This window comes from Ruditapes philippinarum, unplaced genomic scaffold (assembly GCF_026571515.1).
Source record: "Ruditapes philippinarum isolate M1 unplaced genomic scaffold, ASM2657151v2 ctg2127_1_1_1_1, whole genome shotgun sequence".
In the NCBI taxonomy this organism is placed as follows: Eukaryota; Metazoa; Mollusca; class Bivalvia; order Venerida; family Veneridae; genus Ruditapes; species Ruditapes philippinarum.
This window is the reverse complement of record NW_026860637.1, coordinates 1-106177: the sequence shown is the minus strand read 5'-3', so window position 1 is coordinate 106177 and position 106177 is coordinate 1. Positions and strand designations below refer to the sequence as shown.

The window sequence follows — 106177 nt, the reverse complement described above, 5'->3', positions numbered from 1 at the left end:
AAAAAATTTTTTTAAAAATTTTTTTTTTTAAGGGTTACATCATTTTAAACGCATTTGCCGCTATTAACTAAAACAAACCTACTTCTATGCACAATCAATCAGGCAAATGTATATACATGTGCGAATGTCAACTTAATGGCGGCAGATGCATGTTACTCAAATCCCGTTTCTCGAAGTAAAATGCCCAGTCCCTTGGATTTCTAGTTACTTAGAGTAACTGTATTTGCAATTAAAGCAGCAAGCCTCCATATTCATGCTTATTTTCATGAAAATTTTGAAAATGTGTTAAAAAGTATAAGCTAGTGAAATAAAAAAAAGAGAAGCAATTTACACATTATCAATGGTACTTACAACCCAATTAAATTACTAAAACAGTACAAAATACGCCAAAAAAAGCCCTTACTGTGTTAGTAACGCAGTAGAAATAAAGTTATAAATTCTGAAAAATCTGTCATTAATAGCACATAACATGTAAATTATTACTCGAGTATTTTTACTTTTTCTAAAATCTTAGTTAATTGTTCTCAAGTTTGATTTTATTGAAATATTTTCGATCATCTGGAGGCATGCAGCTTTAAGTGTAGCAAAGAGTTGGGAGAGCTAATGTACTCACCCAGGTGTTGACCTTGGTATCACACTAATGTTAAGTTTCTGCACTCCAAAACTACCTTTGGAATGGTTTTTATAACTTTTTAACGCTTATTTGAGAGCATAATAGGTCACTGCCCAATGCAAAGTTGAAACTGAACAAAACTCTAACCTGGATTTTGACAGAAATATGGCCCTTTTTGAACTTTGACATTATCCAGTCTCTTGTTTTACTATCAAGCACCAAGAGTAGTCAAGCAGGCTGCCCTACCAACAGCTCGTGTTTTTATATGCCCGAAACAATTTCGGGCATATTATGTTATACCCCCTGGCGTCCGTCCGTCCGTTAGCAATTTGGTTTCCGGAGCATAACTTAAGTTCCATTTGGCCCACAACATTCAAACTTCATAGGATGATTGTCCATATTGGGTAGAAGACCCCTATTGATTTTGGGGTCACAAGGTCAAAGGTCAGTATTACTTTTAAACTGAAAACAGTTTCAGGAGCATAACTTAAGTTCCATGTGGCCCACAGTATTCAAACTTCATAGGATGATTGTCCATATTGGGTAGAAGACCCCTATTGATTTTGGGGTCACAAGGTCAAAGTCACTATGACCTCAAAATTGAAAACAGTTTCCGGAGCATAACTTAAGTTCCATTTGGCTGACAGTGTTGAAACTTCATAGGATGATTGTCCATATTGGGTAGAAGAACCCTATTGATTTTGGGGTCACAAGGTCAAAGGTCAAGGTCATTATTACTTTTAAACTGAAAACAGTTTCTGGAGCATATCTTAAGTTCCATGTTGCCAACAGTATTTAAACTTCACAGGATGATTGTCCATATTGGGTAGAAGACCCCTATTGATTTTGGGGTCATACGGTCAAAGGTCACTATGACCTAAAACTGAAAACAGTTTCCGGAGCATAACTTAAGTTCCATTTAGCCGACAGTGTTCAAACTTCATAGGATGATTGTCCACATTAGGTAGAAGACCCCTATTGATTTTGGGGTCACAAGGTCAAAGGTCAAGGTCATTATTACATTTAAACTGAAAACAGTTTCTGGAGCATAACTTAAGTTCCATGTGGCCCACAGTATTCAAACTTCACAGGATGATTGTCCATATTGGGTAAAAGACCCCTATTGATTTTGGGGTCACAAGGTCAAAGGTCAAGGTCACTATGACCTTAAAACTGAAAACAGTTTCCGGAGCATAACTTAAGTTCCATTTAGCAGACAGTGTTCAAACTTCATAGGATGATTGTCCACATTGGGTAGAAGACCCCTATTTATTTTGGGGTCACAAGGTCAAGGTCACTATGACCTTAAAACTGAAAACAGTTTCTGGAGCATAACTTAAGTTCCATTTAGCCGACAGTGTTCAAACTTCATAGGATAATTGTCCACATTGGGTAGAAGACCCCTATTGATTTTGGGGTCAGAAGGTCAGTCATTATTACTTTAAAAATGAAAACAGTTTCTGGAGCATAACTTAAGTTCCATGTGGCCCACAGTATTCAAACTTCACAGGATGATTGTCCATATTGGGTAGAAGACCCCTATTTATTTTGGGTCACAAGGTCAAATGTAAGTTCACTATTACCTTAAAACTGAAAACAGTTTCCGGAATGTAACTTAAGTTCCATTAGGCCCACAGTGTTAAAACTTCATAGGATGATTGTCCATATTGGGTAGGAGACCCTTATTGATTTTGGGGTCACAAGGTCAAAGGTTAAGTTCACTATTACCTTAAAACTGATTCAGTTTTAAGGTAATAGTGAACTTAACCTTTGACCTTGTGACCCCAAAATAAATAGGGGTCTTCTACCCAATATGGACAATCATCCTGTGAAGTTTGAATACTGTGGGCCACATGGAACTTAAGTTATGCTCCAGAAACTGTTTTCATTTTTAAAGTAATAATGACTGACCTTCTGACCCCAAAAGTTTAACTGAAAACAGTTTCCGGAACGTAACTTTAGGTCCATGTGGCCCACAGTATTTAACATTCACAGGATGATTGTCTATATTGGGTAGAAGACCCCTGTTGATTTTGGGGTCACAAGGTCAAATGTTAAGTTCACTATTACCTTAAAACTGAAAACAGTTTCCAGAACATAACTTAATTTCTATTTGGCCCATAGTGTTGAAACGTCATAGGATGATTGTCAATATTAGGTAGAACACCCCTATTGATTTTGGTGCCATACGGTCAAAGTTCAAGGTAGCTATTACCTCAAAACTAATAACAGTTTCCAGAGCATAACTGAAGTTCCATTTGGCCCACAATATTCAAACTTTAAAAGAGGATTGCTATTTGAATAAGGTAATACTTTATTTAATTTATGTAATGTCTTACAAATGCTTCATCCTTAGTAAAGAAAAAAAAACACTTTCGGGCATATAATGCTCCGCCTAGCGGTGCTCTTGTTAAAAATTGTAACATCATCAAAGGATGTGATCTGTGAAGCTATAAATACAAACCATGTTACAAGTTGACATAAACTTATTCTGTATTTTCAGTCAAGGTCAATAGGTGGAGCAGATGAAGAAGCTGTTGTAAAATACACTAAATGGAAGGTCCCTGTTTCCTGGAAACTATTTTATGGATCAAAGTTTGACCAGAGTTTATTTCACTGATGATGACTGTATATGGCAACTGTTACTTCACTTTGATCAGTTCACCTGAGAAGATTGGGACCGATTGTTTTCAGTCCAGAAACATCTCTGATTTTGACATCGTTACCACCTTTATAAGGGATGCCCTTTCAGTGATGGGAATTCTTTGTCTAGATTTTCTGCAGGGAGATCAACAAACTCATCAACTGATCTTTGTAGCTAAAGGGCGTACTTTTGGAAATGTGCAGTCAAAAGACTAACGGCTTACTTTCAGAATATATTGGCATTAAGTCACAATAAACAAGGATAAAATCAGTGTACAGAAAGAGAATGGAAAGTTTTTCAGTAATGTGTAACAAATGGGACAACACAACCTAAATCTCTATTTTGAGATAAATTTTATGGAATTTTTTTTTCTTCGTACATTTCACTTCTTTGTCAGTTTGACATATTACGCTGAACATTTATTGGTCCTTTAATGTTAACTTCACTGCAGACCTAAATTAAAAAATCCAGTTTACTCTGTGGGAAAAACCATTTCTTTATGTGTTCACCATTTTTGTGCTCTTTTTTTCACACACTTATTTGATCATGATCTGTATATTGTATTTTATTTGAAGAAATAAAACTGTGATAATTTTTATGTGTGCATACATGTGTATGATTTTGTTTTGCAAGTACACATTTAGTAATTTCCTTGTCGTTTTATCTAGTTGCCATCCAACCCTATGGAAGTGGGCCGTGAGACAAGTGAAGGATGAATTCTGCCAAGGATTTTGAATTATTATGTAAAGCAGTTGTCCAGTTAAACGATCTTTTTCAAAATTTCAACTTAAATACTTATAGAATAGCAAACAGTGCAGACCATTATCAGACATGCAAGCTAAGCTTGGTCTGTACTTCTTGCCTACCCATGCCTGAAATAATGTATGAACTGGCATTCGAGGTTTTCTACCTTCAGTAAAGCTGGAAATAAGCCAAACTTAAATTTTGTTAGACATGATGACACTCCTCAAACACAAAGTTTCATAGAATTTTGACAATTTGTTTTCTTGGTGTCAATTGGCAAGATCAGATTATCATATTTGACTGTCTAATGCCAAAAACAGATTTTCAATTGTAAGTTTGCGCCTTATTGAACAAATTAAAAATATCTGGCAGAAGATTAACATACCAAAAACTTACGTTTTCATTTAGCACTTTTCTGATAGTAGCATATGAATAAATAACTGTTCATAACAGTTAAATATATGATGTTATCACAAGTACACCATTCATAAAAGGCGTGCAGGAATGGCATAATCTTAAACGGGATTTAAAACAGGTTTTTTTAGAAACGGGTGAAAACAATAGCAAATCCTGTCTGATATACAAGAACAGGCCTGAGACCACACAACATGCCGAGGGAGAACTTGCACTAGAAACAAAAAAGTTATCTTTAATAGTACATTTATTATATGATCAAAAATAAAAATTTTGAATACACAATATATCTATTGCTATGTGGCAAACCAATTATGATATTAACAAGAGCTGTCGGTAGGACAGCATGCTCGACTATTCTTAGTGCTTGATAGTAAAAAAAATGCCTGATACAGTTACCTCCTCCTGTTTACAGGTTGGGGTCATGATGGTGAACAAGTGTGCAAAGTTTCAAAGCCATATGTCAATGGACTTTGAAAATATTTGAACTATTACAAAAACTTTAACGTAAATTCTAAGTCGAAAAAGGGGCATAATTCTGTCAAAATGCTTGATAGAGTTACCTCCTCCTGTTTACAGTTGGGGTCATGATGTTGAACAAGCGTGCAAAGTTTCAAAAGCCATATGTCAATGGACTTTGAAAATATTTGAACTATTACAAAAACTTTAACGTAAATTCTAAGTCGAAAAAGGGGCATAATTCTGTCAAAATGCTTAATAGAGTTACCTCCTGCTGGCTACAGGTTGGGGTCATGATGTTGAACAAGTGTGCAAAGTTTCAAAGCCATATGTCTATGGACTTTGAAAATATTTGAACTATTACAAAAACTTTAACGTAAATTCTAAGTCGAAAAAGGGGCATAATTCTGTCAAAATGCTTGATAGAGTTACCTCCTCCTGTCTACAGGTTGGGGTCATGATGGTGAACAAGTGTGCAAAGTTTCAAAGCCATATGTCAATGGACTTTGAAAATATTTGAACTATTACAAAAACTTTAACATAAATTCTAAGTCGAAAAAGGGGCATAATTCTGTCAAAATACTTGATAGAGTTACCTCCTCCTGTTTACAGGTTGGGGTCATGATGGTGAACAAGCGTGCAAAGTTTCAAAGCCATATGTCAATGGACTTTGAAAATATTTGAACTATTACAAAAACTTTAACATAAATTCTAAGTCGAAAAAGGGGCATAATTCTGTCAAAATGCTTGATAGAGTTACCTCCTCCTGTCTACAGGTTGGGGTCATGATGGTGAACAAGTGTGCAAAGTTTCAAAGCCATATGTCAATGGACTTTGAAAATATTTGAACTATTACAAAAACTTTAACATAAGTGGTTACGCCGACGCCGACGCTCGGGTGACTGCAATAGCTCTACTTATTCTTATCGAATAGTCGAGCTAAAAAGAAAGAATTGATGAACATTTACACAAATGAATTAAAAAAACAAAACAAATAAGACAGTAAGAGACTTGAGAAAAAAAAAGATAGAAAAATTAGACAAACATAATAATGGAAAGAAATGATAAATGACATGTTCAAGTCAAGTTTGCGACCAGAAAACATAACCTTACTGTAATACATAGACGCACATGATAATGACTATGAAAGAAAGAAAGAAGGAAAGAAAGAAACTTGAGACCATTACTTGTAGGTTAAAATTACATTAAAATCATTAAAACATCGAAAATAACTGACACTTGTTATCAAACAAACTGGTATCTACAGGACATACTGGTAGTCAGAGGTTACAAAAAAACTGCTGATGAATTTTATCGAAGAATCTGGCAATATATATATATATATAAATAGAAAAGATGGGCAGGTTCAAAAATATGTAAAAATGAACGGCATTTAATTTTTCTAGCAAGTTACCATTCAACTTTATCACTGCACAAAAAAAAGTTCCTTAAAAAAACTCAAGTTTTTACGTACTTCCATTGTAGGTTCACACAATTTCCGATTGAATATAAATAAATACAAGTAAAAACAATTTACCTCACACAACAGAGAGTATTTAAACAATGTTTTACATTAAGTTTGACACTTTTATGATGATGTCACTGGCATGCTAAAGTAGCCGACACCTGCTTAATTACTACTGCTGGTTTTCTGACAAAACTTGGATCAATATATTTATGTGATCTCTGCCACAGCATCTTTTAAACATTTTTTTAACTATTTAAGAACAAAAACAAACAGATGGCAAATTAACTTAAAAGTAATATTTGTTTTCTTCCTACTGAAGTACACTCGCATGATATATGGAGAAAACCATATCTCATAATGTAAAACATCAATAATAAGTAAGAAATATGTCTAAGAAAAAACGAGAAGAGACTTAAGTTTATAACAGACAGAATCACAAGACAATGGAAAATCTGGTATTTAGATACCTTGTAGCTACAACTTAGTGAAGTGCAGCAATACAATGGTTTCATTTTTTTTTATTTTTACACTTTTTTTCTCTCTCACGGAACCAGTTTTAAATTTCGTTTTAATATGAAAAGGATAAAAAATCATTGAATTTCAAAGTTTTAATGTATTTTGTTGTATGCCTAAAGTGAAATTTAATATGAAAAAAACACACAAAAAAACTGATGAACAAAAATGTTTTAACATTACTTCAGATGGAATAAGGTCATTTTTCTCTATTTTAATATCTGGAATAAAACTTTCCCAAATTCATGTTTTTGCATTGATTTGCAGTAAAAATTTAAACTATTTCATCATTCCTTGAATTTTCACTGTTTGTGCTGGAAATAATTCTTCAAATATATATACAAAGACAATATACAGATAAAATGGGTGATTTTATAATAAAAAGCAGTTAATTTTTTACAATTAAAGACAAAAGTATGTATTGGTCTAGATAACATTATGACATGGGCAAAAACATTTATAAAACGGAAAATATAATTACATATAAAAGCAGTATTAAGTCGAACAATTTTTTTTTCATCTAGTATAGAACTATCAAATTGTCATTTTAAATCAAATTTATCAATGATCATTAGATCTTAAAACAATTCATTTATATGAAATACCTAAAAAAAAACTTTCATGTGTGATATTAGGATTGAAAAAGAGAGGAAATACCCCCCCTCCCCCCAAAAAACTATTAAAGTAATTTTTTTAAGTTCTCTATTTGAAAAACTTATCCAATCTACTTCTGACATTTATATGTTGTATGAAACATATTAAACATGGTGTTAAATAAACGAAATACCATAGAAACCATGTTTTAATTTATATGATACAGAATAATGATTAGCTAAAACATTTATTACTCTACGAGTGCCTTTTTTTCTCTTTTGGTCAATCATTGAGTAATGTCAAAAGTATTCTCTAATTTTAATCTACATTTACATATACTTTACTAGCATTTGATAGTGAAATTAAATTGATTGATAAGATTTGAAAAAGCTGTCATTTAAATTTGAAAGATCTTAATTTTTAAAAGAAGTTTTAAGTCCTTTTGTAATCTTGCAGGCCTTGAGCCTGAAGTTTTTCATAAGGTATTATACTGTATTCATCATCATACACAAATTGTAGGTCAAATTGTAACATTTCATAAATTTTCGTGTATTTTATCCTTTTTAAGGTATTACAAATGTTTAAGACAATCCATTCACTCAATTAATGAAAATTAACAATGCTGTTTTACTCCTCTTTTTCTATAAATCTTCTCTTTTTAGCTCTCAAAACTTATAAAAATAAACCAAACAAGTTTTTGTACTTCCATTCAACTAAAACAAATAAATACTATTTTAATTTTTTTTCTAAAAAATATTTTGATCACAATTCATCTTCACTATGACGACATGAAACTTTCAGCATGCATTGCCCTCGTTCGTAATCGAGTGTCTGTCTGAAAATTTGGCGACATAGGTGCAGTCAGCTGTTTTTCACTACGTTTTATCTCCATGCGCCTGTACTGTTTTACTGGGTTAGCTTTGTGTACGGCTTCTTTTCGCATTCTCTCAAATTCTGCTCGTTCTTCAGCCTCTTTCATACGCCGCTCCTGAATTCGTACATTGTCAAGCTCGTCTTGTTTCGCCTTCTTGTGCATCTCGAAGGCTTCCCTTTTCACTGTTCGTTTGGCGGTGTTAAATTCAAACTCGCTGATATCTGCTAAGAATAAATAATATCTCGCAATTAAAACTGTAGAATGAAAAGGAAGCACCTTGCATCGCATATAGCATGTGTCAGATATCATTTAATGTATAGGTAGAATAATATGGATATATTAAAACAATTGTATTTTTCCACAAAATTTGTTTGCTTGCATCAGCAAACCTTTTCAAGTTTGTCTTGTAAGGGAGGACTTCAGATAACACATTGTTCATAATTACAGGCAGGAATGACCCCCTGACAACCAAACCTTTCATAAGTTAATGGTTCTTTGTAAGAAATACTAAACTTCAACAGAGCTATCTATTTTATATTATGACTGACTAAGGAATAGCTACAAGTTAAATGCTCTAAAAACACACTTCAGAATCAAGTTTTAATTGGGTTTTATGTTGCACCAACACAGTACAGGTCATATGGAGACTTTCCTGCTTAACTGGTGGAGGAAGACCACCGGCTTTAATGTAAGCTAGCCAGATAGTTTCTTCACATGAAAGAATCCCAAGTCCCTGCTGGGATTTTGTTTGTTTGATTCAAATTGACTGGGTTTTGACGTCACACCAACACAGTATAGGTCATATAGCAGGTTCCAGCTTAACTGATGGAGGAAGACCTCCGGTGCCCTTCTGTGAATTATTTCAGGCACGAACATGTGAGTAGAACCACCGACGTTCCGTAAGCTAGCTAGATAGCTTCCACACATGAAAGAATGGAAAGTCCCTGTCGGGATTTGAACCCACAGCGGTGAGGGGCAAGTGGTTTGAAGTCAAGAACCTTAACCACTCAGCCATGACGCCCCAATGCTGAGATTTAAACTGATCAGCAGTAGGGGGCAAGTGGTTTGAAGTTAACAACCTTAACCACTCTGCCACAGACTTCCATCAAGAGTTTTGAATGTAATAATTTTCACAACCCCTGCAATGGTTTCAAAATCTTAAAATTATGTTGTGCTTTATCTGCAATGCAATGTTATAATTATTAAATCATGTCATAAAGATAATCAGAATGAACAAACCTGTTGTATATTTGTTCTCTTTATGAGGTACAAATGGGTCGTGTTCCAGTACTGTGGGATTCCTCGCCTTAAATTTTGTCATCTCCTTCTGGTGCTCTAATTCTTCATTAATCTGTAAAATATTTTTAATAGTTATACATTAATCAATTTACACTTGATTATTTTATGAAGAGAATCATACTTGAAGGTATTTTTTATATAAATATTCCATCTATCAAAGATTGCATTCAACATACTAAATAATCACTGGCAATTCTTCTCCCATTCTCTTAAGGTCTAAAATAAACAAGCAATAATCATAGTATTGCAAGCAATCCATAAGTCCCCTACCTGTTAGAACCCCATCAACATTCTGAAGGGCCATTGGCCATTCACTAATGTTTCAATTTTTCTCTATTTTAAGTAAATTTGTTAAAAAAATTCTTTAAAAATGATCAAAGGAAACCATTTTATGATCAGACAGACAGACAGACTGAAGGACACTCTAAAGTTAATATTTGAAACATCCCTGTTACCAAAATATATATTTTTAAAAGCAAAATTCTTAAAGAGGAGATAACTCTTGAATTAAAGATGCAATTTCATAAAAATTTTCAGCTCTTTTTGACTAATCACAAATATTGTTATATTTGCCATGTTTTAAGCCTATTAGTTGCCAAGGCAACCAAAAATTTTTCAAAATAGGAAGAAAAGATAAGACATGCATAATCTCCAGACTACCATCTACCCATATCTCAAGTTTCATAAAAATATTTCCAGTACTTTTTGAGTTATCACTGGATTCAGTTTATGTGTAAAATTTGCCATATTTTCAGTCTATGTGTTGCCATAGCAACCAGAATTTTCAACATAGGAAGAAAGAAAAAGACATGCATAATTTCCATACTGCAATCTATCCATATATCAAGTTTCATAAAAATATTTTCAGTACTTTTCAAGTTATCGCGGGATCCAGTTTTGTGGACGAACTGACGGGACTTTCCATTATTTTGGGTTTAGGGGCTATTTTCTTTGTTTTTTTCTTTGTTTTCTTAAGGGCTACTAGCCCATAAACCCTTTGATCACGGAATGAACCTATTGTTCTCTTTACAGTTATATAGCCCCTAAACCCAAAATGTTTGCTCTGACTGACTGACAGACAGACAGACATACAGACGGACGGAGGGTAAACCTAAAGTCCCCTTCAGTAAACTGGTAGGGGACTAAAAACTGTTTAATTTAAATTTCGTTCAAAACATTTTCTCACTCACCAAAAAATTTAATGTTTCGCATCAAAATTTGGCTCATCACACAAATTATGGAAATTCCATTATGTTTTAAACATAGAATAATTCTTAGTTATGAGGCCTCATATGGGGTACAGAAATTATCCATTATTTTGCATTATTTTATATTAGAGAAGTAGTTCCTGTACATAAAATATAACCCATTATTATTATACAATGTTGCTATATCAGACCTATTTTTCATTTATAATGGTTGAATAAACCATTTTCCCATGGGTAAATAGATCATAAGATATAATTCAGGATATTGAGTGTAGACTAAACGCTGGTATCTATTACTCGGTACCATTACCCCCAACGCATTCACATGCAATGGCGTGCTTGTATGCATAATATTTTACTAAGTAAAGCCATAAAATTATTTAATATAGTTGTATAGATAGAAATTTTGATAAACATGTTTTTGTCACACTGCTTATTTATCTGTACACAGTTGGTATATGTGGAAAACCCTTTAGCAGGCCTCACACATAAGTGTTTTTGCGCATGCGGGCAAGGACAGAATCCCCCAAAGTTAACAAAGCCACGTTTTGACAACACACAGGTGAAAGTGATTTAAAATGGAAATTGTTATACATACTGCCAAACTGACACTTAAATTTTGTCTTGTTTATGCATCTGCTTGATTTGATATCAAATTTTGCAGATTGCAAGAAAAAAATACGGGTACTGCTTCTGTACGGGAACTGCTCGCATGCCAGAAGTGCTCCTTTGGTTAGAAGTATATTATACAGAAATCAAAAGAAACATTTAACTATTTTACTCAACAATTGATACCGTTAAGAACAGCCAATGTGGGAAAAAAGATAAAAGGAATAATTTCATACCTTTTTACTCCATTCCTCTGCCTTTCTTGCTCCTCTATTATCAGTGTCGAGGTTAAATGGTTGTTTCACCGTCAAGGGACGATTTCTCTTCGGTGGTAAATGGGGCTCTAAATCTGGTATAGGATTAGCATGAAATTCCCTCTGCTGTAAATGGAATGAAATTTTCTAAAGTCTTACACATTTATTATTCAAGTGTCTCAAGACTACGATATTTCCATTTAGTTTTATACAAATTATACAAGTAAAAAAAAAATGGGTCAAAGACAGATGCCTAGGTTGCATTTGTATACCAAATATTAAGTGACTGTGATAAGTAGTTGCTGGGAAAACTGTTATTTCTTCCATTGACCATTGAGGTCGAAAACTAAGTAGGTAAACAGGAAGTGGATAAGCGACAGACCTGAAATTGAATCCCAAGGTACGAGACCACATGTTAAAACTGTATACCAAATATTAAGAGACTGTGATAAGAAGTTGCTGAGAAAACTGTTACAAATTTTTTCCCCTGCCAGTCTGCCCACCAGCTGCTTGACATAAACCATACTATAACTAAACCATACTATAACTTAAGTTTGCTTCTGTGCAACTCGTCCAAAAACGATTAAATTAAAAAAAAAAAAAATTAACTACAATCTGCCATAATATCATTTCATCAACTTACATCATTATATGAGCCGTGTCATGACAAAACCAACATAATGGGTTTGCCACCAGCAAATCTTATCAGGATCCAACCCTATTACAAGTAGAAAAACTGATAGCGAACAGCATGGATCCTAATCAGACTGTGCGGATGCTGCAGGCTGGTCTGGATCCCTGCTGGTCACAAACGCACTATGTTGGTTTTGTCGTGACGCGGCTCAATTATGTCAATTGAAATGTAAGTATTTCGGTGACGATTTTTGCACTTACCCTTTTTTCTTCTTCAAGAGCCTGTTCAATCTTCTTCTTTTTCTCCTCTGCTTTTCTTTTCTCCCTTTCCTCGAAACCGAAAGGAGCCGGTTCGGTAGCTTTATGCTTTCTCTCAGGCTGGAAAGGTATTCCTACATGCGGGGCTGGTCGGTAACGTAAGTGAGGCTTCTCATCCTGATTGTTGGAAAAGAAATCTGTTAAATACTTGTACCAGTAATCGCTACAAGGAAGCGATTTCACTGCCATACTAAGCTTAATCAATCTGACTTATATATAATGTTTACTCAATGGGTTAAGTCAGGATCCACATTTTAGAGCTTAATTTTGACAATTTTTATTACTTCAGGCTGTTGAACTGCCGATCAAAGGTAAACTCTAAACAATTTTAATAATCTTGGCTTTGGTGCCCATTTTAAATATTAATGTTAAACTTTTTATTTCCTACACCACTACACAGTCAAATGAGATATGCCAGAGTTCACTTTTTCTCCTTACTATTGTTGTTACTGCAGAAACCAAGTCAGACATGATGACAAAACAATGAAAAAACACGCAAAAAAGACAAAATGACATGTAATTATTATCTCGATATTGCTGCAAATTTGCAATTCTATTCAATTTTATTTATCAACAGACAACCTACTGTATTTTAACCATCATGACATCTAGAGTAAACCTACAAATTAATATCAGTCAGGGATGAAAAAAATTAGTACCAGTCAGGGAAGAAAAAAAATTAATACCAGTCAGGGAAGAAAAAAATTAATACCAGTCAGGGAAGAAAGAAATTAATTCCTGTTAGGGAAGAAAAAAATTAATACCAGTCAGGGAAGAAAACAATTAATACCAGTCAGGGAAGAAAACAATTAATACCAGTCAGGAACAAAAAAAAATCAATCAATATAAATCAAGCATCATACCTTTGGCTCCTCTACAACCGGTATTCGAGCACGATGTTTCAAAGCAAAGGCTGGTGATTCTGGTACAGTAGAGGGCAATTTCTTCGCCTCTTTGACACCCTGAAGAATAACAAAAATCTTTAACTTAAAGTGACTGCATACAATTAAAAAGATTTGTGTTACAAAATGATTTTCTTATTCCTTTTCAATAGTAACTACAGTCATACCTCATTTATTCGAAGTGACTTTACTTAGACTGTAAATTTACTTCGAATAATCGATGGGTTCGAATAATATAAAGGTAAAAATTGATGTAAATAACTTTTATAGTTTTTTGAAAATACAATGTACTCATCAAAAGGTTAACCAAAACCAACAAGAGGGTCATGAAAATAACTCCAGTCTTTTGTAATTGAAAAATGTTACATAAAATAGAGAAACCCCAAATCCTAAATTGATCATTTCTCATATAGATTCATAAAGATTTTGTAAAATCAAAAGATTTTGTAAAATACAATGTAGTTTAGAAAATCCTGAAAATTTTCGCCCATGCAGAATAGTACCACTAGTCCACCACAAGTTGAGTTTAAAATCGTTGACTTACAACAGTTCCTTTAAGTATTTTCTTGTTAAGAGGTTGAGCATGAAAATGATACTGCTCTTCTGACTGCTCTTTTTCATGATCATGATGGCGATGCTTTGACGAGAGATGAAACTCTTCAGTTACTGTTGGGGGCTTTGTTGGCACCTTCTTTACACCCAGACTGCTGTTCTTAAATATCTCGGGGTTAAATGGTTTAGCTTTGAACTGATTCCTATATTAAAATACAATAGGTGTTATTTAAGAAACTTTGCTCCTGTCAAAGAAATTTATATATCTTGAACAAGAGCACCGCTAGGCAGAGCATTATATGCCCGAAAGTGTTTTTTTTTAGTAACGAATAAGCATTTGTAAGACATGGGAATTAGCTTTTCATGCTATAAAATTTTACAGCTGTAGGTTGATTAATACTTAAGTTATTAATAATGACCGTAACCTTTGACCCCAAAATCAATAGGGGTCTTCTACCTTATATGGGCAATCATCCTAAGAAGTTTGAATATTTTGGGCCAATTGGAACTTTAATTATGCTCTAGAAACTGTTTTCAGTATTAAGGTAAAAGTGACTTTGACCTTTGGTCTTGTGACCCCAAAATCAATAGGGGTCTTCTACCCAATATGGACAATCATCCTATGAAGTTTGAATATAGTGGGCCAAATGAAACTTATGTTATGCTCCCGAAACTGTTTTTGGTTTCAAGGTAATTGTGACCTTGACCTTAAACCTAGTGACCCCAAAATCAATAGGGGTCTTTTGCCTAATATGGACAATCATCCCATGAAGTTTGAATATTGTGGGCCAAAATGGAACTTAAGTTATGCTCCGGAAACTGTTTTCAGTATCAAGGTAAGTGACCTTGACCTTTGACCTTGTGACCCCAAAATCAATAGGGGTCTTCTACCCAATATGGACAATCATCCCATGAAGTTTGAACATTGTGGGTCAAATGGAACTTAAGTTATGCTCCGGAAACCAAATTGCTAACAGACGCAAGGTCAAATGCCTACATAACAAATATCAAATAAATCTGTCAATAAATGAAGGCAGTACAAGAACCACTAGGAGTATAACGGAAGACTTCTTAATAGCTTATCATAATTTAAACTTAAGAATTATTATATATATATATTAGGGCCGGGAATTATATTCGAATATTCGAAACACTACCGAATATTCGAACATTGAAAAACGAATACGAATATTCGAAAAAAAGAGTGTTTTTTTGTTGTAATTACTTTCAAATTTCAATAAATATAGCAATTAAACCATTAACCTTTACTTGACCAGTTGCTCACACGTTTGTATGACACGTGTCAACGATTATCGCCAATTAACTGTGAAAACTTTGGGGTCTATAGTTGATCAAAAGGGCACCCGTTTCACAGTTTGCAATTTACCTGTTGAACAGAATATAATGTAAATTTCCGATTTTAATTATCTTGTTTATTGTTTTCTGTGCAATAATCTGCCCGATTAATCAGTAATTGTCTTAAATTTTGTAAAGACGAAAAAATCGACACGTATTAATCGGTGCTTTATGTAAGCATGGTCAGTGTCTATATTCCGTCAAAATATATTTATTCCGTAGAAACTAATACTCCGTGCGATATTTACTGCGTTATAGCTAAATGTATCTGAAGAATATTTTAAACCTTATCTGAAATTATAAATGAATAATATATTTAATTCAAGTTAGGTTTCAATGTAAATTATGTGTTTTGGGGGCTAAGAAGCTACGGTGATTCATATTACTGTCAATCAAGTCACGTGAGTTACCTACCGTTAATAAGACCATGAAGACAAATGATCAGCAGTCGGATTAACTGAACAAAAGGCAATCAAATTATGAATTTATTTCAAAAGTAAACATTTATGTCGATTTACTATATATTAAATAAAAAACTTTTACGTAGCTATATAGGTAGTTTTAATCGTCGATTATTCCAAACATATTAAAATTGTACAGTATTCGACGCAATCAATTTCGAATACGTATACGTCAAAGAGAAATATTGGAACAAACGTTGTAAAAACGAATATTCGAATATATTCGAATATGGAAAACGAATATTCGAACATCCAATTCCTTATTCGTTCCCAGCCCTAATATATATATATATATATTTTAGAATATGCTTCTTAAAAACATATTTCTATGAAAGGTTCTAGCTTCATAGTCATACATCAGTAGCAATTGCTATTGAATACACTTAAATTTTACAATATTCTCGTTATAGAATATAGATACATACTTCTGCATATCTTCCACTTCTTTTTTCTCCTGATCTTCTCGGGTCGGTGCTGTAACTGGTCGGCTCCTTGTTCGAGTCTCAAACTGTGGTGTTTTTGGCACAGTCATTTTAGGAGACTTTGATCTACCACGTTTTTGTTCAGTTGGGCCTGAAAAAAATTTAGGGAGTTGCTTTTACATAATGACCAATTATTTCAAAATTAAGCATAATATCTGTCACTGGGCTAAGTCAAACACCTACCTTGGCACAGGTAGATTTTTTTTTCCAATTTGAAAATAAATTAAAATAGTTGTTATTAATATAAAAGGATCCTTGAATGAAAATAACATTAATTTCCCTTAATTTAAATTGTCTGTTTATGAATAAACAATGCAGTCATATAACAAAAAACATGGCAATGCAAGGAAATCAGGTTTTTAAACTGGAAAACATATTTTTAGTATCAGTGACCTTGACGCTAGAGGGTTTAAGACGAGGTATCCAGATAAGCTAGCTATAAACCAAGTTTGACCTTGTTCTAAACACTAGTTATTGGCCAGAAACCTATTATTTAACACGCACTGACACTTCACATTCAAACATCACTTACAGTCTGCATCGTACTTGCGTCCACCTTTATTAAGTGGCTGCATAAATTCTCTCTCTGGATGATTTTTACTAAATAAGTTAATTCCATTAAACAACGATTTTATATCGGGGCCACTAAATGTCGGCCCAAATGTACAAAATTAAGTGTTAAAGTATCACTTCACATTCAAACATCACATACACATATTATGAAACATTTTTTTACCTTTTGATTTGGACCTAAATCTGTCAGGTGTTTTGGTGAATTGGGCTAGTTTTTCCGCCATGGACTCATATTTCTCAGCCTGCTTCTCCTCCAAGTCAGGTAGTTTCCTTTTCCTTTGTGTTGATAGTTTAAATGGCTCAGCTACTGTTAAAGTGTGCTTTGTAGCAGAACTTGTCTATAAAATGAAATCAAGAAATTATGATTAAAAGGTTTTACATATCTGCTGGATTGACGTCACTGACTCACTCACCTGCTGACAGTTATCTATAAAGTGTTCTTGTACTCTAAATCATTACTTTAAAATAAAATTTCATCTGGTTGATGTTAGCTCGTTCCTATTAATTATTGGATTCAACTCACTACGGTGTTGGAGCAGTACCTATAGACACTTGCAGATCACAAAGTAGAAAAATAAAGATTTTTTTGCAGATTGTTACATTATTCATTCATTTTCATATATAAATTGGTGTAAGGAGATGAATTAGACGTTTCAAATTCCATTTTGTTGGGTGAAAAGCTGAGATTCTAGCATGTAATCATTCAAGTGCCTTGTCCGGTATATACCAGAATACTTATATTCATCATTACAATAACCAGCTTTAGTTGAAAAAAAAATGTAAAGCACTCAAATCCGGCTAAGAATAGAAGAAAAATACGATTTTGCAGCTTATTTCTGTGTACATTTCTTAATCATATCTTGTGAATTTCTGTTTAAGTACCCTTGCTGATATATACAAGTGGAGTTTGTTTGACAATAACTTTAACCTCTCTATATATTCTATAGCAACACTTCTCACTAACAACCAAAATCTTTATCTCTCAAAAGGGTGGTTGCTATACAGAGGTTGTTCTATATAAAGAATTCATACCTGTTTCCCTTTGTCAGATCTTAGACTACTTGCAAAATCTTTTCCATCACAGTCATGTCTTGTCTCCATTGCATGAGTTTTTATTCTCGAGTCAGTTTCAAAAGTAAACCCTTCAGGTTTTGTCACTTCCTTCGAGTGAACAACACACGCTGGTGCTTTCCCACTTAAAGCCACTTTACAAGACTCCATCGCAAGTTTACGTTTCTTCGCCAGCTCTTGTCTGAAGTACGAGATCTTCTCCATCTCAATTTGCTCTGAATTCTTGACAGCAGCATGTGCTTGCATCTTGACGGGCTTACGTCTATAAAAAAAGAAAATTATGTTTGTTACTCAATACTAAAGAAATAAATCTCTACATAATTTCATCGAAACTCTGATGAATTTGCTATGATGAATTTGCATTACACGCCATCCTTTCAATTTGGATCAGTCCATTTTTAAGGGATTTCAATACTGAAATATAAAAACTGCCCTGAAACCCTCCTGAATTTGCAGTATGAATATGCCATTCTTTCAGTTTGGACCTGACCAGTCCTTTTTTAAGGGATTTAAATAGCCTAATTGTGAAGGATCTTATTTGGATCACTCTCCAGTCCATTTCCTAGAACTGGTTCTGATATTCCATGAAGAAACATGGTCATCACTCCAGTAAGGCTCCAGATAGGCAGACACCTTAATCTCTAGGTCACCGTGCTCATTTATATAAAATTAAAATATAATATGCAATAAATGCCTATCTTTTCTTAAAGAAGATCATTAGAACCTTGCTACACGTCAATGGTCAAAAATGAGAAATTATTTAGATTACTTTAAGAAATTTGGTGTGGTTGGAACAGTCACTGCTTTTTCTACATCAGAGTTTGTAGATCCAGATCTCGTTCTTTTAGGTTCCCGATCTCCTGACAGCCCGCGCGAGTGATTCCTCTGTTTTTCATTACATGATTTATTTACTGTAGAGAAAGAGCTGCTTCTTGCTAATTTACTGGCCTGAGGTTTGTTTGGTGTTCGACTTCTATCTACAACCACTGGCTTTTGTCTTAACGATTCTGACCTAAAAGATATTTATTGACATAAAAAATTAACAGATGAATTTATAATTTAACAACTGTTTTAGAATATGTTATTTCATAAGATTATATTTAAGACATCGAGGATATCTAATGAGATAAAAGAATATATGTCTTAACAGTCTTTACCATTAGCACTCTGCTTGAAATCAAATTTGGTTACTGTACAGCATAGTGAAATGCATAATGGATAAAGACTTTCAAGGTTATGCCATATAGATGAGTTTCATCTTGACTATAAAGGCTACCTTCTGAAAATTAAAATTTAATGCAAGCGTTGGTTTAAAAAAATTGCATAAACATCAAACTGACATCCTTATGAAATGTTATACTCTTTTTCAGGCAAGTATATCATAAAATGTGCACATTAAGAAGGGTGGAGGTCAGCGCCCGTTTACAATATATTTTTTTCTAAAAAAGTAAGGAACCTTACCTTTCCAGTGATCTATGCTGTCTTTTCACCACAGGTTTGTTGTCTTTAACAGGTTCTTTGCTGTAAATCATTGATATAATATTCATTATAAACATTGTAATAAAGTTAGGATGTTCCACATCAGAAAAAAAGGTCAACAATGCTCTTTCTCTGGTTTCTAAGTGTAAATTACAGACATAAACCTTGACTTATTGTTCATTGGATTTATGCCGCAATGGTTGTATAGTTACTATCAGGTTTTGCTGTAGGAGAAATACCAAAGTTGCAATTTGGTACATATTCAAGAAATTTTCACTTTCAGGACCTCCCTTCCGAGAAGAACCACAAAAGATTCCTCTGATAAAATAATTCAAAGTCTGTGGCATGATTTAAATTCCATGTAGCAACAGAGTGAAAGTGATGTAAATACACAAACCAATCTACTATTTGACATTGTAGTAGCATACATATTATTTGGTTTTCTATATATATTCAACAAAAAAATTCTATGATTATTATATGTTACCATTTGTATATCACCTGTAAAGTTTTTTTCCTATAAAAAACTCAATACCAAAATTAAGACCAATATGCTTTTAACACTATGTCTTAAAAGGAAATTGATTCCATATCACTTGAATTTCATTTCATGTTCTTAAAAGTGTTTATGTAATCATTCTTTTAAAGTGAATACTAATACTAAATAGTTACGTTAAAAATATAACACACTTTAACTAAACACAAAGCTTTTCAAAATGCAACATTCAGCTTCAACAAACAACAACAACAATACCTACCTATTTTGAGTAGTTTTAGCACCATTTGTTTTCTGCCTCCATTCTTCTAAATTTGTACAAATATTTTTCGGTACTTGTTTCTTCTTCTGAATAGCATTATAGTGTTTCTCTGTAAAAAAAAGGTAATTTTTCTGTTTTACATTTACATAAATCAAAATTTTAACTACAAATGTGTCCATAGGACATGGGTGCCCCCTCCTCAACTCCACTGTTTTGTCCATCTAGGACAAGTAAGATGTGGGGGCACAAAAATTAAAACCAGAGGACAGAACTTGCTGTGACTGATAATTACTCATAACTAGCGAGCTCGATGAGCTGGCCCTGCTCGCAAAGCGAGCTTTACGGTAACGCAAGTACCTGCTAAGTGATGGTTTTTAAAACTTTAGTCCGAAGTACCGAATCGACACATCGCAACTTTTCAAATTACAAGATAACAATAAAAGCCGTTGTACTCTGATTGAAAATGGAAGCGTAGAATTGTGTCCTGTGCACTTATTTGGAACCATAATAGACTGGGGGAACCAGAATAAACGGAAGCAGTGTATAAAATACCAAATGACAATTTTAAAACGGAAAATGTAAAATTATAATGAACGATTTTTAAAAACTTTTAGTACAACACAAGTCCCTTCGTAATAATTCTAGTAAACACAAACCAAACACATTTACCCTCAATCTTTCACCATTATATGGTAATTGGTAACATTTCTAAAGTAAATCTAAAAGTGCAATGAAATATGGTATCTAAGTCTTTTTAACATTATGATAAATTTAAAGAGCCAAAATAAAACAAGTACATACCAACAGTATTTGGTGTGATAGCTTTTCCTGAACGAGTCACTCGTGGACTAGGCGTGTGTATTTTATTTTCAGCTGAAGAAAAAATTTATTAAACAAAACATGAAATAATTTATGTACTAGAAAACAGATATGGAGAGAATTACTTAAGAATTTTTCTCACTTTTTGGTCATAAAAAAACTGCCCAACATTAATTTGATGACAAACCAAAATCATGCCAAACTGTAATTTTGTAAGGTAAATTTAAGCCCAGCAGAAAAAGAGGTATTAAGTTACAGGATGAATTCAATTTGAAATCAATAAAATAAAGAGGGACAAAAACATGTGTTTAAAAAAAAACAACAAAACAAATACCCATCTGGACCTACCTTTAACAACTTGATGCTGTGGTGTAACACTCTTTTCAACCTCTTTAGCCACATCTTAAAATAACAATTATGATATATTAATTGATTATAATTCTTAAGAAAAACTGAAAGAATATGACCTCAAGCAAAGTAATTCTGAGGTTGTTTATATAACAAGAGCTGTCGTTAGGACAGCAACGCTCGACTATTCTTAGTGCTTGATGGTAAAAACAAAAAGCTTGATACAGTTACATCCTCAAGTTTACAGGTTGGGGTGATGGTGGTGAACAAGTGTGCAAAGTTTCAAAGCCATATGTCCATGGACTTTGAAAATATTTTAGGTATTACAGAAACTTTAAAGTAAATTCTAAGTCGAAAAAGGGGCATAATTCTGTCAAAATGCTTGATAGAGTTACCTCCTCCTGTCTACAGGTTGGGAACATGATGGTGAACAAGTGTGCAAAGTTTCAAAGCCATATATCAATGGACTTTGAAAATATTAGAGGGATTACAAAAACTTTAACGTAAATTATAAGTCGAAAAAGGGGCATAATTCTGTCAAAATGCTTGATACAGTTCCCTCCTCCTGTCTACAGGTTGGGGTCATGATGGTGAACAAGTGTGCAAAGTTTCAAAGCCATAAGTCAATGGACTTTGAAAATATTTGAACTATTACAAAAACTTTAATGTAAATTCTAAGTCGAAAAAGGGGCATAATTCTGCCAAAATGCTTGATACAGTTACCTGCTCCTGTCTACAGGTTGGGGTCATAATAGTGAACAAGTGTGCAAAGTTTCAAGCCATATGTCAATGGACTTTGAAAATATTTGAACTATTACAAAAACTTTAACATAAGTGGTTACGCCGACACCGAGGCTCGGGTGACAACAATAGCTCTACTTACAGGGTTCCCACTCTTAGATATTTTGAAAATTTAAGGACTTTTCCAGGACTTATCAAGGACCTTTTTTGATTTTTTAAGGACTTTTTAGAAGATTAAATTTCACGCTATTCAATTTTTTTGTCCTATGAATTTTTTCGTGGTAATGTTTAAAACAACATTTAATAACACCAATATAATACATGTAGTTCATGACATAAATCTAACTCTATCTAAGAAATACATTCAGTGTCTATAAATAATGAAATGTACTTTGTGACAGCAACTGTTGCAGGGTGTCTGCAATTTTCATGTAATTTTGGTGTTTTTAATGCTTCCAAGGGATCACTTTTTTTACAAGATATTCATAGTACTTTAATAAGTAACCTCACATTTGACCTCAGTCCACTTAGGTGCATTGAATGGCAAAAGCATGTCACACTGAAGGGTATATGAAACTGCCTGCAGGTGTTTCTACATTAAAAATTTCACAAACTTTCATGTTTAAATGTTGTACTCTGCTTAAGCCTGTGCTACGGGTTCTACAAAATATGGTGGCAGCACAAAATAACCAACACACACAATTATAGCAATATTCATTTTGGTTTGTATACAATATAGATTTTAATGAGAAAATGAATTGATATTTACAAAATAATGTGACTTAGCCAACTATTACTTTCATTCATTCCATTGAAATTTTCAGTTCAGATGTTGTAAGAAAAAAAGTAACATTTGCTTTTCTGACTGTTAGGTTCATTAATGAATAGACAAATGTACTTGCAAGATATGAGATTTGTTGTCTACATTTAATTTGTAGGGTGTAATTTTGTTTGAAATTTCATATGTAAGTTCATTCGTATTATTTTTTTTATTTAATAGTTTTCATGGAGTATACTGTATTTGGGTATATTTTGGTTCAAAAATGTATATTTGGGTATGTTTGATTACATCTTAATGAAAGTGCATATTGTATTCATGATTAAAACAGCACTTTTTTTAGTATAACACATTCATTTTTAGTATATATGGCTAATATTTGGGTATTTCTTGCTACCCAAATATGGTGTGGCCAACTGGCTGTGCTCTGCCTTGACAATAGTTCATGTATGTAATACTTTTGTTTATTTTATATTGATTTACCTTTGGCTTTTAGCATGGTTGTGAGCAATAAGGTTAAACAAATTGCCCAAGGAAGCAACCAGACCTGTGAACTTTCATGTTTCTTAGCACTGGCCAATCAAGCAAACTTGTGGTCGATTTGTGACTGTCTAAATTCTTATAACATTTTCCAAACAAAACCGCCATAGTAACCAGAAAATAAATGTTAAATCTCATAAATGTCAAACTTGGCCTCCCAAAACACATGTAAATCGAAAAATAATCAACATTCAAGATGCGGAAGTCAATATACTGTGCTAAGACCGTCATTTTGGTTGTTTGATTTACCTCCCCTTTTCCAGACTAAATCCCGTACCTTCCCGGACTTTTTTATGTATATACACTAATTCCCGGACTTTTCAAGGCCGGGAGCTCCTGTTTTCAAATTCACGGACATTTCCCGTTTTCCCGGACAGCGTGGGAACCCTGTACTTATTCTTATCGAATAGTCGAGCTAAAAATAAAATATAAGTTAAGTTGAGCTTTTGATCTCGGCAAAGGTGTAAACTTGAAAATTCCAAATTTGAAAGTCACATGTGATGCTGTGATATATAAAGTCCAAAACAAAATAAAGAAAAAAATCACTGGCTAAGATAACACTGAAAGGTACACATACCAGACACAGCTTGATGTTGCACTCTAGACGCAGACCTGGTCTGCCTCATCTCACTTTGGGGTGTGGAGAAAACATCGCTTACTGCTGCAACATCAATGGATCCATCAACCGAGTCATTTGTTATACTGTTGACTGGTACACCATTTTCATGGTCATAATCTGAAAATAAAAATTAATTTGTTTTACAATAGTTACATTTCTCAGATATATCGTAAAATTCCTATTAAACGCCCCGGCGGCTAAACATTTTCCACCTGGGTTCGATTCCCGGACGGCGCAGGTTACTTTCGTTGTGATTTATCATGAAATCCTTTCTACGCTCATTCGCACTGTAATTCTGCTCTGGCACATACAGAAGTTTCAGTTCCCTGCAAAAGTGAAGGCAACTAGTACTGGTAAACTGCCTGACAGACTGACCAGGAACGATGCAGTGGTTGAACTGTGCTCTGATGAATTCAATTTGGCATACTGTCATGATCCTGAGAGTAAACTACCAACACCACCACCATGATGAATTGATTAATGCCTATCCTTCCGTAACGACAGCAGCATTCAACAGTGTTTTATGCACCCACATTCGGTAATGTTATACTATGCGGTAAGGCCGATTCCAATAGAATTTGAATGAAATGAGTATACAAACGACCTATTCCGTAGACTATTGCATTAAAATCTGAATGAAGTATACAGATTATGTTAAGATTATATATTAAAATTATCATAAACAAAATTATGTGATTAAATTAATAAATAAAGCCAGTGATACTGATACAGACCAATAAATATTAAAATTAAATCATGTGTTTTTTTATTATAACTATTATTGTCTGTCAAAATGCAGGGCAAGTAAATTTTTGAAGGGCGAGTAAATTTATAGAGTCACTCGCCCTGCAAATAAATTTCTTTGAAGCCTGATAGACCATAGATGTATTAAAAATGAATATGAAATCTTGAGAAATTACCTTATTAGTTACTTTTTTGTAAATAAATCTGTTTATAGATCTAATTATATCTCAATTAAACAGTCTAAATGAAAATATCATAAAATTCACATTCACATGTTTATTCAGAAAATCGGCATGGATGGTAAACTTGAGCTAAAGGTAAAAAGAAATACCGAAATAATCATCGACGTTTGCGTCATCCTCCGAAATTAAAGCCCCTGTAAAATCTACATATTGGGGAGCGTTATAATCCCAACCGCTTTCGTCTTCCATATCTTTTTAATATCGAAATTCGTTTTGTTTATTAAAGACCGCTATTCTAAAAATTTGTTCTACCCGCACTTTCAATTTGAACCAATCAGAGCAAACGTCATACGTCATTCTATTCGTTACAACAGGGCATTTGATTGGCTAAGTAAATATAGTCTTCGTACACAAACGTTTTCGCTTTTCAGAAAATAAGACACGATATATTTCGTTCAACATATATTTTTATATTATTTTGTACTCAGCAAACAAATACTCGAAAGGGTGTGATGTAGTTTATTTAGTCAGAAAATCAAAGCCTAATTGTATTCAGCAAGTGTCTGAATCTGAAACTCATTTTAACTTCATTCTACCAGTCTTCTGATTGGGAATTTAAAAAAGTATTGTTACTTTTGGTGGCTGTGTGGCAACTACTGCCCTCTTGGACCAAATTTAAATGTTTATAGCCATTTTACTTGCTGAACGGATTGTCCAACTTTAAATTTCGACAGTGAGATAGTCCATTCAAAGTTAACGATGTGCAGGCACGAGATACGATCGAGTATCGGACCTGGGAAGAAAAAATATGTCCAGATTGATATAAAAAAAAACCTGTGTACATCTTAAATGTGTCAAGAACAACAAAAAAAGAGTAAAATATGACACCCTATAAAAATATACTGTAAGTTAACTTATAGTACATTTTTATAGGGGGTCATATTTTACAATTTTGTATTTGGTTTTTGACACAAAGATGTAAACAGGATTTTTTTTTATCAACCTGGTCATATTTTTTCTTCCCAGGTCCGATACTCGTGCCTGTGTGTGCAGGCTGTCCAAATTATACACTGGAGTAAAGGGTTAACCACTTTCAGATCAAGCCGGTATGAACAAATGAAATATGATTTTTTTCGGATATCACAGATAAAATTTACCTGATGTATTTTTTTGTGAGTAAACTGAATATCATAATGCTAATTCGGAACTTTACTTATATGACGCATTCATAAATCTTCACTTATCATAATCATTGAAAACTTAAATATTTAGTTAATTGTTTAATTTTTTTAAAAAAAAAGCAATTTAATTAGAGGACTTAAATATAGATTATATTTCATAAACGTGGTCAGGGTAAGAGCGATTTGGTACTTTAGAAATAAATAAACTGTGCATGCATATATATGTTTCTAAATTTCCGGACTTCCGAGTTATCTAATAGTTTACACCAGAGCTGCAATCTTTATTTTCATAGTAAAATAGGGGTATGGCTCATTGGATGTTCACAGTAAATATGTTTGATAACAGAAAACATTTGATCCTCAGTCAGAAATGAATTCTAAGTCGATAAGTCCATTCCCATTACACTATATACGAGTACTACTATATCTATATATTAGTACATATGTATATGTAATGGGAATGGACTTAGAATTCATTTCTGACTTCGGATAAATTCTAAATTTCCGGACTTCCGAGTTATCTTATAGTTTACACCAGAGCTGCCATCTTTATTCTCATAGTAAAATACCACAGGAGTATGGCTTATTTAATGAACACAATATATGTGTTTGATAGAAGAAAACATTTTAACCTAAGTCAGAAATGAATTCTAAGTCGATAAGTCCATTCCCATTACGCTTTATACTAATAATAGTGCGGTAGAAAACCTACTTATATATACATTTGTTTTTGAGTTATTTATATCTTACATGCATTATATAGTTGCAATAAAATATTATTAAACTAAGAAAAGCTACTCAAGATCACCTTGGAATTAAGACCACCCCGTTTTAAATAAAAAAAATTATAGGAAAGGAATTTTCTGTTCCTTTTACTTAACGGTTACATGATCCACAATTGTCACAAATTTAAACTTCAGATAAGTAAAAATTTGTTGACAAGGCCGTTGACCAGTGGAAGCAATTATGATTTTGCAGCCCTGCATAAACCAAGTGTGAAAAATTATCTTCATTGGTTTTCAAGAAGATACAATATATATCTACTAATAGGTATATTAGTATATAGTGTTATGGGAATGGACTTAGAATTCATTTCTGACTTAAGATAAATGTTTTCTGCAATCAAACGCATATTTTGTGAACATTCAATGAGCTATACTCCTGTGTAAAATACTTGTTACTTGAAGACCATTTTGCATACAACAATCAACATGCTATTTTTTTGTATAACAAGATTTTGAACATATATAGGAGTTTCTTTACATACGAGTTCACGGGTTTGGACACCCACCCTACCCTGCCCCCTAGACCCCTGCTACAACCCTGAAAAAAAAAATCAACACTCTAAGGCTTACTATAAGGTGCCAAATACAAAATCACCGATAAAATTAAAAAAAAAAATCCCACTATCAAAATTATAGTTATATAGTCTATAACTATAATTTTGATAGTGGAATTTTTTTTTTATAATTTTATCGGTGGTTTTGTATTTGATCCTGCCACCTGTGTACTAGTCCAACTAATTGTACTGCGCGACGAGATATTGTGCTATTTTCGTGTCTGGGCAATATCTCGCCTAGCGAGATTCTGCCCCAGAACGAAAATATCTCAGAATCAAGCTTTGGCACGTCAATATATTTTGACTACCTGTGTACATACTCTGTATCATAACTTTTATACGCAAACATGAAAACATATTTTCTAGTTCATTTTGAATATTAGGAGTAATGTAATTCAAAGTTTTATCTATTCTGATTAGTTCGATTAATTAGTTCGATTATACTTACTGGATGTTGTTTTTCTCCGTTCCGTTAAAGAATCGCACTTTCCGCGATTGAATGAACGGTCAAGGTCGCTTCACGGAATCTCGACACACACGAAACGAAGTCATTTTAAAGGTGATTAAGACATCTTATTTATCATTTTTGTCAACTGAAACGTTAATTGGTTTTTGTCTGTTTCGACATCATTTGTTTATCAAAAGTTTGTTTAAACATTTTCACATAATTACGCAATAATGAATTATTGAAAGCGGTAATATTCGGACAGGACATTATTCGGATAATTTTTATAGGACAGGTTCAATTTTCAGGTCACATTTTTTTCTATAAATTTCATAACAATCTCTAGTCAGTAAGTAATGTTAAAATTTTTTAATACTTTTATATTTCTTGATAATTATCACCAATTTAATAAACCAATGAAGATAATGTTTTCAAATTGGTTTATGCAGGGCTGCAAAAATCATAATACACGGATTTACAGTTTCCGAACTAGCAGACGACAGGCTTTTCTTATTAGTAGAATTGCGAGTAAAGATAACCGATTGCGTATCTCACTGTATAAAATGTATGTAAAATGGTCTGACTTCACTTGTGGTAGGTTTAACCGTAAATTAAAATACCTCCAGTGTCAAATAATGTTATGAAATATACATGTATACTGAGATAAAGCTAAGATCACAAGCTTTCCATTGGTGTAATAAATTTAAAATCGGACATGAAATCGCCCCAAACTAGCATTGTTTTGCATTAGAGATATCGATTTTACTCGATGCTAAGGGAAACAACTCTTGTTTTTTTCACTTGATATACCTAGGTTATTTACGTAGTTCATATAGAGACTGTAAATGGGTGTATTGTTTCCACTTGTCAACAGACGGAAACTTTTACTTATCTGAAGCTAAAATTTGTGTTAATCGTGAACAGTGTTACCATTCAAAAAAGGAACAGAAAATTCTGTTCGGCTTCCTATAAATTTTTTTCTTAAATGCGGGGTGGTCTTAATTCCAGGGTGGTCTTTAGTAGGTTTTCTACCTCAGTACTCACTGGATGTGTAAACACCTATATTGGAAAAATCTAACTCTAACATCTACTTCATATAATATTTCTTACATATGAATGTACCTGCATTTTTGTTAAATTATAGCTTTAGCTGATAGTTAACAGAGAATTCTATTCCTTTAAAAATTGGTCTTAAAAGGGTAAAGGGTCAACTCGGCCCTATACCAACTAGGCACGGGTCAGCTCAGCAACTCGGCCCTCTTTTAAAAGCTTATATTAGGATATAGATTGTTTTGATTGTTTAGTTAATTAATAACATTTATGGAGAAAATTATTATAAAAGTATTCAGAAGTACGATCAATTGAAAAGGTTGGCAGTGTACATGTACGTATTGTTTGAAATTATCTTTGTTAAGAAGAAACAATATACATGTATGTTAAATATTGATCCATGATTGAATTTTTATGGCAATAAACGTTATTGTTTTTAACACTTTTCTTGAATACGACAAAAGCTGTTTTAACTATATATTTTTTCTTCCTGTCAGATGAAGGTCTTGAAAGACCGAAACCGGTAGATCCTAGAATAAACCAGTTATAAACCATCCTGATGTTTGATGTGTATTCTCTCCTTCCTTTGATTTACTTGTGAATATTTTTTTTACTAAAAACATTTGAAGTAGACAAAACATGCATATAAATTGTAAACTCTTCCTTTCTCTACAAATTTACATACAAATTGGTACTTTGGTGAATAAAACTTTCCTATATCCCTGAGTAGAGGTCTATTACTGTGAAAATGTTAAAGAATGAAAGTTATGATTTAAACATATAAAAGTAATCATTACCAGTAATATATAATTATGGGCCAAGTTGACCCGTTCCAAGTTGGAATAGGGCCGAGCTGACTTGGGGGGGGGGGGGGGGGGGGGGGGGGAGGGGGGGATTTTTTTAAAAGCTTGATGGTCTTATTTCCAGGGTGGTCTTTAGTAGGTTTTCAACTACTACTTTATTATCTTTGCATATTTTTACATTTTAAGTGGGTAAGATTTTCAAAAGTTTATGTCTTGAGGCTTTTGACCTCAATGGAATTACTTTAAAGTCTAAAAGACTATGCTATTGAAAATATTAACAGATTAATTTTGGCTATTTTACCCCTGGCTGCTAATTGGTAAGAAATTACTGGTAATGTTCTGCTTTCTCAGTTAAAAGCTTTGATTAAAATACAGTACTTAGAACTTTGGTATTAAGTTGAAATTGAAGGGACTTGTGTAAAAACTTTAACACATTGGGACTTTGACTCTTGAATTGGTCTCAATTTAATGACGAAATTTCAAGCCGTCAACGTTTACATGTGAGTAACAAATGGCGTAACAAATGGAAAGGGCAATAACTAAACCATTTTAAAGTAAATATATCATGATATGTGATTGTCAAGAGACACCAAGTAATGGAAGATCTCAAACGAAAAAAAATTGTTCTGTTTCTTTTAAAATAAAACTACAGTAATTAATATGTTAACATTAAAAGCGTATACTATTATTCACAAACACAGAAACGCATACAAAGGCTGTTAGAACACATGGATGTGTTATTAACACCTGTCATATAAGTTGATCGGCAATAATTTCTACGGCCAAGATTAGTATGAAAAACATCTCGAGATCGAAATTATTTGATTGACTTGGACTTATTTATGATATAATGTTCCCGAATTATTCCTCACGCAGTGTTTATTCTAGGATTCAAAAAACAGGGGGGGGGGGGGGATTTTTATCAAAAAATGAGAATTAATAACATTTGTTGGTTTTTTCCTTCTTTCTCTATGTAAATTTTTCCCCCTGTCTCTGAAAAAATAGAGGGGAATTCTAAAAAATAAGGGTGAATCCCCCCCATCGCCCCTCCTAGAATAGACACTGCTCACGGACCCAAAAAATTTTGACACATCAAAAAATTCAACACATAAATATTTGACTAACATAAAGGTTTTAGTAAAGAAAATATAGTGAGTAAATAGGGACGTTCATTTTACTTTGACACACTGAGAAAATCGACTTATCGAAGTTCAACTCAAAGAAGTTCTACTGTATTAACAGTATTTTGTAGTTGTTGATGATATAATACAGGTATAGAATGGAAGATATAGAGGTTAAACCTGGTGAGATGGTACTGTGGTTGTGGGCAGGCCAGTCTCCTAGTGATGATCTTCAATCAGTGGTGAAAGACTTGCAACAGAGACTTGGTAATGGCAAAATACAGATGGAACATGTTGACAGACTTACACTTGGTATGATTCTTTATTTATATCCTTGATTAAGAAAAGGGTTTGTAGAATACATGAAAAAAGTTAAAACAATCTTGATTCTCACTCTTTAATTTTTTTCTTGCACTAATTCTGTCTGATATGTAGTTTACAGATTAAAAATTCAGACAAATATTTATTCACCTTTTTCTTAAATGAAAATGATATAATAATTTCAGCCAAACATCCAGTATCTAGCTTTGACAAAGCTGTGTCAGGCCTGCTAGACCCGAGTGCCAGTTTGCATAATGCAGAAACCCTTGCAGAAATGTGCCGCATTCTGAAGCCCGATGGGAAACTGTATCTAGGTCAGGTTGTTACAGGTGCTTCTAGTGATGAAAACAAGATGGTGATGACAGATAAAACAACGTCGGCTTTGAAATTGTCTGGTTTTGTCAATATATCACAGGTATGAAACAGACCCTATTTGATTGGAAAAGCGAAATTCCAGTCGCCTAAAAATCTCTAAAAATCTCTATGAAAAGCCTGACATGTATATTTCACCACCTGATAATGCTGCCTGGAGTCAGATTTAATTGTGTAATCGGATGTAATTAGCACACAAGCTAAAGCGTGTCCATAACGACACTCTGTAACCAACATAACTAAAAATAGGGCATGACTTTTTTTTATCACCCATTACTTCTTAAGCTTATTCTCTAGATTCTTAATAATTATTTGCACTAAGTATTTTTTCATTAAATAGTATAGCTATTTGGAGTTGCTGTTATAATTATGATATTTTAAAGTAGCTCCATTAATGTCCAAAAGTGAAAAAACCCCGGTAAAATGTAAAAATATTACATAGATCAACTTGGGCCCTTAAAGATTTAAACTTTGAAAAAGATATGTAATCATAATATGGTGAGAAAATATTCTCAGAATTATATAGAAAATCTATATTTAAATCTACATTTATATAAAGCGTTTGAATGTTTTTCAATTTTTAGCTCGACTTTTCTATGAAAAGGGGAGCTATCCTACTCGCCCCGGCGTCGGCGTCGGCGTTGGCGTCACACCTTGGTTAAGTTTTTCGTACCACCCCACTTTATTTCAGAAGTATTACAAGTATGGCTTTGAAACTTACCATACTTGTTCACCATCATAACCTCCATCTACAGACAAGAGTACATAACTCTGTCAAGGTTTTTGACAGAATTATGGCCCTTTTTTGACTTAGAAAGTGTATTGAGCTTGGTTAAGTTTTTTGTACCACCTCACTTTATTTCAAAACCATTGGAGGTATTGCTTTGAAACTGACCATACTTGTTTACCATCACGACCTTCATCAACAGACAAGAGGACATAACTCTGTCAAGGTTTTTGACAGAATTATGCCCCTTTTTGACTTAGAAAATACATTGAATATGGGTAAAATCCACTTATTGCCTTAACCCTTTGAGATATTGCTTTGAAACTTTTAATGCTTATTTCACATCATTACCCCCATCTGTACGCAAGAGAAGGTAACTCTGTCAAGGATTTGTTTTAAAAAATTAAGGCGCTTTTATCGACTTAGAATCTTGGTTAAGTTTTTAGTACCAGTCCACTTTTTTGACTGAACTGTTTGAGATATTAATTTGAAAGTTGGAATACTTGTTTACAATCATGATTCCCAAACATGTCCAGGAGAAGGTAATTCTGTCAAAGATTTTATTTGAATTATGGCCCTTAACTGTCAATGTTTTGTATTATAGGCAAGCACTAAAAAACTTAAAAAATCTAAAAAAATTCATTCCTATCCACTTGTTCACTTTACCATAAATTATGTCATAATAAAATAATTCTTCACTAAATATCTTAATGCTCATGGCCATTGTTCACTTTAAAAATACAGAGATTCTTGTATTGCCTTTTACTGCAAAAACTTTTTTTATTGGCAAGCAATAAAAAAGTCGAGCGCGCTGTCTTACGGACAGCTCTTGTTGCTCATCTAATACTTGCACTATAAAAAGTTATTTTTCTTGAAAAACAAATGGCGTGAATGATCAGAAATTTCACACTCAAGTTATTGATATTGACCCTTATCAAATGGTATGAATAATCTCGAAATATAATTTCAAGTCCAGTCATGTCAGAAAGCCTCATTGGAGTTCCTTATAGGCAATTTTGTAGTCTTAATGTGTTATAACCATCTATGTTACAAATGTAATTTTAATTTCATAAGTAAGCATGTTTGTATCACTGCCATGTAGATTTTAATTTTGGTCATACATTTTTATCTTGGCAGGTATCCATCTTAACAACTTTCCTTGATAACTTACCTGTAATTACATGTACCAATTTCTCTGCAAGTGACCTGCTAATCCCACATGATTTCTAAATCAGCATTGAGAGGCAAATGACCATAATTAGAATCATTGTCTGAGATCTATTCTTATGGATAAATTTCACTTTGCAATTGGATCCATACATGTGTATTTGATTAACCATAACAGTTACAATGTAATTAAAACAAGGTTTCTGGATGTTTTTTTTTTCAGCCAAAAGTCCTGTCCCTGTCTGATGACTCTAAACAAGATCTTGTTAAACAACACAAAACAAATGACGTATGTCTGGTCCAGTTCACAGCGTACAAACCAAGCTATGAAATAGGTGCTACATCACAACTAAAGTTGTCCTTTGGTAAAAAGAAAACAGGTACGTGGAAAGCTATGTGATTATGTATTCAAAAATTAAAAAATATCCCCAGCTCATTGCTATATAAATAAAATTCAGGACTTTTATTCTAACACATCAAGAAAATTGACTAATCAAAGTTCGACTCATAGAATTCTATTGTAGCATTATAACCTTTAGATACCATTAAAATTAGGGCTATAGACTATAAAACAAACTTCTATATATTGTAGAAACATCAAGCAATTCAAATGAACAGACTGCTGCTGTATGGAAGCTGTCAGCAATGGATATGGGTGATGATGATATTGATTTAGTCAATGAAGATGAACTGTTAGATGAAGAGGACCTGAAAAGACCTGATCCTGCTTCTCTGAAAGGTAAAAATAAGTCCCATAATTAAGCTGGAATTTTATTGAATTGATTTCCTCCCAAAATAATTGTGTTGCGCAGTAAATTCTTTAAATTAAATAAAATTGTATCAAGCCATTTGTTGTTTTAGTTATTTAGGTTGCTCATGTTTGGGTGCGAGTGATTTTCTTACTTCACAAGTTAAAGGCTGCAAATGTGTTCTTCTTTACAAGACTCTGTTCTATTTGCTGTCGCTTAATATGAATATTTTGAAATTGAAATTAGAAACTAAAGATAAACATTTTTAATTTCAGTTGTAGTGGGTTTAAATATTTTTGACTGAGTTGATTAAGTTATTATACCAATCCACTCATGCAAGATTGTTTGGTTCTACTCAAATTCCCTGGCTTTTAAATCAAGTAATGTAAGAAGTTGCACCCACATATGATACAATTAAGTTGAAAAGTCGCAATATAATATAAAAAATGAAGGTGGAACTTAAAAACCAGACTAGGAAAAAAGGAATTGAATTGTATGAATTAGAGTATATGTGTTTAATGCTTACTAGCCTTTAGTGTGGTGATCATTATTATTCTTGGGGCAATAATTTCGTGGTTTTTGCGCATAGATCAATCCAGGAATTTAAGATCGAACAAAATTTTCTTAAAAACCAGAGTAGGAAAATAATTTAATTGTATGAATTAGAGTATATGTGTTTAATGCTAACTAGCCTTTAATGTGGTTACTGCAAAGTTGTTATTATTCTTGGGGCAATAATTTTCGTGGTTTTTTGCAGATAGGCAAATACAGGAATTTAAGATCGAACAAAATTTTATTTTGTGTGCTGTATGATTAGTTTTAAAGCTGCATGCCTCCAGATGAGCAAAAATATTTGATAAAATCAAACCTGAGAAAAATGTACTAAGATTTTAGGAAAGGTATAAAGATTCAAAATTCTAGTAATAATTTACATGTTATTAGCGATTAATGACCGATTTTTCAGTATTTATAACTATATTTCTACTGCGTTACTAACGCAGTAAGGTCTATTTTTGCATATTTTGACCTCTTTATAGCAATTTACATGGGTTGTAAGTGCCATTGATAATGTGTAAATTGCATTCTTTTGGTAACTTTACAATATTATACTGTTAAATACATTTTCAAATTTTCATGAAAATTAGCATGAATCTGGAGGCGTGCTGCTTTAATACATTAGTTGCATTTTACTGTTTTTGCAAAAAAACTGGTAATCCATGAATTTAAGAACCAATGTCCTTTTGACAAAATCTCGAAATTTCATGCCTAAGAAATTCATTGAATTTACAGAATAATTATGTACTTATATTACTATATGTTCAGTAAACTCAACTTATATGTTCAGTAAACTCAACTTAGTACGTTATTCAGGGGACCGCCAAATTTATATTGTTATATAATATGGATATTGTTTATATCCCAGAGGCAACAAATTTGAAAACAAGAATCATGACAACAGCATCGTTATGTGTGGTATATTGTTGTATGTGTTATTGTTATAAGTGATACTGTTTACTGTATATTAAAATTTTAATGTCAAATTGATGATTGAAACCTTTTTCTTCATTTATTGTTTCTAGCTGACTGTGGTACAGGGCCTGACAAGAAAAAGAAAGCCTGTAAAAACTGTACATGTGGTCTGGCAGAGGAACTTGATGCTGAAGCCACCAAGTCAAAGCCCAAAACAGCTACCTCTGCTTGTGGCAGTGTATGTATATATTTACATGAAATAATAAAAATACATGTAGATAAACTCTGATGCCAGTATGGAAATATGCAGATTATATGATTAAATAGCAGAAGTAATACTGTATATCTAAAAGAGAAGGCGAAAACTTAACATCTACAGATGCTACTAAATGTTAGATTTTACAGGTTTCATATTTAATTGTGGAATCCTGCTTTAGTATGTGGAGGGGATGGGGGCAGATATGAATGGTAACTTGCAATAGACATATGAACAGGGTCAATAAAACAGAGATCGCTACACTTTCGTTTTTACCATGTTGCACAATTTTCAAAGTTTCTTCATTTTATTATTAGAAGACTACTAAAAAAGGTAAAATTTTCAGGTTTAAAAAGAAAGTTTTATTCTTCATGAGCACCAAAGCTTGCATAGAAAAATTTTGGATTTTGACTTGATTGTAATATTTACAATATTTTACATTTTCAGTGTTATCTTGGCGACGCATTCCGATGTTCCAGTTGTCCATATTTGGGTATGCCGGCCTTTAAAGCAGGAGAGAAAATTACTTTGTCAAACAGACAACTACAGGCTGATAGATAACAAACAGTGACAATATTTAGTGTTGAATGTATATGAATGGTACTGCAGACAAGAGCAATTTCTTTTTGGCTAGATCAGTTATCAATCCTTTAATTATGAATGAATTGATTAGTTGTAGAGTTTGGTAATTATAAAATCCTAAGCATTTTGATTCAATGTATGATTTATGAATAGTCAAGATTAAAAGCTAGTAAATAGCCTCACCACTGAAAATAATGTGTTAATAGAGTTAACGATGTATATTTTAATCGGATGTAATATTTTATCAACTGGTGCCTTGCCTGAAATAGAAGTGATTCGGCTTTGACAGTAGTACTGGCCCATCTGTGCAGTCTGACCAGGCTTTATACATTTAAATTTTCCAATTTTATATATCCAAAATTGATAATGGGCAGTTCTAAGAATGGAAGCTTAATTCATAACAATAACAATTACTACATAGCAAATTCATAACAACTACTACATGAATTTTATAATGATTAATTTACAATTTAATGGTTATTCATGAATTAAGGAGTAAATTGTTGAGATTATGAATTAAAATTTATTCATGAATATACAATGTAGGTGTAAATTGTTGTGGTTATGATTCAGTATTAATTCATGAATTACATGTAGTTGATGCGGTTATGATTAAATTTTACTGTCTATAATTCATGAATATTATAAACAGTTCAATGTTTATTCATAAATAGGAGCAAAATGATGTGGTTATGACTGAATGTTTACTCATGACTTGGAGTTAATTTATGTTTTATTGTTGCAATCATGATGTAATGTTGGTTTATTAGTACATATTGAAGTAAATTTTGTTGCTTCTAAATTAAGTGAAGAGGGTCAGTGAAAGAAACAAGTTTTAAAAATAAAGTTTTCAATTATCTTTTGTCAGATGATGAATTACCAATTTATATAGTGATATTTCTTTAGGACTTTGGAAATTCAGAATATATTACTTCAAATGTCACGGTGTGTATGTCAGACAAGCTAGCTAACACATATATGTGTAGTCTGACAACAGTTTGACTGTTGTCCGTCATTTGTTTTGTATCTACTTGTATCTATAGATCTATTGTATCTAATATTCATTGGATTGGCGACCAACATTTACAAATTCAAAGCAGGTACAGTCTGTTATATCACCTAATAATTAGAGAAATTACAGAGATTTAAGTGATATGATTATAATTTTAGTTTATTACAGTATGTTCAATTTTGATTTTTTAAAAAAATATTTGTATAAGTCTCATAAGAAATGTTAATTGTAAATGATAAAATCAATGAAATGAAAATAATAAATTTTTGATGATGATAAAATCTGTTCCAAAAGGTGTAAACATTTTTCAAATGTTGACATGTTAAGAAGTTGGAGTGTATGTTATTTGTGAAATGTTGTAACAAATAAATTATAAACACTTGCACTAAAATTAGTTGTGTTTAGAAATCATATGAAATGAATTCTGAAGTATTCAAGTGTCTGCATAACCTCTGTTCCCCTTCCAAAATTCCATTTTACTTAGTTATGCCATTTGTTTTCTCGTTTAGGGCACACACATTCTTTTACTTGGGGGCCATGTGCAGCTGTTTATGGGATGATACAAAAGTGTCACATTGGAGGTTTTATGATCATCATTGTATAAACTTATCTTAGGATGTTTCTAATTACAAAATTTCACTATTCTTAAAATAGCTCATTCAGTGTACTGCTTCAGCTGGTGCAAGGGGTGTGATTGCCACTGACTCGAGCCAAGCCTATAATTTTATTAATTTTGCTGTTTTTGGCGTTCTTCTATCTTTTGTATACCATATATTCTCACATAAGGTTCTCATCATTTGAACTGTGTCAATCAACTCTGTTAAATCACTAACTGTAAACCTCGGAAGTCTTTCTATCAAAAGTGTCAAGACAAATTTCTATTCTTTCATCCAAATACTAGGATAGACAATAAACACCAAAAGTAATACAGACATGACTAAAGCAGTCCCACATTACTGAAATGCTGAAATAACTTCGTTTATTTAAAACCCTATGTGTAGATTTCTTCGCTGTTCATGCTATTTATCTGTAACCTCTATTTTTCAGTATACCGTTAATTTGTACTGTTCAGTCACAAATAAGTCTTCATAAAGAATTACATTCGCAGTTATTACTGGAAATATTCAAACCATGCTTGCATAACACTATTACAGCATTCCTTATCCTATATCTTAAAAGGAAATATTCTAAGTTCTTTACACTTTTATACCACGTCTTTTTCTCTCACTCTGACAGGGTTTTTATCAACTTTGTAAATTTGTCCTCACCAATTTGTATGTCAGTCTTTGTCAAAATTTATGGACTTCATCTATGTAATCATTTTCACATTTCCAAGTTAAACTTGATAAACTACTAGTATAACATGGTTCACTATTATTTCAAACAGTTTGCGGGCCACACGCTTTGTCCAGGTTTTAAAATGCGGAAATTCATAAGTTATGCCAACATATATACATGAAAAATTATTAATGCAGGAGAGAGTGTAATTGACCAATTAGATTATTTACTGGCAAATCCCATACTATCTATATAGTTTTGCCAGTTGTTTTCTCGTTTAGGGCACACATATTCTTTTACGATACGCAGCTTTTCATGGGATGACATAAATGTGTCACATTGAAGGTTTTATGATAACCCCGCCGTACCAACACATCTGCACTAAGGTTCACGGAACGAAACGGTTCTACTGCTTGTTACAAATTACTTTTATCATGTGTTTCATGATGAAGTTTATGAAGTATATTCATCACTCAATCGATTAGTGTTGAACTTGTCTCTCGCCAATGATATAAATTATATACAAGTATAAGACATAGAAATACATTAAATGAGGTTTTCATGTAAAACATTGCATATATTGTTTGGACTGAATAACTTTTCACGTTTTAATAATATGATAATTATAATGAAAACATTTTAAGTGAAAACAAAGCAGGAGTTACCGGTCTATAATATTACAAAGCTCAACATCTATACGTCCAAAATTAAATGTCATAGAATCATTTCAAGAAGGAAGTAAACAAGATATGTTAAAGTGCATCCAAATAGCTGACATGAAGTTATGAATTTACACAATTGACAAGCCTATAAAATGGAAGCTGACATCACAGTTTTGCTTGATATTTCATTAGCACCAACATATGAGTTCTTTGTTTTAAAACAGTTACTCTCCTGATATTATTTAACGCTTTGTTTAACCACAAAACATAACAATAAGTAGTGAAGTATCAAATATATAGGAGCACTTCAGACATCATAAACAAATGCCAAGATGAAAAAAAAAAACCGCATCGAAGTCTAAATGTTGCATTGGATTGCACTATATATTATATATAGTATATAATTTAGTTGTAATAGTACGTAAATAAATGACACAGTAACAATACACATCATAAAAATAGAGACTTAAATAATGGAAATTTACCTTTTTGCAAATCATGTGGAAAGTATTTTCATCAGATAATTGTAAACTAGACAGTAAGCAGAAAATGCCTGTAGGAAGTAATTTTAGATGTGGTCGTGTGTGTGTGTGTGTGCGCGCGCGCGCGTGCGTGTGTGGAGGAGGGGGGGGGGGGAGATACTTCCTTATTTGTGAAATTGTGTAGGAGGGCAAGAAAGCACAGTCTAGTTTAGTCTTTAATAGTTTATGTTTTATATTCAAATGCTTTCGTTAGTGCTATCATCATTATAATTTAAATACATATCTATGACGTTAACCCTTACAAAGGATACATTGTACATAGACTCACAGGAACTTGAAATTCTATCAATATAACTGATAATATCCAAAATATACCCCCTATACAGTAAGTGTTTATTTATACTGTATAGGGGGTATATTTTGGATATTATCATTTATATTGATAGAATTTCAAGTTCCTGTGATAGACTTAAGTCCATATTGCCATTCAAACCGTCTAGTCAAGACTCTGACATTATTGGGGCTTCTTTTACTATAAAATGTAGAGTAAATCCACAGATCAAGGACTTATTGTCCTAGATTTACTTTCTCAAAACCATTCTCACGCTTGGAATTATAGATCTCATTAATTTGGCCTACTTCAGTTCATACAAAAAAACTAACCGAGAGCCTCACCCAGGTGTCATATTCGAATACCGGAGACCGAGGACCGTCCTTAAGGAGATTCCTCATATATATGTAAACAAGGTGACACACGTAAACACTTGCGGTCGAAATCGAAAGTTGTGGAAAAAGAGAAACTAAAGTAAGCGTTACTTTATATATATAATAATACTTTATTAGCTTTTTAGGAAAAAAAAATTACTGAAATATGCAAGTTAAGTTTTTGTTTCTTCTTTACAACCTATAAATAAGGGGACTAGCTATACTTCTGCAAACGTGAAGTTGTTCGTTAAAAGATTGAAATTACTACCAGTAATAGATCTAGTTCATAGACGAAGCGGTAATAGAAAAAGTTCCCTGGCCGGAAGAAAAGTATGTTTATGTCAAAGTGTAGAGAAAGGCGACGTTATAAAAGTAAACGAATTAACGAATTTAATCCGTGAAATATGCACTCAATTTAACTTGAGGTTACATCCGCATTCTCAAAATTAGCAAATCAATTTTTTGATTGTGGGCTAATATCATTCTCAGATATAAGATCCTAATAGTCCGAATAGATTTGAAATTTACGGTATGCTTTGAATCTGTTCGAATGAATGCTTTTAAAAGTTTTTTTTAAATGCAAAAGGTGAATCAAAGTTCTGCATATATAGTCCCTGAGACACAATTAAGTTGGCAAAAAGTCTTAACGAGTTATCCTAGTGATTATCAATATGTATTGTTTTTTATTCATCCATTTCTGTGCTTAATTTAATGCACGTATTTAGAATAAAAAGAAACAACTTGTTATAACGTACATTTCTTAACTAATTACTAGTACTTTATTCTATCAAGTAAATTACTGTAACTTAGATAAGTTATTCATTTTTTCTCAATTGAAAGTTTAAACACGACTGTTAAGTCTTAACTTATTTCAGATCATGACAGAAGGAGGTGAATTTAGCATTTCAGTACGAGGCTCCGATGCAGACTTTGAGTACTCCTGTACACCGTTGGCTGACGATGGCAACGATGAACAAGCGTTGAAATACTGTCCGGAGTGTAAAGAATATCTTTGTGCTGCGTGTATAAAATGTCATCTTAAATTTTCTGCAACAAAGAAACACATACTGTATGACAACGAATACCAACACTGTGAGGAAGATTCAGTTGACAACACATCAGATGAGGACCAAATGTTCAAATGTCTCTACCATCCAGACAGGGATATCGAGATGTATTGTTTTGATCATGAAATGGTGTACTGCTTATTATGCGTTGCTAAGGACCACAGGTAACCAACACTCAATTCATTATAATCTGTTTGTATCTTTTTGGACTATCCTCTCATTGTTAATTTCTGTTGGAGAATCGTTATTTTATTCCCTTTGTATTGTTAAACTACATTTTGCACTTCTTATGGAACTTTAGGTGATACTGCGTGTAATATGTTTACTTGTTTTACTATTTTAGACAATGTAGTAGGATACTAGAACTAGAAGATGCAGCTGAAAAGGTACCTATGAATATAGAAGACGATATATTGCAACCAATCGACTCTTTGCAGGCTGATATACATCTGGCAAGACAAATGAAAAAAGTCAATCTGATTGCATTAGACCAGAGCAAAAGTGAAATTCTAAAATCTATTGAAGACACAGAACGTTTGTTCATCGACAAAGTCAAAGAACTTGCATCAGAAGCGAATAAAAATGCTTGTTCTAGATATGATGGTTTGAAAAGAGATGTTCAAGAAGAAGATGCCGTTCTTTTGCAGGGTATAATAGATACTGATGAAGTTAGAAGCAAGGTTAAAAGCCAGGTAGAATTAGATGCAAAAAGACAATTTGCAAGGCACATTTTACAGAAACATGTCATTGTCCAAATGAAGAATAAATATGATACTGCCGACAAAGATGAAAAGAGAATGAGATGTTTTAAGAATGACGAGTTGATACGGCATGTGTTAACAGCTGAGGGTATTGTTCAAGTTGTTGGAAGTAAAAGGAGCCTAAATGTCGAAGACAATCCAGTACACAAACAATCTCAAAAGGAAGTAACCATTAAGGGACAGAAAGACTACGAAACGTGCAGTATCTATGGTATTTGCCAGCTTGGTGACGGTACAATTGTATTAGCTGACAACTCTAATAAATCTCTTAAAAAGCTGGATAAAAATTTCAGAATAACAGAAACACTTGCTTTGGAATCTAACCCTATGGGACTTTGTTTGACAGGCAAATCTGAAGTTGCTGTGAAACTTAAAAATGACACTGTACTGTTTGTTTCAATTGATGACAAATTCATAAAAAGCCATTCAATATATATAAAATATGGGGATTGCATTGGACTAATTTCTATCTGCAACGAATTGTGGTGTGTATTTCCAAATGAGATTATGGTCTATAACAGAGACGGATTGGTAAAAAAAAACTTTCAAAATCGAATCATTTGAAGGAACTAAATTCAAGCCAAGCAGCAGTTATCTTGTCCCAGTTGTAGCTGACAAAGAGTTTATATATGTATCAGATTTAAATAGTCAAGTAGCATGTTTAGACAGGGAAGGAAGCGTATGGTCGATGATGGAAAGTGAACGGCTGAAGGTAGCGAGAAGGGCTTGTATTGCAAGGAATGGTATCATTTGTGTCGCAGGATACGACTCGGGCAATATCATGATGTTCAATGAAAAAGGGAAATGTTTAGGAGAATTGATAGATGGCTTAGATATGCCAGACGCTCTTTTCTACGACAACAAAACCCGTCAACTAATTGTTGGACATAAAAACAAGAATACTATTACAATAATAGATACAGATTGATGATAGCTAGTTAGCTATATGGTAGTGACATGAATGGTGTAGTGATGCTTGGCAATAAAAATAAGAATATATTGCTCATGATGAACTCATAAGGATTGAGGAATAATTACAAATAACACTAAGATTTAACTTAAGCAACGAATGATGTAAAATATACCATAGTATTTTGCGATATAAAATATGATATCTGAAAAATGATGATGTCTGATGTCAAAGACTATAGTACCGTTTCAATTATCGTTTTGTATTTGTAGAGGATTACTAGTATATAGTTATTTGATTGACTTTGAGACTATCAAACTCCCGACAAAGTCCCACCTGGGGAGACAGTCCAGTTAATGTTACACCATCCTCTAAATCGAAACCCATTTATCCGGTAGTGCAAAGACAGATAATGCAATACACGAAATATTATGATGCCATTTCTCCGCATTTTCTTGACGGAATTACCATTGTCTGATACCCACAGTTGATTAACATGTAACTTTACATGTAATCAATAAATGTTAATGGTTCGACCGTATGTATCCGAGTATGCGGGATTAAAAATGTCTATTGATAACTTCTGACCACATTTGGATTTCTTTCCTGCTATGAAACAAATATATAGGGAAGATTTAAAAAATAAAGTTTTCAATAATCTTTTGTCAGATTTTGAATAACCAATTTTAGTGTGATATCTCTTTTGGACTTCTTGTATTCAGGATATATTACCTCACATGTATGTTAGCCAAGCTTGTTTACAAATATGTGTAGTCTGACAACAATTAAACTGTTGTCCATCATTTGTTTTGTATCTACTTGTATCTATAGATCTATTGTATCTAATATTCCTTGGATTGGCGACGGACATTTCCAAATTCAAAGCAAGTACAATCTGTTTTATCACACCATAATAAGGGAAATCACATATTTAGGTTAAATTAGTATAATTTTAGTTGATTACAATATGTTCAATTTTGATTAAAAAAAGAATTGTATAAGTCTCATAAGAAATGTTAGTAAAATCCATGAAATGAAAAATAATATTTTATTTGACGATGATAAAATCTGTTTCAAAAAAGGTGTAAACAGTTTGACATGTTACAAGTCTTTTTGAGTGTATGTTATTTGTGAAATGTTGTAACGAATAAATTATATAAACACTTGCACTGAAATAAGTTTTGTTTAGAAATCATATATGTAATGATTTCTGAATTATTTCGATGTTTTCATAACCTCTGTTCCCCTTCCAAAATTCCATTTTACTTAGTTATGCCATTTGATTTCTCGTTTAGGGCACACACATTCTTTTACTTGGGGGCCATGTGCAGCTGTTTATGGGATGACACAAAAGTGTCACATCGGAGGTTTTATGATCATCGCCGAGAGAACACTCGTGAAAAATTTTCACCATTACATGTTAAAATGTTGAACTCGGTATACTGCTTAAGCTGGTGCTAGTGGGGTTGGGAAGAAGCTTGCAATTACCACTACCGATTATGAACAGGCTCAATCAAACTGAATCATTAATATATTCACTCGTGCGTTTTGGACGTTCTTTTCCCTTTTATGTACCATATATTCTCGTTTAATTAAGGTTCACGTCATCGGGACTGACTGTGTAACTTTAACTCTGTGTTATCAACTCTGTGTTCGTAATCATTAAATCTCGGAAGTCTTTCTATCCAAAACTGTCAAAAATGACAAAGCCTACCTATCAAACTTATATTCTTTCATCCAAATATCAGGATAGGCAAAGGCGACTAAAAGTGATACAGGAATGACTAGAACAGTTCCGCATTATTGAAATGCTTAAATAAATATAATACATACACATTAAACCATATATGTAGATTGCGTTCATGTTCAGACTATTTACCTGTAACCTAGGTTAATTTCTACTAATTAAAATCATTTTTGTAAACACATAAGTCTTAAAGAGTTATATTTATAGATATTACTGGAAATATTTAAACACTGTAATAGCATTTCATATCCCCTATCTTGTAGGAAATGTTCTTTGTACTTTAAACTTTTAAAACCCGTCTTTTTTCTCAATCTGACGGGGTTTTGTCGACCTTGTAAATTTGAAGGCTTCTGTCCTCACCAATTTGATTGGCAGTTTTTGTGAAAGTTTGTGGGATTTATCTAGCTATCATTTTCACATTTCCAAGTTAAAGTTTATAAACTACTCGTAAAACATGTACGTTCACCATTATTTCAAACAGCTCGAGATCTCGCGATTGGTCCAGGTTTTCAAATGCGTAAATTCAATAACCATAAATCCATGTTCGATAAATTACCAATGCAGGAGAGAGTACAAATGATCAGTAAGGTTATTAACTGGCAATTCCCGTACTCTGACGGATTGATTCTACTATATTAATTAAGCCAACATATTGGACTAATTTTGTTCCAATATCAACCCATTATTAGATTTAAATATTGGCCCACTATGTAATTATACAATACACTAAGACAAAATAGTTGATTCATGGGACAAAACAGTTCTACTTCTTGTTACAAATAACATTAGTCAAGTGTTTCATGATGAAGTTTATGTCCATCACTCAGGCATTGGTGTTGAACTTGTCTCTTACAAATGATATAAATCATATACAAGTATAAGACATAGAATATATTAAAATATTAAAATGAGGTTTGCTACCATTTACATGTAGACATACATTGCATTTATTGTTTGGACTGAATAAAAATAATAAAAAAGGTTCTACATAGGACTTACAAAAAAACTTTGCACGATTTTATAATATGATAATTATAATGAAAACATTTTTAGTGAAAACAAAGCAGTTACCGGTCTATAACATTACAAAGCTCAACATCTACACTTCCATTATTTCAAACAGCTCGAGATCTCGCGATTGGTCCAGGTTTTCAAATGCGTAAATTCAATAACCATAAATCCATGTTCGATAAATTACCAATGCAGGAGAGAGTACAAATGATCAGTAAGGTTATTAACTGGCAATTCCCGTACTCTGACGGATTGATTCTACTATATTAATTAAGCCAACATATTGGACTAATTTTGTTCCAATATCAACCCATTATTAGATTTAAATATTGGCCCACTATGTAATTATACAATACACTAAGACAAAATAGTTGATTCATGGGACAAAACAGTTCTACTTCTTGTTACAAATAACATTAGTCAAGTGTTTCATGATGAAGTTTATGTCCATCACTCAGGCATTGGTGTTGAACTTGTCTCTTACAAATGATATAAATCATATACAAGTATAAGACATAGAATATATTAAAATATTAAAATGAGGTTTGCTACCGTTTACATGTAGACATACATTGCATTTATTGTTTGGACTGAATAAAAATAATAAAAAAGGTTCTACATAGGACTTACAAAAAAAACTTTGCACGATTTTATAATATGATAATTATAATGAAAACATTTTTAGTGAAAACAAAGCAGTTACCGGTCTATAACATTACAAAGCTCAACATCTACACTTCCAAAAATAAATTTCATAGAATCATTTCAAGAAGGAAGTAAACAAGATATGTTAAAGTGCATCCACATAGCTGAGATGGAGTTATGAATTTACACAATTTACAAGCCTATAAAATGGAAGCTGGCAGCACATTTTGCTTGATATTAATTAACGCCTCGTTTAACCACAAAACATTACAATATGTGATGAAGTATCAACTATATAGGAGCCCTTCAAACATCATAAACAAATGTCAAGATGAAAAAAAAAACACATTTCCCCCAGCCAATATTAGGCCTAGTCTTTAATAGTTTATGTTTTATATTGAAATGCTTTCGTTAGCGTTATCATCATCATAATTTAAAAACATATCTAAGAAGTAAACCCTTACGAAGGATGTATTGTACTGTAGACTTAAGTCCTTATTGCCTTTCAAACTGGATGGCTGGCTGAGTTATGTTCTAGATTAACTTACTCAAAAGTATGCTGACGTTTGAAATTATAGATCTTATTTATTTGGCCTACTTCAGTTCATAAAAATATAATTGAGACCTTCACCCAGTCTTCATATTCGATTATCTCAAGAGACCGAAAACCGGAGACCGAACACCGTCGTTTAGTAGATTCCTCATATCTGGATTACCTTCCCCTTCATATGTACTCTACCTGTGACAACTATCGAAATCGAAAGTTGTGTTAAAGAGAACATAAAGTAAGCGTTTTTTTTTAAAAATATAATAACACTTTGTTAGCATATTATGACAAAAACCTTACTTAAATATGTAAGTTAAGATTTTGTTTCTTCTTTACAACCTATATATCCCCATTTCTCATTCATTCGTGCCTTCTCATACATTTCGTGCTTACAGAATATACGCTCGTGCGCATCGCGTGCGTATCCGATTACTATGCAAATGTTTTGACAACTTGCAAGCTAGCACTCATCAACAGATAATGAGAAAAAAACAGGTATAAATCCATGAATATATTGCTAAATCGTGTCCATACTTCTGCTATTAAACACAAAAAACTCACTTTTTATTCATAATTTGCAAAGAAATCCAACTTTTTCGTAAAATTTTCCTGTTTCATATTTGCCGGCGTCCATTTTTTTCATGTCACGTGACGAAATTTCCTTTGCTCCGTGTTAGATTTATCATTATATACTATTCTTAAAAAGTGACACGACAAAATATAATGACCAATTAACATTCAATTAACATTTGCAATTTGTTTAATTATATCTTTGTGGTGTGCATCCTTTTGTTCTAGGGAGCAAATTAATTTATATCTACACACACAGGAACAAAATAAGCTATAAATCAAGGCTTTTAGAATCAAAATATTTAGGTCAAATGTTGCTATATTGCATAGAAGGTCAGATACTCTTATTAGTTTACTTACCTTGTTAGAAGAAATCAGAAAACAACATTAAAAATGTTCATTAACACTAGTATGGATATGATTTTTAAAAGGCTGTTGTTCTTTAGCAAGACACACCACTGACACAAGTTTTATGATTATATGCCAGTAAATGGACACTTTTTAAATTGAACTTAGTATACTGACCTTGGGGTTAAATAATACACCGTAACACGGAGGACCAATCAAAAAGCACGAAATGAATGAGAAAGCGTTTGATAGATTCAGATGGTCAAGGTCGTCATAAAAAGGTAAGATACTAAAAATAGATAATTGTTTTTCATGTTTATTGAATTTAAATAACAAAAATGAGAGTTGAGTATACATGATTGACCAAAAATTACTTTCATGTAATAAACATTTACTGCGCATGCGCTGATTTACCGCTTAAGAGGCACGAATGTATGAGAAAAGGGCATAGATTAAAGCAATACTAAATTCTTGCAAAGAAAGTTAATTCATTAAAAGAATAAAATTACTGCCAGTAATAGTTCATAGACGAAGCGGCAATAGACAAAAGTTACTAGGAAGAATAGTACGTTTATGTCATATTATAAAGATAGGCGACATTAGGTATACCCCCACCACAAAATGTGGTGTGTGTGTGTGTGTGGGGGGGGGTGGGGGGGGGCTATAATGGATTCGCTTTGTTGAAGGATTTTCTTCAAACTTGGCTCAAATGTTCACCTCAACAAAGGGATGTGCAGAACCCATGTTGCCCATGTGTCAGCTCAAGGTCAAGGTCACAATTGAAGGTCAAATTTCAAACAATCAAATATTACACAGTTTGTCGTGTCCGCTCTGTAAGTCCTACACTAATTGGAAATGTCACCCTTTTGCCAGCTCATGGTCAAGGTCACACTTGAAGGTCAAGAAACTTAAAATATATATGAAGTGTCACAATTAAGATATGCTGGTCAAGTTTCATAACTCTGTATTGCATTTTAACAAAGTTATGCCCCTTTTTCAGTCTTCAAATTTACATACAATCAAATATTAGACAATATTTTTTTATGTCGTGTCCGATATATAAATCCTATACTAATGGAAGGATTTTCTTCAAACTTTACTCAAATGTTCACCTCAACAATGTTATGTGCAGAATCCATGTCACCTTTGTGCCGGCTTAAGGTCAAGGTCACACTTGAAGGTCAAAAATTGGCTTAGAAAATGTTCTTAAATTTTATCATGTACTTGAAAATTACTGAAACTAGCACAGGTATTTGCTTGAAACTTAAAAGATATATGAGGTGTCACAAATAAGATATGCAGGTCAAGTTTAATAACTTTGTATTGCATTTGGACAAAGTTATGTCCCTTTTTAAGTCTTTAAATTTACATACAATCAATACGTGTTATGTCCGCTCTATAAATTCTATACTAATGGAAGGATTTTCTTCATGTTCACCTCAACTGGGCGATGTGCAGAACCAATCTAACCCTTGTGCCAGGCTAAGGCAAAGGCCACACTTGAAGGTCAAAAATTGACTTATAAAATGTTTAGTACATTGGGAAAATGAAAGGTTATTTGTAACTGTTTCGAACATGATTTGAATAAATATTTATACTATTAGCTGTACAATTAGTCTTTTTTCACCTGAGATAATTTCTTTTTATGTATTTGTGCCACTTATAAGTTATTCCCTTAACCACCTTTCCAAGTTGTCTTCTGTCAAGGACATTGTTGGGGTATGAATCGCATTCAGCGATAGTTCTAGTTAATTAATGTTTAAATCGTTTGCAAATTTAAACCATCATATAAAGTGTTACCTCTCAATTATACCAGATGGCAGAAGGAGGTGAACATAGCATTTCAGTGCGAGGCTCTGATGCAGACTTTGAGTACTTGTGTACACCATGCGCTGACGATGGCAACGATGAACAGGCGTTGAAGTACTGTCCGGAGTGTAAAGAATATCTTTGTGCTGCGTGTATAAAATGTCATCTTAAATTTTCTGCAACGAAGAAACACACGCTGTATGACAACGAATACCAACATTATGAGGGAGATTCAGTTGATACCACATCAGACGAGGAACATGGGTTTAAATGTGTCTTCCATCCAGACAGGGATATCGAGATTTACTGTGGTGATCATGACATGGTGTACTGTGCTCTATGTGTTGCTAAAGAACACAGGTAATCATTTATTTTACATATACGTTTTTTAATCCATATATTACAATTCACCAATGTCCTCAGAGTTTGTTTTTTTTAATTTTTCTTGACAATGATTAAAAAAAAATATTTCGGCATTACTCTTGATTATTAACTGTTTTTGCAATGCTATTTCTCGTGTTTTGCGTAACTTCTTTTTTTTCACTCGAAACAAAATGCATTTTGTTTACTATTTTAGACAATGTAGTGGAATTCTAGAGCTCGAAGAAGCAGCCGATAAAATTCCTGTAAACAAGCAAGAGAACATATTGCACCAGATTGACTGTTTGCAAGTTAAAATACAAGTAAGTAGGCAGAAGAAAGAAGTCAATCTGATTGCTCTAGATCAGGACAAAAATGATATTCTAAAAACCATTGAAGACGTAGAACGTATGATGATTAACAAAGTCAAGGCTTTAGCATCAGACGCGAAAGCAAACACTTGCACTAGATATGATAGTCTGAAAAAGGACATTCAAGATGAAGATTTAGTACTTTTGCGTGCTATAACTGATACTGTTGAATTAAGAAAGAAATTGGAAACCCAAGCTGATTTAGATGCAAAATGGCAATTTACAAGGTACATTTTACATAGATATATCATTGCCAAAGCAGAGAATATGCATGATCGGGTAGAAAAAGATGAAAAGAAAATGAAATGTTTCAAAAATGATGAGCTCATACAAAAAGTATCAACAGCTGATTGCCTTGTTCAAGTTGTTGGAAGTAAAATTAGCGTAAAAAACAATGACAAGCCAATTCACCAAAAGTCACGGAAAGAAGTAATTATAAAAGGAAATGGAGACATTGAGACATGTAGTATATACGGAATTTGTCAGCTTACAGATGAAACAATAGTATTAGCTGATCACACTAATAAGAAACTTAAACGTTTGGATAAAGACTTCAGTATCATAGACAGTCTCAAATTGGAATCGAATCCTGTAAGCCTTTGTTTGACAGGCAAAACTGAGGTTGCTGTTAAACTGAAAAATGACACCATACAGTTTATTTCCATTACCGACAAATTCATTGAAAAACAGTTGATAAATTTAGAAGGTGGATACCATATTGGGCTTATTTTTAATTGTAACGAACTTTGGAGCTATTCTGGGACAGGCATTAATGCCTGTAACAGAGAAGGATTAATTATAAAATCTTTCAATAAAAATTCATTCGAAGGAACACTTTTCAATCCTCTTGGGAAACATCTTATTCCTATTGCAGCAGACAAAGAGTTTATATACATATCTGATTTGAAAAGTCAAGTAGCATGTATAGACAGGGAAGGAAACGTATGGTCGGTTATTAAAGCTGAGAGACTAGAGTTGATAACAAGGGCTTGTTTTGCACCGAATGGTATCATGTTTCTCGCAGGGTATACATCGGGAAATATAATGATTCTCAATGAAAAAGGAAAATGTTTAGGAGAATTGGTAGACGGCTTAATCAATCCAGACTCTCTCTGTTATGACAACAAGAACCATCAACTCATTATTGGACACAAAAACAAAGATATTTTAACAATAATAACAACAGATGAATGTTTATAAAAATATTAGTGTGAGCAAACGAATTTTGATCTGAAAAAAGAAACATGAAAAGAAAATTATTGAATCAAACCCTTAGAAAAATAAGTATACACGGATTATAATCTGACACAATATAAAATATTGCACTTAAAAAGATGATTGCGCCAATGATTTAACCTGCTAGAACCGAAAATGATAAGTCTTAGTAATTAATTTAGAGGCAGGCGATATACTATTGGCAGCAAAATACTGTGGATTGAACATGAAATATCTTGAATTTGTAATGGTCAATTCCATATTCAAAGCAAAGCTGATCTATTGCACAAAACCAGCAGATTAACGGCTATAATGGGAGAAACATTGTTAAATTTCTGTGATGATTAATTGTATATGGTTTTAAAAAGCTATGTGCAACGTGCAAAGAGGACTTGTGTAATCATTTTGTTTTCCCGATACCCAGCTTATTGAGAATAGTGGGGGCATTGAGGTTGAGATCAATAATGAAAACAACAAACAATTTTATTTATATTTACAGGGCAGTTCGGAGACAACAAGAATGTAAAAAAAACATGGATGCTTTTCCCCAGTTATATACCTGTTACTGAATAATTATTTTTCCTTTCTTTCATGTCACAAAACATTTTAATTATGTCATTGTCGATCAGGATATAGAGAGGGCAATGTCATCGTTGTTCTGTGATAAATTTGATGTCACATATAAAATATTTCCTAGTATGTAAGGTCAGATGATTAAAAGGCAAATTTAATATCCAGAAAATATTTGAACGAGAGTACCATACAATCATAAAATCATAATTTTTATTTTGAATGAATTGTTATGAGATTGTTTTAGTATTTTTGAAATGTTGACTGTAATAAGTCTTTATTTTAAGGTTTGATTTAACAATTAACTTTATTGTGTAACTATTTTGTGTAAAGTAGTATCAACTTTTTACATGTTTTGTTAACAATCCTATATATGTACCCATCAGTTACTTGCACCTGTTTTTATGCTCCCCGAAAAATTTCGGGGGAGCATATAGTCGGCGCCTTGTCCGTCTGTCCGTCTGTCCGTCTGTCCGTCCGTCCGTCTGTCCGTCCGTTGTCTTGTCCGGAGCATAACTTGAAAACCCTTGGAGATAATTTGTTGAAACTTCATACAGTGGTAGAGGGCATCGAGGGGGAGTGCAGTGTCAAAGAACCATAACTCTATTTTGCCCGGTTTTTGAATTATCTCCCCTTATAGAAAAATCTTGTCCGGGGCATAACTCTAAAACTATAAGAGATATCAACATGAAACTTTGTAGGTGAATAGATCTCAATGGGTAGATGTGCAGTGCATAAGAACAATAACTCTTTTCATCCTAATTTTGGAGTTATTGCCCTTTGTTAATTTTAATACTTTGAACTTTGTCCGGAACATAACTTGAAAACCCTTGGAGATAATTTGTTGAAACTTCATACAGTGGTAGAGGGCATTGAGGGGGGGTGCAGTGTCAAAGAACCATAACTCTATTTTGCCTGGTTTTTGAATTATCTCCCCTTATAGAAAAATCTTGTCCGGGGCATAACTCTAAAACTATTAGAGATATCAACATGAAACTTTGTAGGTGAATAGATCTCAATGCGTAGATGTGCAGTGCATAAGAACAATAACTCTTTTTGTCCTAATTTTGGAGTTATTGCCCTTTGTTTATTTTAATACTTTGAACTTGAACTTTGTCCGGAACATAACTTGAAAACCCTTGGAGATAATTTGTTGAAACTGCATACAGTGGTAGAGGGCATCAAGGGGGAGTGCAGTGTCAAAGAACCATAACTCTATTTTGCCTGGTTTTTGAATTATCTCCCCTTATAGAAAAATCTTGTCTGGGGCATAACTCTAAAACTATAAGAGATATCAACATGAAACATTGTAGGTAGATAGATCTCATTGAGTAGAGGTGCAGTGCAAAAGAACCATAACTCTGTTAAGCCTTATTTTTGAATAATCTCCCCTTTTAGAAAAATCTTATCCAGGACATAGTTGTAAAACTATAAGAGATATCAACATGAAACTTTGTAGGTAGATAAATCTCAATGGGTAGATGTGCAGTGCACAAGAATCATAACTCTACCTTGCCTAATTCTGGAGTTATTGCCCTTTGTTTATTTTTACTTTTTGAATTGTCCAGGACATAACTCGGAAATCATAAGAGATATCATCAAGAAACTTTGTAGGTTGATAGATCACATTGATTAAAGTGCAGTGCAAAGAACTGTAACTCTGCCTTGCCTAATTTTAGAATTATTGCACTTTGAACTTTTTCCACGGACATAACTCTGAAACTACAAGAGGTGTACTTTCCTGTGTCCAAAACCTATTCGGGGAGCATCACCCGGCTCAAACCGGGCTCTTGTTATCGTTCTGTAATTAAATGCATATAATTATGTTTATACTTTATCATTCTTATACTGCACTATATTTGTTTAAACAAAGACGGAGTGAAGCCAGCTTTAATTTGATATGGCAAAATTTTGGTATCAGTATTCAACTTGAAATAGTGCATACCTATAGTTCAACGAAGATAATCTATCTAAACATCAACAAAATCCGAAAAAACCCTGCAAAATTTGACCTGATAAAACCCAATATCAGCAAAATCATTCATCATGTGCAGTTAATTACAGAAAAACACCACTTCCAGAGCCTCAATGCCCCGAGGACCTTCTCATTAAGACCTTAATTTAATGCGTAAGGTATGCACACACGATTCAGTACCGATACATTTCGGTCCAGAAGGGAGCTCAAGTTACAAATTAAGTACTAGTAATTTTCTGGTACTTATTCCACTCATATTCATACATGTATATTGACATTCTTCCGGGTCTGATGGAAACCGGAAACCGGAGACTGTCTTTTAGTAGGACCTTAATCTTGAGGATTTCAGGACTTTACATCTCCGGGACGTTTCGGCTACTTTTTTTAAAAAATATATATAGTATTGTACACTGTATGGATTAATCTCATTGAACTTGTTGACATACCTTAGTTGTAACACCTTAATTGGATTATATTGAGTGATAATTGCGATAACTCAATATCATATAAATTTGCATGATAGATATTGAGAGAATATTTGTTTTTAGGAAATTTTATTTAAAAAATGACATTCTTGTTCAAATAAAATTTACCAAATATGTATCGATGTATGAAAAACAGATTAAAACAGAATGATCAGATTACTAAATTTTATTCAGGGTCATACTATATCTACAATGCATACACTATAGAATAAAATAACATTAAAATAAAACACTGTAATTTTCATCATATAATTTCATTTCCTTTTTTAAAATAAATAATACACGCCTACTAAACGGTGGCTCTTTCACATTTTGGTGACCTGTTTAAATGAGAGCAATCGACACTTCCGTTGCAGAGCCCTCGCTGAAAACAAGGCTAAAAAAGGTAAGACATTTTAGTAAAAACATCAATTTAAAAAGATCATGCTTGTTTTTCAAAAATCGAAGAATGTAATGCCATGTAGAACATTTTTCTCATCATTTTGGGTGCAGTTTCGATAAGAAATACCTTGAAATGTGATCGAGCCATCGACAAGGTGCTGGCGCCATCGGCAATGTGAATGAGCCCTCGAAAATGTGATGGAGCCAACACTATCATTCTTTTTGTTATAATATGATGAAGTGTTACCGTTATGATACCACGATTGAAGAATGCAATAGTTCATTCTGCACAAAGACAGGACGGACCACATACGGAAAAAACCTCTGGACTACAGAACTGTTTGGTACAATAGTTGAATGTGTGGTTCTTCTTTTTACTTTTTTCGCATCTTTGGAGGTGTCGTTTTAAGTTGTGTTTATAAGCAAATATTTTCTCATACTTCTCACAATTCAGCTTATTGACATTGTGTTTTTCCGTATGCGGTCTTTCTCTGTGTAGAATGAACTATTGCCTTTTTCAATCGTGCACACAAGTTCCCCTTTCTGTGTATTTACACGTTCAACGTGCCTTTTAAAAGAAGATGGTGTTGCGTATCGCCCATCACATATACCACATAATGTACTGGTCGCCGCCTGCTCATGTGAGTTTTTATATGGAATTTAACCCTGGCCTTATTGGCGTAAGTCTTTCCATACACATCACATGGAAATCTTTTTTGTATCCCCTTATTCATGTCGAGATTCCACCTGAAATTTACATAAATTTCAAAATTAAAACTGAAACTTTAACGACTAAAATTAAAAAAAAAACTATTTGTGTGTGCCTAATTTGTTAATATTTGATACAAAGAGGTTTTAGTTCAATTTTAATGAATTCGTATAATCAAATCGCGTATTTTAGTTCAATATGTCAACCCAGTGATTCGATGCAATGAAATTGAATAATTATGTTAATCAGTTAAGTATAATAACGGTAACACTCCATCATATTATCACAAAATAAATGCTAGTGTTGGCTCTATCGCATTTTCGAGGGCTCTTTCACATTGCCGATGGCGCCAGCACCTTGTCGATGGCTCGATCACAATTATAAAAACTGTGATTATTTGGTTTTTCAAGTAAGTTCTGCAAGTTATTTCTTGTGTTGGTCCAAAGAGGAGGTTTGGACAATGCTATATGCACGATTATGTGAGCAAGCATCTACTTTACTGTAGGAAAATCACTCAAAATGTGTTTCCTCGAAATAGAAAACCCACGATGTTATATTTAGTAAAAGTTCTAGCAATGTCATTTCAGGATTTTTCTTATCGAAACTGCACCCAAAATGATAAGAAAAATGTTCTACGTGGCATGACATTCTTTTTTTTCGATTTTGGAAAACAAACATGTTCTTTTTAAATTGATATTTTTACTAAAATGTCTTACCTTTTTCAGCCTTGATTTCATCGAGGGCTCTGCAACGGAAGTGTCGATGGCTCTCATTTAAACAGATCACCAAAATGTTAAAGAGCCACTGTTTAGTAGGCGTGTAATAAGAAAATAGAAATGGTATCATATTTTATTCTAAATATTCAACTATCATTTTGTCATCTTCAGTTGTTTGTCTTTTTTATTCATTAAAATAAATCTATTACAAAAACTTGCAAAAAATGCTTTAAAAAATCAAGCTAGAATGAATTTATTACCAATTATTTCAAATTAAATATATTATTATTTAATAGAAAAATACTCTCTTGTAAAAAAAGTTAAAATATTAAAAAGCATGTGAGTAAATAAAATGTACTAACATTTATTTTTCTTTTTTATAATACTGTGTGTATTATACAAAATATTAAAAATCTATAATAATATAAAACAATTCGGACTAATCACTATGATTACTATAATACAATATGTACACTGTACACTTTCACTAGTTAAACCTTGCAATTAAGATTTCATTTGTTTTTTTCACTGTTTTCACTGAAGTGACTATTTGTCAACTCTTTACACTAAAATTCACACAGAATACAATACTCAGCAATTCCATATTAATTTGAAATAGCACCCAATAGTTTATAGGTACTTTGATCTGACCAATCATTAAATTTTCAGCAATTTGTTACAGTGAACTATCAGTTACACACTTCTAAAGGTGCTTATATAGTAATTAATTAACCAGTGTTTATAATGCTTTATTCAAAATTCTTTCACACTTCTAATTGTTCTTATGATTACCTGTTATATAAAAATATATTTTAATTAATCAATATCTTTTTATGGTATAATTTTTGCATAACAAAAAAAATGAATAAATATATACATGTAGACTTATAGCTGATAATTCTTTCAGAACTCATATAAAATATCATATTTATAATTATTTTTCCAGGGAAATTTCACTATATTTATGACAAAAAAAAATCTTCTTTATATCATGAATGTAATTGTTTGCAAGTATGTGTTATATTATATATAAAATTATAACCCATAATGGTATTTATTTCATATATTTATCAAATTTAAAAAAAAAAGGTGCCGTAAAGACCAGGGTTTTGAGAGTGAAACGTCTAGGGCCGAAACGTCCAGGACGTGTAAAGTCCAAACATCATCTTGAAAACATTTGAGCACCACACTAAATACCGTATTCCGGTATATACCGGGCACGGCGCTTGAATCATAAAATGCTAAAATCTTGCCTTTTTACTTAACGGAATGAACTTTAAAGCTGCACGCCTCCAGATGGGCTAAACTATTTTAAGAGAATCAATATTGAGAAAAATGCACTAAACTTTTAAGAAAGATAAAAAATATTCAAGATCCAAGTTATATTTAACATGTTATGTGCGGTTTAAAACTGACTTTGCAGTATTTTATCACCATATTTTTACTGCGTTACTCACGCAGTAAGGGCTGTTTTGCATATTTTGACCACTTTTTGTTCATTTTCGTGGATTGTAAGTGCCGATTGCAATTTATAAATTACTTAATTTGTTCACCTCACAATATTTTACTTTTAAATAATTTCCAAAATGTTCATGAAAATTAACATGAATCTGAAGGCGTGCTGCTTTAATAGGTCTAATTCATCTTTTCACACCGATTTATATATGATAATGAATGAAAAATGTAAAAATCGGCGAAAAAAAACGATATTTGTCTATTTTGTGATCTTGATAATGATTACTAGACAGGACTGATTTTGAGAATTTGGCTCTCTATAAGATGCTAGAGGCATTTTGTAGTACAAGTGGTATCTTGGTGTATATTTACCTATTTAAGGTATGCTGAATCCGATAAAGGTGGATACCAAATTGAAAAACTTGATCTTGACCATGGAAATGGCCATCTAAAATAACCACTTAAATGGCCGCCAAATTTCTTTATTATAAATGGATGATATATCAAAGAAAGGAAAAACCTGAAATTTGTCACAAAGCATGTTTAGGAAAAACAAATTAGACACCAAAACAGAATTAAAAGCACAAAACAATCCAATATGGCCGAAAAATCCAAGATGGCAAACATTTTTCTATAGGCTAATATAATAGTAATATATAGAAGTAATATTAAAGATTGTACTGAAAATTTTAAGGCATTTAAACATATTTAGGGTTTACGCAGCGAACACTATACACTCTTTCCTGCTAGATTTTATCTGGCACTCTATGCAAGCATATAGAGTGGCTACTCGGATGCCTTCAGCGTTAAGATGTGTGAGGGGGTTAAAACGTGTGCATGCAAAAATTAATTAAAATTAAAAATTAATTGCATCATATTGTATCATAGTTTTAATGACCTATTTTAGTATTTTTAAGCGGCCATTTTGAATTGACCTTTTGAAGGACAAGGTCAATTTTATTTTCTTGGTATCCTTAGCATACCCATATTAGATTAAAACTTTCAAGATATAACTTGTACGATAAAATGCCTCTAGCATTCATATTTTCTTAAAATCAGTCCTGTCTATACTGCAAGCGTCTAGAGGTACTGCTCCAATCATGTATTGAGTTAAATCCAATCTTTTGAGTACGTCCGCTTTAGTGGAAAATATTCGAAAGAAGGACACAAAAAAGAGACGAGAGTAGATCTAAGTTTTTTTTCAATTACTGTAATTATGTTATATTCCTTTAATTCTTGACTATCATTTGCAAGTGTAATTTGAAGTTTACAGCTGTGATATTGACAAATTAATGCTAGCTTTACTTGTTAAAAAATAGCTTTACTTGACGTCAACGACGTCACTTGGAGACGACGTGATCTTTATCTTATATGGTAATCAGATCAGTTGAATAAACTTTATAATCATGAATTAGAGTTGATAAGTAGAAGACATAACAACAGCCTTATTTTGCATGATATTTACTGAACAGTCGAATGACTATAAAGTGTAAATATAAACAACAGTAACATGTCAACTGAAGATCTAATGGAACATTCGTGGTAATTTTGATATACATCTCTATTCACTGCAATCACGTTGTTACGCTGAGATACACTAGTATATATATGATATACTTGTAGATAATCATATGAAAATTGAATTACAACAGTTACAAATCAAAAGATTGTGTAAGGCCTAAAGGGGGAGGGGCATGGTTATGTTATCGATGTCAGGTCAACTCGTCCCGTGGTTAACTCGTCCCGTGTTCAACTCATCACCTATTTGATCAACTCGTCCCCTACGTTTGGTCAACTCGTCCTCAACGAGTTAACTCGTCCCCTTCTTTTTGTCAACTTGTCACTAAATCTTTCTGTTGTAATAGAATCGAAATGGATTGAGCCGTGTCACGACAAAACCAACATAATGGGTTTGCGAATAGCATGGATCCTGATCAGACTGCGCTAAAGCTACATTTAATTTATTTCACAAAAAAAAGAAATAGCTACATTTAGTTAATTATTATAATCAAATATGTTTTATATCGACCCCCGTTCTTATTTTGGTGTCCAGACAACCAAAATGAGATTTATAAGCCATCAATTCTACAACCTCATTGTGGCGAATTCTATTTGCATGAGAAACTCCGCCTTTTGGTCATCCGTACATCAATAGAAAATCAACAAACATATTTAAGTAGCAGTCCGAATTTAAAGGTATATTTCCGCATTATGTTACGCATGTTTTCATACAAATTCACTCTTTTTTATGAGATGATCACTTTTTAGCTCGACTATTCGATAAGAATAAGAAGAGCTATTGTAGTCACCCGAGCGTCGGCGTCGGCGTAACCACTTCTGTTAAAGTTTTTGTAATACCTCAAATGTGACATATGGCTTTGAAACTTTGCACACTTGTTCACCATCATGACCTTAACCTATAGACAGGAGGAGGTAATTATATCAAGCATTTTGACAGAATTATGCCCCTTTTTTCGACTTAGAATTTACGTTAAATGTTTTGTAATACAATGTACCTCAAATATTTTCAAAGTCCATTGACATATGGCTTTGAAACTTTGTGCACTTGTTCACCACCATGCCCCCAACCTGTAGACAAAAGAAGGCAACTGTATCAAGCATTTTGACATAAATATGCCCCTTTTTCGACTTAGAAATTACATTTAAGTTTGGATACCACGTCAGATATTTTCATATTCTATTGACATCTGGATTTGAAACAACAACTCTTCTTTGAGAGCATAATAGGACTCTCTACAAGGCCTATAACTGTAACATGGATGAAAATGAAAATTTTTGCCCTTTGTTAACTTAGAAAATTTTACATTATCAAGGCTTTTATACTATCAAGCACTAAGAATAGTCGAGCGTTGCTGTCCTACCGACATCTCTTGTTTGTAAACGACAGGGCTAAAGCACCGTGAAACTAAAACGGTAAAAGTTCGTTTGCACAAGAATATCTCATATTTGCTGTGATACAAATTGTTACAATTGATTTTACCATTGTGACGTAGCGCATACACGAGCTAATTATACAATTCTTCATTTGCATGTTATGATTCGTATACGAACTTTAGTGTTACCGCGGGGTTTTCCTTTTTTTAAAATCATAACTCATGAACAATTTTAATGAGATTTACAACAATACAGTCAAGAATGTTAACGAAACTATAGAATGATTGGGTTTTAAGCCGACGGAAAAATATGTTTGCATATTTTATTTAATGTTGCTTTAAAAGAAATCATACAATAATATTTGCAGCGCATATATAGCGTAATACACTATACAACTGTTTGTTAACATTTAAAAAAAAACATTATCAAATATCCAAATATCAGGAAATCATTAGATGTAAAGCTTTTTATTATATACTTATAGATGAAATATTGAGAAATATTGATGAAATAAAATGCGTATTTTCATTTTCCGTATTTTCAGTGTAAAAATTTATTTTTCACTGTGGTGAAATATATTTTCCGTATTTTCACTGATGTCTTGTTTAAAATTCTGTCAGTACACAAAATTTAAGTGAAAGTCTTTCAAATTGTAATGTCAAAAAAGAGGAAAATGTATATAATAAACAGAAAATTCAAGTTTTTTCTGTAACCACATGATTTATTTTCATCTTGTGGCATGAAAATTAACATATTTCACTCGTGGCTACCGCCACTCTTGAAACATTTATTTTCATACCACTCGATGAAAATAAATCATGTATTTACAGAAAAATCTTGAACATCCTCTATGTATTGATTCTCACGCGAGTAGCTGTATAATACAAATCAAAATTTAATTAACGAGTTCCAGATTTTGTTATTGTTGTTGTTTTTTATTTATATTTAACCCTTTACCTCATATATACGCGAACCAACGCACTTTCGACCCCCCCTCTTTTAGGCCTCAAATGGTGAAAAAATGTCCTATTTAAGCCTCAAATACATGTTTTCGTTTGAGAAATGTTGCTAAAAAAAGTGAGCACTTTTTCGGCGCCGCCCCTCATCCAAAAGGTACATCAGGGTGTTGCCAGAAGGGGGATGTGTCCCCTTCTGTTTGGGGGGGGATTGAAGGGGGGGGGGGGCGGTAGTCCCCCTCATCGCCACGAAAATTTTGGACTTGTGAGAGGCTAAAAATGACCCCAGATCGATCATAAGGTAACGTGTAACCAATGCTGAAAAGCCTCTGACTCTATCTCAATCCCTTGAGAAGTTGCAGTACTTTGAAATAAATTTTGATGGCAAAAATCGAGGCAAAATAGTGATTTTTGACAATTTTGAGACGTCCCCTCGTTGCCATAGTAACAGGAAATTTAAGACTGAGCATGTCGTTACAAAAGCAATGGTCCGCCAAGTTTGATTAGTATTGAAGTATTTTTCATAGTTTCATGTAACAGAAAGGCTTTTCAATGAAAACGGCCGTTTTTCACAAAATGCTCATGAGGGAAAGGGTTAAATACTAGTATTATTAAAGTACTGTATGGACAACATTAGGGACCTTCAAATTCCATAATTGCTGAATATAATATTTTATTCATAATTTAAAACGTAATGACTTAATTGTTTGTTTAATTTGTGATTTGAGTTTTTGAAATATCAAAATGGGAAGTTTATAAACATGAAGAAGTCAACGTCAATCATTGATTTGAGTAGCTTATTAAAGAACAACACGATGTAAATCATTTTTATCATGGATAAGTTAAAACAAATCGATTTGCTGCCATTCCGTGTCATACACAATATGTATCACAATTATTGACAACTTTGACATTTTAAAGACCTAACGTTATGTATGTTTTTTTTATAACCAAAAATAACAAAATTAAATAATTCAGAAAACAATTATCAGAGCTATTTCTTTATCACAGTCTTTACCATATATTTGTGATTGAATTAAAGCAAAATGATAACAATTATACAAGAAGCAGTCACAGACAGCAAATTTCCTCCACAAGCAAAGAGGCATTCATATTTAAATACATATAAAAGGGGAAGTAACCCATACTATAAAAAGCAGGGTTATGCAATAACAAAATTGTTTGTTCTACCAAAATATGGAAAAACTGTGATTTCAACCAACATATATGATTCTTTCTATTACTTTTCGGCGGGGGAAAGGTGGTAGTCTTTGTCTGTCCTTCCGAACCATATTTTTCGGAGCATAGCTGGAATAAATATTTGAGTTATCAAAGCTGGATATATACAGTGAGGAGGAATGCAATGCACAATAATAACACTTCACCTCATCACTTTAAAGTAAATGTCCTTTGTTCAGTTTTTATACGCCCGAAAGAATTTAGGCGTATATAGATATGCACCTGGTTGACTGTCCGTCCGTTCGTTTGCCCGAACAAACTTATAGATACTTAGGTGGCTATGGGAATAATAGGTAACAGTAAATTTCCTTTGATGCTATTCATTCAGTAAGCTCTTATTTGACTACTTTTTCTCATACGTGGCCTAAAGAACAATGGAGATAACAAAAGAGTGGCCACTTAAGTACCAAACTTTAAGAACGTCCGTCCGTCCGTCTGTTAGCAGGTTTTTGTGTCTGGTCTGTATGTTTTGAACTGGTTGAAGGAAATTGAAACTACACGGCAGAAATGTTAATCATAAGGAGACGATGTGCGGAGCGCAGGTTCAATCTTTCTTGGGTCAAGGTCAAGGTCACACTCAGTCATTTTGTATAAATATTAAAATTGTGTGTCCGCTCTGTATCTTTTGAACCGATTGAAAGAAATTAAAACTTTTTGGCAGAAATAATACTTATATTACGTCAGTGTGCAGAACACAAGTTGGGCTTCCTAAGATCAAAGTTGGCCCCGCCAAGGGGATTAATTAATTTATATAGACTTGTATAGGAGTTTTCGTGTCCGGTCTGTATCTTTTAAACCGATGGAAGGAAATTAAAATTACTTGACCATAATGAGAAGAGGTGCAGAGCGCAGGTCTGACCTTTCTCAGGCCAAGGTCAGACTTATTTTGTATCAATATCAAATTTTTGTTCTCTCCTTTGTTTTTTGTAAACCGATAGTAGGAAATTTAAACTATCTTGTCTGAAGGGAAACAACTTATATTGGAAAGTCTTTTGTGACATGTTATGCAATTTTTATTTAAAAAGATTCATTGGCTGGGGAAAAGTATAAAGGTCATGACCTCTAGCAAGGTAAATGTTTGCTTTTCAGGGATATTTATGAAATGATTAAAGGTCATGGACTGCAGCAAGAGGTATATACTGGGATACTTTAAAACCGTTTGAGCACATTATAAGGACATTAAAATTCACACCATGTATATAATGATGATTTTAAATTGTAAAATTTAAATGTTTATAGAAATTGGTAATGATTAATTAAAAAGATACTATTTATGGAAAAGTAACAGTACCTGCATTTCAAAGTTTAGTAAAGCTATGTAATACAGTAAATACATAACTTTTTCAGGTACAATTTTAACAAATTCCTTTATTTTTGAATCAATTATTGCACTATGTATGGCCTTTGTATTTTAACATCAGATACATCTGCATATCTGCACATTCTCTTTCATGACTTGCTGAAATATGACCTTGACCCCCAAATTCACGAGACACTACTGCCTTATGGCAATGTTCAGTGGCATTAAAAATGTGTTTAAAACCGTTGTATATGAGGCACAACAGTCACTGTGCTGGAATGAAAAGCAAATGGGTTTTACAGTGTACCTTTTAGCTCACCTGTCACAAAGTGACAAGATGAACTTTTGTGATCGCTTTTCGTCCGGCGTCCGTCCGTCCGTAAACTTTTACTTTAACCAACATCTCATAAACCACTATACCAATTTCATCCAAACTTCACAGGAATGTTAATTTGGTGGTCACCTTTAAAAATTGTTCAAAGAATTTAATTCCATGCAGAACTCTGGTTGCCATGGCAACCGAAAGAAAAAAAAGAAAGAAAAAACCCAAAGAGCTTAGATATTTGGCGTGAAACATCTTCTAGTGAGTGTCTACCAAGTTTGTTCAAATAAAAGCCCTTGGCTCAAAATTGGCTACGCTCCAGGGGGTCATTATTTTCCCTATATGTATATAGTAAAAACTTAAAAAATCATCTTTTAAAAAAACCAAAGAGCTAGAGCTAAGATATTTTGCATGAAACATCTTCTAATGGGTGTCTACCAAGTTTGTTCAAATAAAAGCCCGGAGGTCAAAATTGGCCCCGTCCCGGGTGGGTGGGGGTGGTGGGTCATTGATTTTCCTTATATATAAGAAAAATCAATGACCCCCGATATATATATATATGTGTATAGTAAAAACTTAAAAATGTTCTTTTGAAAAACTTAAAGAGCTAGAGTTTAGAAAATCTTCTTTTAAAAAAAACTCCAAAGAGCTAGAGCGTAGATATTTAGCATGAATCATCTTCTAATGGTAGTCTACCAAGTTCAAATAAAAGCCTTGGGGTTAAAATTGGCCAGGCCCCGGGGGTTATTGCTTTTCCTTTTATGTGTATAGAAAAAAAACTTAAACAATCTTCTTTTAAAAAAACTCAACAAGCTAGATCTTAGATATTTAGCATGGAACATTTTCTAGTGAGTGTCTACCAAGTTAGTTCAAATAAAAGCCATGGGGTCAAAATTGGCCCGGCTCTAGTGGGTCATTAATTTCTTTATTTGTATATATTAAAAACAAATGTTTTTACACATGCACTTTTTCAAATGCACATGTGAACTTTGTGATATCATTTAACATTTAGATTTTATATCTGCTTTTGTTTATAGTTTACAATTTATTTGTTCCTTGTCATGGAGAGTTTCTATATAAAGTTGAGCAATTTCAGGGCCATCATGGCCCTCTTGTTTCATTTTATACAGGTTTTGCTCATCCGATTTTGTGTATAATAAAATATATGCATTAAGACTCAAAAGACAAAGAGCAAATAACATTCCTTAGTATATTAATCGACTCAACAATAGTATGTTTTTTCATATCAGATGGCAGAAGGATGTGAATACAACAATTCAGCACGAGGATCTGACGCATACTTGTGCACACCGTGCGCTGACGAGGGCAATGATGCAAAAGCGTTGAAATACTGTCCTGATTGTAAAGAATATCTCTGTGCAGCGTGCATAAAGTATCACCTTAAGTTTTCTGCAACGAGGAAACACACGCTACATGATAACGAATTCCAGCGTACTGAGAGAGATTCCATCGACACTACATCAGATGAGGACCAAATGTTCAAATGTATCTATCATCTTGACAGGGATATCGAGATGTACTGTGGTGATCATGACATGGTGTATTGCTCTCCATGTATTGCTAAGAACCATAGGTAATCATTTTCTTACATTTATATTTTTGTATCCTAACATTTCAGTTCAACAATGATGTCAGAATCTATTTGTACTTTTTATGAGTATGATATTTTAAAATAATTTCAACAATGAAACCCTGGTATTCAGCTGTTTGTTCATTGGTGTTCCCCGTGTCACAAAAAGAAAAGGTGAGCTTTTGTAATTGCAATTTGTCCGGCGTCCATCCTTTAACTTTTACTTAAAGGACATCTACTTAAAAAACTGCTGAGCCATTTACATCCAAACTTCACAGGAATGTTCTTTTGGTGGTCACCTTTAAAATTGTTCAAAAAAATGAAGCATGAGGCATCTTCTAGTGAGTGTCTTCCAAGTTTGTTCATATAAAAGCCCTGGGGTCAAAGTTGGCCCAGCGCAAGGGGGTAATTGATTTTCCTTATATGTTTATAGTAAAAACTTTAAAATCTTCTTGATAAAAACCTAAAGAACTAGATCTTAGATATTTGGCACGACACATTTTCTTTTGAGTGTCTACCAAGTTCATTCAAATAAAAGCCCTGGGGTCAACTGGCTCCGCCAGGGTGTCATTAAATATCCTTATATGTACACATCTTTTGGAACAGTTGTTTTCCCTCAGCAATAGCAACCTGTATTGCTTTTACACATGCACTATTTCAGAAACAAATATGAACTTTGTGATATCAGTTTAATATTTAGATTTTATACCTGCTTTTGTTTATAGTTTACAAAATTTACTTGTTCCTTGCCAATGAAAGTTTTTTATTTTCAGGTGAGCGATTTCAAGGCCATCATGGCCCTCTTGTTAAAATTATTTTCACTGAAGGTTAACTTTTTGTTTTTTAACTTGTTCAATCAACTATTGTAGACAATGCAGCGGAATTCTACAGCTTGAAGAAGCAACTGCTAAGATTCCTATAAACCAGCAAGACGACATATTACGACAGATTGATACTTTGCAAGCTGATATACAAGCAAATGGACAGAAAAAAGAAGTCAATTTGATTGCGCTTGATCTAGACAAGAATGATATTCTAAAAGCCATAAAAGACACAGAACTTTTGATAATCGGCAAAGTCAAGGCATTAGCTTCAGATGTGAAAGCAAATACTTGTTCTAGCTATGATGGTTTTAAAAAAGATTTTCAAGAAGAAGAAGCTTTTCTTTTGCAGGCTATAACTGCAACTGATGAATTAAGAAAGACACTTGAAACTCAAGCTGATTTAGATGCAAAACGGCAATTTACAAGGTACATATTACAAAAACATATCATTGCAAAGACACAGAAAATGCATGATGATGTAGCAAAAGATAAAAAGAAAATGAAATGTTTAATGAATGACGAGATGATACAACAGGTACTGGGATCTGATTACCTGGGTCAAGTTGTTGGAAGTGGAAGAAGCGATATTACCAAAGACACGCCACTACACAAAATGTCACTAAAAGAAGTAACCATCAAGGGGGATGGAGACAAAGATACCTGCACAATAATTGGTATTTGCCAGCTTTTTGATGGAACAGTCATACTAGCTGACTACAATAATACTTCGCTTAAAAAGCTGAATAAAGATTTGAGTACCACAGACAAATTCTATCTAGAATGTAAACCTCTGGGTATTTGTTTGACTGGCAAAACTGAGGTTGCCGTAAAACTGGAAAACCACACGGTTCTGTTTATTTCTATTAATGATAAATTCACGAAAAAACAGTCAATTTATATAGAAGGTGGAGACTTTTTCGGACTTGTTTCAATTTGCAACGAACTTTGCTGCTTTACAGGGAATTGTATTCAGGTATATAACAGAAGGGGTGAAGTTATTAAAACTTTTGATAAAAAATCATTTGACGGAACAATATTTCAAACGGGTGATGGGGATCCTTTCCCAGTTGTAGCTGACAAAAAATTTATATATGTATCAGATTTAAATAGTCAAGTTGCATGTATAGACAGGGAAGGAAGCGTATGGTCAGTTATGAAAAGTGAACGGCTGAAGTTAGTAAGGAGGGCATGTATTGCAAGTAACGGTATCATTTGTGTGGCAGGATACCACTCGGGCAATATCATGATGTTCAATCAGAAAGGAATTTGCTTAGGAGAATTAGTAGAAGGCTTAGTTAAGCCAGATTCTCTTTGCTTTGACAACAAGAAGCATCAGCTGTTTATTGGGCATGAAAACAAGAATATCATTACAATAATAACTACAGGTTAAGTACATACATGGTAGTGACAGGAATGGTGTTTTTTGCTTTGCAATGAAAAGAAATGTTTATGTTTCATAATTTACTCATAATACAAATAAATTTAACTTAGTCAACGTATTTTATAAAATGTATTATAGTTATTTGAGATATATAAAATGGTTTATTTGATTTAATTTGAAATCACTATTTATTTGGAATCATTATTTAAAAAGAGCGATGTCAAAGAAAAAAGACCGTTTCAAATATACTCTTGTATTCGTTGAGAATTAGTTATTTGTTTGACTTTTAGACCATCAAACTCCCGACAAAATCCCACACCGTAGAGACACCCAAGTTAATGCTAGATCATCCTCTAAATCGAAACCACTTAACCACTTTAGTGCGAGGACATCGGAAATATAATACACGAAAGATTCCCTTGCAGTTTTTTCCGCATTTTCTTAACGGGATTACAAATAACTTCTGATAACTTCTGACCTCATTTGGATTTGTTTTGTTCTTTTCTGTTATGAAACAAAATTTAATGTATGGGGACGAATTTATGTCAATATCGATCAGACTATAGTAAGTGCAAGCGCAACGTTGTAAATATTACATTATGTTTCTACGATGTATAAATATGTCAGGCATAAAATATATCTTGACAGTTATAAATCGAGATTTTAACAGATCCTTTTTATATAATGAAAATAACAAACATACCTTTACATTCTTAAAATTGATAGTCATATGAATAAAAACGACATTATATTTTTGCATATTAAAAATGCAGACTGGATTATTTTCGGTTATGAGTTCATCCCTGATTAATGAAACGATATAAGATTTGGTTTCTTTTTTCACATCTATTTATAGTTTAGAAGAACAGAATATATCTTTTTTGTACAATACTGTAGAAATGAAGGTTATTAAGTATGCATTATAAAATTTTTACATTCGCATTTGTTTTAAATCCTATATAACCCAAATACTAATACCTGGTATTATTTAACTTGCACCCGATATTATTTTTATATATTTTTTTAAAACATCGTCAATACAGTAACTTTTTTAATACTTATATGAATCAGCTTCATCAGTCTTAAATTGGACATTGACGAATGGAAGTCATTTGGAATTTGGTTATTGTGTTATAAGTATAATTTGAGAAAGGACTGAATACTTTAGTATTGATTTATTTTATTAGCGTTTTGTTTGTTAATTATATATTATAGTTTTCAATTAGCTTTATTCCGGTCTCGGTAGAAATTTCTGCACAAAAATGTAACTTCAATTTCATGTTTTTCTAAAAAAAAAACAACAAAAAACTGTTGAGATCGTACTGTGTGAAAGTCGTTACTACACGGTGTCTTATGATATCCGAAACCACGTTCCCTGTTGTCGCAATATGAAACCCCGGAAAAAAGTAACCAATGAACGAGCATCTGAATATGATATTTCTGTCGCTTTCCCTTTCTCTGCCGCCCCAACAAAAATGAACCAATCAATGGGCATGCTCTGAAGTGTGGGTAACTAATACCTGCACTGCAGTTAACGCATTTTGCATGTATATGTATACGATTTAATTCGGACACATTTTCAACAGGAAGGTCCTCAAACTATGATACAATTTCTTTATAGAGACTTTGTTAATGTATACTGTAATGTTTATTAAAACCATTTGATAGTTCAACATTTGCAATATCAAAAAAACTGCATGTGGATTAAGTCCAATCACGCCATAATAAACATCAATAATTTTGTTTTTTTGGGTGTATGTTAATTGCATCATATTAGTCGAGTGTTCTATCGTTCTACATAATAAGACAAAAAACTAAAGACCTAAAAAGTAACGTAAAGGTCACGTACAGAAAGAGACTTATAAGAGATTTACCTGATTGAACAAGCTAGTGTCTGGCTGAAATATAATCATTGGCCGAAACTTCTACTTCTCGGGAGCCTAACCGTGAATTATAACAATTTCACATCCACCAAATTCATGTACAAGTACTAATTCACCAGGATAAACAATAAACAAAATTCATGAAACCTTTATTATACACCCCTTCATAAACTTCATAGGTGTACTGGTCTTGGTAAGTAGATAGGCCTTATTGATTTTGGGGTTAAGGGATCAAAGGTCATGGTCACATTGACGTTGTATGCTAACATCGGTTTCTGACCAATGAATCAACAATCCATGGGCCCAATCTATAAAGGTTACATTTTCAGGTCGATCCTTCATACAATCCTTCACTTGATACTTTTTTTATTATGTATAAAAACATTGCGGTAAAAAGGGCACTAAATTATTATATAGAGCAAGGACAAATTGCTGTATTACAGATGTTCATACGATACCCTGTGTCAAGTGAACTGATCAGGAATATACATACCTTATATCAAGTACAGATTTGCAAATGCTCAATATAAAAAAGCAAAATGCAAGGCAGATTTTCAACTATATAAAACTTTTTTTAATGCATAAGTTATAACAAAACGAACCCATATATTCGATTTATAATCAAAAAGGAATACAATCAAACTTATAAACGGTCTCCTCCGGAATTCCGTTAAAACGAAGACCGAATACCGTCGATAAGTAGATCCCCTATCCTTGGTTATCTCAACAGAAGTGTGGCAACCGGAAAAAAGCTTAAGTAAGAGTTTTAAATTACTTATTTTCTAGTTCTTAATGCTATGACTCTTTCCTTATATTTACAAGTTAAGGTCTGGTGTTAACAACCATTTAACTAATCCTGAATCCTGATCAGTTTAATTAACGCGGAAGTATAAAATATTAGCTTGAACAAACCCATTGTGTACACCGGTCTTGTCGATATTTGAGAGACCGGTGTGTATATAATGGAACAAACCCCCAGTTAAGGTTGATTCATATCACATAAATTATGTTTTATTCTTCGTAACGGTATTATTCAGTAAAAAGAAACTTCGACGGGAGCGATAGCGACCGGAGAAGTAGAACAGCGACTGATGTACGAGTATACTGACATACTTTAGTACACAGCAACTCGACATTCTATAAATAATTGAAACCTAAATCAAATAATTAAAAATCAATGGCAAATATACCCCTCTATACTATAAATAAACAGTACAGAGGGATATATTTGCCGTTATTTTTTAATTATTTGCTTATATTTTTCAATTATATTTAGAATGTCAAGCTCCTGCGCTTTATAAATATGCGAGTTTTCATTTGCTCGATATTGAAACAAACATTTTTGATGAGTTGGACAATTGAAACTCAGTAGCTAATATGTGATATGATTTAAATGCCATGTGTTAACACGAAGTCACGTAATGCTTTTTTTTTTCAAAAACTTAACATAATGTCGACTTTCACTTTCTGTCTACCTAATAGACACACGTGACTTTCCTCTTAGTTACAAATTAATCAAGACCTTTTCCTACATTCGTAATAAAAATATTCATGTTTTAGGTTTTTTTTTACACGTGCAGTATCTTTTTAACTGAACTGCATGCAAATCCTTTATCAATAAATGCAAAATAAATGTAGGTTGAACTTTTGGCGTTTTTTTACTTAATCAATTTTTAAAAACGTTCAAATTTATGCAAATGACCATTTTTTACAATCTCGGTTCTATGAAGCAATATAAAAAATAGAAGACAACTATGAGCGGAATTTGATAAAGTATCGACTTTTCTTCTTCTATGAAAATCACCGCAAAAATTTTTGAGGAAAGACAACGTTTCCATTGGATGACAAATAAAGTTGGACACTAACAAAAAAACAAAAATAAAATCATTGTTTTGCAAAAAATTGTTACATTAAAAAATCTTACAAAATTACTTTAATAGCGGCATGATCTGCTTTTCTCTTAATAACAGTTACATCTGGAATTTCTCTGACCTACATTTTAACGCACGAGTTCAAATTCAAGTAGGGTCAATATATACATGTATTACTTTTTTTATGAACATTACTGACATACTTTAGTGCACAGCAACTCGACATTCTATAAATAATTGAAACCTTAATCAAATAATTAAAAATCAATGGCAAATATACCCCTCTATACTATAAATAAACAGTACAGAGGGGTATATTTGCCGTTATTTTTTAATTATTTGCTTATATTTTTCAATTATTTTTAGAATGTCAAGCTCCTGCGCTTTATAAATATGCGAGTTTTCATTTGCTCGATATTGAAACAAACATTTTTGATGAGTTGGACAATTGAAACTCAGTAGCTAATATGTGATATGATTTAAATGTCATGTGTTAACACGAGGTCACGTAATGCTTTTTTTTTCAAAAACTTAACATAATGTCGACTTTCACTTTCTGTCTACCTAATAGACACACGTGACTTTCCTCTTAGTTACAAATTAATCAAGACCTTTTCCTATATACATTCGTAATAAAAAATATTCATGTTTTAGGTTTTTTTTACACGTGCAGTATCTTTTTAACTGAACTGCATGCAAATCCTTTATCAGTAAATGCAAAATAAATGTAGGTTGAACTTTTGGCGTTTTTTTACTTAATCAATTTTTAAAAACGTTCAAATTTATGCAAATGACCATTTTTACAATCGCGGTTCTATGAAGCAATATGAAAAATAGAAGACAACTATGAGCGGAATTTAATAGTATCGACTTTTCTTCTTCTATGAAAATCACCGCAAAAAATTTTGAAGAAAGACAACGTTTCCACTGGATGACAAATAAAGTTGGACACTAAAAAAAACCAAACAAAAAACAAAAATAAAATCATTGTTTTGCAAAAAATTGTTACATTAAAAAATCTTACAAAATTACTTTAATAGCGGCATGATCTGCTTTTCTCTTAATAACAGTTACATCTGGAATTTCTCTGACCTACATTTTAACGCACGAGTTCAAATTCAAGTAGGGTCAAGATATACATGTATTACTTTTTTATGAACATTATGCATGTATCTCTCATATCTTTTTCATTAAAAGAAGAAAATATTTAATTTTATTAATATTGGTCATATATATATTTATTGGCTAAGTAAGCTTGATTTAATTACAAATATGATGTATGATTTTTTTTTCAAAAATGGTCTTGGGGGTCATTTAGTTTGTAATATTAGTTATAAAGATTTAGATGTTTTTAACGTAGCATTGCCTCAGATACCTCTACAAAAGTTATAAAGATAATGTCATTGGTGGTTATTGTGGTTTTGCTTTTGTGAGGTCACTCAGTTTACTTAAACTTATATAGTATACATGTTACAAAATAGACGTTTAACATGTAGCATTTTCTCGCTTCCTGTGTTATATTGCAAACAATCGTTTATATAGGGTCATACCCTGTCAAAAATCTTTAAAAAGATGCTTGCTGTTATAAATATTTCTGACAGGATATATGGCCGTATATAAATGGTTGCTTGCAATATAACCCTCATATTTCCAAACGACGAAACGCGTTGTTCAAAGATCAATATGAAGTACAAGTCGTTGACTATGAATTAGTAAAACACCATACAGTATTAGTTCTTCATTTTAGTATGTACATATATGTAACTGAAAACGCCGGCACAACAGAAATATTGTATATTACATATCTGTTATGAGACAAATAACCCTATACAAAAAATAGTAAAAAATAAGATAAGTTGTGTAGTTTTACATGCTTTGCTCCATGTTTGAGTCTATAGTTTAATTTCATATTTCATAGTACCAGATGGCAGAACGAGGCAAATACAACAATTCAGTACGAGGATCTGATGCAGACGTTGAGTACTCGTGCACACCGTGCGCCGACGAAGGCAATGATGAAAAGGCGTTGAAATACTGTCCGGAATGTAAAGAGTATCTCTGTGCAGCGTGTATGAAATATCATCTTAAGTTTTCTGCAACGAAAAAAAACACGCTACAAGATAACGAATTCCAACGTTCTGAGAGAGATTCCATCGACACTACATCGAATGAGGACAAAATGTTTAAATGTCTCCATCATCCTGACAGGAATATCGAAATGTATTGCGGTGATCATGACATGATTTATTGCTCTCTCTGTGTTGCTAAGAACCATAGGTAATCATCTTCATACATTTTTTTTTGTATCCAGACATTTCAATTCAATGTCGTCGGAATCTAGATCTATTTGTACTTTTCTTGACTATGATATTTTAAAATTATTTCGGCAATGAAACTCTGGTATTCAGCTGTTTGTTCAGTGCTGTTCCCCGTGTATTGTTTACTGCATAGCAAAGTGACAAGGTGAGCTTTTGTAATCGCAATTCATCCGGTGTCCGTCATCGTCCGTAAACTTTTACTTTAAACGACATGTCCTCATAAACCGCTAAGCCATTTTCATCCAAACTTCACAGGAATGTTCCTTTGGTGGTCATATTTAAAAATTGTTCATAGAAGAAATGAATTCCATGCAGAACACTGGTTGCCATGGCAACCGAAAGAAAAAACTTTAAAAACATTCTTTTAATAAACCCGAAGAGCTAGAGTTTAGATATTTGGCATGAACAATTTTCTAGTGAGTATCTACCAAGTTTGTTCAAATAATAGAAATGGGGGCAAAATTAGACGCCCCAGGTGGCCATTGATTTTCCTTAGAATTATGTAGATAGTAAAAAAAAATCTTTTAATAAACTCAAAGAGCTAAAGCTTAGATATTTGGCATGAAACTTTTTCTAGTGAGTGTTTACAAAGTTTGTTCAAATAATAGCCATGAGGGCAAAATTACCCGTCCCAGGTGGCCATTGATTTTCCGTAGAATTATGTAAATAGTAAAAAACATTCTTTAATAAACTCAAAGAGCTAAAGCTTAGATATTTTGCATGAAACATCTTGTAGTGAGTGTCTACCAAGTATGTACATATCAATCCTGGGGTCAAAATTGGCCAAGGGGTAACTGATTTTCCTTAAATGTATGTTGTAAAATCTTTAAAAAAATATTCTTGCTAAAAACCTAAAGATATAGAGCTTAGACTTGTTAGATATTTGGCATCTTGTAGTGAGTGTCTACTAAGTTTGTTCAAATAAAAGCCCCGGTTCAGAATTGATTTTCCTTATATGTACACATCTTTTGGAACTGTTGTTTTCCCTTAGCAATAGTAACCAGTAATGTTTTTACACCTGCACTCTTTCAGATACAAATATGAACTTTGCGATATCAGTTAAATATTTAGATTTTATACCTGCTTTTTTAAATAGTTTACAATATTACTTTTTCCTTGCCATCATGCCACTCTTGTTTAAAAATATTGTTACTGAAGACAACATGTTTGTTTTTTAACTTGTTCAATCAACTATTTTAGACAATGCAGCGGAATTCTAGAAGTTGAAGAAGCAACTGCTAAGATTCTTATAGACAAGCAAGACGACATTTTACGACAGATTGATACTTTACAAGCTGAAATACAAGCAACTAGACAGAAGAAAGAAGTCAATCTGATTGCACTTGATCAGGACAAGAATGATATTCTAAAAACCATTGAAGACACAGAACTTTTGATCATCGACAAAGTCAAGGCATTAGCTACAGATGTGAAAGCAATTACTTGTTTTAGGTATGATGGTCTGAAAAAGGATATTCAACATGAAGATTCGATTCTTTTGTGTGCTATAACTGATACTGATGAAGTAAGAAAAAAAATTGAAACCCAAGCTCATTTAGATGCAAAGGGGCAATTCTTAAGGTACATTTTACACAAACATACCTTTTCTAAAATAAAAGATATGCATTGTAGCGTAGAAAAAGATGAAAAGAAAATGAAATGTTTTAAGAATAACGAGTTTATACAACAGGTATCAACAGCTGAATGGCTTCTTCGAGTTGTTGAAAGTAACAGTAGCGGTCCTACAACTGAGGAGCCAATGTACAAAAAGTCACACAGAGAAATATCTGTTAAGGGAAACAGAGACGAGAATACATGCTCTATACTTGGAATTTGCCAGCTTAATGATGGTACATTTTTGATAGCGGATAGAGATAATAAATCTCTCAAAAGGCTGAATAAAGACTTCAGTATCATTGGAGAACACAATCTAGGTACTAGTCGTCCTATAAGTATGTGTTCGGTTGGCAAAAGTGAAGTAGCTGTAAAACTGGAAAATCACACTGTACTATTTGTTTCCATTGATGACACATTTATTGAAAAAACAGTAATTTATTATTATTAGTGGCCTTATTGGTCTTGTATATTACTGCACCGTACTTTGGTCATACACTGGAAATGGCATTACGGACTATAACGGTCATAAAAGCTATCACAAAAAATACATTTGAAGGAACACTTTTCAAGGCGGTTGGTAAACATCTTGTCCCAGTTGCATCTGATAGAGGGTTTATTTATGTATCTGATTTGGATAATCAGGAAGCATGTATAGATAAGGACGGAAATGTGTGGTCAATAATGGGTTTGGAAAGGCTTAAAAAAGCAAGGAGGGCTTGTATTATGATAAACTCTGATAATCAAATATAACTTGGACTACTAAGATGATGAATAATTTTATAATATTTTAAGTTATGTGAAACATTAATTTTGATCAAATTTGAAACCATCATTCATTTTAAACTGACATGCATGTATATAATACATGTATATCAAATTTGATTAAATTTGAAACCACTATTTATTTGTAGCAATTATTTGAGATGTAGGTATAAAATACATCTTGACAATTAAGAATCGAGATTTATACAGATACATTTTATATAAGGAAAATATTATAATACAAATACCATTATTATGATAACATTGTTAAAATTGATAGTCACATGAATAAAAACGACACTACTTTTTGCATATTAAAAATGCAGACTGGATTATTTTCAGATTTGAGGTCATCCTTGATTATTGAAAAAAGAAAAGAAAAAAGATTCCATCCTCTTTTTTACATCTATTTATAGTTTTAGCAGAACAGAATATATCTTTATTGTACAATACTGTAGAAATGAAGATTATTAAGTATGCATTATGAAATTTTTACATTCGCATTTGTTTTAAATTCTATATACCCAAATACTTGCACCTGGTATTATTTAATTTGCACCTGATATTATTTTGATAATATTTTTAAAAAATTGTCAATTCCGTAATTTTTTAAAGGTCTGCTAAGGCAAATAAATGACAAAAATATTAAAATGATTTAATGTACTCAAATCACGCTAAATGACATTTTTTTTTAAAGTCCCATCAAGGATTTTGTATTTAGAATTTAGATGCTGACAAAATCACCGAGTAGTTTTAAAACAAGCCATGTGACTTGAACAAACCCTGGAATTTACAATAACAGATATCGTAAATATTGTATGATTGAAACAAGTCTAAGTCATTCATTTGACGTGCAGAGTTCACTGTGGCAACTATTGTGAAATCTTAACGCTCTAACCTGACCCACGTGGGTCAAGTTAGGAAACCACCATATTATTCTTTAAAAGGAGTAAAGATTTGTTCCTATGACTGCATTGTGTATTTATTTTGATGACATTTGCAGAGTAATTAACGGAGAATTGAAAATGTTGCCTGTGTCTCCCTTTAATACTTATATTTATAAGCTTCATCAGTCTTAATATGGAAGTCATCTTGAATTGAGGTAATTGTGTTTTTATAGGTATAATTTGAGAGAGAATGACCGTGATGAATACTTAAGTATTGAATTATTTTATTAGCATTTTCGTTTATTAATTATATAGTTTTCAATTAGCTTTATTCCGGTCTCGGTAGAAGTTCCTGCACAAAAATGCAGCTTCAATCTCATTTTTTTTTCTTCACAAACACTGTTGAGGCCATACTGAGTGAAATTCGTTACTACACGGTGTCTTATATGTTACCCGAAATTTGATAATGATATTCTTACTTTACCATAAGCAAATTTTACTTAAGTAAATAAATTGTAAAAAATGGAGAAAATAAGCATATAACTTTTTGTATTCATTGCATTTTTGTTGATCATTTTTTGTAAATATTGCTATCTTTCGAAATGAGTAAAACATGATTTGTAAGATGTTGTAAGAAATGAAATAGGAAAATATGAATTCGAATATGTTTTATATGTAAATTTTATATGAAATAGTTTCTGAATCATTTTGGTATTTTGTGTACCGTTTGTGCTGTCAGAGATTTAAATAATCTAACTGTACGTATCTCTCTGACACCACCGTTCTTTAAAACGTTGTTCAGTGATATCAATTTAGTTTTAATAATTATAAGATTTCATTCATTTCATTTCAATCTGTTGATGATGTGATGTACATATATTTTACTCTTTCTTCTTAACATTTAAATAAATTTATACAAATCATGATGGGCCTTATTGATTTTGGGGTTAGGGGTTCAAAGGTCATGGTCACATTGACCTTGTAAAAACATTGCGGTAGAAAGGGCAATAAATTATTATATAGAGCAAGTATAGGTTGATGAGTTACAAAAGTTCATACGATACCCTGCGTCAAGTGAACTGATCTGGAATCTACCTACCTTATATCAAGGGAAGTACAGATTTGCAAATGCTCAATATAAAAAAGCAAAAAGCAAGGCAGATTTAAAACTATATAAAACTTTTTTTGTATACATAACTTATAACAAAACGAACCCATATTCGATTAATAATCAAAAAGGAATAAAATCAAACTTATAAACGGTCTCCTCCGGTCTCCGTTAAAACGAAGACCGGACACCGTCGATTAGTAGATCGCATATCAACAGAAGCGAAATCGAAAGTGGGGCAACCGGAAAAAAAGCTTAAGTAAGAGTTTTAAATTACTCATTTTCTAGTTCTTTATGCTATGACTCTTTCCTTACATTTACAAGTTAAGGTCTGGTGTTTACAACCATTTAACAAATCCTGACAATCAGTTTAATTAACGCGGAAGTATAAAATATTAGAGTCTCTCTTATGGCCATCAATCGCTACAGTGATTGTGGGCCATAAACCGCTGGGCACTAGAACACTAAATCTGTGTATTTTCTTCCTCGGTCCGCCTATCATACAACTTATTACGGTACGTTTAAAAAGTATTGTAGAACTCTATCAAATGGAAAACAATCTTTAAAACATTACATATAAAGAACAGTGGTGATCGTAGCGAATGGTTGTCCAGGCAGACTTATAATGATAATTCGTTATATAATTGCTTCTTATAGCCCTATGAAAATAAAATTGGCTAACGTCTCGGACTATATTACAAGATACAAGATACAAGAAACTTTATTTTAAGTCGGTTTACATATTACAATAAACATTAGCTAATAAGCTATTTACCGACAATAACAAAGGCATAAAACATATTTATTAACATACGAGGGCTGTCCGGAAAGTTCGTAGACAAGGCTATAAAATTATTATAAGCAGTCATATCAATATGATGATTGAATATTTTGCTAAAGTATTTATATGCTACATATTGTTAAATAAAAAAAAACATTATAAAAGTAATATTCGCAAAGCGCCAATTACCATGGCAACATGATCAACGGATCACGGAGCACTTTGATTTCATGACGATAGATACTTGAATAATAACTTGCTAAAAAGTGTATTTTTACGCAAGTCTCGTTTTAATTTTGCGACATCAAATGATACTATTGCATGATATTTTGTGAAAATTATGACGTCATACGTAAATAAACAGCTTGTTTACGACGGTAAGAGGCAATGACAGTGCGTAAATTTTGTGTTGCAAAATGACGTCAAATTCAAGGACGGAGCAACGTAATGTTATTTAACTTCGTAGCAACTCTTATATGGGACCAACTAAGATTTTAGCCGTTACTTTAAAAACAAATTCAGCCATAAATTGTTCAAGACAACTTGCGTTTAAATGTCAAACAAGATAAAGAAGCGGTAATGACAGAATTAGGTAAAAGAGCGCCCCAGACGACCATAAGTAGCATGGCCAAAATATCGTAGATTACGTTATAAAATTCTTTGAAAAAAACAGACATCTAACACACACTGTAGGGAACCAGTGAAATCTTTGTTTTTAAATAAATTGTAGTATATAAATTTATAAAGTAATGACAAAGGAACATAACATGTATTATTTATATGCCAGACAGGTAACATGGCTGTTGAAAACGGAGCAAACTGAATAGTGTGTAAACGTGAATTTAATTTGACGCTGATGACATTGTCAAAGTGCTCCATGACGATGTATATATGTTGTATGTAAATACTGTTAATATACAAACCTAAGTCACAGTTCAGTAATTTTTGATAAATGTGTTCGCTAGATATGTATAATTGTGCTGACAAAATTTGTACAACATATGTATTGTCATAGTTTAAAAAATTAAGAAGTATATGAACTTTCCAGACATCCCTCGTATAACAGTTCTGAAAATAAAAAACATATAAACTATTAGCAGCTTTAAGCATGAAATAAACGTATCAAGGTTAAGAAGAACTTTACAATAAGATGGTAAATTAAGGCATAGTTTGATGACATGCACAGTACATGTTGTATTAAAAGTAATAACAGTTTCTAAAAGTAATAAATGATTGTAGTCTAGAAATTAAAGTATGATACATAGCAATGTGAAATAAGAATAATAATAAAATTTAAAAAAAAAAAAAAATTAATAAAATAGTAATAGTTTTAAGTTAACATCTACAATTTATAAATACGTAATTGAAGGTTTCCTTAAAAAATAAATAAATAAATAAATAAATAAATAGATAAATAAAACTTACTTATAAAAGTGCATACAAATTTTTGATAGAAATAATACAGCATAAAAAGAAACAAGATAAAGCACATTCAGGGTAACAAACAAAGTTAACTAAAATTAACTAAAATTAAGTTGCATGCATAGCCTAATGGACTGGGGAATATTCAATAAGGAGTTTTAATATAAACAGAGCATGCAGATCATATAACAAAGACTCAGCTAGCATAAATGTAGGGTTTAAGGAAAATTAACACACATATTAATTAATATTATCATATCAATATATACTTTTATTTTTATGGCTGCAAAACGAGCTGTACATTGCCTCTTGACAATAACCACGAATCATAGTATGGTTCCATGTAAAAATTGAGATGACTATATATATAGTCTCTTGCAGGTAGCCACGTACACACCATGGCCTCATGAAAATACATTAATGGTTAAAGTTTGTCTACCTAATATACACACGTGACTTTCCTCTTAGCTACAAATTAATTAAGACCTTTTCCAACATTCGTAATAAAAAAATATTAATTGACATTTTTATGTTTTTTTTTACACGTGCAGTATCTTTTTCGCCAAGACAATGATTTAAAACTGAACTGCATGCAAATCCTTTATCAATAAATGCAAAATAAATGTAGGTTGACCTTTTGACGTTTTTTTACTTAATAAATTTTTAAAAACGGCCAACGAAAGCGCAACAAATGACCATTTTTACAATCGCGGTTCTATGAAGCACTATGAAAAATAGAAGGCAACTTAGAATGGAATTTGATAAAGTATCGACTTTTCTTCTTCTATGAACATTAACGCACACAATTTTGAAGAAAGACAACGTTTCCATTGGATGACAAATAAAGTTGGACACTAAAAAACCAAAAAAAAAAAAACACCCCAAAAAAAACAACAAAAAACAAAAATAAAATCATTGTTTTGCAAAAAATTGTTACGTTAAAAACTCTTACAAAATTTCTTTAATAGCGGTATGATCTGCTTTTCTTTTAGTAACAGATACATCTGGAATTTCTCTGACCTACATTTTAACGCACGAGTTCAAATTCAAGTGGGGTCAAGATATACTAATTTTTTCTATCAACAGTATGCATGTATCTCTCATATCTTTTTTAAAAGAAGAAAGTATTTAATTTTATTAATATTGGTCATATATATATTTTTATTGGCTTAGTAAAGCTTAATTTAATTACAAATATGATGCATGATTTTTTCAAAAATGGTCTTGGGGTAATTTAGTTTGTAATATTAGTTATAAAGATTTAGATGTTTTGAACGTAACATTGCCTTAGATACCTCTACAAAAGTTATATAGATAATGTCATTGGTGGTTATTGTGGTTTTGCTTTTGTGAGGTCACTCAGTTTACTTAAACTTATATAGTATACATGTTACAAAATAGACGTTTAACATGTAACATTTTCTCGCTACCTGTGTTATATTGCAAACAATCATTTATATAGGGTCATACCCTGTCAAAAATCTTAAAAAGATGCTTGCTGTATTATGAATTCGTTATAAATATTTCTGACAGGATAAATGGCCGTATATTAACGGTTGCTTGCAATATAACCCTCATATTTCCAAACAACCGTTTATAAAGGGCCATATAGCATGTGAAATTTTTTAACTAATTATATACGAGGGGCAATTGAAATATTAGTACGGCAAACTAGACATATTATAAAAAGCTGCATACATCACACCTCATGTTCATAAACAATAAAATGTTTGAAACGGTTTGAAATGATGAAATGTTATCAAACTTCGTTAAAGAACTGTCTCTATTTGGTGAACATGTATACATTTTAATCTAAGATTTTTTAAATACAAATGCAGTATATAATTAAAACTTTTTCTTTTCTTGTTTATAAACTGATTACAACTATTATCTTTAGAGATTTGAATCTTATTGTGAGGTAGAGGGGGGAGTGATTGGGGTCTAAAATACTCAAAAACCTTTCCACATTCCATAATAGATTAGAGTATTTTCTGCATAAGATATTTGGTTAAATGATATGCACTGAATTTAATGTTTTTAACACTATTTTAACAGAAAAGAAAAACGAGGAAAATTTGTGAAATCTGCATATATTACTGTCTTTTTGTCCTTAGCAGATTACGCATACGCGAGAAAATGACGCATGCATAGCAACGAAACGCGTTGTTCAAAGATCAAAAGGAAGCACAAGTCGTTGACTATGAATTAGTAAAAAAACATACAGTATTAGTTCACATTTTTGTATGTACATATATGTAACTGAAAACGCCGGCACAACAGAAATATTGTATATTACATATCTGTTATGAGACAAATATACCTCTACAAAAAATAGTAAAAAATACAATATGTTGTATAGTGTTACATGTTTTGCTCCATGTTTGAGTCTATAGTTTAATTTCATATTTCATAGTACCATATGGCAGAAGGAGGCGAATACAACATTTCAGTACGAGGATCTGATGCAGACCTTGAATACTCGTGCACACCGTGCGCTGACGAGGGCAATGATGAAAAGGCGTTGAAATACTGTCTGGAATGTAAAGAGTATCTCTGTGCAGCGTGTATAAAATATCATCTTAAGTTTTCTGCAACGAAGAAACACACGCTACAAGATAACGAATTCCAACGTTCTGAGAGAGATTCCATCGACACTACATCGAATGAGGACAAAATGTTTAAATGTCTCTATCATCCTGACAGGAATATCGAAATGTATTGCGGTGATCATGACAATGTGTATTGCTCTCTCTGTGTTGCTAAGAACCATAGGTTATCATCTTCATACATTTTTTGTGTCGCCTCTACGGAGTAGTGGCGACATATAGGGATCACTTCTCCGTCGTCTGTCTGTCCGTATGTCTGTGCGTCACAAAACTTGTCCGGACTACTCCTCATAAACTACTGGTGCAATTTCATCCAAACTTTACAGGAATGATCAGTACCAAGTCTCGTTGTGCATATTGTCAGCATTTTCCGGTTCAATGATTTTTGTCAGAGTTATTGCCTTTTAATAATTTTTATTTTTAAAGTTTGTCCGGACTACTTCTCTTATACCACTAATGCAATTTCAATGAAACTTTACAAGATTGATCTGTAGCTCAAGTCCTTGCGCATATTGCACGGGTTTTCCGGTTGAATGATTTTTGTCCAAGTTATGGCCCTTTGATAAAAAGGTGTTTTTTCTGTGTGTTGCCAGATACACAAAAGCTTGTCCGGACTACTTTTCATAAACTACTGGTGCAATTTTATCCAAACTTTACAGGAATGATCAGTGCCAAGTCTAGTTGTGCATATTGTCAGTATTTTCCGGTTCAATGATTTTTGTCAGAGTTATGGCCCTTTAATAATTTTTATTTTTAAAGTTTGTCCGGACTACTTCTCTTATACCACTAATGCAATTTCAATGAAACTTTACAAGATTGATCTGTAGCTCAAGTCCTTGCGCATATTGCACGGGTTTTCCGGTTGAATGAGTTTTAAGCAACTTATGGCCCTTTGATTAAAAAGGTGTTTTTTTCTGTGTGGTGCCAGATACACAAAAGCTTGTCCAGACTACTCCTCATAAACTACTGGTGCAATTTTATCCAAACTTTACAGGAATGATCAGTACCAAGTCTAGTTGTGCACTGTCCGTCTGTCTGTCTGTCACAAAACTTGTCCCAACATAAAATTGGCCATCATGAGGCGACACATGTGATTACTGATCGCTCTTGTTGTATCCAGACATTTCAATTCAACAATGTTGTCGGAATCTATTTGTACTTTAATGACTGTAATATTTTAAAATTATTTCGACAATGAAAACCTGGTATTGAGCTGTTTGTTCAGTGCTGTTTCCCGTGTGTTGTTTAACTGCTTCTTAGATCAACCTTCCTCAAAGTGAGAAGATGAGCTATAGTAATCGCAATTCGTCCGGCGTCCGTCCGTAAATCTTTACTTTAAACGACATCTTGTCATAAACTGCTGAAACATTTTCATCCAAACTTCACAGGAATGTTCCCTTGGTGGTCACCTATAAAATTGTTCAAAGAAATGAATTCCATGCAGAACACTGAAAGAAAGAAAATAAACCTTAGAAAACCTTCTTTTAATAAACCCAAAGAGCTAGATATTTGGCATGAAACATCTTCTAATGAGTGTCTACCAAGTGTGTTCAAATAAATGCCCTGGGGCCAAAATTAGTCTCGCCACATTCGGCCATTGATTTTCCTTAAAATTATGTTTAAATTTAAAAAAAATTATTTTAAAAAACTCAAGAGCTAGAGCTTAGATATTTGGCATGAAGCATCACCCAGTGAGTATATACCAAGTTTATTCAAATAAAAGCCCCGAGGTCACAATTGGTTTCGCCCTGGGGGGTCATTGATTTTCCTTATATGTACACATTTTTCGGAACTGTTGTTTTTCCCTTACCAACAACAACCAGTAATGTTTTTACACATGCACTATATATATGATATCAGATACAAATATGAACTTTTTGATATCAGTCTAAATATTTAGATTTTATTCCTGCTTTTGTTTAAAGTTTACAATTTTACTTGTTCCTTGGCAATGCAAGTTTTTCTATTCAGGCGAGGGTTTTCAGAGCCATCATGACCCTCTTGTTTTAAAATATTTTTACTGAAGGTAAAATGTTTTTTTAACTTGTTCAATCAACTATTTTAGACAATGCAGCGGAATTCTAGAGCTTGAAGAAGCAACTTCTAAGATTCCTATAAACAAGCAAGACGACATATTACGACAGATTGATACTTTGCAAGCTGATATACAAGCAACTAGACAGAGGAAAGAAGTCAATTTGATTGCACTTGATCAAGACAAGAATGATATTCTAAAAACCATTGAAGACACTAAACTTTTGATCATCGACAAAGTCAAGACATTAGCTTCAGATGTGAAAGCAAAGACTTGTTCTAGATATGATTGTCTGAAAAAGGATATTCAACATAAAGATTCTGTTCTTTTGCGTGCTATAACTGATACCGATAAAGTAAGAAAAAAATGTGAAACCCAAGCTGATTTAGATGCAAAGGGGCAATTTGTAAGGCACATGCTACACAAACATACCCTTTCTAAAACAAAAAATATACTTGCTAGCGTAGAAAAAGATGAAAAGAAAATGAAATGTTTTAAGAATGACGAGTTTATACAACAAGTGTCAACAGCTGAATGGCTTGTTCAAGTTGTTGGAAGTAACAGTAGCGTTCCTACCACTGAGCAGCCAATGCACAAACAGTCACACAGAGAAGTATCTGTAAAGGGAAACAGAGACAAGAATACATGCTCTATCCTTGGAATATGCCAGCTTAATGATGATACTTTTTTAATAGCGGATAGCTCTAATAAATCGCTCAAAAGGCTGAATAAAGACTTCAGTATCACAGGGGAACACAACCTAGATTCTAGTCCTATAAGTATGTGTTCGGTTGGCAAAACTGAAGTAGCTGTTAAATTGCTAAATCACACTGTACTGTTTGTTTCCATTGATGAAACATTTATTAATAAACAGTCATTTATTACAGAAGGCAGTGGCCTGATTGGTCTTGTGTATTACTGCAACGAACTTTGGTCCTACACTGGAAATGGCATCACTGTCTATAACAGAGAAGGAACGGTCATAAAAGCTATCACAAGAAATACATTTGAAGGAACACTTTTCAAGGCGGTTGGTAAACATCTTGTCCCAGTTGCATCTGACAAAGAGTTTATATATGTATCAGATTTGGATAATCAGGTAGCATGTATAGATAAAGACGGAAATGTGTGGTCAATAATGGGGTTGGAAAGACTCAAAAGAGCAAGGAGAGCGTGTATTGCTCAGAATGGTATCATTTTTCTTGCAGGAATCATCTCGGGCAATATTATGATGTTCAATAAGAAAGGTAAATGTTTAGGGGAATTGTTAGACGGATTAGTCAAACCAGAATCTCTGTGCTATGACAACAAGAACCACCAACTGATTGTTGGACATGAAAACAGGAATACTATTACAGTAATAACTATAGATGAATGTTTGTAAACTAGATGGTAGTGACAGGAACAAAAAAGATGCAGATAAATATTTCATGATTAACTCTGATAACAATCAAACATAACTTAGGCTACGTAGGTGATGAGATATTTTGTAATATTTTGAGGTATGTGAAACATAAATTTTGAAACCAGCATTCATTTGAAACTTACATACATGTATATAATACATGTATATAAAATTTGATTAAATTTGAAACCACTATTTATTTGAGGCAATTATTTGAGAAGCATGATGACAAAGGTTATAAGTTATGTGCTCCAATTACCTGTTTGTATATGTAGAGTTTTAGATGATTGACTTGGAGACCACCAAACTCCCGACTAATCCAAAACTACTGAGACACCCAGTATAGGTTAAATCATCTATTAATTTAAGCACGAAGTTGAAGGCAGTGCGCGTATTACACGGACGATTTCCGCGCTTTTTCTCTGCACTTTCATGGTTCAAATGACTATCGATAATTTTTACAACATTTGTTTTTTTTTGTTCTTTCCTGTTATGAAAAAATGTATGTTTTTATTTTAATATATGTAGCGAGTGCAAATTTGACGTTGTTAATATTACATTATTTTCCTACGATGTATAATTATGATGTTGGGTATAAAATATATCTTGACAGATAAGAATTGAGATTTTAACAGACACTTTTATATTAGGAAAATATTAGAACAAAAATACCATAACATTGGATTATTTTCGGTTATGAGGTCATCCCTGATTAATGAGAAAAAAAGATTTGATTTGACCCAATTCTCTGTTTTACATATATTTATAGTTTTAGCAGAAAATATCTTTTTTGTACAATACTGTAGAAATAAAGTTTATTAAGTACGCATTATGAAATTTTTACATTCGCGTTTGCTTTAAATCCTATAGACCCAAATACATGCACCTTGTATCATTAAACCTACACCTGGTATTATTATTACTATTATTATCATTATTATTAAAAGAATCGTCAGTTCCGTTAACTTAATACTTACATGTATAAGCTTCATCAGTCTTAATCTGAAAAACATTGTTTGGACATTGACGAATTGAAGTCATCTGGAATTGTGGTAATTTTGTTGTTTATAAGTGTAATTTGAGAGAGAATGACCGTGATGAATACTTTAGTATTGAATTATTTTATTAGCATTTTTGTTTGTTAATTATTAAGTTTTTATTTAGCTTTATTCCGGTCTCGGTAGAAATTATTGCACAAAAATGCAGCTTCAATTTCTTTTTTTTTTCTTTACAAAAACTGTTGATGCCATACTGAGTACACGGTGTCTTATGTTACTCGAATTCTAATAATAAACATTCTTACTTTATCATGAGCAAATTTTATTTCAGTAAATAAATTGTAAAAAATGGAGAAAATAAGCATATAACTTTTTGTATTCATTGCATTTTTGTTGATCATATTTTGTAAATATTGCCTTCTTTCGAAATGTGAAAAATTATTTGTAAGATGTTGTAAGAAATAAAATAGGAAAACATGAAGTCGAATATTTTTTTGTTTAAATGATATATGAAACAGTTTTTGAATCATTTTGACATTTTATGTACCATATGTACTGCCAGAGGTTTGAATAATCTAACTGTATCTCCCTGACACCACCCGTACTTTAAAAACAATTTTCAGTGATATCAATTTAGTTATTTTTTATGATAATAAAACTTCATTAGTTTGCAAACATACTTTTGATCATAAGACGTGCATGAACTTTTCTCTTTCTTCTCAACATTTAAAGAAGTTATAGCATAGTATTGATAATAAAGTGTATTTGAAGTTCGATATTAAGAAGTGTCGTTATCTATTGTTTTTGTATAGGTTTCCGTTAATGTAAAAAAATGTTTATTGAAACAACTTGATGTTTCCAGATATGCATTATCAGAGGACTGCATGTGACAAATTCTTTTCTACATATAATCACGCCCTAATAAGCAACAACAGTTTTGTATTTTAGATTGTATGTTAGTTTCATCAAGAGTAAAGGATTACATTGGCTATATTATTAGCAGAAACGATATCAAGGATCGAAATGAGGAATTGCATCTAGGTTAATAAGAAAATGAATAGAAAATGTACACATATACATGAATGAACTAGCCAGTGCCAGGCGGAAATAAATAATTGGCCAAAGGTTTTTGACAGAAGCCTAACCGTCATAAATGTGAATGATAACAAAATTTATGAACTCGGACAGTAAAAAAATTATGAAGACCGACAGTAAACAAAGTTCATACAGCCTCTATTAAAGAATTCGTCTTTAGTTTTAATTCTGAATACAATCAAACTATGCTTGAGCTAATACGTATAACACCAATCGCAAAGAATACAAAATGTAATAATGAAAGAAATATAGGACATCGATGAATGCATGCTCAATACTGAATGTATCAAATGAATTGATACAATACTCTATAAACCATATGAATACAGATCTAGCATTATAGCATTATATTTTTCACATGCCAATAATAAGAGTCGTGTTCAGTAAAATATTTCATTTGTTTCTTTGACGCCTTTATACTATATTATATACGCTTTGTTTGTTTTATGCATGTACATGTATATGACGTCATGTCTAACATACAAAATCGACTTTTCAGAGCTGCATTAAATACATTGGTATTTGATAAAACGTTGTTGGTTTTTTGCTAATATTTTCTTATTTTCTTCACAAGTTCACAAATATAATGGGTCTTAATTTTTTTAATCTAGGAAAGTTTTTGTAAAATTGATCTGTAGAATTGTAGATCTCGCAGATTTGAATGTTTTTGTCCTCTGATGCTAATTTTATTGGAAGTCGTTGGTATCGTTAGACATACTTTTTACTATTCCAAATCTGTAAAGGTTACATTATGCCAATCCTTGATACAGCGGTTGCTACCCCTTTGAATGTCCATGAAAAATTGAGGTTAAAATTGGAGCATGTGTCGACCTAACCTGTGTCGGCAGTTACACGCAGTTGTATTGGTTTATGTTACCAAACTGATACCAAAAATGCCACTCCTGAACATATCCGAGGCATTAAGTTATAAAATAAATGTTTATAATCAACATAACTATATATGCCAGTGACAAAATGTGAAGGTCAATCATCGAATATTACAATAATTGGTATAAAACATAACTATGTTTATATATACATGTGATAGCACACATTTTATTTCAAACCTTATAAAATATAACCAATGTACTTTCAGTATATGCACCACGTGATGTTCCAAAAGTAATCATTATTGGATCCAACCTTATCAATTTAGCCTCGGTTTTGTTTCCAAAGTCCAAAATGTCCATATCAAATCCATACCACACCCCATATAGCCGCCTCGTTTTTATTTCCAGAGTCCAAAAGGCTAATCAAATCCATATCACACTATTTATTGCCTCGTTTTCATTTTGAAAGTCTAAAATATCTTTATCAAAACCATGTCACATTTCATCTAGCCTCTTTGTCATTTTGATACTAAATTCTTATAGTAGTTCTGTCAAAATGTCAAATAATGCTGGTATGAAATAAAGAGATCATTAAACATGGTTGAGCACAATACGAATTCTATTTGAATGGTACACAGCTGCAAAACCCATACCAGACACGACTAGCGCTTCCCTCAAAATCGTTTTGACTGCTGTGTACTTCGGTATTGTGCTCAACAATGTATATAATAACCTCATACTATTACACTTTAACTCAGAATAATATAAAATAACTAACCTGTAAATATTATAGATATTAAAGATAATATACATGTATAAACATACAACATAAACTGCATGTGACACAATGTGAAAGGCAATGGGGCATCAAAGAACTCGAACATAGGCTATCTAGCTGAATATTTGATCGGGATTAAGAACATGAAATATACAATAAAATTATTAAGATTGTATCATACAAATGTAGTTTATTATAATACGATAATTGAACATACTATAATTAAATACTACCAAATATTTCTGGTCCTATGGGCACATGCACACATGTTTATATTACGGATGGTTCTACAATACCCTGAGACAAATGTGCCGATCTGGAATATACCTATCAACGGAACAATTTTGCAAATGCACAATCTGTAAATGGGAAAACGCAGTTTTTTAATTAAAAAGAAATTCATTTGATAAGGTATGCCGAAACGAATCCATATTCGATTAATCATAAAAAATACAATGCAGCTATAAAATAAAACTTATGAACGGTCACACTCGGCCTCCGTTTAAATGGACACCGAACACCGTCGATTAGTAGATAAATTGTGTTATCTTGAGTACTGATAGTATACTAGTATGTAACATCCGGACGGACGTTGGAGTCTTGTTATCCACACACAGGTTACTGATATAATTGTTAGCGAAATCGAAAGTGTGGGACAAACGGAAAAAAGTAAGCGTTTTTAAATATATTTATTATTGGTTTATTTTGCTGCAAATTTTAAAAATGATTGAACTCTGCCAAATAATTTGCATTAACAAATCAGTCATTTACATTTGTTTTGTTCTTTAAAGACATGCATGTTTTTTCTCTTTTGCATATACGAATCTATAGTACGGAAGAGCATAAGTGCACGGTGTGAGTAACCCGAAAATTCGACTTATTAACTAGGAATTTCGACTAAGTGTCTCGAAGTTTTGACTTTTTAAACAAGATTTCCACTTACTAACTCGAAATTTCGACATACTAACTCGAAATTTTAACTTACTCGAAATTTCGACTTACTAACCCGAAGTTTCGACTTACTAACACGAAATTTTTACATTATACTAGAATGGCTAAGAAAGTTATGAGTTATCAAGAGTTTAGATAATATAAGATATAGTAGGGAGTGTGATTGTATAATGTAGATGGAGAACCTAGTGCCTGGACAAACTATTAAAGTTAACCTTAAACTTATTAGTGTGGTCAACTTTGACAATCGCATATACACGCTCGACAACAAAAACACAAGGGTTTCTTTAATTTGTAAGTTCAGGCGTTCTTCATGCGCTGTATTGTAACCCACCTGTTCGTCATATCTTTTCACTTATTATATTCTTCACATCTCTGTGAATAAAAAGATCCTATACTGAGAAAAGTACCGCGGAGTCGCCAAAACAGGGCGTGCTGAGGCCTTTGTCAAATTTGTTAGGCTGACTATACCAGAATTTTTTCCGTTTCTTGTAAAATCGGATATATATTGGGATAATATTTTCCCAACAAGTATCAAACAACATGTTCCACTTTTATCATCTTTTATCAACACAATATGAATCAAAGTCTGAGTAAATAAAAGAAAATAGAATATTGACAAACATCTTTTAAAGAATGTTACAAAAAAAAATATTAGTATAAAGAACATGACAGACTAATTGCGTATACACACAACTTAAAACTTAGCAAACACATGAATATTGCACAGTTTACAAAAGGGTGGGTTTTGGACTGTGGACAGTGTGATTTTAATCCCCCACAAAAAAGGAATTAGACAAAATGTAAAGGATATGTTCGGTCTGTGTGATCCTATTGAATTGTTCTGTAAAATACATAGGTGATCTGTCAATGTGCAACAGCTACACATGAAAGAATGTATCTTGAATTAAATCCTTGCACCGGCAAGCAATGTAAGTCGTGCAATGTTAGTCGATATATCGAGATTATAAGTCGAAATTTTGAAATAGTAAGTCGAAATTTCGAGATAAGTAACTCGATATGTAATTGAAAATGTAGGCTTAGCAGGAATATTGCATATTCTAACACTCACGCGATTTTGTCACTAAAGACAAAGAAGGAAAAAAAACTTGTGTTAAACTGCCAATAAACACCTAAACACACCTGTTAGGGACTACTTGTATATTGCGCTTGTTTATGTTTTCACCCTCGATTGTATAGATTACAAAGCATTTTAAAGCAAACAATAAAAAGCATTTTTATTTTATTTTCAGTTCGCTATAATGTTTTCTTTTATACAATACCGAAATAATATCTCACATACACTAACGCCACCTTATAAGAAATCTATATCAGTTAATAAATTATTTTGACAAAACGGCGCCAAATCCGTAAGCAGCGTAATGACGTCATCCTAGGTAACAACTCATTCATGAACAAAACTGACGTTATTTCATACATACAAGAATGATAAATGGGGCACTGATGTAAACACAATACGACGTAAAGTTTTTATTGCTTGAAAAACTTGATAAAATAACGTTTTTTTTCTTATTATTTCTTTTGTTTAATAATTTCTATATCTTCGCAACAGTAGGGGGTGCGGAAAAACTTGAACAAAACATCGTTATTTACGGAAAATCGGCACCGGAAGGTTATTTTCCGCTTGAAAAATAACAACACTAGTGATTTCCTTATTTTTTATCGTGTTAGAATCGAAATAAACATCGGCCTGAGAGGTGTATATTGGCTATTTAACACCGGTTTTGTCAGTTTTGATGCTACAAAATTAACCACTCAGGCCTACGGGGGCCTTCGTGGTCAATTCCTACGCATCAAAACTCCAAACCGGTGTTAAATAGCCGATATACACCTCTCAGGCCGATGTTATTTCTTAAATAACATCGGCCTGAGAGGTGTATATTGGCTATTTTACACCGGTTTTGTCGTTTTGATGCGACAAAATTAACCACTCAGGCCTACGGCCTTCGTGGTCAATTCCTACGCATCAAAACTCCAAACAGGTGTTAAATAGCCGATATACACCTCTCGATGTTATTTCTTAATTACATAGCTGCTATACAACAAACAACCCTCTACCAATTAAATTTTAAAAAAGTAAAGTGCAACGTTTTGCTTAATGTTTGATTCTATAGTTTAATTTCATATTCATTATATCAGATGACAGAAGGAGGTGGATATAACAATTCAGTACATGGCTCCGATGCAGACTTTGAGTACTCGTGCACACCGTGCGGTGAAGAAGGCAACGATGAAAAAGCGTTGAAGTACTGTCCGGAGTGTAAAGAGTATCTCTGTGCAGCGTGTATAAAATGTCATCTTAAATTTTCTGCAACGAAGAAACACACGCTACATGACAAAGAATACAAACATTGTGAGGGAGATTCAGTTGAGACCATATCGGATAAGGAAAACATGTTGAAATGTCCTTACCATTCAGACAGGGATATCGAAATTTATTGTGGTGATCATGACATGGTGTACTGTGCTCTATGTGTTGCTAAGGATCATAGGTAACCAAATACATTGAGTTATAAAAGTAATGCTGTATGTATCTAACCATTTTAAAAATATATGTACAACAATGGCGTCAAATATTTTTATGGACAATATATAATTCATATTTTAAATAATATAAAAAATCCCTTTGTTCTATGCTTCTTCGTGTAATTTGTAAATTGTAATTATTGTTTGTAAAATTAATGCAGATGTATTTTGTTCTTTTCAACTATTGAAGGCAATGCACAGGAATACTAGAACTTAAAGAAGCAGCTAAAAGGATTTCTATCGACAACGAAGACATCATACTGAGTAAAGTCGACTCTTTGCAAGCTGAAATACAGGTAACAAGAGAGAAGAAAAAAGAAAATCTGATTACACTAGATAAGGAAAAGAATGAAATTTTAAAAACCATTACAGACACGGAAAGTTTGATGATTGACAAAGTCAAAGAACTAGCGTTTGGTGCACAAGCAAAAGCTTGCACTACATATAATGGTTTAAAGGAAGAATTGCAAGAAGAATATTCTGTTCTTTTGCAAGCTTTTACTGATACTAATGAATTAAGAAGTAAAGTTAAAACCAAGGTGGACCTAGATGAAAAGCGACAATTTGCAAGACACATTCTGCAAAAACATAGTATGGCCCAACTAGAGAATAAGCACGATAGCGTAGAAAAAGATGAAAAGAAATAAAGGGTTAAGGGAAGAAAATTGATAAATACTTGTCACCTGATTTGTCTTTTCGGGTTTTTGAAGAAAACCAGCTTTAATATCAAGACAAACAAAGTCGAAAAAAGGTACAGAAAGAAAACCAAAAATAAATAGAGACAAACGGCCCTGTAGCATAAAGGGAATCTGCCAATTTTTTGTGGTAAAATTATCTGTGGATCGCCCCAAAAAACAAGTTAAAAAAATTGAATTAAAAACTATAGCATTACAAAAAGAATTAAATAAGTATCTAGTCCATAGGTATTTGTTAACAGGCAAAACTGAGGGGTAGCATTAAATCAAAGATCACAACTTTATTGTTTTGTTTCGATTAAGGGGACCAAAATTTAATGAAAAAACATTTCATAAAAATCCAGGCGTGACACTGTTGGTATTGCTTCCATTTGCAACGAAAATTTTGGTGCTTTACTGGAACTGATAATTAAGTCTATAACCCGGTTGGGAACGGTCATGAAAACCCTTCAATAATGAATCATAATGTTAGGAACAATATTCAACCCTGTTGGGGGAAAAAACTTGGCTCCCAGTTGCAACAGACGGGCGTTTATGTATGTATCAAGATTTTGGGTTAACAAAGTTGCCATGTCCTTAGGACAGGGAAGGCTCAGTATGGTTCGGTTATGAAGTAAACGGTTTTAGGGTTAGTAAGAAAAAGCTTGTACCTTTAAAAGGATTTTATTTGTATGCGGGATACCCCTCGGGGATTTATGTGTTCGATGGAAAAGGAAAAATGCTTGGGAGAATTTGGTGAGGGTTTAGGGAACCAATTCTCTATCTACATAACGGGAACATCACTGCTTTTTGGGACAGAGATTTGAAATATTGACAAATAAAAAATTATGAATTTTTATGGGAAAGATATAAAAGTAATTAAAAAAAAAAATTAAAAATTTTACGTGTTATGCATATACAATTTTGTCAAAGTCCGGGAATACTGGATAAGTTAACCCCAATTCACCCCCAAAAGGAAATACTCTTAAAAGACAACCCGAATTCAACAATAAATAGGGACGCTTTCCCCCCTTGTTCCCCTTACTGAACCAAAAATGAAAACGAGACTGTCCCATTATAATCAAAAAAAAGCTTATTAATTTTTTGTTAAAGTATTACTTTGTAATGTTTTCTATGTATGTGAAGAGAAATAAAAATAAATATTTGAAGAAAAATTAAATGAATTTAAAATGAAAAGTAAAAAGAAAACAATGATTATGATTTATGCAAAGCTAGAGCATTGTTTTCCGACGTTAAAAAGTCAACTTTTCGCCCAGAATCGTTTTCTATTACGATAATAAAAAAAAGGTGTTCTTCTTAACAATTTTGCACAAATCAGTTGTCTACCAAAAAGTGACTTAACTAGAGTAAAGGCATCCGATACTTTCATATATGGTATAGCGGGCAAATAAATACTACTTAAGACATAAGCATAAAATACGCCAAAAAATTACTAAGGACTGAAATTGTTATTATTATACATGTTACATACTTTAAATTCTAGAATAAAACCAAATGAAGTTATTTATTCTAGATATAACACATTTTAGTTTTAAATTCATTATATTTATGTCCCCCCTATATGCATGTTCTGTTGCTGTTGTTTCATTTCAAGGAATTGCTAATAGAAAATAAGATACAAATGATTGCTGTTGGTATATCCTTCATGTATTACCTTCTCAAAAAAAAAAGATACTATTATATAAGTATTTTTATTATCAATTTACATACAAATCTTAGTTATTACTTTTATGACTATGTGTATGCCGGACCTGGGAGGACAATTCTTTACATTTTTAAAAATAACTATATTCAAATTCATGTTATGTTAATAAAAAACATATGATCTTTAGGGGCGATCTTTGGACGCATGCGCCACTCCACTTCAATGATATTTCTAAAATTGGCGATTTCGCAAGAGTTTATCCAGAAACAGTTATCTCCCTGAAACAAAAAACGTATAACATATTAAAAGTCAAATTTACACATTGAACTGTTAAAATTGAATTCAACGACTTGTTTCATTTGTAAACAAATGTAAAAACTGTTCTTGCTGAATTGTGTAATCAATTTTTTCCGTTTTTCAATTTGCGAACAAGTCCATTTAACCCCTACCCTCCCCCCCAAAAAAAAAAAAAAATTTTTTTTATCAGAGTATGAAAAAACCTGTCAGACTTCATGAATTTGCAGGTTGTGGGTTTGGGCGCTTAATACTTTATGGACTGCTCATCATTTTTCGGGTTTCCGGAAGGTCAAAGGTTAAATTTAACAATGTTTTATATTTACATTTTGTTGAAATGAAAAAATTATATTACGGGTAAGAATAAATGGGGGAACTATGTATTCACGATTTTCAAGTAAATTATTATACATAAATATATGAAAAGCGTGTTAAAACAAAATACGTTTATGGAAGCTTTCGATAAAACAAACTGCTGAGGGCGTGGACGGTAACTTGCACATTCTATACCCCCCCATTGAACCAGGCAGGTCAATCAAACCGAGCGCAATATTTTCAATTTTTCGTTTTGAACGTCTTTTCTCTCTTTCTATCTACCTCATTAAGATTATTTTGTTTGAACATCTTTTTGTTATAAAGAATTAACGTAAAAAAAAAAAATAAAAACCCTTCTCGTTGTTCCACTTTATTTGCCCGTACCCAAATATGAATTTTAAAATTAAAAACCATTTTGTTTTTTAAGGGCAAAATTTGGGTTTTGACAAATTCGTAAAGCTCAAAAATCAAATTTTCTCGTAGATAACATTTTTTAAATTTGGGGAGAATTCCCAGTTCTTTTTATTTTACCAGAATAATGGATAGGGTAAACTCTTTTTTAGGAGAAGAAAACATTTTGGGAAAAGTCCGGATTTTTTCACACGTAAAAAAATTTTTTGAATATATGTGAGGGGCTAAAAAATATATTTTTGCAACATAAATTTAAAAGTCAATACTTTAGGATAATGAAATGTCCATCAACCCACCATATATCAAAGCTTTAACCCGTTTCGTTTTAATTGTTAAAATCCTTTTTTTATGCCCAACAATCGTTTTCTGTTTGCTGACGAGCAAAAAGTCTGGATTTATAACCGTAAACCCATTTCCCCTTAAGCATTTCCCTTTTTTATTGAACATCATTATATTGCCTATGTATACCCTGCGAGGAAAAGGTTTTCCTTTGTTTATAAAAACCTCCCCTTACTCGTCGGTCTTTCAAAATTAAAACCCGACCACACTTTTCCCTTTCCTTTTCAATCCCATGATATTGATTTTCACTGGTCAAATAAAAAACTCTTATCAGCGTCAAGGGGTAAAGAAATGGCCTTTGGGTTTTTAATTTTTGGTTCCTTAAAATGTTCATACAAAAAATTTCACGATTTCCCAAGTTTTTTAAAAAAATTTAAATGACGTTACAACTGACACCACAGTTCATTTAAAAGAAAGTGTCCAATATGCTGTAAATTTCAAATTTTTATTGAATTCCTTTTGAATTTATCATTTGGGGAAAACAAAAATATGTTTGGTTTTTTTAAGTTTAACAGCTACTCAAAATTTCCCTCAAGCATTTTCCTAAGGGAGTTGAATTAAATCAATTCCTCTGTGATTTAAATCCTTACTCAGCCTTTTCACTTATCATTAGATTTCAGTACAAGATTTCCATCAAGAAGCTCGCAATTCCTATATGCTGCTTTTTTTTTTCTGTTTTCCCTTTTAATCTATTTTTTTTGTGTTTTCCTTGCTCAAATTTGTTTTTGGTTTTTTTCCCCCTTTATTTTGCAACAATTTAAACAAACAGCAGCGACGTAATTGTATCAATCTCGTTATAAAACTTTTCATTTTCCTTTCATCTTCCTCGACGCCTTCAATTTTTTCCCGTTTGTAAAATAATATCCTTTTGTAAAAAACCCCTGAAAAATGTTGCTTTGATCAACTCTTTTTCGGTTTTAACCCTTTCCCCCTAATTCACTTATCAGTAATTTTTCCAAAAAAATGGACTTTCTCCTAAACCCTTTTCTCAAACATCTATCTAATATATGTCTTTTTTCGCATCTGCGTGGGTCTCTGTTTTGTAAATGATCAAACTTCCGTTTCAATGGTTTTTTAAATTTCATTTTTTCCTGATCAAGGCAATCAAATTATTCTTTCTTTTGTTTCTTTTCCTTAAATCGTTTGCAGTAGCATTTTTCGCAAAATTTCTCTTTTTTTTCTTTACAGGATGTTTTTCAGCTGCTTTTCAAGCTCTAGAATTCCACTACATTGCCCAAAAAATTTAAAGCAAAATTTAAACTTTAATCGAGCTTTTTAATTGATAAAAATGGGTTTATCATATTTTCAGAATGAAAAAACAAAAGAAAAATTTCCGAAACAACTTCATTTTAAAAAGCTATTTAAATTTCTAATAATAGTATGACAAATTTTCATTATTTTGAAAAAGAAAACGCACAAACCCAATGGTGGGGAAACAGATTAAATTACCCGTGGTCCTTGCAATACAAGAGAGCAAAACACCATTTTATAGCATCCTACATCCAATATCCCGTTGGGTGGTGAGCATTTAAAAAATATTCCCTTTTTCTAGTAAATCTACGGAATTTCCCCATATTCTGGGTCCGGGTTTTTGTGCGGGGTTTTTTTCGTTTCGGACACTTTTTTATGATATTTTCCCCACGCTGCAATAATTTCTTTACATTTAGACAATTTTTAAAACTCCACAATGGCCAACTCAGGCTGGGGTAACGTTATCGAAATTTCATTGGGTCCCAGCACTATACTCTGTATGCTCCTTCTGCCATTATTAAATAAAAGGGAAATCATATCAAGTGAAAACACACGAAAAGTCTCGTAAACAAATGTTCAAATGATAAAAAAAAAAAAATTTACTTTTTATGATTTTCTTACATTATTTTACATGTTCCCTTACCATTTTTATATCGAACAGTTTTTGTTTATTTTTGGTAAAATTTGGTTTTTCTGAAACGTCAATTTAACATTCTTAAAGTTTAGTTTGAAAAAAAAATAAGTAGGGATTTGGTTTTCCCCAGATAGAATTAAAAAACTGCGGTTAAACCTTTTAAAACCGTGTACTGTTTTAAAGGGTTTAAAATAAAAATTTATTAAGCATACCGCTCCAATCATTACATATTAGATTGACTATGATCTTTAATCAGTTTTCAAAAAATAACACTTTTTAAAAATCTGCCCTTCTAGTAATTTGGTTTTTAAATTTTGTTTTTATGAAATAAATTTAAAATTTAAAACCTACTTACTTTTAAAAACAATGCCCCGCGTTCTTGTTATCTTGTTTAAAGGTATGAATTTAATATTTAAATTAAATAACACTAATAAATGTTAAACTATCTGCTTTTTACAGTTTGGAATGTATATCAAAACATTCTTTGCAATAAGGTCTCAAAAACAGTGCCATTTTGTTTCCCATTCGCTCAAGGGGGAATCTGTGAAAAAGTACTCGGATTAAATTTTCAATGGTACACTAAAGGCCCCTTGTAAACAGTAGATCGTTTTTTGAAAAGTTGATAGAATTTCATATAAATGGGAAAAAAAAATAAAATGTTTTTAATGTATCTTTAAATTTTAATGATTTATAAAAATACTTGTAATCTTATTAAAAACTTTCGTTTGAAGTAATTTTGCATTTATTTTATTAAGAAAAATTTTTCTTCGTCACTTTTCGGAGCATCTGGTAGATTTTTAAATTATAATGTATGAAGAGGTTATACTCTTATTTTTGAAAAAGAATTTTGAGGGGCCTTTCGTGAATACATTGATGTATCGTTCAAAAAAAAGAAAGCACCAATAATGAGGTTGAACTTTTATTTTTTTTATATTTTTTAACTAATTTAGGACTTTTATGAAAGTCAAACAAAAAATATTGCTGCCTCCTTTTGTAAATTTAGCTTTTAAAATATCTCACTACAAAGGGGTTAAATCAAGAAAAACTTATTTGTTAAAAAAGATGCCAAAGTTGATTTTATTGGAGCTTTTTCAAAGCCCCCTTCAAGACATTTCAGATATTACTTACAGAAATGCGTTTAAACCTTCTTATTTTTCTTAAACATTTCAACTATGATTTAAAAAACACGTTTTTATCATCATGTTTTATAGTCGAATCGTACATTTTGTATTTTGATTAGCGTATTTTCCTACTAATTAAGTCCAAGTGTGTATCATTTTTAAAAATAAAACAGAAAAATAAAAAGTAAAACAAAAACAATGGTTATGATTTTTCAAAAAATTATTTTTTTCAGCCCCGTTTTTGGTTCGTTTTTTTTTAAAATTTTTTTTATTCTTTTTTTATTTTTTTAAAATTTCAAAACTTTTATTATCTTATTTTTTTTGGGACCTTTTTTACCCCGGAATTTCCCGGCTTTTTGGATTTGGGTTATGGGTTTGCCTTTTAAATGCCTTTTAAAGGGAAGCCCCTCAAAACTAAAACAAATTTGGTCACAAGTGGTTTTTTTAAACGGTTCCCTCCGGGAAATTTTTGGTTTTTAACAAAACTTTTTTTACACTTTTTTATACCGAATAAACCCAAAACCCCGGGGTTGGGAAAGAAGAAATAAACGGAACGTGGGTTTTTAAGAGGGAATTCCGAAAAATAAAAAATTTAATAAATTTTTTATAAAAAAAAATTTCCCATTTTCCCTTTTTAAAGACCCCCCCGGGGGAAATCCGTCGGGGACATTTAATTTTTTTACAAAAACACAAGTCCTTTAAGGGAATTTCGACTTTGGTTGGTTTTTTAAACGGTTGGTTTGGAAATAAGGGGTTTTTTAACAAAAAGTTTACATTTTATTCGAAAGGACAGTTTCGCCGGTCCAGAAAAAAACCGGTTCATAAAAAATTTGGGCCGGGAGTTTTGCATGGTTTTACGGTTTGGACCTTTAAATTTTGTTTAGAAAAACCCTTTTTCAAAAACCAATACAAAAGGGGAAACCGTTAAATTCAGCAATGGTTTTTAAGGGCACTTAAAAAAGGGTTTTTTTAAAACAAAAATTGTTGCTTTTTAAATTATAAATTTTAGAAAAAAAAAAAAAAAACCAAACAAAAAAAAAACCTTCACGGGGAAAATCTCCCGGAACTTTTAAATTGGGTTAAAAATTTGGTTTTAAAATTGCACAAAAAAAGACCCTTCCAAACAAATTTAAAAAAAACGTGTCCTCCCCGGAATCAAAGGGTTTGTTTTGTAACAAATTTTTTTGAGAATTAATGTTTTTAACTTTACATTTAACATTTTAAATATTCAGAAAAGCAAATAGCCGGTCTAAAAACCGAGCATGCCACGCGGAAATCTCTCGAAAATTTGACTTGGGTTAGGACTTTTCGCCTAATACTGTCCAGAGTAAATGGAATAATTATGTAACCATGGTGTTAAAAATTTATGACTTAGTAGTAATTTGTATTGAGAATATAAGAGGCTTACATTCAACATTTGAAACAATTTAGAAAAATATAAATTAAGAAAATAATAGGTTATAAATAATCACAAGAATACAAGAGTTTTCTTTCAATGAGTTATTTTGTATTTTATTATAAATGGCATATCACGAAGAAATTTTCATTCTAAAGATTTCTTGACATTTCACGAAAAACAATCACGTTTTTTTTTCCTGGACTCAGATTTTTAATTTGTTATTAAGCAGTTAGTTTTTAAAACTTTTTATTTGTTACAAAAATTAGAAAAAGAAATATTTTAAAAGTACTTTTAAATTACATGTCTTTTTTGGGGAATTTCAATTCAAACGAATGTATGAAATAAAAAACTAATATCATTTTCCCTTTTCATCCTTTGGCCAAATTTAAAATTTAAATTTTAAAATTTAAGTGTTTCCCTTTTTTTTAATAAAGGACAAAAATAGAACATTTAAACCCACTACACTTCCCTTTTGTATTTTTGGAGTTTATTTTGTTCAATACTATGTTGTTTGGCAAAATGAGGAAATTTATTTAATTATAAAAACGTTAAATTCGACTTTTTTTGTTGTTTATTTACATGTATATTGCAAAAAAATAAAATTATTAGGTTTTTTTTTTTGTTCTTATAAGAAGGCATGTGTATTAAAGCTATCATTTCACAAAACATTTATTTTAACAAAATATGGAACTTAAGTAATGAATTTCAACTTGCATTAACAAAATTTTACAACAACCCTTCTTTATAGTCCTTTTTTGATTCAATCAAATTAAAAACCTTCAACAGTTTCATTATTTTCCGTTTTTTGGGGCGTTTTTTATGGCGACTTCCCGCTTGCTCTCTATTCAAAAAACCCTGAAACACAATTTCCCTTAGAATTTTTTAAGTAATTATATTTGACAACTATATGCTTTTAAAATTTTTATTTTGTTTAAAAAATGAAGTTGTGAGCAAACCTGATTCTAGTCATCTTGATATAATTTTGTCAGAGTTAAAACTTTATTTCTTTGAACATTTTTAAATCCGTGCTGAAAATCAATAATAGAGTAATGTGAGTATGTGATGCGACATTATTAAAACTGCCAAATTGGTAAATAAACGTTTATCATTAGAAATGATGTCAACCAAGAATAATAATATCTGTCATATGTAGCAGTTCAGATCGGAATTTACGTCCCGAGGGGACCCCGCCCATTGGGCGGTAACGAGGCTTGCGAGTTACCGCCCATTTGGAAACCGGTTCCCGAGGGACGGGATATTCCGATCCGAACCGCAAAACATATGTCTCAAATATTTTTTTCTTGCATATTCTGCCATATTGTTTCACATTGTATATGGTTTATCTCAATAAGATTTTTGTTCATGGAAATTAATGTCATTTCATCCATAACTATTTTTTTACAATAGCGTATGAATTATCAACTTTAATAACAGCGGCGAAATGACGTCATTCTAAAAACATAGTTCCCTTCTAAAATCTCGTCATTTTAACGTGGTTTATTCATAAAGTGCGCTAAAATGACGTTGTTGTATGGCACGTGACTTATGCCACCCCCATGCCTGATGGAATTTCCGGCATGGGTAAAAGTCACGGAAACGCCAGTCTGCTATTCAAGAAAGAATTATTGCGCAATGCTTGCCTATCAAGAAACACATTTTAACTGCTATCTCTTTTAACTATATATGTCAAGAATCACTTTTAAAAAGTTATAGAACAGAATAGAATAAATCCTCTTTCCAATTATGGGCCTTTACAGGCATATAATCACAATCACATAATGATATTGTAAAAGGTGTACAGAACTAAACACATAACCATGATAAGCAAATACAATTACTTTGTAACGATACGAAACCAAAGCATATGAAATGACAACAGTGAATAAAGGAGATAGTTAGAATAAGCAAAATGATTCACTATATACGTTCAGGTAGATGTAACATTCTTTAGAAATTCGTCTAGTAGATGGAAAACACTTATGGAGCATTAATAGTTTCAGTATTCTCCCTAAACATCACAAACTGTTCTGACATTTTTTAGAATTTTAAAGTTTAAAACCTTTTCAGATATACGAGCTATCAAGAGAATTCTTTCAAAGTCATAAAAATGACATTTCAACATAAAAAAGTTCTTCCATTTTAATATCTTGTAATAGACAACAATTGCAAATTATATCATTGACAGGTATATTTCGATATCTTCCAGTTTCTACTTCTAGTATATGAGTACTTATTCTTTCAGTATATATAGTAAGATACGTTTTTTACATGTATCTATAGTTTCCGCCTCGTTTTCTTTAAAAGTTGGGTTTTTGGTAAAAAAAGGGTTTTCACCCAGGAAAATGCTACGAGTTTGGCTATACAGAAATGTCGTTTTTTTCACCTTTTTTAAAATTTTTGTCCAAACATAAATCGGAACTTTCCGAGATCAGAAGCAGGGCATTGTGATTACACTTTATTTGCTGCCGGGTTCAAGGTTTAATCATAATCAGGAAAGTTCAGCTCTTTAATGGGTACATTTTAAGTTATTGAATTTTCTACTTTATTTTATAGTGGTCCTTGGAAGAACAAATCGAAATTGTTGCTGAATCACCATAGTTAATCCACACGATAAAAGGGATAAAATGTCAATGGTAAACAAACATTCTGAGTTGTTATTGTAATACGCTTATAGTTATAATTTAAAAAAGACTTTTTTAATTTTGCGATTGAACTGCAAAAATATCGACTTGTAAAGTCATCATTTTTCTTTATTAAAAAATGGATTTAATTTTCTTGACTTGTGAGTTAATCCCATTACTGTTACTAAACTGAAACTTAACAGCTTTTACTTGTGACTTCTGGAATCAGAAATGAAAAGGTTACTTGCACGTTAAGCACGTGTAGACAAAATTGTCCCAACTAGATGTGTGTATATGTACGTAATAATCTACAAAGTCCCACTCAATATATGATTTGCGTGCTATTCTTTTGAAGGATTTTTAGCAGTTGTTTAATCATTTACAGTTTTAGGATCACAAAATAAACAAATTGCTATTATTGAACCTAATAAACAGGCCACGCAAATTATCATACTTCTTTTCCAAACACAACAGTGCAACCTGCTTTGTACAATAAGCTAATGATATATTGGCAGCATATTTTAATTTATATAAGCTCAAAAGATATCATATTTTATTTGTATTATTGAAAAATAACTATTATTTAAGAAAAAATGTGTCATAATAAAAAAGAATAAAAAAGGTCTG

General features: G+C 32.5%; 8 protein-coding genes across 9 annotated transcripts; 7 read left to right on the top strand and 1 right to left on the bottom strand.

The window, feature by feature from the left end:
• Positions 1-5934: 5934 nt before the first annotated feature.
• LOC132712847 (targeting protein for Xklp2 homolog) lies at positions 5935-25391 on the bottom strand. Of its 2 annotated transcripts, none has more exons than XM_060695284.1 (16): positions 25199-25391; positions 24082-24240; positions 21446-21499; positions 21080-21151; positions 20279-20387; positions 19503-19562; positions 18811-19053; positions 18003-18303; positions 17134-17308; positions 16341-16488; positions 14091-14301; positions 13508-13606; positions 12588-12761; positions 11676-11819; positions 9563-9674; positions 5935-8547 (listed from the first exon to the last, which is right to left on the bottom strand). In XM_060695284.1, the coding sequence occupies exons 1-16, from the start codon at positions 25296-25298 to the stop codon at positions 8228-8230; spliced, it is 2481 nt and encodes an 826-aa protein (XP_060551267.1). In that variant the 5' UTR covers positions 25299-25391; the 3' UTR covers positions 5935-8227. The 2 variants fall into 2 exon arrangements, with proteins under 2 accessions (XP_060551267.1, XP_060551268.1); XM_060695285.1 differs by having other exon boundaries at positions 5935-8544.
• Positions 25392-28001: 2610 nt separating this feature from the next.
• LOC132712846 (anamorsin homolog) lies at positions 28002-37829 on the top strand. Its single transcript, XM_060695283.1, has 7 exons — positions 28002-28128; positions 31140-31300; positions 31495-31724; positions 33799-33955; positions 34168-34314; positions 35905-36032; positions 36498-37829. Exons 2-7 carry the CDS (start codon positions 31147-31149, stop codon positions 36609-36611), a joined length of 930 nt encoding a protein of 309 aa, XP_060551266.1. The 5' UTR covers positions 28002-28128; positions 31140-31146; the 3' UTR covers positions 36612-37829.
• A 2956-nt stretch (positions 37830-40785) lies between these two features.
• LOC132712845 (uncharacterized) lies at positions 40786-44647 on the top strand. The gene is made up of 3 exons (XM_060695282.1): positions 40786-40871; positions 41647-42002; positions 42182-44647. The coding sequence occupies exons 2-3, from the start codon at positions 41650-41652 to the stop codon at positions 43161-43163; spliced, it is 1335 nt and encodes a 444-aa protein (XP_060551265.1). The 5' UTR covers positions 40786-40871; positions 41647-41649; the 3' UTR covers positions 43164-44647.
• A 5532-nt stretch (positions 44648-50179) lies between these two features.
• LOC132712844 (uncharacterized) lies at positions 50180-52181 on the top strand. The gene is made up of 2 exons (XM_060695281.1): positions 50180-50546; positions 50764-52181. Exons 1-2 carry the CDS (start codon positions 50194-50196, stop codon positions 52115-52117), a joined length of 1707 nt encoding a protein of 568 aa, XP_060551264.1. The 5' UTR covers positions 50180-50193; the 3' UTR covers positions 52118-52181.
• Positions 52182-59807: 7626 nt separating this feature from the next.
• Positions 59808-69045, top strand: LOC132712843 (uncharacterized). The gene is made up of 3 exons (XM_060695280.1): positions 59808-59965; positions 66386-66729; positions 67596-69045. Exons 2-3 carry the CDS (start codon positions 66386-66388, stop codon positions 68938-68940), a joined length of 1689 nt encoding a protein of 562 aa, XP_060551263.1. The 5' UTR covers positions 59808-59965; the 3' UTR covers positions 68941-69045.
• Positions 69046-71529: 2484 nt separating this feature from the next.
• LOC132712850 (uncharacterized) lies at positions 71530-77068 on the top strand. Its single transcript, XM_060695287.1, has 3 exons — positions 71530-71571; positions 74604-74962; positions 76204-77068. The coding sequence occupies exons 2-3, from the start codon at positions 74610-74612 to the stop codon at positions 77066-77068; spliced, it is 1218 nt and encodes a 405-aa protein (XP_060551270.1). The 5' UTR covers positions 71530-71571; positions 74604-74609.
• Positions 77069-79567: 2499 nt separating this feature from the next.
• Positions 79568-89380, top strand: LOC132712842 (uncharacterized). The gene is made up of 3 exons (XM_060695279.1): positions 79568-79636; positions 83994-84352; positions 86252-89380. Exons 2-3 carry the CDS (start codon positions 84000-84002, stop codon positions 87603-87605), a joined length of 1707 nt encoding a protein of 568 aa, XP_060551262.1. The 5' UTR covers positions 79568-79636; positions 83994-83999; the 3' UTR covers positions 87606-89380.
• Positions 89381-91875: 2495 nt separating this feature from the next.
• LOC132712848 (transcription intermediary factor 1-alpha-like) lies at positions 91876-95472 on the top strand. Its single transcript, XM_060695286.1, has 3 exons — positions 91876-91996; positions 94439-94791; positions 95016-95472. The coding sequence occupies exons 2-3, from the start codon at positions 94439-94441 to the stop codon at positions 95470-95472; spliced, it is 810 nt and encodes a 269-aa protein (XP_060551269.1). The 5' UTR covers positions 91876-91996.
• Positions 95473-106177: the final 10705 nt, after the last annotated feature.

What these genes read in the sequence shown, in the direction of transcription:
- LOC132712842 (XM_060695279.1), top strand. Translation starts at nt 84,000, where the DNA reads ATGGCAGAAGGAGGCGAATACAACATTTCAGTACGAGGATCTGATGCA. An exon ending in TGTGTTGCTAAGAACCATAG is followed by an intron (nt 84,353 to 86,251) that starts GTTATCATCTTC and finishes CAACTATTTTAG; the next exon opens with ACAATGCAGCGGAATTCTAG.
- LOC132712844 (XM_060695281.1), top strand. Translation starts at nt 50,194, where the DNA reads ATGGCAGAAGGAGGTGAACATAGCATTTCAGTGCGAGGCTCTGATGCA. An exon ending in TGTGTTGCTAAAGAACACAG is followed by an intron (nt 50,547 to 50,763) that starts GTAATCATTTAT and finishes TTACTATTTTAG; the next exon opens with ACAATGTAGTGGAATTCTAG.
- LOC132712843 (XM_060695280.1), top strand. Translation starts at nt 66,386, where the DNA reads ATGGCAGAAGGATGTGAATACAACAATTCAGCACGAGGATCTGACGCA. An exon ending in TGTATTGCTAAGAACCATAG is followed by an intron (nt 66,730 to 67,595) that starts GTAATCATTTTC and finishes CAACTATTGTAG; the next exon opens with ACAATGCAGCGGAATTCTAC.
- LOC132712845 (XM_060695282.1), top strand. Translation starts at nt 41,650, where the DNA reads ATGACAGAAGGAGGTGAATTTAGCATTTCAGTACGAGGCTCCGATGCA. An exon ending in TGCGTTGCTAAGGACCACAG is followed by an intron (nt 42,003 to 42,181) that starts GTAACCAACACT and finishes TTACTATTTTAG; the next exon opens with ACAATGTAGTAGGATACTAG.
- LOC132712850 (XM_060695287.1), top strand. Translation starts at nt 74,610, where the DNA reads ATGGCAGAACGAGGCAAATACAACAATTCAGTACGAGGATCTGATGCA. An exon ending in TGTGTTGCTAAGAACCATAG is followed by an intron (nt 74,963 to 76,203) that starts GTAATCATCTTC and finishes CAACTATTTTAG; the next exon opens with ACAATGCAGCGGAATTCTAG.
- LOC132712847 (XM_060695284.1), bottom strand. Translation starts at nt 25,298, where the DNA reads ATGGAAGACGAAAGCGGTTGGGATTATAACGCTCCCCAATATGTAGAT. An exon ending in ATTTAGGTCCAAATCAAAAG is followed by an intron (nt 16,489 to 17,133) that starts GTAAAAAAATGT and finishes AATTTTTTTCAG; the next exon opens with GCCCAACTGAACAAAAACGT. An exon ending in AAATACTTAAAGGAACTGTT is followed by an intron (nt 13,607 to 14,090) that starts GTAAGTCAACGA and finishes GTTATTCTTCAG; the next exon opens with GGTGTCAAAGAGGCGAAGAA.
- LOC132712848 (XM_060695286.1), top strand. Translation starts at nt 94,439, where the DNA reads ATGACAGAAGGAGGTGGATATAACAATTCAGTACATGGCTCCGATGCA. An exon ending in TGTGTTGCTAAGGATCATAG is followed by an intron (nt 94,792 to 95,015) that starts GTAACCAAATAC and finishes CAACTATTGAAG; the next exon opens with GCAATGCACAGGAATACTAG.
- LOC132712846 (XM_060695283.1), top strand. Translation starts at nt 31,147, where the DNA reads ATGGAAGATATAGAGGTTAAACCTGGTGAGATGGTACTGTGGTTGTGG. An exon ending in CTTTGGTAAAAAGAAAACAG is followed by an intron (nt 33,956 to 34,167) that starts GTACGTGGAAAG and finishes TATATATTGTAG; the next exon opens with AAACATCAAGCAATTCAAAT. An exon ending in TGATCCTGCTTCTCTGAAAG is followed by an intron (nt 34,315 to 35,904) that starts GTAAAAATAAGT and finishes TATTGTTTCTAG; the next exon opens with CTGACTGTGGTACAGGGCCT.